At 40.7% G+C, this 121,949-nt stretch overlaps 1 protein-coding gene across 1 annotated transcript; it reads left to right on the top strand.

The window, feature by feature from the left end:
• The first annotated feature begins 32,579 nt into the window (after positions 1-32,579).
• On the top strand, positions 32,580-96,241 carry NDUFA4L2 (NDUFA4 mitochondrial complex associated like 2). The gene is made up of 4 exons (XM_070740964.1): positions 32,580-32,658; positions 55,020-55,105; positions 95,239-95,293; positions 96,122-96,241. The coding sequence occupies exons 1-4, from the start codon at positions 32,620-32,622 to the stop codon at positions 96,176-96,178; spliced, it is 237 nt and encodes a 78-aa protein (XP_070597065.1). The 5' UTR covers positions 32,580-32,619; the 3' UTR covers positions 96,179-96,241.
• Positions 96,242-121,949: the final 25,708 nt, after the last annotated feature.

A 121,949-nucleotide genomic window follows, 5' to 3' on the forward strand; every position in this document is an offset into this window, starting at 1 on the left:
AGTTTGGAGTGGTTAATATTAAGTTTGAATCTGTTGCGTGCTCTTGTGTTGTTGCGATTGAAGCTGAAGTAGTCATTGACAGGTAGAACGTTGCAGCATATGATCTTGTGGGCAATACTTAGATCGTGTTTTTGCTACATCTCCGGACTTTAATCTCCCTCCCCACACATTTAAACCGCCTATTTCCCCCAACAATCTGGGTCCTCATTCTATCCACTTCAGAAGGATGGAAGGCTGAATCAACCATGTCCAGTCAACAAAGCAGTGGAAGTGATGTGCCGGTGCCTGGAAGCTGTTAGGGTCTGGATGGGTGTCAACAGACTCAAACTCAACCCAGACAAGACGGAGTGGCTGTGGGTTTTGCCTCCCAAGGACAATTCCATCTGTCCATCCATTACCTGGGGGGGGGGAATTATTGCCCCCCTTGGAGAGGGTCCGCAACTTGGGCGTCCTCCTCGATCCACAGCTGCCATTGGAACATCATCTTTCGGCTGTAGCGGGGAGGGCGTTCACACAGGTTCACCTGGTGCACCAGTTGTGGCCCTATTTGGACAGGGAGTCCCTGCTCACAGTCGCTCACGCCCTCATCACACCGAGGTTCGACTACTGCAACGCTCTCTACATGGGGCTACCTCTGAAAAGTGTTTGGAAACTTCAGATTGTGCAGAATGTGGCTGCGAGAGCTATTGTGGGCTTACCTAGGTTCGCCCACACTTCTCCAACACTCCGTGGCTTGCACTGGTTGCCGATTAGTTTCCGGTCACAATTCAAAGTGTTGGTAATGACCTATAAAGCCCTACATGGCATCGGACCAGAATACCTCCAAGACAGTCTTCTGACGCATGAATCCCAGCGGCTGATAATGTCCCACAGAGTTGGCCTTCTCCCGGTCCCGTCAACTAAACAATGTCGTCTGGCGGGCCCCAGGGGAAGAGCCTTCTCTGTGGCGGCCCCGGCCCTCTGGAATCAACTCCCCCCACAGATTAGAACTGCCCCCACCCTCCTTGTCTTTTATAAATTGCTTAAGACCCACCTATACCACCAGTCATGGGGGAATTGAAATATTTTCTCCAGGCTTATATAGTTTTATGTATGGTATGGTTGTGTTGTCTGGTTTTATATAATAGGCTTTTAGATATTTCTTCTTCTTTTAAATATTAGATTTGTTTACTGTATACTGTTTTTTATTATTGTGAGCCGCCCCAAGTCTTCGGAGAGGGGCGGCATACAAATCTAATAAATTATTTTAATTTTAATTTTAATTTTAATTTTAATTTTAATTTTTTTTTAATTTTAATTTTAATTTTAATTTTAATTTTAATTTTAATTTTAATTTTAATTTTAATTTTAATTTTAATTTTAATTTTAATTTTAATTTTAATTTTAATTTTAATTTTAATTTTAATTTTAATTTTAATTTTAATTTTAATTTTAATTTTAATTTTAATTTTAATTTTAATTTTAATTTTAATTTTAATTTTAATCTTAATCTTAATCTTAATCTTAATCTTAATCTTAATCTTAATCTTAATTTTAATTTTAATTTTAATTTTAATTTTAATTTTAATTTTAATTTTAATTTTAATTTTTATAATGACTGGGGAAGATAGGCATGCCTGAGTCAGTGCTATCAAGGAAGGCTGGAGAGTCAGATTTCTGTTGACAAACAACGTTTTAAATTTTGGGCCTGATTCTTTGAATATATGTTGCTTTTGATTCTCTTTGGATCTGTACACCTGTCTTCAGCTTTGATTTGAGATATTGGCTTTATCTGCACAAAGTCTCAGCTTCTGAAATAAGCTTGTTTGGGGGGTTTTCCCCCCTCTACCTTCCTCGTTGTCTCTTATGCTTTGAGGAGATTTATAACTCTCATTAAGACCTGTGATCTCTATCTGACCTTCTGCACTTGCAACCGCCAGCACAGAACCCTTACCAGCAGTGGTATGGTTTTCCCCACATGCTCTGTTGAAACAAAAGAAAGTCGCAAAAGAGTTTGATAGCAGCAGGCAAGCAAAGTTCCTTCCAATAAAGAAAGCAGATGTATTTAATTCTTAGAAGCTACTAAGCGCTTTAACAAGTGGAGTGCCTCCTAAAATGGCCCCTAGAGGGTGCTGCTGAGAAATCTTCCTTAAGGATGTCATCCCAAACTTACAGTTCACGCATTACGGTTAATGGCATCCCGATGCAGAATTTTACATTTTTTACTCACATCTCAAGTGTGTCTGGACAAAGGAGCCCCACGAGCAAATCAGAAAAATCAGCATCTTCTAAATAAGGAGGCTTAAGGAACTTGATCTGTGAGAATTCCAATATTTTATTTATTGATTTGATTTGATTTCTATGCCGCCCTATTCCACAATATATATTGCCTTAATCCTGGTTTAAGGGGTAAATCAGAATTCAGTCCCTCTCTGGCTTTGGGAAATTTTCCAAGACACCGAAGATATATCAAAACAGATTTACAAGAATATATTTCTCACGTAATTTATTAAACTGAAAATTAATTCTGACGGCGACCCAGACTAGAGGGCAAAGTCCCAATATTATATACCCAGGATGAGAAATTAAACTGGGAGGGGGCAGTGGCTTGGGAAGAAAGCACTGCATCATGTTTGGCACCAGTTTTGCTCCTTCCGCACAGATACAAAAAGCGAGAAGCAAATGAGGGGAGATGCTATTCCCCAAAGATGTATATATTTTCGCCCAATCAATTAGGACAAGCTTTGTAGCACCTTGGGAAGTTATACGAGTGCCTGTGATAGCCAGGAGTGCATCTGCCAGACTTAAGATATATGCACTCCGCCCCTCCTTCCCTCTTTCCCTGATATTGCTCGTCATGTTTTTTCAAGATTGCTCCGCACTCCAATGATTGCTAAACCCAGTTTCTGCAGCGGACGTGCTGCATCGGGGAAGAAAGGATGCAATTTGTCTTGGGGAGTGGCACTTGATCAATTCTATTTCAAAACTCTAATTATATCAACAAAGAGCTCTCCGTGGTGCTGCTGGCTGAGATTCGAGGTGGCTTTTATTTTTTATGGTTTTTGTTTTGTTTATTTATTTCCAGGCACATCCAAGAAGTTCTCCCCTTTGTCCTTTTTAGACTTGCTGGAAGAAATGAGGTCAGGTTGGAGGCGCATCAGCATAATGGCTCGTGCGTGGGGGGGGGGGGTCTGGGAGCTGTAAATATAGTTGGGGTGAGAGCTGGAATAATAACAGGCAAGACTGAAATTTGGGACAGACGGGGCAGGAAGGAAGAGGCTGGACTAAAGTGGAATAAGGGTTGCACGAGCCTGCTTGTAGCCTGGCTACTTTCATGTGTGAGCAGGCCATCGCAGCAGAACAACAAAGATGATTAGCAGTGTTTCCCAACCTTGGCAATTTGAAGCTATTTGGACTTCAACTCCCAGAATTCCCCAGCCAGCGAATGCTGGCTGGGGAATTCTGGTAGTTGAAGTCCAAATAGCTTCAAGTTGCCAAGGCTGGGAAACACTGGATTAGGGGACTGGAGGCTAAAATATATGAAGAACAGTTGCAGGAAGTGGGTATGGCTAGTTTAATGAAAAGAAGGACCAGGGGAAACATGATAGCAGTGTTCCAATATCTCAGGGGTTGCCACAAAGAAGAAGGAGTCAACCTATTCTCCAGAGCACCTCCAGGTAGGACAAGAACCAATGAGTGGAAACTAATCAAGAAGAGAAGCAACCTAGAACTAAAGAAAAATTTCCTGACAGTTAGAAGAATTAATCAGTGGAATGACTTGCCTCCAGAAGTTGTGAATATTCCAACACTGCAGCTTTTTAAAAGAAGATTGGACAATCATTTTTCTGAAATGTTTCCTACTTGAACAAGTGATTGGACTAGAACAGTGGTTCTCAACCTTGGGGTCTGGACCTCTTTGGGGGGTCAAATGACCGTTTCACAGGGGTCGCCTAAGACCATGCCATAGGTTCGCCATCACTGGTATAGGGTCTTCTGTTTGAGCAGGAAGTTGGACTAAATGACCTCCAAGGTCTCTTCCAACTCTATTTTATAACTACTGGGTACACAAACACACACACACACATACATACAGAGAGAGAGGGGGGGAGGGAGAGCCCCATACCATAACATCTCCCCCAAACACAACTACTTCAAAGGCATTGGAACTCACAAGTCAAGGATGCCCTGCTTAGAAAATGTGATTTCTGAAAGTCCAACTGAACTCTGAACTTTAGGAGAGAAGGACAATTGGGAATGTAGTGGGAAAACAGAGAAAGGATCAAAAATATTGGGCTGATTTTTGGAGGAGACAGGAATTGTAACTGGGGGGGGGACCAGGGGAAAGAGTAAGACAAGGAAAGGTGGGAGGAAGGATATTAAAATACATATTATTTCTGGGAAAGGTTGAAAGCTACATTGGCCAATCAGCCATATTCTCCCCACCTCCACCCCAACAAATGGACCAAGTAGATTCCCAAAGCCACAAAGCTTAGGGTGTTAACCTGTGGCAAGGTCATCTCTGCAGGTTCCGAATTGGACAGAAAGCAGAGAATTGAATTTTACAGAACTTTGTTTTTCATCTGGAGAGGGGGAAAAAGCGAGTTATTATCTTTTAGAGACACGAGGCTGAGCTTGTGAGTAATGCTTTCTGAAATTTATGAAATTCCCCAGGGGCCTGTCTAGACCTATTTATTTTCAAAACCATTTATGTAGCATTTATCAATAGGTTTTCCACTGTAATTTTTTTTGTTTTGTTTTGTTCTTCCATACAAAGCATCTTAACATAACAATCACCAAGAGAAAGTGGGGGTCACTCGGCTCACATTTTTCGAGAGCCTGGACATTAGTGCATTTGGGCAACACAGTCTCATCAGCTTTAACCTAACTGGGCAGTCTTCTCCCTCCCTTTCCTTGTTCAAGAAATTTAAAAATGTATGCAAGCCCCAGGCCAAGCATAGACGTTTGGGGATCCAGAGAACAGGGGAACATTGGATTCCGCAGATCCAACCTTTTTTGCTGCCATACCTCTCTTGACCTCCTTCAATTCTGGGTTAGAGGTGAAGGTGGGATGGAGTTCCAGGGGCCATTTTAAAAACAATGAGAAAAATAAAGCAAAATATTAGGGGAAGAGCAAGCTATATAAATGGGTCAGTCAAAACACATGGAAAAATTACATAACGCTGCAGCAGATTCATGCAGTTTATATAATAATACCATGATTATTATGAACAGTGCCGTTGCATGAAACTAACACTTCCCGTAGGGATGGGAACTGTTTAGTTCCCATTAAATTGTTTTTAACTATTACATTTGTATATTGTGTATTGTCTTTTTGTAAGCCGCCCCGAGTCCTCGGAGAGGGGCGGAATACAAATCTAATAAATAATAATAATAATAATAATAATAATAATAATAATAATAATAATAATTATTATTATTATTATTATTATTATTATTATTATTATTATTATTATTATTATTACCTTTGAAAAGTGTTCGGAAACTTCAGATCGTGCAGAACGCAGGCGCGAGAGCCATCGTGGGGCTTCCCAGATTCGCCCACGTTTCTACAACACTCTGTGGCCTGCATTGGTTGCCGATCAGTTTCCGGTCACAATTCAAAGTGTTGGTTATGACCTTTAAAGCCCTACATGGCATTGGACCAGAGTACCTCCAGAACCGCCTGCTACCGCACGAATCCCAGCATCCAATAAGGTCCCACAGAGTTGGCCTTCTCCAGGTCCCGTCGACTAAACAATGGTGTTTGGCGGGTCCCAGGGGAAGAGCCTTCTCTGTGGCAGCCCCGGCCCTCTGGAATCAACTCCCCCCGGAAATTAGAACTGCCCCCACCCTCCTTGTCTTTCGTAAACTACTCAAGACCCATCTATACTGCCAGGCATGGGGGAGTTGAGACACCTTTTCCCCAGGGTCTTTATATTTTATGTTTGGTATGTATGTGTTGTTTGGTTTTTAAATATGATAGGGTTTTATATGCTTCTTTTTTAATATTAGATTTGTTTCGCTATAATATTGTTTTTATTATTGTTGTGAGCCGCCCCGAGTCTTCGGAGAGGGGTGGCATACAAATCTAATAAATGATTATGATTATGATTATTATGATTATTATGATTATTATGATTATTATGATTATTATGATTATTATGATTATTATGATTATTATGATTATTATGATTATTATGATTATCATGATTATCATGATTATCATGATTATCATGATTATCATGATTATCATGATTATCATGATTATTATGATTATTATGATTATTATGATTATTATGATTATTATGATTATTATGATTATTATGATTATTATGATTATTATGATTATGATTATTATTATTCCCTCTGCCCATCCCACATACATATTTTTATGACACTCAAAATCTCTTTTTCTGCTCCCATAAAGTTGCCTTGTTCAACGAGATAAGAAAAGGGATCAGGGTAAGTAACTGGAAAACATCCTTTTCTCCCTTCTTTTTCTGATCAAATTTGTACTCTCCCACCATTGTTCCTCACCACCACCTTTTAAAGCATGACTATGTTCCGTACTCTAAAGAGACGGTAGATTTCTCTTTTCTCTATCCTCTGAAGGCTGTCCAGGTCAAATCAAGTACTGCTATGTCGAAACTATTTTGCAATTTTTTCAGGTTTTCTTCCCTTAGTGGAAAACAACAACACACAATTATACTCAAGTCATGCTTGCTTCCACAGCAGATCTATTAAAATTGGAAGCTACAAAATCACCTCAGGTTGTCTGAAAAATTCTTTGAAATATATCTTGTTGATATTTCCCTGCTTTTTTGGGAGGAGATGGGATTATTGTGTTTCGTTGCGTGTTGTTCCTTTCCTTTGAATTCTTTCTGACTACAGTAGTCCCTCGCTATACCGCGCTTCACCTACTGCGGCTTCACTTCATCACGGGTTTTCAAGAAATATTAATGAGAAAAATCATTCGCGGATCTTCGCTGGTTCGCGGGTTTCTGAGGAAGTCGATCGGCAGATTTAAACAGCCCAATTGTAAATACTGTATCTAAAATAAATACTGTGTGGGAAGGGTTTATAAACACTTAAAACAATGAAAACCTACCAAACAATTACAATATAAATACTTAAATAAGTACTATCAGTCAATAAATTCCCCATCGTGGATTTCACCTATCGCGGCCGGGTCTGGAACGTAACACCAGTGATAGGTGAGGTCTTACTGTACCTAATTTTTTAAAAAACAAAACAATGGAGAAGCTTCATGGTGTCTTCATATAGGATTTAATCAGGGGTGAAATGCTCCCGGTTTGCTTGTGCCTGTCGATCGTCGTAGAGATGGTTGTGAAGGTGGCTTGAGGCTCCGCCCACCCGCCTGGACCACTGACATAGGGTTCTTTTACCCTCTGTGCATGCCCAAATGGTGGCATCCGGGAGGATGGGCGGAGCCTCACGCTGCCTTCACGACTGGCTCTCTGATAACCGACAGGCATGAGCGAACCAGGAGCATTTCACCTCTGGATTTAATTGAGCAAGGTTTGGGGCCTTCTGAAAACTGCCAGAGAGATAATCACACAATGGGATTATGGGATATTCCTAAACTTACAGAAACCTACGTCAACTCATAATATCAAGTCCAATCTTACCCACCTTAGAGTACACTGTATTTCAGCTTATATTATAATACCGTAAGTCTTTCAACACGTCCTTCTATATTGATATTTGTGCATGTGCTGTTTCGTGTGTACAAATATTTTTCAATTTACCTCCATAAAAAAGGCCAGAATTATGGTTGTAAGTTGTGCTGGTTGTTAAATGGATCACCATGTGACTGTGACTGGTTTTACAACCTTTTTGGTTATGGTTGTTAAATGAACCACTACTCTTGTTAAGCAAATCCATTGTAAGCCCTGAGATTATTATTTTTTTTGTCAGAAAACTGAAGTAAACAGCACATTTTGGCAAAAAACATAAATGCAAGCTGGTTGCCGAGCATCAAAACTACAAACACATGATTGCAGTGTGGTTGGGATACTGGATGGAACTTTAAATTCGTATCTTAAGTAGCTGGGGAGGTTGTTGTAAGTCAAAACATATCTGTAGTATCTTTTAAGGAACGGCACTATTCTATCTGCTTCCTCTAAGACACAGGTGTCAAACTCAAGGCCCAGTGGCCAGATATGTTGCAGAGGACTATCCTGGACCACCCTGGAAAAAGTGAAGGACCAGTCCAAGGTGCCTCTGTTAATGGAAATGGAGCTCAGGAAGGCCATGTGCAACCCTCCCAAGCTCCATTTTTACTGGTGGGGGGTTGCAGGAGGATTCTGTTGTCACTGGCAGAGCACTGAGCCACCTCGGGCACTCTAAACACAAGTGACATTGGATTGGCCCTGCCCACCCTGGCCACACACACCCTGGCCCAAGGTTAACCACAATCCTGATGTGGCCCTCTGTCATTGTACTCTGGTAACACTCATTTCTTTTATCTTTTATCCCTTGGAGTCACATCTAGAAAGGTGGGAAACCTTACTGCAAAGTGACATAAGAAGGACTCAGAGTGCAAAAGGGATGAAGATGGTGATGCAGAAATATGGGGGGGGGGTATGCTGATCCCAAACCAGATTCCTGGTGAAGTCCCCTTCTTCACCTCCCCTCCAGGGAGGCTCCGACCTGGTTCCTCACGATGGGGATTTGGAGATCCCCCATGGAGTGCAGGGGAGCTCCGTGTCACAGTAGCACTTGACCATGCCCCTCTCTGGAGTAGGCATCTTAATGATACTTTTACGACCTGTGGACGTCAACTCCCAGAATTTATGAGCCAGCTGACTCAGGAATTCTGGAAGTTGAAGTCCACAGGTCATAAAGGGCCATAGTTGCTCATAATTGATCAAGTATCCATTGATTTGGAAAGACAGGGGGGAAAGGCAATGGTCAAACATGTCTGTGGAATACTTTATTGTTTGTCCACATTAAAAAAAACTTACCTGGCAGACTCTGTCTGTAAGTCTACAATATAGTAAGCCAAGTTCTAAATAAGAGTTTTTAAGTGTCTGGAGAACCACAATTTAAAGCCATGCCAAGGTATACAGTGTTCCCTCGATTTTCGCGGGTTCGAACTTCACGGATAGCCTATACCACGGTTTTTCAAAAAATATTAATTAAAAAATACATCGCGGGTTTTTTTCTATACCACAGTTTTTCCCGCCTGATGATGCCATACGTCATCGCCAAACTAATAATTTTTGCAAATAAATTACAAAAAAATTAATTATTGTTAATAAATAATTATGTTTATAAATATCAGGATCACTAAGTGTCTTATTCAATGGTGAGTACCAGTAATAATGGTGAGTAAATGGTTGTTAAGGGAATGGGAAATGGTAATTTAGGGGTTTAAAGTGTTAAGGGAAGGCTTGTGATACTGTCCATAGCCAAAAACGGTGTATTTACTTCCGCATCTCTACTTCGCAGAAATTCGACTTTCGCGGGCAGTCTCGGAACGCATCCCCAGCGAAAATCGAGGGAACACTGTATAGCCTAACAAAGAAGTCTCTGGAGATGACACCAAATTTAGGCATCAGCTAAATAAAATGACTTTGCCTAGCTCGCCAATTCCTTGCTTCAGTTGGTACATCCATCTATAATATGGATATAACAGAAGATCCCCAATACATCCCAGCGATGGTACCTGGCACAGTATATGTTGTCTGTGTTCCCTTCCTGCCCCCCCCATCCTTTTGTAGTAAATACCCATTAGGAGATATTATCTGCCGCTATGTAGAAAAAAACTAATTAGAAGTACGTTTAAAGCCAAACTGGGCCTCTGTTCTTTGCTGGTATAATAGTTTAACAGGCCTCCTTTCAAACACCCGTTCTGTCAATCTACAAATCTTTTGTTAAGAGTAAATGGATACAAATAGCTGTTTTCCATATGCACAGCAACATCTGTTACTGCCGGGGAAAATTTGCATGGCTAAATGTAATTTGTATATTATGTCATTTATCAAAAAAGTGTGTGGGGTGGTGGTGGGGAGAGGTGTGTGGAGAAAGGGAAGCTATCAAAAGCTAAAGAGACAAAGAGAAAAGTAAGCTAGTGTCCCTGAAAGGAAGGAAGAAATAATCCAACAATCCCAATGTTTTTTCTGATGGGTTTCAATAAGGAATGAATATCAGCTGAGGAGCACTTACCTGAGAACTGGTAAAACACTATGGGAAAGGTTTTGGTGAATTCCCACATGCATATTCACCTTTTTGCTCATGTGTGAATCACACTGTTAAAAGAAGTCTCACCTCAAGATTGTGACATCAACAAGTTCTAGTGAGAAATATCCATAGTTCTCACTAGCACTTGTTCCTTCATGTTACTTAGATCACGAGATAACCACAGATCAGTTCCGGTTAATAAACTCACCCACAGATATTTGATAAATTAAAGAATGAAAGCAGGCGCGAGTGCCCACACCCATAACTCAATGCTTGGGGAGGGCGAAACCAGCTTCCCCCACCCCCCAGAGGCCCTCTGGAAGCCGGAAATAGCCTGTTTCCCAACTTCTAGTGGGCCCATTAGGCTCATGTTTCGCCTTCCCCAGGCTCCAAAGATTTCGCTGGAGCCAGCGAGGGTAAAAACGCCCTCCCCCATCCCACCGCAGACTCTCTGGAAGCCAAAAACACTCTCCCAGAGCATCTGTGTAAGCCAAAAATCATCTGGCCGGCACATACATGCATGTCAGAGCTGAGTTAGAGTAACAGCTCACGTGCCAGCAAATATGGCTTCACGTGCCACCTGTGGCACCCGTGCCATAGGTTCACCATCACTGGCTTAGACTGTCTACTGCTGACCTCACCCTATTCCTAAGAGGCATGCATAAGATCATAAGCATGCCTACCATCCCTGTCTTAATGTCCCCATGTATTCAAAACCATCTCATGTATACATGTTTAGACTTTTACTGTACTATATGCTTAACAAAAGTAAATAAATAAGTAAGTAAGTAAGTAAGTAAGTAAGTAAGTAAGTAAGTAAATAAATAAATAAATAATACAGGTGAGATATAAATAACTACATGCATACATACAAACATACATATATACCGTACATACACACATACGTGCATGACTATGGACACCATCTTGATTTCCCCCCCCCCCCCCAAACCCTTCTTGCCAGCAATCCTATGATCCTGAGTAGGTTTCTGTACAGAGGAAAGGAAATTTGTGCATACTTCTATGTTTTTTGTTTATAAAAATAGTTGGGGTATGAGAGAAGGAATTATTGGAGTACACAAAAGGGAATCAATTCATGTACCATACCTTCTTTTACAACCCAAATATGTGTTCAGTACACTACATATATTTTGGAACTGGTGGGGGAAAGGCAATAGTGTATTGGATTGTGGTACATCGAATTGCAAGGTAATTTCAACATTAGAGATCATAGCTGGTGTAAATAATGTGAAGCGAGTATGGGATAAAACTGGATTGGACTGTGTTTATGGCATTTGGACTGGTTCTGTCCCTAAGCAGTGAATGTTACTTAATGGCACGGCTATGATGAAGGCTGGTAACCTAATCTACAACTTCTCTATTTTATTGATTTGTTCTATAGTGATCAAAGCTATTGATGAGCAGACTGGTCACTCTTTATGCATTCCTATGGGCCAAACTCTGTTTAATGGAAGATTGTGGTTTCCACTGCAACACATTGGCAAGTTGATGATTTGACCTTGTGCAAGTGAGTAGAATAATACATGCAGAGAAATTAAGGTGATGCTATAATTATGAATGAAAGGGCTAAAATATGTGTCAAGAAGTATAAATACTATCTCGGTTGTTGTGAGTGCATATGAAAATGGGAATCAGTAATTAGGGTCAGTAATTAGGGCGAAGGGTGGTAATGGAAGAATCAGATATGAGTTCTTTGGGGAAATGTGCATGATTCTGAATGAATGCAATCAAAGAAAAATGTCATTCTGATAGGAAACTTGAACAGATGTGTGGGAACAAGATGAGACTATAGAAAAGGCAATCAGGCCATTTAGAGACCCAAGAGTGGATGAATGGGATGAATTAAAATAGTGATCGGTAAGTACCTACTTAGGGAAAAAATTGTGGCTTAAGCTTCAGTTTACTAATATGGTGGTGGTGAGAAGGAAGGGGCACTAGGTATGTAATGGGAGATACAGTGGTACCTCATCTTACGAACGCCTCTTCTAAGGAACTTTTCAAGATACCAACCCGGTGTTTAAGATTTTTTTGCCTCTTCTTCCGAACTATTTTCACCTTATGAACCCAAGCAGCTGCTGCTGGGATGAAGGGGTTTCTTTTTTCCCCCTTTTTTGAAGAAAGAAAAGGGAGGGGCAGCTTGGAGGAGTAAAGATTTTGCATGCTTGCAAAGGCACTGAAACGGTGTCTTTTTAAGAAAGAAAAGGGAGGGGCAGCTTGGAGGAGTAAAGATTTTGCATGCTTGCAAAGGCACTGAAACGGTGTCTTTTTAAGAAAGAAAAGGGAGGGGCAGCTTGGAGGAGTAAAGATTTTGCATGCTTGCAAAGGCACTGAAACGGTGTCTTTTTAAGAAAGAAAAGGGAGGGGCAGCTTGGAGGAGTAAAGATTTTGCATGCTTGCAAAGGCACTGAAACGGTGTCTTTTTAAGAAAGAAAAGGGAGGGGCAGCTTGGAGGAGTAAAGATTTTGCATGCTTGCAAAGGCACTGAAACGGTGTCTTTTGAAAAAAGAAAAGGGAGGGGCGCCCCCCTTGCCTTTCTTCCTTCCCACTCACCCTTTAGCCTAGCCTTGCTTCTTTCACCCGCCCCCTTTAGCTGCTCCTCCCTGCCCTCTGTTCGCCTCCCTTCTAAAGTTTGGGATTTTCCTGAAGGATTTGCACGCATTATTTGCTTTTACACCTTACGAACCTCCTCCTGGAACCAATTAAGTTCGTATGATGAGGTACCACTGTATAGGAAACAACCTCAGGGTCAGCCATAAAGACAGAACTTATGAAGGCAGGACAAGAAGCTCATCAGAGGGAAGTTCAACCTGGAAATAGAGAGGTTTCCTGACAGTGAGAATGATTAATCAGTAGAAAAAGCTTGCCTCCTGAAGATGTGGGTGTTCCAACACTGGGCATTTTCAAGAAAAGATTGGATAACCATTTGTCTTGGATGGTATAAGGACTTCTGCCTTGGGCAGGGGATAGAACTAGAAGACCTCCCAGATTCCTTCTAGCCCTAAGAATCTATGATTCTACGCATTTGCAGAGATTGCAAAAGAATTATTGGTTTATTTATTTTTTCACAAGAAAGATTGAGAGAATTAGTGAAGGGTAGGATTGAAGGTTCTGGACATGAGACAGAAGACTATTTGTGTAAATAGTCTTCTCAGACCCTTGAAAATGTCCAAAGATACTTCACCAGAAGAGCCCTTCACTCCTCCACTCAAAACAGAATACCCTACGAAAGCAGACTATCAATCCTAGGTCTAGAAAGCTTAGAACTACGTCATCTAAAACACGACCTAAGTATTGCCCACAAGATCATATGCTGCAACGTTCTACCTGTCAATGACTACTTCAGCTTCAATCGCAACAACACAAGAGCACACAACAGATCCAAACTTAATATTAACCGCTCCAAACTTGACTGTAAAAAATACGACTTCAGCAACCGAGTTGTCGAAGCGTAGAACTCATTACCTGGCTCAGTAGTGTCAACCCCTAACCCCCAACATTTTTCCCTTGGACTGTCCACGATTGACCTTTCCAGGTTCCTTAGAGGTCAGTAAGGGGCGTGCATAAGTGCACCAGTGTGCCTTCCGTCCCCTGTCCCATTGTCTCTCCTTATCTCATTTATCTTTTCTTCCTTTCAAATATGTTCACCTACACTTTTATATCTTTTCTTCTATTCTCTTCTCTACTTATATTATTACATATCTATTCTCTTCAATGTGTATTATGTATTGGACAAAATAAATAAATAAATAAAAATAAATAAATAAATTTTATTCAGATTGAATAAATCATTCTTACATTCAGTAAAATCTGAGAAGACCAGAAGAAACTAGATTGGCAGTAAAATAACCACATGAATAAAAAGTATAAGCCTGGAAGAGGGGGGGTGGAGAAAAAGGTACATTCATTGCCAAACAGCATTGTCAGGATTGCAAGTAATAAGTCAACCCTGAAGCTGACATGGCTGAAGCCATCTTGGACCTTCAATGTTGCCAAGCATGATGTAAGATCAGAGGATATGGAAGCTGTTTAGAATAAAATGAGAAGGATTCTGTTACAGGATATTGCAAAAGTATGCAGATGAGAAATAAAAAGAAAGATGGTTAATGAAATCCTGAAGTGACAGGAGCTATGGATGAGGGGGGAAAATGAATGTAAGAATGATTGCGACAGACAGTAAGGATGAGAATGATATTGTATAGTAGGTATCTATTATACAATATGATGAGCTGTGGTGATGCAGTGGTTAGAGTGCAGAACTGCAGGCTACTTCTTCTGCTGCCTGCCAGCTGCCTGCAGTTTGACAGATCGAATCTCAAGGTTGACTCAGCCTTCCATCCTTCCAAGACGGGTAAAATGAGGACCCAAATTGTTGGGGCCAATATGGACAATTCTATCTGTCTGTCCATCACCCTGGGGGGGAGTCATTGACCCCCTCAGAGAGGGTTCGCAACTTGGGCATCCTCCTTGATCCACAGCTAACATTAGAGAACCATCTTCCAGCTGTGGCGAGGGGGGCGTTTGCCCAGGTCCGCCTGGTGCACCAGTTGCGGCCCTATTTGGACCGGGAGTCATTGCTCACAGTCACTCATGCCCTCATCACCTCGAGGTTTGACTACTGTAATGCTCTCTACATGGGGCTACCTTTGAAGAGTGTTCGGAAACTTCAGATCATACAAAATGCAGCTGCGAGAGCAATCATGGGCTTCCCTAGGTATGCCCATGTCACACCAACAATCCACAGTCTGCATTGGTTGCCGATCAGTTTCCGGTCACAATTCAAAGTGTTGGTTATGACCTATAAAGCCCTTCAGGGCATTGGGCCAGAATATCTCCAGGATCGCCTTCTGTTGCACGAATCCCAGCGACCAGTTAGGTCCCACAGAGTGGGCCTTCTCCAGGTCCCATCAACTAAACAATGTCATTTGGTGGGACCCAGGGGAAGAGCCTTCTCTGTGGCGGCCCTGGCCCTCTGGAACCAACTCCCCCCCAGAGATTAGAATTGCCCCCACCCTCCTCGCCTTTTGTAAGCTTCTTAAAATCCACCTCTGCCATCAGGCATGGGGGAATTGAGATTCTACCCTCCTTAGGCCTTTACAATTTATGCATGGTATGTTTTGTATGTATGTTTGGTTTTATAATAAGGGTTTTTAATTGTTTTACTATTGGATTGTCACATGTTGTTTTATCACTGTTGTTAGCCGCCCCGAGTCCACGGAGAGGGACGGCATACAAATCCAATAAATACATAAATACATAAATGAATGAATGAATGAATGAATGAATGAATGAATGAATGAATGAATGAATGCTGACTCTGTAAACCATGTAGAGAGGGCTGTGAAGTGATATGTTATAAGTGCTACTGCTATCCAGAGACAAAGAGAGCTACAAACTATTTAAGCAAAGGAAGGAATGGTTAATATTAAAAGAAGCAGGAGAAATGGTGAACAAATTCTACTGGAAATAAGAATTTGTTTTGGAAATGGAGGATTAAATAAGGAACTGCCAAGAAAGAAGAACAATTGAGGATGAAACTGAAGTAAGGGAATGGTGGAAGGATTCCCTTGTAAGAGAATGATGGGGTGCCAGAAAAAAGTAGAACAGAAATCTTTGTTTTGGACTGAAGTCAGCCTGAAAGTTGAAATAATAATACTTTACTATTCCATTACACAACCACAAAGGTAACAGGAGTAAATGCAAAAATTACAGAGGTGTTAGTCTGTTAAATGTACCTAGAGAGTTATTTCACAGGCTTATGTTTTAAAGAGTTTGCAAAAGAAATCGGTGTGTAAAATTTAGAAGCACAGTACAAACTAGTTGTTTATTCTTCAACAGGCTCTCAGGAATGGTATGAATGTAAGAAAGTTTATTGTACATTTGTTCTTTTAGAAAAAAGCATGTGACAAAGTGAACAGGCTTGAAATAACAGAATTTTTAGGTGAATATGGAGTTAGAGCTTGATTGCCAATATCACAATAATAATATAAGATAGAAATAAAGCATGAATGTGAATAAAAGGAATGCTTAATGAATAGTTCCACAGTCAGCAGGAAGTGAAACAAAGATGTATCAGGTCCACTTGGTTGTTTAATATACTATAGATAAAGAAATGCTTGCAGTGATAGCAGAAGTGAAGCTGGGAACATGAATGGATGTGTACTTTTATATGCAGATAATGTAATATTGTTGTCTGAGAACATGAATGATTTGAAATGAATATTAGATAGATTCAGCATCAGAGAGTACAGATCTGAAAATTAATCTTTCAGAGGCCAAAGTAGTTTTGTTTGACAAATAAAATTGAATGAACAATTGCAAGTTGTACATAAATGATAAAAATCTAGTGTGGGCTGCTGAATTTGTATGACTCGGTAGAACATTTACTGTTTCTTCCATGGCTAGATCATGTTGTAAACTGCCAGAATGAAGCCACCTTCTTGGGCTTTGTCATTGGCCAAAAATAAGTCATTATTGGCACATGTTTCTCATAGTAGCCAATAGCAGATGACCTATGGCTCTGTACCTCTCCCCATTCAAAAGACAAAGTGCCTCCAACTAAGCACATTGGTTTTATATTTAGGTACTCCAACTCTCAACTTATTCCAGGGTCCTGAAAGAAGTGTATGGGAGATCAGATCTTTTAATGTTATTCCACCCAACAGGACCGACACAGACTTCAGAGGATAATCAGAACTGCAGAAAAAACAATTGCTGCCAACCTGCCTTCCATTGAGGACCTGTATACTGCACGAGTCAAAAAGAGGGTGTGGAAAATATTTACTGACCCCTCACATCCTGAACACAAACTGTTTCAACTCCTACCCTCAAAAGGTCACTACAGAGCACTGCCCACCAAGACAACTAGACACAAGAACAGTTTTTCCCCCCGAACACAATCACTCTACTAAACAAATAATTCCCTCAAGACTTTTTACTAAATCTGCACTTCTATTTCTACTAGTTTTTCTCCTCATTCCTATCATCCTTTCCCTCCCACTTAGGACTGTATGACTGTAACTTGTTGCTTGTATCCTAAGATTTTTATTAATATTGATTGTTTCTTCATTGCTTATTTGACCCCTATGGCAATCATTAAGTGTTGTACCACATGATTCTTGACAAATGTATATTCTTCTTTTATGTTTCCCCACTGCTGCTGCATGTATGTGTGTAGTGTGTTTGTGTGTGCATGTATATGTGTGTGTGTGTATGTGTGTATATATGTGTATACATATATGTGTATGTGTGTGTGTATGTGTATATGCATGTGTGTATGTATGTATGTATGTATGGATGGATGCATAGGCACCAAGACAAATTCCTTGTGTGTCCAATCACACTTGGCCAATAAAATTCTATTCTATTGCTTGATGGCCTCTTTCCTCTAAAGTTAGGGAAGTGGATGGAAGAATGTTAAGCCAAGCAAATCCTGCTAAGGTCTTGTATAATATGTGATCTGTTGTGAATAATAATGCTTGTCACAGGGAGCAAAAATAGCTGGGCATAAGAATATGTCCACCTAGTTACGGAAGTGAGAGTTGCGTATGTCAGAGGAGACATAAAAATAACTTGAATGCAATGAGGACGGGGTAGTTAAGTGCATCTAATAAAACCAAAAGATGTAGAAGGAACGAATTTTGAATGAACATAGGTGGAACGCAAGGCTGACAGTCACAAAAGGCATATGAGGAGGCGGATTGCACAAGAGGATCAAATCACAAAGCAAATATACAAAGCAAGAATGAATGGATCAAGAGGAAGGGGAAGATTAAGAACATTCTGTTCGGATTAGTCTGTGATCTTCAGGAAGATGGAAAAGAAATTTAAAGTATAAAAGGCAGTGTATAAATCAAGGATGTTGGCGGTGGGGGGCAGCATGATTGCCTTTGAATTTGAATAACAGTGTAGACCAATGATGGCTAAACTTTTCCAGACGGAGTGCCCAAAGCGCGCATGCGAACCCCCAAAATGCAATGCGTGTGCAGGCCCTGTGCATTGGCCCCGTTCCCCATGCATACTGTTCTGTCAGGCTCTCTGATAGGAGCCTCCCGAAAATTTAAGGATACAAATTTCAGTCACACACACACATTTTAAAATTCAAACCAATGTTCTTTATAGTCAAAATAAAGTAAGCACACTTTTTGTATTGCAAAGAGCACTCTTCCCAACACAATCAGGTAGTCTGTACAATTTCCCTTAAGCAGTCATTAAGTACTTAGCCAGCAGCTGTGGAGAAACTTCACACCCCTTCTTCTTCCAATGAAGGGAGACACACACACACGCTGCTCTGCTTTGGTTTCAAAGGGGTGAAAAAGCAACAAAGTCCAGCACACAAGATTCCTGATGAAACTGCAACAGATATTCTTCCACAATCGCCAAACCCACATGCTGCTATTTATAGCAGCAGCCCTAATTACTGGAGCCCTTCCCAAACACAGGTGGCCTCCCTTATTTCCTGTAATATGTTCCTACTTGGTCTCTTCTACGCATAATTCTGCACTTGCGTGGATCCAAAATGTCATCATCTGAAGCTATAGAAGATAAGGAAGATTGACTGCCTTGGCTGTGTGCCAAGCCCTCCTCTGCCGAGTACCTCCCACCTTCTTCTTCGTCTGAGGAAACTAAACTCTGCACTGATTCTGTCGGCAATAACACAGGCCTGTGACATGCTGAATTTTCCCCTGCATCCACCTCCCCATTCCCTGGGGCAGGAGCTGGGCCAGAGCCAACCACAACACATACATGCATGAGCCATGCATGGGCCCTACCCCGTGCATGCATGTCCCCACATGCACACACATACACCTGTGCATGCACATCACCCCTGAACATGCAAGCGCAGCTCCATACGTGCACTCCTTCTCACACCTGCACAGCAGGGACCTGAAGACCAGCTAGCTGGCAGGAGGCATATTCATGCGCATGTGTGGGGGAGATGAACTGAGGCAAGGGCTCATGTGGCCCACAGGTTCGCCATCACTGGTGTAGACTTTAGTCCAACCCAACCAAGGATTTTTGGTGTAAATGTACTTATTTCAAATTCAAATTTATTATTACAGGCATAGACCAAAACAAATAAAAACACTTAGTGAATACACAATCAAAGATTGTGGGATAAAATAATAAATAACAGATAAAATCCATGATAAAATCCAGTCTATCAATTATGCATTGTCAATACTACTAAAATTACAATCCATAAGCTGTGAGGTCTATATTCAGTTTGATACTATTAGGGAAAGGAATAAAGAAGGTTGCCACATTTCTTGTACAAATTAGCTAAGGTATATTAAGCCCTTAAAAGCTGGCCACAAATGGTATACATACATGCATACATACATACATACATACATACATACATACATACATACATACACACACACACATGCATATACACACACACACATGCATATACACATACATACAAACATACACACATATATGTATACACACACACACATATATACATGCACACACAAACACACACACACATACACACATACATGCAGCATGTATGGGGATTCGTCGCAAATAAGTGCCTTCATCGTAGCGAGATATGTATATGTATGTGTGTATGTACTTATTTAGATAACCTAACCTTTATTGTCACTTTCCTGTGTGCAAAATGGCACACATTAAAATGAAATTCGGAGGCCCGCTCTATATCCACACCGTTTCTAAAGCCTTACCTGGTCATGATTTATAAACTGGAAAAATATATATACCAAGATGCTTTTGGAAACATCAGCAGAATAGCTCACTTTGATCTGTACCACGCATAGTTTGTCTCTATGGCTTTTTAGTTTTTCACTCACTGACTTTGTCATTGACCATAGCATTATATACCCTGGGTCCTATGTCACATCATTAAGCCTTCTCATTTGCTGATCATTCACAATGCTCCCTAAAACCAACTCATTATTTCTCCACATTTTCCTCAATCTTCACAGGTTTCAAATATGAAGGCTGAATGAAAGGTAGTGCCTCCAATATATAAATTGGCCAAAAACACCAACTACTGGCTTGTTAGAGCCAACGTCTCAAACCCAATGAATGTGGGGGCCACGTTCCATATAATTTGCTAAATAGTGGACCACTTTCATACAAATGCAAACATGCAGCAAATATTTTTTTTTTTAAATTGAAAGAGAAATTTGCTATTTGGAACCTACGGGATAAGATTAATTAGCATTGCGTCTCTGTTGAGGCAACCAACCTCCATTTCTCTTTGGCCAATGCCTATGTAATTTATTGTCCAAATCAGGATACTTTATAAAGTGATAGGAGGTGCTTAAAAAAACCCTAAATAATAAAAATATCAAAATTAATTATTTTTCCTGTGTTTCCCACTGGCCTCATTTTCTTTCTTTTTTTCCCCATAGTTTTTATTAATTTTCTTGAATTTACATCTTGATATTTTCAGGTAAATTGACATCCATATATTTACATACATAATAATACCTTCTGTGGTGTACATATTGTATAGACAATTATTTCTTTCTCTTTCGCACTGGCCTTGTTTTCTATCCAACAGCACCTCTGGCAGTTCCAGATGTGGTTCTTTGTATCACTGGAGGGTGGACAAATACGCTGACTCGGGAATGAGAAGCAAAAGGCACTGGAGCTGGTATTGGTGAGAGGGTCGAGGTGGTGTCAAGCAACTTTCCCCCACTATTACCTTGCTTACAGTATCCCAGGGCAGCTGTTGCGATTTTATTTTCCGTGGCATGGTTTGTACAGCACAGACTTTGCTTCTCTCCCCAGGCACCACCTTGTATTGCATTAGCAAGTTGATGCTGTGAGACAGAATTGGAGCCAGTGCTGTGCAAGCCAGCACCATGGGAGAGAAGCCAGTACTGCAGGAAAGGGTGCCTAGGATCCAAAAATCTGGGATAAATGTAACACAACAAGGACATCTTTAGCATCTGTTCTTTCGCCTTAGTTGGCAGAAAGTTGTTATGAGAAAAGCCTATGGTGGTGCAGTGGTTAGAATGCAGTATTGCAGGCTAATTCTGCTGACTGCCAATTGCTAGCAGTTCGATCTTGATCAGCTCAACCTTCCACCCTCCCAAGGTCGGTAAAATGAGGACCCAGATTGTTGGAGGCAATATGTTGATTTTGTGACGCTCCAAGAGAAGCACCGTGAAGCAGTATATAAGTCTTAGTGCTATTGCTATTGTTTGTGAAATGGAAGCTTGCAATGAGTACTCCAGTTTGCTTTAAGCAATTCATTATGGTTGAATTATTTACTGCTGAACAGTCTCTCCAATTCAAATTAACCATTAAATGTGAGTCGGTTATGTGATGGTTGTGCTGACATGAGTATGGTGTGTTACTGAGCCAAAAACTTTAAAGATGAAAAATCGGTTAAGAACTGAATTTGAGTTACCAATAATGATAATGATAACGATAACGATAACGATAACGATAACGATAACGATAACGATAATGATAATGATAATGATAATGATAATGATAATGATAAATTATAATTATTAATATTATTAATTATTATAATTATTATTATTATAAATTATTATTATTATAAATTATTATTATTATTATTATTATTATTATTATTATTGGTCACTCAAATTCAGTTCTTAACCGATTTATCATTATATATATAATATATATAATATATTATATAATATTATATAATATATTATATAATTATTTATAATTATAATATAAATAATATAATTATTTATATCATAATTATTATAATATAAATTATAATAAATAAATAAATAATATAAATAAAAATGATGATGATGATGATGATAATAATAATATCATCATCATCATCATCATTATCATCATCATTATCATTATTATTATTATTATTTATTAGATTTGTATGTCGCTCCTCTCCGAAGACTCCGAAGAATGAAGTAGATGACTTGGAACAGCAATCACATGAGAAAGGTTGATGAACTGATTAAGGACAACTGGTGGATCACTCAAAAAGAAATAGTTGTCAAGCTTGGCATTTCTCTTGTGGGATCACATTATTGATGTTCTTCAATATTGGAAGCTTTATACTGCTGACAGCAGAGATGAAAGCTTTAAGAGTTGAAATTTGCCCACAATTGTTTTCACACTGCAAGAACGTAGGGGAGGAATTTCTTCAAAGCATTGTGACACCATGATGAAACACAGACTCATCATAGTGACTCAGAAATGAAGTGTCAGTCCATGGAACATTATCATAAAGCTATACCTGCAGGGGACAAAATAATCAAAACCCAGGCTTTACAGAAGTGTTCATGGTTACCGATTTTTGAGGCATAGATGGGTTATTCTATTTATCTCCTTGAGCCTGGCACCTCTATCAACTCAGAGCACTATATTGCAACACTCAAAACTTTGAAACAACAATTAAGCAGTGTCTGGAAGCAAAAGAAAATTTTGATGCAATGTGACAGTGCTAGGCCTCACTGCACTGCCATTGAAGAAGCCATTGCAAAATTGAATGTCACCATCTTACTCCATCCAATTCAGTGTCCAAGTTTTGTTCCACTTGATTTTTAGATTTTTTTTTCATGAGTACTTTTGTGGAATCTGTTTCACTACAACTGAGTTAATGTTGTAAGCTAGAGTCACCTTGTGGTGAGATGGGCAGTGAACAAGTTTAATAAATAAAAATTAATAAATAATATAATTTAATACCAAAAGAACTGACATTACCTAGGTGAAAGGATAGAGTATGAAGTTCTTTCCCAATAGCTTGAAAATATTTTCTCAGCATTGATGGAAGGCGGTGCAAAAAGTGATGGACAATATGTAGAGAAGTGCATGCAGGTTACACACAGATGGAGGAATTATTTTTCATTCAATGCTTATATATTTATTCGTCTATATGGTTGCAAGTCAGGACTCTAAAAAACAATTTCAGTCAGTCATGGCTCAATCTGAGATAGCCAATAAGAGTGAACGCTAGCAAATTGGACATAAATAGGATAAAATAAAAAATAAGAGGAAGGACAGAGTATTAGGTATACGTATTTGCCTTCTTCAATTCTTTACAAAACATTTAATAAAGAAAAATGCAGAATATAAGTAAAAAAAATAATCAGTGCTTTCTTTATCGGTTTTAATTGCTAAGCGTGCTGCCCTCAGAAATTCTGGTGACTAATTAACAATCTATTTCCCCTCAACCCGTTTGATCTGAGGTGTTAGTGTCTACATACTGTGTTTCCCCGAAAGTAAGACAGTGTCTTACTTTCTTTTTATCCCCAAAAGCCCCACTATGTCTTACTTTCGGGGTATGTCTTATATTGTTAAAGGGGGCACTGACAGCTAAAAAAACTGTGTAAAATGTGTTTTTTTAGTGTATATGCATTTTACCTTCTGTGACGGGGGGGGGGGGAGGTTTCTTTGGAGTAGGGACGTGCCCGAGTAAATTTGCAGAGGCGGCAGTGACAAGTGCAGGGGACGGCGCGGTGACGTATGGAGAGGGGGACGGCGCAGGCATGGGCAGGAGGCGGCGCTCATTTGGATCAGACGGAGGCGGCAGATGCGGTGACGTATGGAGGGGGGGACGTGGGCAGGAGACGGCGCGCAGCTAGATGAGAGGGAGGCGGCAATACCCCCGTGTTTCCCCGAAAGTAAGACATATGTTTTACCTTCTGTGACGGGCGGGGGGGGGAGGTTTCTTTGGAGTAGGGATGTGCCCGAGTAAATTTGCAGAGGCGGCAGTGACAATTGCAGGAGACGGCGCGGCGATGTATGGAGAGGGGGACGGTGCGGACGTGGGCAGGAGGCGGCGCGCAGCTAGATGAGAGGGAGGCGGCAATGCCCCCCGTGTTTCCCCGAAAGTAAGACATATGTCTTACTTTCGGGGTACGGCTTATATTAGCCGACCCCCCTGAAACCCCCGATACGTCTTACAATCGGGGGTGTCTTACTATCGGGGAAACAGGGTAGTGATTTACAAGATTTTCTTGCTGATATCTGGGATTTTGGAAGAGAATTTTGATTTTTAAGCTGTTAACAAAAGCACTAAGAACCCTTAACAATTTTCTGTTCAACACAGTGCTACATCAGTGTTATAGAAAGAAGGTGTGTAGGTGACATACTAATGTTCTGTGAAATGCGTTAGCCCAGAAAATCTTGAGAGTGTTTTACAGCACCAAATCCTATGAGAATGGCAAAATTACATTTTTCTCCTAGCTAGACTGAATAAAACACCAGCTAGGTGGGGGGCTTGGCTAATGGGAAAACAAGGAGCCCCAAATACAAGGTGAACTTGTTGGAATATGAATTTCATTGGTCTCCTGAGTGAGGAAGAGAAAAAAGGATAGTGAAATCCTGAAACATGGAGGTTTGCAATGCATCATAGTGATTTGCAGACATCATGCAAGTTATGTCTATCTGTACAGCCAAAGCAACATAGGAAAAAACAGTCCTTAGCAATGCTCCATCACAGTTGTTCTCGGCCTTTTTTTTTTCATCACAGACCCGCTTTAAATATATTTTGTGGCCATGAACCCCCAAGACAACTCAATGTTTCTTCAGGACTTCATGGACACACTGTCAACATATCATAGAACTCCGGAGTTTGTGGACCACAGGTTGAGAACCACTGTTCTATCTCAGGGACTGCCTTCTGCTGCACGAATCCCAGCGACCAGTTAGGTCCCACAGAGTGGATCTTCTCCAGGTCCCGTCAGCTAAACAATGCAGCTTGGCGGGACCCAGGGGAAGAGCCTTCTCTGTGGCGGCCCCGACCCTCTGGAACCAACTCCCCCCAGAGATTAGAATTGCCCCCACCCTCCTTGCCTTTCGTAAGCTACTTAAACCCCACCTCTGCCGCCAGGCATGGGGGAATTGAGATTCCCTTTCCCCCTAGGACTTTACAATTTTATGCATGGTATGTCTGTATGTATGTTTGGTTTTTTATATTAATGGGTTTTTTATCGTTTTTAGTATTGGATTATTATTGTATGCTGTTTTATGATTGCTGTTAGCCACCACGAGTCTTCGGAGAGGGGCGGCATATAAATCCAATAAATAAATAAATAATGGTATAATGAAGCTATGGCCCTTCAGAAATTGCGAATTACAATTCTCAATAGTGAATCAATGGTGAGGGATCCTGGAAGTGGCTTTCAGCAAGAGGTCCCTGCAACCCCTATGGACCCACAGGTTCCCTGCAACCCCTATAGCAGTGATGGTGAACCTATGGCATGGATGCCACAGGTGGCACATGGAGCCATAAATGTTGGCATGTGAGCCGTTGCCCTAGCTGAGTCCCAATGTGCATGTGGGTGCCAGCCAGCTGATTTTTGGCTCACAGAGGCTCTGGGAGGGCATTTTTGGCTTCCAGAGTGCCTTCAGGACCAGAATATCTCCGGGACCACCTTCTGCCGCACGAATCCCAGCGACCAGGTAGGTCCCACAGAGTTGGCCTTCTCCGGGTCCTGTCGACTAAACAATGTCACTGGGCAGGACCCAGGGGAAGAGCCTTCTCTGTGGCGGCCCCGACCCTCTGGAACCAACTCCCCCCAGAGATCAGAATTGCCCCCACCCTCCTCGCCTTTTGTAAGCTCCTTAAAACCCACCTCTGTCATCAGGCATGGGGGAACTGAGATATGCCCTTCCCCCTAGGCCTATACAATTTATGCATGGTATGTTTGTGTGTATGTTTGGTTTTTTAAATTAGGGTTTTTAAAATTATTTTAAATATTAGATTTGTTATACTGTATATTGTTTCACTATTGTTGTTAGCCACCCCGAGTCTGCAGAGAGGGGCGGCATACAAATCTAATTAATAATAATAATAATAATAATAATAATAATAATAATAATAATAATAATAATAATTTTTACTCTTCTCCTGCTCCAGGGAACCCTTTGGAGCCAGGGGAGGGTGAAACACAAGCCTACTGGGTCCACCAGAAGTTGGGAGACAGGCCATTTCTGGCCTCCAGAGGGCCTACGTGGGGTGGGGGGAACTGTTTTCCCCCTACCCAAGAATTGAATTATGGGTGTGGGCACTCGTGCATGCACGATAGCACATGCGCACGCTCTTTCAGCACCCAAGGGAAAAAAGGTTCGCCATCACTGTCCTATAGCATGCGGCCCCTCCTCTTCTTAAGTACTGAAGCATTTCCCATTGATCATTTCATTTTCTCACCTCTTTGAGAAATTGTCTTTCCTTTAGTTTCTCTGTCTTTTCATGCCTCCATATCAAGGTAAGGAAATCTAATGTTCCCTGACTATAATTTCTAGCACAATTCAACCAACATGGCCAATGGTGAAGGGTGTTTAGAACTTTGGTTCAGCAGTATCTGGAAGGACAAAGATTACTAGCTGTGCTCTGTATCTGGTATCTCTTCCCTAATATTAACTGCATTGTTTTGTGTTACATTTCCCCCCCCCCTTAAATCCTGGCCAAATTGCCAGATTTTCTTTGCATAGAGAAGCTACCTGCAAATTCTTTTGTTCTGTGCATTTGATGAAACATCACACTAGCTCAGGCAGCATTTGGCAGTTTCGCCATGAAAACATAATACAGAGAAATCATAGCCTTTTCCAGCATGCATTACAAATGGCTTCATGATCTCGCTTCCCAATCCATTCGCAAGCTAAGTTAGGTGAAGAGGAAGTAATGACTTGCTCAAGGACACCTGTGAGCTTTATTGAATGGAAAATGGAAATATGATATGAGCCATTTTGATATCTAAATCGAAATGGCCATTTCACTGGTTTGGCTGCATTTCTTTCTAATTCTGTTCCCTTCTATTCACTAATTCCATCACTGAACTGACAGCATAATTCAAGAGTTCAGGGAGAGCCTGGGATAATTAGTTGCTCTCCTGAAGTAAAATAGCTAATGGTACTTCTCTCATAGTTTCGAAATAAACAAAAGGTTGACAAATTGATGGATCACGGGCTGCATCACTCTACTTATCTACCCTAGAGTCATTCTAGTCAATCTAATTTTCTCTTTCTGCTCCAGTCATAGAATCAGAGAACATAAGGTTTGAAAAGAATGTTGTTTCCAAAACAGAGTTAATCTAATGCTGTCCTAGTCACATCACACCTGGAATACAGTGTTTAGTTCTGGCCTTTCCAGTGCAAGACATTTTGCAGAGGCGTGCAATAAAAAGAGAAGGGCAGTGAAGGTGATGAAGGCTTGGAGTTTATTTATTTATTTATTGTTAGAATTGAAAGGGACCATGAAGGCCATCGAGTTCAACCCCCTGCCCAAGCAGGAACCCTATAGTACACCAGTCAAGTGGCAGTTCAATCTTCTCTTAAAAATGTCCAGAGTGTTGGAGTTCACAACGTCTGCTGGTAGGTTGTTCCATTGGTTGATCGCTCTGACCATCAGGAAGTTCCTTCTTATCTCCATGTTGAATCTCTCCTTGGTCAGCTTCCAGCCGTTGTTCCTCATCTGGCCCTCTGGTGCCCTGAAGAATAAAGTGATCCCCTCCTCTCTGTGACATCCCCTCGTATACATGTAGACTGCTATCATGTCCGCTCAGGCCCTCCTTTTCTCTAGGCTATCCATGCCCAGTTCCCTCAGTCTCTCTTCATAAGTCTTGGTTTCCAATCCCTTAATCATCTTGGTTGCTCTTTTTTGCACCTTCTCCAGAGTTTCAATGTCTCTTTTGAAGTGTGGTGACCAGAACTGAATACAGTACTCCAGGTATGGTCGGACCAGGGCATAGTAGAGTGATATTAGGAGTTCCCTGGTCTTGGAGTGTATTCCCCTGTTGATGCAGCTTAGGATTGTGTTGGCTTTTTTAGCTGCTACTGCACATTGTTGGCTCATGTTTAGTTGATTGTCCACCAAGACTCCGAGGTCTCTTTCACAGTCACTACTGCTAAGAGGGGTTTCTCCCAGGTTGTATGTGTGTCCAGGGATTTTTCTGCCTAGGTGAAGGACTTTGCTCTTGCCGATGTTAAACATCATTTTGTTGGTGTGGGCCCACTGTGTTAGTCTGTCTAGGTCTTTCAGTAATTGGAGCCTGTCTTCTAGGTTTATGAAGGAATTGTGAATGTTTAGCCTAAAGAAGGTTGAGGGGAGACAGGATAGCAGTTTTCAAATTCTTGGAGATCGGTCAGAGGAATAACAAGATAACAGGATAACAGGGTTGGAAGGTGTTCCATTCTCAGACCGAAGCACATAGGCTTCTGTCAGGTCCTCCATTCTGGAGGGAAAATGCTGACTGCTGATTGGCTAGACCAGGGATAGGCAAAGTTGGCTCTTGTAGGACTGGTGGACTTCAACTCCCAGAATTTCTGGGCTAGCATGATTGGTATCACAAGCCAATAAACATCATAGTCCACTATCAGATGATAAAGCCAATGGAAATTCATCTTAGCAAGTGGACATATTGGACACAATACCTCCATACTTCATCGAAGCTTGCACCTTCCATCTAATTAAACTACATTTATTAACAGTACTGAGCAGAATAGATGTTATCATCTCAAAATCCTTTATTCAAGTAAGAAGAAAATTCAAATATACCTTGGCCCATCTTTTCTAATGACCCAGCAGATCCAGAAGTAAAGCCAAATATGTCTTGAATGAAGCTTAGCTTCTGTTGATTTCAAGTGACGTATGTATTGTTTTCTTGGGAGCAACAGAGAAATAATTGGCTTTCTTTCTTTCTTTCTTTCTTTCTTTCTTTCTTTCTTTCTTTCTTTCCTTCCTTCCTTTCTTTCTGAGTACTTTTTCAATTTTCCAGTCTCACCCATAGTCCTGAAATTTCCTTCTGGTTTTTCATTTGAGTACAATCAGATCCTGAGATTTAATTGGGGAAGATTAACAATCAAGTGCTACAACCAGTGAAAGGGCTACCAAACTTTTTACTACCACACTGTGGGTGTGGCTTATGCAGGACGCCCTGCATTTTCTTTCAACATCTTTCAGTGCAAATTGGGTGCTCTGGGGTGGAGCTCCATTTTTGCTACCCCACTGCATTCTCTCCCCCCTCCCCATCCATGCAGCAGCCCACCCCTGGCTACAACTACAATGTAACATACTCATTGCCTTAATCTCTGTGAGAACTAGAAATACTGTAAAACTACACATTGTTTTAGTTCACATTCATATTCCCCTGCATCACAGCTCTGTTCCTTTTCAGAGTCAAAACAAACCCTCAGGCTTCTAGCTGTGTGGGATCACAACTCCCATCATTCCCAGTTAGCCAGACTAGCTCCTCAGCTGACCAAGGAGAAAGCCGCTTAGAAATTCAGCACATTTGTAGGTTACGAGTTGAGAAAAGTGGTGTTAGACTCTGCAGTCTCTATTAGCAACTGCTAGCCTGCCATTAACTAAGGAAAGGTTTGTTTCTATCCAAGCAATCAAGCAGAAAGGGGAAAACACACACATATGCACGCACCTATCATATATATAAATTGTACAGGTTGATGGGCCCATCAGTTATAAATGTCACCTCCACCTGGCGTGAAATGTAGGGGCCCAGAAGCAAAAGTACCTGTGTTTTGTTTGTATGAAAAATAAAATTGATTGCCGACTGGCATATGGTGAAGAGACGTGTATTTTGTCAGTCTTGGCAAATAGCTTCAGTTCAGCCCTGCGAGGGGTATGAAGAAGCGCCGTGGTGAATATTGTACATATTGGAAGGCTAGCATCGGAATCTGATCTTATAATGGGACTCTCCAGAGCAAGGAAGACGGGACAAAGCTTCCACCCTTCACATTTGATTCCTCAGAAGGCAAGCCTGGGATTTTATAATAATAGGAAGCTTAGCTACTTAGATCGAAAGATGTATATCAGTCTCCCAGGAAAACTACTAATCTTCCTATCTTTTTCTCTTCCCCCACCCACCTTTAGGAAAAACAAATAAGAAAATTAATTGCAAGGCAATGATTTTAAACAAAAACAAAAACCCTACCAGCCACTCAGATAAGTTTTGATAGGCTGGGCCGCCAGTGCACAAAGGGGTCTTTTAAAGGTGTGGGAAAAACACAGTTCTTACTTAGGAATAATTCTGTGAAAACATTAGAATTACGCCTAAGTAATTCTGGTGCAAGTGATTACAATGCAGCATTGCAGGTTAGTTCAGCCAGGGGTTTGAGTCTCACCAGCTCACACAGCCTTCTAATCTTCCAAGGTCGGTAAAATGAGGACTCAGATGTGAGGAATAGGCCAGGGGTGAAATCCATTTCTTTTTAAACTAACAATTCTGTGAGTGTGGTTTGGTGGGCATGGCAGGGGAAGGATGCTGAAAAATTTCAATTCCTATCCCATCCCATCCCAGGGGAAGAATACTGCAAAATCTCCATCCCGACCCCACTTAGGGGCCAGTCAGAGGTGAATAGAATAGAGTAGAGTGGAGTGGGGTGGGCTGGGCTGGAATGGAATGGAAAAGAAAAGAATAGAATAGAATGGAATAGAATAGAATTTTATTGGCCAGGTTTGATTGGAAACACAAGGAATTTGTCTTGGTGCATATGCTCTCCATATACATAAAAGTAAAGTTTGTCAAGAATCATTAAGGTACAACACTTAATGATAGTCCAGATACAAAGATTGTAATTTGAGGACTGCCAGGGTGCTACAGTGGTGAGAGTGCAGCACTGCAGGCCACATCAGCTAACTGCTGGCTGTAGTTCAGCAGTTCGAATCAACTGGCTCAAGGTTGACTCAGCCTTCCATTCTTCTGAGGTGGGTAAAATGAGGTCCCAGATTGTTGGGGGCAGTAGGTTGATTCTGGAAACTATTTAGAGAGGGCTGTAAAAGCACTATGAAATGGTATATGATTCTAAATGCTATTGCTATCACCTGTATTGGAAAGGCTGGAATAAGGTGCTAGAGATATCCCCAGAGCCATTTTGGCAGCCTTCTCATTTCCCCCAGAGTCATGGTGCCAAAAAAAAAAACAAAAAAAAACCCCACTGACTCCTAAAGAAGCATCTGAGGCACCTGAGTCTCACAAAGCATGATCCCAATTCCTTCTCAACTGGCCTTCCTTCTTGAGAGACAATGCACCCTTCTTTCCCTTGAGCACAAAGAGTTTCTGAGCCCTGTCCTGGCTTTCCTTCAGCAAACCTCTGAAGATTCTGAACCATCCACAGCCAAGCAAGCCACTGTCCCAGTTTTGGCTGCACCAGATCATGGAGCAAGAAGTGGGGGGGAGCAGGGTACGGTCAATAAAGTCCAAGGGGTGAGGTCTATAACTCATCCGCCAACAGTCGACTGAAGGAGTCAAATCCCCAGCACTTTTGATTTGTTTTGTTTTGTTTATTTATTTATTTATTTATTTGTTGTTGTTGTTGTTTTTCAAGCACATATTTTCCCCCTTTTATAATGTATATAATATACTCATATAATATACTCATTTTGCAAAATTAAATAAAAAATGCAATATTTTCATTAGACATCTAAAATACATTTAGTACCCATGCCCCCAAAACAGCACACTATAAATGTACATTCCAGGGGTCATAAAACAAATATACACTGCTCAAAAAAATAAAGGGAACACTTAAACAACACAATATAACTCCAAGTAAATCAAACTCCTGTGAAATCAAACTGTCCACTTAGGAAGCAACACTGAATGACAATCAATTTCACATGCAGTTGTCAGCACATTCAACTTTGTACAGAACAAAGTATTCAGTGAGAATATTTCATTCATTCAGATCTAGGATGTGTCCTTTGAGTGTCCCCTTTATTTTTTTGAGCAGTATAATAATATTTATATACATAATACTAGTAAAAGCGAAACATTAGGGCAGGGGACAGAAGGCCCTCTGGTGCACTTATGCACTACCCTTAATTTGATTTATTAAATTTGTATGCCGCCCACTCCCAAAGGACTCAGGATAATAAAATAGCAAAAACAGTGTCAAAAATAATTAATTTACAACAATAGTTTAAAAAAGACCCTTAAATATTATCAATACATTTATACCCTATCAAGCATCCCAATCTAGGCCGGAGTTAAGGATGTCAATTCTCACGACCCCTCACTCGCCTCCCCTCTCCTGCAATCCTACAAAGACCCCCTCAGCCCCAAAACAGACCCGGCATCCCTCTTCCCCCGCAGGCCACCGGGCATAAACTCAAACTCGCGACTAGTTTTCTTTCTCTGGCTACTTCATGTGGACTTTTAACTCCTCTTCGTGTTGACTCGGAGCCCGAGCGCCGATCCTATGACTCCCCCCCCCCCATGTCTCTTTCTCTCGTTCGCATCCCACCAATTTCCCCCACACACACCGTTAAAAAAAAATAGGCGGAGGAGTTAAGGGAGGGGGAGACCACCCCTCCTTCCCGTCCTGGAGGCGGGGGCAGGCGCCTCTGGGGATGCGCTGGGCCGGCGGGACAGACTATGGCAGCCTCAAAAGCCCGTCGAACCGAGAGGACTCCCCACCAAAGCCTCGCAGCGCGACCCTAGAAAGACGGACGCCCCGTGGAGGAACATGTCCCTTCGACTGAGGCAACTCACGCGGTTTCCCACAGTGAGTCCTTTTCTCTCTCCCGTCATCCTTTCGGGGCCTGGAGTCTTCATGTTTGTAATTAGCAGGGTCTCTGAATCCTATTCTTCGTTCCTAATCCGCAGGGATCCCCAACTTTGGCAACTTGAAGACTTGTGGACTTCAACTCCCAGAATTCTCCAGCCAGCAGAGTTAGCTGAAGAATTCTGGGAAGTGAGGTCCATAAGTATTAAAGTTGCCAAGTTTGAAAAATTTTGCCGCCTAGATTCTTAGTTCTGTTCCAAAACTCTCTTTTTCCTCTTAAATGAAGTTTAACAGGCGGTTTTTTTCTTCTTCTGGGAGGATGGGAGAGGAGAGGGAAAGGACCCAGTTCAGGAGAAGGATGTACAGTATAGGTGCCCAAGCAGAAGACAAGCGCTGAAATCTCACCCATCTTAACAAACAGGGGTCCCTTCCCACCCACATTTCCATCCTCCCCAATTCTCCACAGGAATTCAGGTGAGCTGTCAAACCTTTGGGTTAAATATCTCGATCCTGGCTATGCTTTATGGGCTTCAAGGCTTCTCTTGCCAAAGGAAGCAGCCCCATAGGAAAGTCAAAGAAACATAGAAACATAGAAGATTGACAGCAGGAAAACATCTCATGGTCCATCTAGTCTGCCCTTATACTATTTCCTGTATTTTATCTTAAGGTGGATATAGGTTTATCCCAGGCATGTTTAAATTCAGTTACTGTGGGTTTACCTGATGGAAGTTTGTTCCAAGCATCTACTACTCTTTTCAGTAAAATAATATTTTCTCACATTGCTTCTGATCTTTCCCCCAACTAACCTCAGATTGTGCCCCCTTGTTCTTGTGTTCACTTTCCTATTAAAAACACTTCCCTCCTGAACCTGATTTAACCCTTTAACATATTTAAATGTTTCGATCATGTCCCCGCTTTCCCTTCTGTCCTCCAGACTATACAGATGGAGTTTATTCTTTCCTGATAAGTTTTAGTCTTAAGAACTTACATAATTTTTGTAGCCCATCTTTGGACCCGTTCAATTTTATCAATATCTTTTTGTAAGTGAGATCTCCAGAACTGAACACAGTATTCCAAATGTGGTCTCACCAGCGCTCTATACACCAGGATCACAATCTCCCTCTTCCTGCTTGTTAAACTTCTAGCTATGCAGCCAAGCATTCTACTTGCTTTCCCTACTGCCTGACCACACTGTTCACCCCTAAAGAGTCTTAAAAACCCTAATACTTCGCCCCACCATCATGTTATAGGAGCAAAAATGGAATATAAAGCTAACTAATACATCAGAAGCATAATATTCCTTCCCTAGTTATTATTTTTAAATAACAGTATATAAAAAGGTCTCTTGTATTATTTTTTTCTGTTATTTTTGACAATTTTGTCTTTGCTTGCTCTTTTTAAAAAAGAAAAAAGTTTAAAAGGAAACAAAGGTGGAATTGCTCCACCATGTCTTATAATTAGGAGCACAATTAGCCACTTTTCCTGGGAGCACTGAATACATGGTAGGAAACTACATGGCATTTTACTATTGATTTGTAATATTGTAATTTATATTTTCATCCTTAAAAAGAATCCCAAAGCAGGATAGTTCCACTTCTTGCCTATATTTTTTTTTACCCCATTTTTTTTCTTGGTGGGAACGTTACAGAAATATTCTCACACAGGGTTTTTACAATTTGACTATACATACAAATGATATTAGGGTAGACAACATGTAAAAATAACAGCCAGTCTTTCTTTCTCTCTTTCTCTCTCTCTCTCTTTCTTTCTTTCTTTCTTTCTTTCTTTCTTTTTTTCTTTCTTTCTTTCTTTCTTTTTTCTTTCTTTCTTCCTTCCTTTCTTATTTATTTATTTGCCAGATCACAAACTTTATGAAAACATAATATTTTTGTCATGTCGTGTGTATGAATGCAGTTCTGCCCATTTTATTATATGGAAGTGAAAGCTTGGTGTGTCAGGAAAAACACAGAAGTGGAATGAGATATTTAAGACTTGCAAGTGCTATGCAACAAGGGAAATGGGGCTAAAAATGAATGGGTGATGAATGGTAGCTGATTGAATGTGAGAGTGAGTGACTGGTATGAAAGGAACAGCATGAAAGAACTCTTAAGGCTAAAATCTAAACTTCTTGACTTTCCCTAAATTCAAGATAACGCAACAAGCAATTATTCTGAGAAAGTAAATAGTCACATTTTCCCTTTAAAGTATATTTAATAATACAGAGAAGAGTAGAATAGAGTAAAATTGAATTGAGTTGAGTTTAATTCCCTTTATTGGCCAACTGTAATTAGACACACAAGGAATTTGGAATCAACGTTCTCAAAAAGATGGTAAACAGAAAGGGTGTGTGCACCTATCACATATGGATAAACCAAAGATGTGGGTAATTGTGTGGAACAAAGTGTGTAGAATCAGAGAGGTAAGCATGAAATAAAGTACATGAGTTCCAGTGCCATAATTATACAAAGGCAAGCTGGCCATATAGAAACACCTAAACCAAATCTAGACCTCTCGCATATTTTTCTAATACACTGTACATTTTCTAACTCCTTTGCAGAAGGTCAGGGGTAACGAACCTGAAGCTCTCCAGAGGTTGTTGGACTACAACTCCAATAATCTCAGATGATTGAAAGTGTAATTAGGGCAATGGGAACTTGCAGCTTGTATGTGGTGGTCTAGGAATTCTTTCTCATAATGTCCTTTATGCTGTTAAGAGTCAGCGTGTTTCCTTTTTTCATGGCAATAATTAATATATGAAACCAGCTATTGTGGTTAATTCAATGATTTTTGGTGGGGGGAGGAGTGCTCTTAAAGTTAACCAGCTTAGGCCAAAAACTAACTTAAATCAAGATAATTATTTAGTATCCTCTTCTGACACATTTAAAGCTACAAAGCTATTTTAAGGGGCTTTGTGACCTGCCAACCAAAGCTTAGGACTCCACAGTCCTCTGGCTTCAAACACCGTGCACTTTGCCCTAAATTCTAATTTTTCCCGGCTCAAACTTCCAACTTGATTCTTAGCCTTGGTCCATGTAAATTTTTAAAAAAAAACCAAGAAGGAAGTGGCCTGCCTTTGTCATCGTCTGAGATTTACTAACCAACCTCTCTGGGAGAATAGTCCATGTATTGCTCCAAGAGGTGCTACCAGGAAGGAAAAGAAGCTGCAAGTAACATTTGACTCTTTTTTCCTTTCCTGGATTTTCAAGTGACAGATCTGTAAAAGGACAGAGAGGGGTTAAAAACACTGCCAACCTTAGCTTCTGTATCCAAAACCTTCCACTAGACACCGTTCTTGGATTTTGTGAGAAAGAACCTCCTTTTGCTACTGGATTTCATGCTGATCGAAAGACAGTACTGATCATCCCATCCCTTAAGCATAACTTGGAAGGAGTCAGAACAGCTGCTAATTCTCTCTGTGTTTCCAAAGACTATTTATTTATTTACTTATTTGATGGCCCAAATCTTAGAACTCTTTGCCGCCTGCCTCCACCTGGATGGAAGTTTGTGTATATTTAATGCTGCGTACTTTGTTCCCTAACCCTAGACATCTGCAGCTGGCATGCACGCACAATTGGCAAGAGGGGAGATTTGATGTGTTATTTACCTTATTATATCTGATGCCTCTAAGGGGTTTTACTACACTCCAGAAATAAATCAACAGACAGCAGGTTTTTAGCCTCCCGCTCACACACATCAGCCTTCCCACTTTAAAAGCCAGCTTAAGGTTTTAGGATTTTTTTTTTGTTTTTAATATGTTCCCAATGTTTTGCCATCTAACTGATCCACAACCCTACCTCATTTTCAGGATTTCAGTGACAGAACGGAAAACCTACAGCACACTCCCCCCCTCCCCATTTTCCCATCCCTCAAAACGATTGTCTCTTTTTCCATCAAAAATTCATGACAGGGATTTTTGTTTATAAAAATGAATAAACCTTAATACATTATATATGCCTCTGAGGCCTTGATATAAATACAATTTCTCTTCCCATGGGCTAAAGAAAAAAAAGAAAGAAGATGGCCTTATTTAATACATGCAAATATGCACAAACACATAACACAAACTGCTTTTTTTTTCATTCCCTGCAAAGGGGATATTGAATACATGAATAGCAGATTTTCTTCAAGGGTCCTTTCCCACCCATCCCTATCAGAGATTTTTTACTTCATCTTATCTGAGGAGAAATATTTGTTCAAACATTGGTCCTAGACTTTGAACCCCCTGCCTCCAAAACAGACTATCCTTTTCCACAAATTAAATTGCAATTAAATTTCAATCTCCAGAACTCAGCACTCGTAAAACCATTCTATCGTTGCTGCATAGAACAGCCTATTTTATCTTCAAGACCCTGAACATATAGCGAATGAACATGTTGAGAGAAGAATTCAAGTTCTCCCTAATACATTAATTTTCTCTGTTGAAGAAGGGTTTCTTCCCCTTTATGAGAAGCAGCCATGCATGTAACTAAGAAAGCATGTCTGTGTGTTTGTGCAAAACACCCTGAGCACAGTTTCACAGAGGCAGGGTTTTGTCGTGTGCTAACACCAACAGAAGAAGAAAAGCAAGAGGTTCTGACATCCTACCATTAGGCATCCTGTTCAAGACTTAGCCCAGCTCTCATGGCTTAAAACAGCAGGAATGGAAGTAATTGGATGTATGGGATGTAGGAAGCTGATGAAAGCAATATTTGGTTGCATTTCCCAACAGCAATAAGACCCTGTGTCTTTCCCTCTTTAATGTAGCCCGAGGCATAACAGAGGGAAAATATATATTTTTTTATATCCGGAGAGGAGCGGCATACAAATCTAAATAATAATAATAATAATAATAATAATAATAATAATAATAATAATAATGCAGCACCGAATGGTTTGCAAAGGAAGATGATGTAGGAGTTTCTTGGAATGGCTGTGAGAAAGAAAGAAAGAAAGAAAGAGAAAGAAAGAAAGAAAGAAAGAAAGAAAGAAAGAAAGAAAGAAAGAAAGAAACATAGAAACAGACAGCAGAAGAAGACCTCATGGTCCATCTAGTCTGTCCTTATACTATTTCTTGTATTTTATCTTAGGAAGGAAGGAAAGAAAGAAAGAAAGAAAGAAGGAAGGAAGGAAGGAAGGAAGGAAGGAAGGAGGACGAGGAGGAAGAGGGAGGGAGGCAAGGAAAGGAGGAAGGGAGGGAGGGAGAGATGGAGGAAGGAAGGAAGGAAGGAAGGAAGGAAGGAAGGAAGGAAGGAAGGAAGGAAGGAAGGAAAGAAAGCCAATTACAATAAATTGGGGCTTTCAGTGGAAGTAGACGTATCAAAAACATTTGCTTTGGTTGCAACTTCGTATTATTTTCAGGACCTTGGATAGAGTTTGCCCCTTTTCAGTGCCCTACCCTTCCTCTCTCTTTTCCCAGTGAGACTCCTCTCACACTTAATCCTTTGCACCTCTTGCTCTAGCACCCATAGCCTTACTGTTTTCTTTTCTGGGGGCCATAAGAGTGTAGTGTAGCCTAGAAAACTGTCCACTCTCTTCTAGCGATGTTTCTGTTTAAATAATGGGGCATCCCAACTGGCAGATATAATCCAAGGAATCGGCTTAAGTAATGGCAAATCTTGATACTGCTCCTTCTGAATACCAGCTGGGTCCTTTTGCTTACTTGTTTAAGCTAATGTATTATCTTCTGATTCAAAGCTTAATGCATCATGGAGACTAGGCAGGATAGGACAAGGAACCTTGTGTGGTCCTATCTAATGTTAGCCAAATAGGTGTTAGTAATGCAGACCTAATAATGATATAGAAGGGGTAGCCATCCTTGTTTCCAAGGGTTTCATGTTTATTTTCAGCATCCTCTTCAGGATTCTGCCCTTAGAGGCATATGGGTTTTTGTGAAAGACTTAGGACAGGGGTAGGCAAAGGTGGCTCTTCTGTGACATGTGGACTTCAACTCCCAGGATTCCTGAGGTAGCATGAACGGCTCAGAAATTCTGGGAGTTGAAGTCCACAAATCAAAGAAGAGCCAACTTTGCCTACCCTGGGTTAGGATAAGGCAGAGTTTGTATACCAGCTGCTCTATTGCCTAGGGACATCTTGGCTAAACTGATTCACAGCCTTTCAGGTGCTACCAGAGCTTTGATATTCAAAATGTTCAAAACACATACATATTTCCAGAGCATGGAAGAAGGGTTGGGAAGCAGTGTACTTTAGAACAACGGTCTCCAATCTTTTTGGCACCCAGGACTGATTCTGGAAGAAAAATTGTTTTCCAAGGATTGAGAGTGGATGGTTTTATGTACAGCCTACATCCTGTGCATAGCCAGGTAAAGCTTTGCTGGGCCTTACAAGCGAGTCACCTGCTACCTTGTGTGGCCCAATTCCTAACAGGCCATGGACTGGTACTGGTCCATGATCCAGGAGTAGGGGACCCTCTACTCTAGAAGATTCATAGGAAGACAACCTGAGTTTGGATTCCAGGTAACAGATATTTGAGAAATTTGCTGATCCGTGTGTTGATAGCTTAAAAATTGAGTTATTGCAATGCACTAGTCATTGAAAATCCAGACTGAGGACATTCCAAAAGAAGAAATGATTATTTTTTAAAAAAATTGGAATGTGCTAAAATGGATATGCTAACCAAAAAACTAGATGGGAAAGAAGAAATGGATTATTATAGAATTTGGGATAAATTTTACAATTGGTTTAAACAAAGAAACAATCATATAAGTGAAATAGAATGCAAGTTTTAAAAAATTAATAATTACAGTAATATGTTCATCTCTTTTTCCAAAATTGGAAACTAGATTTTCTCACTTTTTTGAAGTCTTTTTTTTCCCTATTCTCTTTCACGTTCTTCTCTAAAATATTTCTTTTCTTCTTTATTTTCTCTTACATAAAAATGTACAGTATTTACAGCGATCATAGACTAAAATGTTTTCAATTTGACATAAAAACATATACAACTCCGTTTGTGTTTCTAACGAAATTCGGGATGTAAATCATCCCGGATATGTATATTTTTCTTTTATGTTTGTGTGTTTTTATATGTCTGTTTCTTTTTAAATAAAATAATTATTTAAAAAAGGAAAAAAGAAAAGAAAATCCAGACACAGCAACTAGTAACCAATTTTGCATTGATTCCTGAGCCTAAACAACAATCAAACATAAACTCCCATTTCTTCAACCAATTCGTCCAAGGTTGAATGAAACTCAGAATGCTTTTATTTGTCGTTCGAAGCATTGTTTGCAACATTCTGGATTCAGTAAGCAAAAGGGCTTCAGAAGATTCAAGGGATGGTGCTTTATATTCTTTCTTTTCTTTTCTTTTTAATTAGATTTGTATGCCGCCCCTCTCCACAGACTCAAGGCGGCTCACAACACAATAAAAACAGTTTATAACAAATCTAATAATTTACAGTTTAAAATATTTTAAAAAACCATTATTAAACAGACATACACACAAGCATACCATACATAAATTGTATAGGCCCGGGGGAGATATCTCAGTTCCCCCATGCCTGACGATAAAGGTGGGTTTTAAGGAGTTTGCGAAAGGCAAGGAGGGTAGGGGCAGTTCTAATCTCTGGGGGGAGCTGGTTCCAGAGAGTTATGGCCGCCACAGAGAAGGCTCTTCCCCTGGGGCCCGCCAACCGACATTGTTTAGTTGACGGGACCCGGAGAAGGCCCACTCTGTGGGACCTGATCGGTCGCTGGGATTCGTGCGGCAGAAGGCGGTCTCGGAGATATTCTGGTCCGATGCCATATATTTCTAAGTGACGCCCATCATTTTGTCCCTAGAACACCCTGAAGCAAAATTTTGCATGCAGCATTTTGGAAGGAGCCATAGGTACTGGTATCCAAAAACAGGTCAAGAACAAAAAGTAGGAAATAGGCTAATTTGGGGGGAGGGGAGTGAGAAATGACTACTATTTATTTCATAGCCAATAATGATCCATACATATTTCACTCTTCATCCTACAGGCTCATTCCTATCTCCAAGGCACCCCAAATTTCCACATAATTGTATGCCAAAAGTTCTCACTTGAGATCTTTTAAATTCCATGGTTTAATTACAGAACATCTGTTTAACATGCAGTTGGTTTTGGCAATACTGTGGAAGAGAAACTAGTGAGTTCTGCCATTCTGCACAGCACTAGCAAAGTTTTAAAAAGACATTCTTGAATTTTTACTTGCAAGAACTAAAAAACAAAAAAACCAGGATGGGGTCATGTTTACCTGAAACAGGTGCCAGAAAATAAGGGGACTCATCCTGAAAAAAGAGGGGTGCTTGGAAATCACACAAATGGTTAATTGCAAGCATCTCTGTTTCTTTTTTTTTTAATTGAGGCAAATGGAACAATGTAGGCTGCTGAAGAGCTTCCTGACACACCATCTATTATCCATCATCTGCTGTTGTTTTCACCATCCGCTCAGATCAGCATTTTCACCGTGCAACAGCTTCTCTTGCTGTTGTGTGGTCACACTTCCTAGGGTGCCCAACTGTCTCAGTCTGTGATTAATGCTAACTCCACATCAAATCCCCAACAGGTCAAGCCCACCTCCCTGCCCCAAATCCCACCAATTTTCAACCTCAAAATTCTGCTGGTGGAACAGAAATGGGGTAGAAAATGGCCATTTCATAAAACGAAAGCTAGAAAAGAGTGGCTGCTATATGAACTGCTCAACAAAAATAAGGGGAATACTCAAATAACACATCCTAGGTCTGAATGAATGAAATATTCTCACTGAATACTTTGTTTACAAAGTTGAATGTGCACAACAGTATGTGAAATTGATTGTCAATCAGTGTTGCTTCTTAAGTGGACACTTTGATTTCACAGAAGTTTGATTTACTTGGAGTTATATTGTGTTGTTTAACCATTCCCTTTATTATTATTTTTTTGAGCAATGTAATTTGGTGGCTGTGAATTTTGAAGGCTTCTGACATTGTAGATAGCAGGACAGAAAAGTCTCACTACCTAGACTAGCCTAGATGGAAATCAGAGTTGTGGCTAAACTTCCTTTATATCCATCATTGCTTGGATCATTTCACAAAAAAGTTGTCCCCATTCTCTTAATAGGATAAGAGTGACTGTCAGCTACACCACTGTCCACATACTCCAGGGTTGTTGGGGGTTTTTTTGTGCTGATAAGCAATGACTATGACTAGTTATAGGCATAGTTTCTTTTTTCATCAATGATTTGCTTTAATGGCTGTCTTTGTTTGTTTGTCAAACGTTAATAGGATAGTAGTAGTTTGTATAAACATAAATAAAAAGTAACGATAAAAATAAAACAATAGGACAGTAGGACAGGGATGGTAGGCACATTGGTGTGCTTATGCACTCCCCTTACAGTCCTCTTAGAAACAGGGAGAGATCGACAAAGAGGGGGGGGGAACAATTTATTTTCCAAGGCACCAGAAGGCAGTACAAGAAACAATGGTTGGAAACTAATCAAGGAGCGAAATAACCTGGAATGAAGGAGAAACTTCTTAACAGTGAGAGCAATTAAACAGAGGAACAGCTTGCCTTCAGACATTGTGGGTGCTTCATCACTGAAGGCTTTTGTCTGAAATGATATAGGGTTTCCTACCTGAGCAGAGGGGTGGACTAGAAGACCTCCAGGGTCCCTTCCAGCTCTATTCTGATTCTGATTCAATACAATGGCATAGTTTCTCCATTATCAGTAATGCTAATACCCTGAGCTAATGCTCCCACCACTATCACCCAACTTGATGACAATACCCCAATGAAGAAACTACTACTAATGGTATCTTTTTTTCTGTACATGTGATTGGAGAAGAAAAATTAAAAAAAAATTACCACCACCCCCAAAACGAAACTACTACTAATACAGACAAACAAGCTAGCAGTAAACAGCAGCCTTATCAAGGAACCATCAAGAACACTCCCATCAATGCTGAGAGGGCAAGCCATTTATATCTAAACAGAGAGTAAAGCCCACTTCCTTCTAGCACTGATGATGTAAGTTAGTTGGGTTATGAAACATCTGCAAAAAAAAAATCAAACTGAGCTTAGAGAGGACCAAGGACCCCATTGATGACATTGTCTAAGATATCCTCCCACACCATGCCCTGAATAATAATTTTTGCTATAAATGGCCAGTCAAACAATCGGTGGCTGTTTTCCTTTAGTGTCCCAGAAGTAAACAGGAACCTGTCTTTAAGGTTTCTTTAGAGCAGCAAATCAGTCTATTAATTTAAACATAGTATTACCATATTTTTAGAGTATAAGACACACCTTTTCCCTTCTTAAAAGAGGGTGAAAATTTGGGTCTTATACTTTGATTGTAGCTTTTTTGAAGCTTTTTTCCCAGCCCGAACGCGTTGCTAATGATCTTCCCGACTTGTAGGATTTATTCTTCTTACTCCCTCCTGTTCTGTCGGGCTCTCTGGTAGAATCCTCTCACAAATTCACAGGTACAAATTTCAGACACACACACGTTTGAAAATTCAAAACAATATTCTTTATACTGAAAATTCACTTAAACCAAGCCCTCTTTTGGTATAGCAAAGAGCACTTGTCTCCAAACAAACTGGTACTTTGTACAAGTCCCTTATCAGTTCTGTGATACTTAGCTTGCAGCTGTGAGGCAATTCACAGTCCTTCCTCTTTCACAAAGTGAAACACACTTTGCTCTGGTTTAGTTTCAGCCCCACCCAACCACAGGTGGCCTCATTTTCTTTGATAATAATATCTCAGTTGTTGTTGCCTATGCATCGCTCTCCGCATGCGTGGCTGTATCATTAACTCTTGTTCTGAATCCAAGGAGGAGCTAGATAATTATTCTCCTTCTGAGCTGTCTGCCACACTCTCCTCCTCCCTGTCACTCATGTCTTCTTGGTCAGAGGAGCCTTCATCATCAGATTCCACCGGGGGGGGGGCAAAACATGCCTGCAGCATGTGGATGTCTCCCCCACATCCACAGTCCTTGGGGCAGGAGCTGGGGCAGAGCTAACCACAACACCTCCAAAGTAGGCTTTTTTCCAGCCCTAAGTCTTTGCAGGCTTGTTTTTATTCCTGCTCCCTCTGAAAAAGGCTTTTTTCAGCCCTAACCAGGGGATAAAATAATTTGCTGAAGCTGAACAGACTAAGGACACTAGCCAGATGAATACCTAGTAGGTAGATTCCCCCCCCCCTATTTTCCTCCCTCAAAACTAAGGTATATACAGCAATTAAGCAGCCTTCATGTTTCACTAGCTTATGCTTTTTGGTTTCAAGATACTTTCCAGAACTGCAGTTCAAGGGGATTGTGATGAAGGGGGAGGGGATATCAATCCTAGAGAACAAAAAAAAATGTGGGAGAGATGCCAAAAATTAAAGCAAAACAAAAGCTCATTCTTAGCTCTGTATGGTTTCCACCGCTGCTGCCATAAAACCATGAGAATCTCCTTCCAGGTAACAGCTTTAGTTAGTTAATTCATATGTTTATTCCCAGCAACTCACCCATCCTCAGATGTTTCCCCAGTATTAATAACCCAGAAGATGCCAGCAGCAGATGGTGAAAGACGTCTGTAAACCCTCATGCTCCACAGAGGTGCCAGCAGTTCCTGGGACTGTGGCGTCATTCTTGATTATCCAGTGTATTGCGGCTAGCGGCCACTGCCAGGTCTACCTGGCACAGGGCCGATGCACAGTGCAAAGAAGGAAAATGAGCATCTCCCCGTAACTTTAACCTTCCAAATACACTCAACATCTGCCCAAACTAGGGTATGCCAAGCTGTGTTAATTCAGGAAGAGGGTGCCTGAAAGTGAGCCTGTAACTATTTAAAAAGAACCAGAAATGGATGGGATGGTGTACACTAAAAAACTCACTGGTGGACTGCGTATTCTGGATTTTCTAATTCACTCTTCCAAAATGAGATCCACATTTTCTTATTGTGTTTTTAACTAAATCACTTTGTTCTTAGATGATAGATAGACAGATAGATGGATGGATGGAGGGATGGAGGGATGGAGAGATGGATGGAGGGAGGAATGGATGGATGGACAAACAGACAGATGATAAATAGATACAGATAATCTTTATTGTCATTTTTTTAGCACACATTAAAATGAAATTCTGTTGCCTGCTCTCAAAACTGTACACAGACCTCTTTGAAACGTCACCAAAATTCTATCAACTTTACACAGGAAAAGACCTGAATATGCCAAAATATCTATATCTCCCTCTCCCTCTCCCTCTCCCTCTCCATCTATCTATCTATCTATCTATCTATCTATCTATCTATCTATCTATCTATCTATCTATCTATCTATCTTATCTATCTACCTACCTACCTATCTAATCTATCTGTCTGTCTATCTATCATCTACCTACCTACCTAATCTACCTACCTATCTAATCTATCTACCTACCTACCTACCTACCTACCTATCTACCTATCTACCTACCTACCTACCTATCTACCTATCTATCTATCTATCTATCTATCTATCTATCTATCCAGTTCTTCAGAAGCTTCTTAGATCATAAGCAAAATGTTTTCAAAGGGGGGAAAAACCAAGAAAATCCAGTTGCCTTTTCGAAGAGCATCTTTGGGTATCTCCTTAAAGTTCTTGCTGATTCACAGTTTCTGCTATACTGTTCTTTGGAATATCCATAATCTTCTCAAATCCCTTGGGACAATATCTACATTTTTGGAAACCTGACAATATTTGCAACATCTTACAAACTATGGGAATTCTATGTCAATGAAGATCCTCTGAGAGGGAAACAGAGGAGAAAATAATCTTTGCATTTTTGTAAAATTACAATTCCCCTTCATTTTTCTGAGCAAAATATTCAGTCTTGCCCCCATCTCCATTCTATATTTTTTCCACATCTGCTTGTAATTCCTGTTGGAAGGAGAGGGGTGTATGTATGTGCAGGTGCGTATAGGCTTATGTGTTTGGTATAAGGGAAGAAAAATGGTTACTATATTCACTCAATTATAAAAACTGGGTAACAACATGCAGGCAACTAATTTTAATCAGTAATGAATGTAACCAGGCAGTGAGGGGGATGTTTTGTCATTTTCTGTAATGTGGCTTTTAGAGACTGCATACCTTTGCAATTTTTTTTTTGCAAAGGGAAAAATTTCTAAGACGGGTTTTCATCTAAGTCCACAAGTTAGGAAGCTGGACATTGCAAACTTTTTTTCCCTGTGTTTTTCACTTTTTTCTGTTTATACTGTTTTTGAAGGGGATTAAATACAAGCTCAATTTCTTGTATCGGTAGGTAAATAGCTACCAATCAATCAATGATTAATCTGTGAGTTTTGCCACTTTCTTACCACATGTTTTCACTGACTACTGGTTATTTATTTTTTGATTTATTTGTTTGTTTGTTTGTTTGTTTGTTTGTTTGTTTGTTCGTTCGTTCGTTCATTCATTCATTCATTCATTTATTAGATTTGTATGCCGCCCCTCTCCGAAGACTCGGGGCGGCTCACAGCAACAGAACAATACAAATCCAATAGTTAAAAACAATTTAAAACCCTTAATATAAAAAACAATCATACATCTCACACAAACCATACCTAAAGCGGGAACGGCCCAGGGGAATCAATTTCCCCTTGCCTGATGACAGAGGTGGGTTTTGAGGAGTTTGTGAAAGGCAAGGAGGGTGGGGCAATTCTAATCTCCGGGGGGAGTTGGTTCCAGAGAGTCAGGGCCGCCACAGAGAAGGCTCTTCCCCTGGGTCCCGCCAGATGACATTGTTTCGTCAACGGGACCCGTAGAAGGCCAACCTAACCAGTTGCTGGGATTCATGTGGCAGAAGACGGTCCCGGAGATATTCTGGTCCAATGCCATGAAGGATGCCGTTAAGTGTTTCGGTTCATGTAATGAATTGCATGGCATATTTTTAGGAACGTATTTGGGGGTTGGGGATGGAGAGAGAGGGAGATGGAGGGAAGGTGAGAAAAAGATAGAGAGAAAAGGAAGGAGGAGGAGAAAGAGAAAGAGGGAGGGGGGAAAGAGAAAGAGGGAGGGAGAGTGGGAGGGAAGATGAGAGGGGAGAGAGAAAGAGAAAGGGTGGGAGGAGGAGAAAGGGAGGGATAGAGAGAGGCAGGGAGGGGAGAGAGAGGGAGGGGAGAGTTCAAGAAAGAGGGGGAGGGGAGGAGATAAAAGAAGGGAGGAAGTGGGGGCAAAGCCATTTTGTAACAAAAGTTCACTCTGTATTATATTCTGCACCTATCTCTGCAACCAAAGATTTTTTTAAAAACAAAACAAAACCCATCTCCGCCAAGGGAGGATTACGAGGTGGCGAGCAAATTACATACGTTTTTATTTATTTTTATTTATTTATTTGTCCAACACACAAAACATATCGAAGAGAATAGACATGTAGTAATATATATAAAGAAAAGGATAGAAGAAAAGATATAAAAATAGAGAAGAAGATATATGAAAGGAAGAAAAGATGTATGAGATAAAGGAGAGACAATTGGACAGGGGACGAAAGGGACACGGGTGCACTTACGTACGCAAATGAGAAATAATTCTGGGTATCATTGCACAGACATCTTGGCAATCAATGTGATGCTCTGCCGCTGTTTACAGTATTTGCAGAGTGAGCTTTGGTAACGGTGTCGATGAGTTGAGTTCTAAATAAGCAGCTGTGCCTCGGAGGTGTTTGTTTTGTTTCCCTCCTTTTCTTTATGGGGCGACTCTTAATTGTTTCCAGGAACTATTCCACACCGTTCAATTCCTTTCCCCCACTAAGGACCCCCCAAGGGAGTTTTCAGTCTCCCTCCTGCTTGCAAGCAGTCTGTAATCATCTTCCCCAATAAGTAAGCCCATTAATTTCTCCTCTGATTGCATGTTGCCTTATTCGGGGGGTCCATTTTGATTTTCTGGGCTAGGCAATGATTGCTTTGTTCTTATGGCAACTGTTCGGACTGTATACATCTGGCCAGAGGGCAGGGGTGGTGCCAGAAAGTTCATTATACTCCAAATACCTACTTGGGCACGAAGGGCCAGTGCAATTTAGTAAAGGTCAAGTAGCTGCTGTATCTGTTTGGATTGAGGCTTTCCACCTCCCGCCTCTGGAGGATTCATAGAGTAGGCTGGGAAGGAAATTACCTTGGAATTGGATACAAAAAGCTGCTGGCGTTCAGGGTTCCTACGTTAAAACAGGGACGGAGCTGTCGACCAAGAGTCAAGCAAACATTAGCATGCCGGTAGGTCTTTGTGAGAGGGGGTGCTTTTGAGCTGCCTGCATTGATTGCAGAAAGTGGGAGAAAAAAGATGCAGGAAACAACTACACAACACCCTGCACAACTAGACTAACAATCCTAGGTTTGGAAAGCTTAAAACTACGTCGACCTAAGCATAGCCCATAAAGTCATCTGCTTACAATGTCCTTCCTGTCAGCAACTACTTCAGCTTCAACCACAACAACACACGAGCACACAACAGATACAAACTTAAAGTTAACTGCTCTAAACTCGACTGCAGGAAATACTTTAGTAACCGAGTAGTTGATGCATGGAACTCACTACTAGGCGCTGTAGTATCATTTCCTAGCCCCCAAACTTTTACCCTTAGGCTATCCTCTGTTGACCTCTCCAGATTCCTAAGAGGTCAGTAAGGGGTGTGCATAAGTGCACCAGAGTGCCTTCGGTCCCCTGTTCTAATGTTTCTCTTTTATTAGTATCATGTATATAAATATTATATATTTGTATACCACCAATACATATTTTACAAAACAAATAAATAAAAATAACAAATAATAAATAAACTCTATTGTTGGCAGTCGGGAAGTTGAGGCAGTACAGTACAGCCAAGAGGGTTGTTGTATGGTCGGAAAATAAATCACATTTTTTTTCAAGAAAGCATTCTCCACTTGCTACCCTCCAGGTATGTAGGATTAAGAGCCATGGCAGCACAGTGGTTAGAATGCAGTACTGCAGGCTACTTCTGCTTACTGCCGACTGCCTGTGGTTAGATTCTTACCGGCTCAAGGTTGACTCAGCCTTCCAAGGTGGGTAAAATGAGGACCCAGATTGTTGTGTGTGATAGGCTGATTCTGTAAAACCGCTTAGAGAGGGGTTGTGAAGCACGGGGAAGTGGTATAAAGGTATTCTTTGACTTACAACAGTTCATTTAGTGACCGTTCAAAGTTACAACGGCACTGAAAAAAGTGACTTATGATAGTTTTTCACACTTACGACTATGGCAGCTCCCCCTGCTCATGTGATCAAAATTTAGATGCTTGGCAAACGGTTCATATTTATGGCATATCCTGGTAGGAGGGTGTCACTGATCAGCTTTTGCGACCTTCTGATGGGCAGTCAATAGGGAATCCGGATTCACTTAACAACCGTGTTACTAACTTAACAAATGTGATGATTCGCTTAACAACTATGGCAAGAAAAGTTCTGAGATGGGGCAAGCTCACTTAACAAATGTTTCAACTTAGCAACATAGCTTTGGGGCTCAATTGTACTTGCAACTTGAGAACTACCTGTATATGTCTAAGTGCTATTGCTAGGTTGGCATCTCAATACTAGGAAGTCTGAAGAGAAGATCCCAAACAGATTGATTCTCTGGGAAAAAATTGGCAGACCCTTTTTTCCTTCATTTTCACCAGTACAGTGGTACCTCTACTTACGAACTTAATTCGTTCCGTGACCAGGTTCTTAAGTAGAAAGGTTTGTAAGAAGAAGCAATTTTCCCCATAGGAATCAATGTAAAAGCAAAGAATGTGTGCGATTGGAGAAACCACAGGGAGAGTGGAAGCCCTGTTTCCTCCCAGGAGATTCCTAGAGAGGCCCCAAGGAGGCTACTCCCTGCCTTTTCCGGCCCTGTTTCCTCCCAGGAGATTCCTAGAGAGACCTCACAGAGGCTTCTCCCCACCTTTTCCGGCCCTATTTCCTCCCAGGAGATTCCTAGAGAGGCCCCACAGAGGCTTCTCCTCGCCTTTTCTATCCCTGTTTCCTCCCAGGAGATTCCTAGAGAGGCCCCACAGTGGCTTCTCCCCACCTTTTCCAGCCCTGTTTCCTCCCATGAGATTCCTAGAAAGGCCCCACGGAGGCTTCTCCCTGCCTTTTCCGGTTAAAGTTTCAGAGGGTCAGGTTCTTAAGTAGAAAATGGTTCTTGAGAAGCAAAAAAAATTTGAGTACCCGGTTCTTATCTAGAAAAGTTCATAAGTAGAGGCCTTCTTAGGTAGAGGTGCCACTGTATTTCTACTCAGATCATATTGTCCAAGTTTTGGAAATGCTATCCGGACTAGCAAAACTGAGACCCGTGATGGCAAACCTATGGCATTTGTGCAACAGGTGGCATGTAGAGCCATAATGGAGGGCATGCACGACTTTGCCCTGTGTCAGCTCCAGCACACATTGGTCAGCTGATTTTTGGCCTTGGGAAGCTTCCCTGAAGCTCTGGAGGCAAAAAAAAAATATCGCCCAACGGACAAACCAGAAGTTCAGAAAAACACACTTCCAGTTTGCTGTCATGCTGTTTTTTGGCTATCTGTTCCCTGAACCCTCCAGAGTGCAAAAAACAACATAACAGCAAACCGGAAGTGCATTTTCCCGAATTTCCGGTTTGCCTGTTTGGGCATTTTTTTCACATACTAGGCTTCAGTAAGGTCTGTGCGCATGCGTGGGGGGCAGCGTGGGGGGCGTGCACATGTGTTAGGAGGGAAGGGGTGCGGGCATGTGCATGCATGCTAACACACACAAACACACACACACCTATATTTTGGCACACGAACCAAAAAAGGCTCACCATCACTGACCTAGGCATTAAAAATAGCAGAGGAATGAGCTATATATCCAGAGTTGATCCTTTCTTTAATGCATCCTAGTAGGAGTTAGAATACTACTTTGCATTCAAAGCCCTTGCAAGAATAGAATAGAATAGAATAGATCTTAGGATGGATCTATGTTTATCCCAGGCATGTTTAAATTCCATTACTGTGGATTTACCAACCACGTCTGCTGGAAGTTTGTTACAAGGATCTACTACTCTTTCAGTAAAATAATACTGAAAGAGTAGTACATCCTTGGAATAAACTTCCAGCAGACGTGGTTGGTAAATCCACAGTAACTGAATTTAAACATGCCTGGGATAAACATAGATCCATCCTAAGATAAAATACAGGAAATAGTATAAGGGCAGACTAGATGGACCATGAGGTCTTTTTCTGCCGTCAGTCTTCTATGTTTCTATAGAATAGAATAGAATGGAATGGAATGGAATAGAATAGAATAGAATAGAATTCTTTATTGGCCATGTGTGATTGGACACACAAGGAATTTGTGTTTGGTGCCTAGGCTCTCAGTGTACATAAAAGAAAATATAGATTTGTCAAGAATCATGAGGTACAACACTTAATGATTGTCATAGGGGTGAAATAAGCAATGAAGGAACAATCAATAGTTGTACAGCATTCTGTATTGCAGATTAAAAGTTCTACCTTCGGGCAGACCTGAATGGCATGGAGGAGGCTAGAATGCTTGTTTGGACCACTGAATAGTGCCACAGGGAACGTCCCCTGCCTTTCTGGAAAGAAATGGATCTTGCCACTTTAAAGGGCTGGCAAGATCAAGAAAAGAAAAAGAAAATAGACTGGGGCCTAGAATAAGTTATTGTTCCTGAGGCTGGAATGGAGTAGACGATCTGTGATCAAGAATTGATATAAATCTTAATAAATAGTAGATGGTCTGCCACAGGCCATTCTGATGACTAAGGACAGATTCAGACTTTAAAACATTTCTCTGAAAATTGTGCCTGTATTTCTATTCCGAAGCAAAACAACAGCACTGACCACAGGGCTGGGAATACACAGCTGGATATGCAACTCACAACTCCATATCAGTCCCAAGCCCCATTTTTGCAACCTCTGGCACCCTTCTAATATTACAACATTGTATCTTAGCAAGTAAACACCCATTTCACCAAACATTTTTTGACTTATAGTGAGAAGAAGAATGAGAATAGATGCATTAAACTGTAATCCGTCTAAAGGGGTAGATACCCCAAATTTCACCTAATTGTCAAACAGTTAATCCTGGGAACCCCTTTTCAAAAAACTTTTTAAAGCATTTTTTTACTACCAGTTCCGACGAATAGGTAGTAAAATATTCTTTTTTAAAAGTTTTTTTTAAAAAAGGTTAATCACCTGTGACATTCAGCTGTGCCACCTGATCATTGGAACCTTTTGTTTAAAATCTTTAAAATCATTTTTTTAAAGCATTTTTTACTACTGGTTCAGGCAAACTGGGCCCAACCGATAGTATTTCACTCTAGGGCTCGTGGACAAGTGCCCATTGGTCCCATGTGTTAAGTCAGCCCTGCCAACCTTGTGTCCTCCAGAATAAAAATCCATACTCTACATATGGTTACAATCCTGATGTGCAAAGTGCATATAGATTGCCTGTTTCTCTCATAATATTGGAAAGCGAGCTTAACTTATGAATAGATTGATAGCGAATTCAGGACCAAGTAGAAATACTTTGTCTCACACGGTAACAGCATGTGAAACACAAGGAACTCTGTATCTCCGTCTACTGATCCCATCTATTCTTCTTAACTATCTCAACTGCCGTCTCCATGTCAGCAGCTAAGATTTTACTATGCCTTGCCAATTTTCCTTCTAGCCAGCCTTTGCAAGCATAAACTTTTGACATTTGAAATAATCAGAAAAATGAATTGTCTTTCTATACAATTCTGTACTGCGAAATACTCTCAGAGCATATAACACCTTAATGAAGGCTACCAAGAGGCATTTCTTATGCACAACATTTCAGCTTTGTTACTATTTAACCATTATATTTGGTTCCTTGTTTATAATGCAAGTAATTCTTGACTTATAACCACAAAGGAGCCCAAAATTTCTGTGGTTCAGTAAGGCATTTGTTACGTGAGTTTTGTCCCATTATATGACCTTTCTTGCCACCGCTGTTAAGTGAATCACTGCAGTTGATTAGTGATCACAACTGTGAAACTATTCACTAAGGCTGCATTAATATTACTATTAGTCTTCTTATCATTCCTATCACCCATCTCCTCCCACCTATGACTGTATGAGTGTAACCTGTTGCTTATATCCTTATGATTTATATTAATATTGTTTCCTGATTGTTTATTCGTACCTAATGACAATCATTAAATGATCTTTTATATACACTGAGAGCATATGCACCAATGATAAGTTTCTTGTGTGTCCTATCACACTTGGCCAATAAAGAATTCTATTATATATTCTATTCTATTCTATTCTATTCTATTCTATTTAGAATATATATATACACCAGGATGATTCAACACAAAAATATGTAACCCCTGGTGCAGAGCTGAAGGGATTGGATACTGTATCCTAGAGGATAATTCTCTGCCTTACAAGGCAAAGGTTGCAGGTTCAAGTCCCAGTGGGTATGGCTAGCTGATAAGGCCAAAATAAGCCCGAAATAGATCTATCCTAGTCTCCCTTAATTTTCAAATTCAGCAAAAAAAGAAACAAACATGTGACACATATAGATAGAATTGTCGGCTATCAATAAAATTAACTGCCTTGGAAATGGCCCTGGGTTGGGCCGAGAGGCAAATAAGGAACTTGTGATGTTCCTTCAATACATCAGGGTGATTCGACACAAAAATATGTAACCCTTCCCTGGTGCAGAGCTGAAGGGGTTGGATACTGTAGCCTAGAGGATAATTCTCTGCCTTACAAGGCAAAGGTTGCAGGTTCAAGTCCCAGTGGGTATGGCTAGCTGATGAGGCCAAAATAAGCCCGAAATAGATCTATCCTAGTCTCCCTTAATTTTCAAATTCAGCAAAATAACATGTGACATATATATATAGGTGATTACCTGCTCTTGGAACACTTGGTCATAAATATGAATCATAAGTCGTTTTCCCCCTAGTAACTTTGAATGGCTACTAAACAAACCATTATAAGTTGAGACCTACCTGTATCCAGTAAAAGTTTTAGAATATTTTATTATTATAAGTGGTGGAATTTTCGCTTATTTTTCATTGCAGTGGATATTCTGTGAATTGACTTAATTTTTTTTAACGGAATCCCTAAATAAAACAATTTAAATACTAAGAAGAAGCAACAAACTGATTAATAGTTTCAAGAACAAGCAGAGTTTCAACTTAAATCATCTCCTCAACCTTGGTGTTTTGGAAACATTGACACTAGAACTTTCAAAATTTCCGATCAATGTAGATAGATCCAACACATAGATCGCTAGGAGAATAGACAGAATTCTCAAGGAATTTCATATGTTGGGAGCTGTACAAAAGGACTTTTTTTTTACACTTCTGAAAATTATACTTAAATAGGGTAGACAGTAAAGATGGCCTTGATGAACGTATAGAGAAGTCATATTCTAGGTGCTGAAGCATTTTTCTAAAGGCTAGAACAAGATAGCATTTGGAAATGTGTTAGTCAAAGGGCTCCCCAATTCACTAGCTATAAAAAGAGGAAGTTATACAGCAGAATCAGACCTGGCAGATACTATTATTACAGCCAGGCTTGATGAAAGTTATATTGGTTTTCCTGTCTAGTTGATTTCCAGCTGTGGTCTACCTTGTGGGGTTGACAGATGGGTGAGATTTGTGTAACTCGACAGATGGGTGTAACTCAACAGATGGGTGAGATTTTATGGCAAGAGATATCCCTATGGAAATTCCTGTTTTAGTCATATAAGGCAGTGTTTCTCAACCTTGACAACTTGAAGATATTTGGACTTCAACTCCCAGAATTCCCCAGCCAGCAAATGCTGGCTGGGGAATTCTGGGAGTTGAAGTCCAGATATTTTCAAGTTGCCATGGTTGAGAAACACTGATATAAGGTACACAGCCTTTGAATCGGCACTGTATTCCACTGATTCGGGAACAACAAGTTGGGTGAAAGCCAGTTAAGAAAGAAATGATACTGGGAGGATGATAAGCGACAGGATTGGGAAGGTTAAAGAGGTAGAAGAGATTGGAAATTGAACAAGTGGAGTCAAGGGCAGGTTAGCAGATAGGACATAGTCAGTGATGAAGTAAAATATCCCAGTAACAATTTTCAGCAGACAGAGAAAGTGTTGGACCACCCATAGAGTTTTCCCTTTAGTCCTCTTGACTGAAACTCCCGCTCTCTTCTCTTCTTCAAGATACCAGCAGCAGCAGAGAGCAATTTCTCTTCCCAAGACACAGCTCCTCACCAACACATGGCTATTTCCCCTCCCCCTTTTAATCCAGTCACTCAAACTGACAGCTACACTTTGTACAAGAACTGGACTACACGATTGCTTTGCCATATTTTCGCTGTAAATCTCCTGATGTGTCAAGAGCTCCCTTTCACTCCCCAATCCCCCTGATAAATATTCATTTTATATAAGCATTTTTTCCTCTTTCTCTCTCCTTCTTTTTTAGCTCTCCTTAATTCTCATCACTGGATTTGGAGTTGCAGGTGGTCTTTATATCCTTGCAAGAAAGACCTTTTTTGTTCCTGAAGTGAGGTATGTTTCTGGACAGCAATTATGTTTCGATTGGGATAAGAGTCTCTGCCATATTTATAAGGGATCCATTATTTGATCTAAGCTAGCATTGTAGGATCCTCCTGATCTGCTTTGCCATTCTCCTTCACACAGTTGAAGCAAACTGAATCCTGCCAGCATTAGTACAAGAGTAGCAGCAGAATTGGCAAAGCTGGTCAATTTGAATGTTGAAGACCGTGTAAATGCTTGGCTGATGGGGTTGGTCTAGATCAGGGGTAAGCAAAGTTGGCTCTTCTATGATATGTGGACTTCAACTCCCAGAATTCCTGAGCTAGCATGATTGGCTCATGAATTCTGGGAGTTGAAGTCCACAAGTCATTGAAGAGTCAACTTTGCCCACCACTGGTCTAGATGACCTACAAGGTCCCTTCCAATTCTGTTAGCCTGGTAAATCTATTAAATAAACCTGGGAAGAGCAATATTGCTTGAGGGCAATAGATCAGTTGTCAGGCCAACCTGTCAGATCAGATTTGACTGATGGGACAATCACTTCCTGACTCTGGCCTGGATTATCCTAGGATTTATGCTAGCCTGGAGAAGGGAAAGAAAAGTGAAGAAGGAAAAACTTATTGCTTCTGTTTAATAGGGATAGAACATAGAAACATAGAAGAAGACTGACGGCAGAAAAAGACCTCATGGTTCATCTAGTCTACCCTTATACTATTTCCTGCATTTTATCTTACAATGGATATATGTTTATCCCAGGCATGTTTAAATTCAGTTACTGTGGATTTACCAACCACGTCTGCTGGAAGTTTGTTCCAAGGATCTACTACTCTTTCAGTGAAATAATATTTTCTCACGTTGCTTTTGATCTTTCCCCCAACTAACTTCAGATTGTGTCCCCTTGTTCTTGTGTTCATTTTCCTATTAAAAACACTTCCCTCCTGAACCTTATTTAACCCTTTAACATATTTAAATGTTTCGATCATGTCCCCCCTTTCCCTTCTGTCCTCCAGACTATACAGATTGAGTTCATGAAGTCTTTCCTGATATGTTTTATGCTTAAGACCTGAACTTGAACATCTACTTGAACATCTACTTTATTTATCAAATTTAGAGACCACTTATCATATTCATAGAGTGACTTATTCTTGCTCATGTTTCTAAGAATCAGAGTTCAATGTAAAACCTTAGTGCATATGGGCATTTTCAAAGGGTTAGAACACCTTACTTCAAAATGTTAATGACAATTCTTCTGCTCATACTAGTGAATAAACTCCTTGTCTGAAAAAGCCATAGTTTTAGTACCGTTTCAGTATAGCATATTTTTGAGATTTAAATTTTATTCTTTATATGTATTATGCAAGGAAGGAAAATCTTAATTTAGATGACACTGGTCCCAACTCCCAGACATGCAGTGTTCATATGAACACACAAACCCCCCCCCCACAAAACCCCACAACCATGTAGTATGTAACTTCTTTACACTAGTAATCTAGAACTGCCAGTTAAAGTTGAAACTATTTGTGGTGATATTTTCCTTCCCAATAATAGTACTCATGTGCCACAGTTGTTCGCCAAATAATACTATGATGGTTAAGCATTAAGGTTAATGAAGAAAACAGATAACATTTTTCAGGGGGGGAAATACGAATTTTGATGAAATATCTTACTGTCATTCCTAGTAATCATAAGATAATTGGTACTTTGGTTGCCGATCAGTTTCCGGTCACAATTCAAAGTGTTGGTTATGACCTATAAAGCCCTTCATGGCACCGGACCAGATTATCTCCGGGACCGCCTTCTGCCGCACGAATCCCAGCGACCGATTAGGTCCAACAGAGTTGGTCTTCTCCGGGTCCCATCAACTAAACAATGTCATTTGGCGGGACCCAGGGGAAGAGCCTTCTCTGTGGCGGCCCCGGCTCTCTGGAACCAACTCCCCCCAGAGATCAGAATTGCCCCCACCCTCCTCGCCTTTCGTAAGCTCCTTAAAACCCACCTCTGCCGTCAGGCATGGGGGAACTGAGATATTCTTTCCCCCGGGGCCTCTACAGTTTATGCATGGTATGTCTGTATGTATGTCTGGTTTTTATAATAAGGGTTTTTAAATTGTTTTATTATTGGATTGCTACATACTGTTTTTATCACTGTTTTTATCACTGTTGTTAGCCGCCCCGAGTCCACGGAGAGGGACGGCATACAAATCCAATAAATAAATAAATAAGTACAGTACTTTCAAATATTGGAAGCCAATAATTGTTTTAAAAATTGCTGCTGAATCAGGAGAAAACACACAAAAGTGCAACATAAAAATTGTTGATGGTATCTATTGCGTAGGTGGAAGCATTAAACATAAAATATAATGATGGAATTGGAATAAATCTGTAAGTTTTAAAGTTTACCATTAACTCAATTGCTTTGTCAAGGAGGGTTTTAACAGTCCTTAAACTTTGCCAGGATTACTTTGATATGTACATTTCTCCATACTGCCTCCTTGGCAAAAGAAGATTTGCTCCTTGATTTTAAAAGCCACTCCATACACACTCAAGGGTATTTTTGCCTCATTTTTAATTGGAATAGAATCTCAATTTTCACTGTGAACAATCTTGGTCCAGTGGAGATGATGCCAAAATGATGGTGTTTTCATTCTTGGCTATCTGTTCCCATGTGTAAAATGTCTGAACAATATTTTTCCAGGAACAAGGAAAAACCTTTAGTGACATCTACAAACTCAGGTATATTTATTTATTTTTATTTATTTATTCATTTGTCCAATACACAATACATATGGAAGAGAATAGACATGAAGTAATATATATAAAGATAATATGTAAAAATAGAGAAGATATATGAAAGGAAGAAAATATATATGATATATGAGATAAAGGAAAGACAATTGGACAGGGGACGAAAGGCACACCAGTGCACTTATGTACCCCCCTTACTGGCCTCTTAGAAACCTGGAGAGGTCAATCATGGATAGTCTAAGGGAGAAATGTTGGGGGTTAGGGGTTGACACTATTGAGTCCGGTAATGAGGTCCACGCTTCGACGACTCGATTGTTAAAGTCATATTTTTTACAGTCAAGTTTGGAGCGGTTAATATCAACACCTCCTCCAAAATGTAGAAGTTCCATGAAAACATGGAAAAAGAAAGAAAAGGGGGGGGGGGGGAGAGATGAATGACTACTGAACTCTTGGTCATTGATTGCTGCCTGATAAGCATCATGCTACGGGCCTCTGGCAAGTGCACTATGAGTCACCCTTTGAAGATGTCTAATGCTTTTATAATAATATCTGTTTACTTGCTAAAGTGATCATTGATTCAATTTGGCACCAGCTGCCCGAGGCGCTTAGCACAAAAATTATCAGTTGTAGATTTCCTTTGTCTTTGATTGAATTGCGGATAAAAGTGGAATAGACATATCTTCATCAACCTCTCAAGAGATACAGACACAATTAGCTCCAGGCTTTGGGGGAAGAGACTCTTCTCCTAGAACTCTTCCATCCGAGCGAAGATCCTTGAGAATATTGAAGTTCTTTCGCTTCTCCCTGGAGCATTCACAGTCAGCCCCAGAATATCGGAAATTAAGGGAAAGGTTATTTATTCCCCTGAGTCGGTTACTTCAGTCTCGTAGACTGAAGCATAACGTTGCTTTAGTCAAGGAAGCATTTGAGCAGGTCCAGAGCTGCAAATTAAATGGGTTAAATATTGCTGTTGCTGTTTAAAGTTAATTCTAAAACCGTTCAGCTTTAGGACCTGCAGAAAGTTATGACATGGCATCTGTCGAATTCGATGAAGTGTGGGACCAAAAACGTCGCCTCCCAAACAAACAAACAAGCATCTTATTCGCTTTGTTTCCCATGTACACGAATCTCATCTACAAAAGAAGGGATGGGACAAAGGAAAGAAGAGCGGTGATGTGGAGAGCAACAGACTGGAGAACGTGACTTGCTAAAGAGCCAGATGTGGCCTTGGACTGAGGGCTACGCGCCTGTTTTTGAAATCTGTTTCAAAGTGACCAACTAAGCCCAGCAGTACTAGCAAACACAGGGGACCCAAAGCCCCCCAGATGCAATCCATTTATGACTCTCAGCAGATTCACAATTTGGCACCGGCTGTCGCTGGTCAGAGTAGTGGAGTAAAATCCGGAGGTAGAGTGGAATAAATACATCCCACATCTCTTTTTCTGCCTAGGCAACAAGAAATCTCTTCTTTTATCAGAAGCTGATTCCCCAATGGAAAGTTTGCTTCCTGTCAGGGGCCAAAGTGTTAGAGGAGCAGGAAAGAGTGCATGTGTGTGCGAGAAGGAGTTTCTCGTGGGAACTTTCCCAAGCCTTGAACTCCAGGGTTGATTTTCTGGCTCAACTTCGCCCTATCCTGTTCGCAGATTGTTTCCCCACAGACACCTCGAAGGGGAAGAAAAGATTTTTTTTAAAAAAAAACCCAAAACCAAACAAAAAGCAAGAGTTTAGAAGTACTTGATGTTCCAACAACAAAAGGAAGAGATTTGGTAGATATTTTCTCCAGCCATCCTGCTCCACTCAGCTTCAAAATGAGAAAACCCCAGGTGTTGGCTACCAAACTTTTCCCATTACGGACCAATTGCCTTCTGAATTTCAATCTGCACCACCATGGCTCTCTTTCCCATTAACGTAACCTGAAATACGGCTTTACAATATTTTATTAGCAATACTAATAAAATACTAACTAATGCCATAATAAAATACAATTTTATTATAGCTTTACATCAGGATGACACCAACTAGAATTGCTTCCCCCTATAGAGCTTGTGGACTTAATTCCACTCCCCACTGGTTTTACTAAAGGATGGAATCAAAGGAGAAAAATTTGCCACGGGCTGCCAAATAAATAAACACGCAGGGAGCTGACTTTCAACACTAATACAACTGCACACCTAAGATTAACCGGAACGTTTTAAAGTTGTGCTAAGCACCCTAACTTTTTGTTTGTTTTATTTAGAGGGAATCTGAACTGGCTGATGACCTTCCCCTTCCTTTACAGGGGCAACCACACACTGGTGTCATGCAGACTTGCAATAATAATAATAATAATCATCATCATCATCATCATCATCACAATCACTATGTTGGATTTCGTATTTCATCACCAGTCGGGCACTTCCCAAGCACCTAGGACTGCGTGATGTAATAATAATAATAATAATAATAATAATAATAATAATAATAATAACAACAACAACAACAACAACAACAACAACAACAATAAGTGGGACTTCCGACTTTGGTCAGTCTGAAGTTGGAAGTCCCACTTATTATTATTATTATTATTATTATTATTATTATTATTATTATTATTTAGATTAGATTAGATTTATTGGATTTATATGCCGCCCCTCTCCGCAAACTCGGGGGGGCTCACAACAATAATAAAAACAGTACATAGTAACAAATCCAATTCCCACCAATCTAATTACAATTTTAAATTTAAAAATTCATAAAACAATCCCAATATATATATAAACAAAAAACAAAAACAAAACAAAACAGGCACACAGTCAATCAAACGGCAAAACAACATGGGCAAGGGGGAGATGTTTTAATTCCCCCATGCTTGATGACAGAGGTGGGTTTTAAGGAGTTTACAAAAGGCAGAGAGGGTGGGGGCAATCCTAATCTCAGGGGGGAGCTGGTTCCAGAGGGTCGGAGCCCCCACAGAGAAGGCTCTTTCCCTGGGTCCCGCCAGACAACATTGTTTAGTCGACGGGACCCGAAGAAGGCCGACTCTGTGGGACCTAACCGATCGCTGAGATTCGTGCGGCAGGAGGCAGTCCCGAAGATATTCTGGTCCGGTGCCATGAAGGGCTTTATAGGTCATAACCAACACTTTGAATTGTGACCGGAAACTGATCGGCAACCAATGCAGACTGCCGAGTGTTGGAGTAATATGGGCATACTTAGAGAAGCCCATAATTGCTCTCGCAGCTGCATTCTGCACGATCTGAAGTTTCCGAACACTTTTCATAGGTAGCCCCATGTAGACAGCGTTACAGTAGTTTAGATTTGTATGCTGCCCCTCTCTGAGGACTTGGGGTGGCTCACAACAATAATAGCAATACAGCACAATACAAATCCAATCTTAAGAAAAACTAAAAAAACTAATTAATTAAACAATCAGTACTACATAATCACACCATTCTCAAAAGTCAGAGGGGGGGATTAATCCCCCCATGCCTGGCGACATAAATGGGTCTTCAACATTGGAAGGCGAGGAGCAATTTGAATCTCCGGGGGGAGTTGATTCCAGAGGGCCGGGGCCACCACAGAGAAGGCTCTTCCTCTGAGTCCCGCCAGACAACATTGTTTAGTCAACAGGACCCGGAGAAGGCCAAGTCTGTGGGACCTAATCGGCCATTGGGATTCATGCGGTAGAAGGCGGTCCCATAGGTATATATAAGCACAAAACTACGCAAGTCTTTTCAAAATTATTTTCCTTGCAGTTACAACGTTGTTTGTGGGTGCAATTAGTAGTGGGTTGCTACTGGTATGGTAGGGGACAGCGCACCTATAGTGGCCAGCAGATTTCGCAATTTGCATGTGGCCAGAACAGTGCCAGTTCTATGGGGGCAGCCATCTTTCCCCCCCAATTTTTTCTTGTTTTTCGCCTTGCGCATGCACAGAGCTGGAGCTAGAGTGCGCTAGCACACGCAGAAGCAAAGTCTCACGAGAGGACAAGAGTTGGGTGGGGTTTTCTGCTTCTTGCGCATATGCAGAAGCAAAAAAAATCACTGAAATCTCGCATATATGCATGTCCCCTCCTGAGATTTCAGCACATTTTTGCTTCCTGCACATGCTCAGAAGCAAAAATATGCTGGGACGCAAATGTGCTATGCACATGCATGCAAGAGCATAAAGCTGGCCGTGCAGCGCACAGTTGCAATCTGCCCCTGGGTGCAATGACACAGGATCACCTTATAAACCCAGCACATATAATATTCATTCATACTGTATGACATATAATAGCACATATAAGAGTATTCATTAATAATGAATAGTGTGGAATGGTGGAAGGTCTTAAGCATAAAACGTATCAGGAAAGACTTAATGAACTCAATCTGTATAGTCTGGAGGACAGAAGGAAAAGGGGGGACATGATCGAAACATTTAAATATATTAAAGGGTTAAATAAGGTCCAGGAGGGAAGTGTTTTTAATAGGAAAGTGAACACAAGAACAAGGGGACACAATCTGAAGTTAGTTGGGGGAAAGACCAAAAGCAACATGAGAAAATATTATTTTACTGAAAGAGTAGTAGATCCTTGGAACAAACTTCCAGCAGACGTGGTAGATAAATCCACAGTAACTGAATTTAAACATGCCTGGGATAAACATATATCCATCCTAAGATAAAATACAGAAAATAGTATAAGGGCAGACTAGATGGACCATGAGGTCTTTTTCTGCCGTCAGACTTCTATGTTTCTATGTTTCTATGTTTCTATGTGTTCATTATCGTATGACCTAGCGTGTGTGTGGGAAAAAATCCAAACTCTTTCAAACAATATTTAATATTTAAAGATTTAATAATATTTAACAGAATAATAACAGAATGTCAAAATAACAAAGTTATTCAACCAGGAAACCCCTATAAGATTCCAGACAAATGGCTGCCCAATCTCTTCTTAAAAACCTTTTTTAAAATTTATTTATTTGTTTGTTTGTTTGTTTGTTTGTCTGTCTATCTATCTATCTATCTATCTTTCTTTCATTTATTTATTTATTTATTTATTTATTTATTTATTCCAATACACAATGAGAGTTTTAGTGGGTATATATATATATATATATACAGTGATACTTTGTCTTACAAACTTAATTGGTTCCGGGACAAGGTTCTTAAGGTGAAAAGTCAAAAACGATCGCTTTGCTGGCAACGGAAGTCCGGAGGTGGGGTTTCCCAGCGAAGGGAACATCAGTAAAATCACAGCATCGCAAAAACACCAAAGTCCTCGAAACCCCACCTCTGGACCTCTCTGTTTTTGTGATGCTGCGATTTCACTGAGGCTCCCCTCGCTGGGAAACCCCACCTCCGGATTTCCGTTGCCAGCATCACAAAAACATAGAAGTCCGGAAGTGGGGTTTACCATGGAGGGGAGCATCAGGGGAATCCCAGCAGTGCAAAAATAGGTGCTTCGCTGGCAACCGAAGGGCATCCCAGCGGCGGCGGTGGGTTTGTAAGGTGAAAATAGTTTGTAAGAAGAGGCAAAAAAATCTTAAACCCCGGGTTTGTATCTCGAAAAGTTTGTATGACGAGGCGTTTGTAAGATGAGGTATCACTGTATATACACATAGTAAAATACATGATGAAGGTTATAGAGGAGATACTCATAGTAAAATATAGCTATGAAAGAATAGAAAAGAAGATATAGTAATAGAACGTATCAATGAAAGAATAGAAGAAGAGATATAGGAATAGAAGAAAGGTATAGGAGATATAGGAGAGCAATAGGACAGGGGACAGAAGGCACTCTAGTGCACTTGTACTCGCCCCTTACTGACCTCTTAGGAATCTGGATAGGTCAACCGTACATAATCTAAAGGTAAAGTGTTGGGGGTTTGGGGATGACACTATGGAGTCTGGTAATGAGTTCCACGCTTCGACAACTCAGTTACTGAAGTCATATTTTTTACAGTCAAGTTTGGAGCGGTTAATATTAAATTTAAATTTGTTGTGTGCTCTTGTGTTGTTGTGGTTGAAGCTGAAGTAGTCGCCGACAGGCAGGATGTTGCAGCATATGATCTTGTGGGCAATACTTAGATCTTGTTTAAGGTATCTTAATTATAGGCTTTCTAGGCCCAGGATTGAAAGTCTAGTCTCGTAGGGTATTCTGTTTCGAGTGGAGGAGTAAAGGGCTCTATAGGGCAGCTTTGTGCCAAAGAAGTCTAAAATTTCTGGAGGCAAGCCATTCCACTGATTAATTGTTCTCAGTAACAGGAAATCTCTCTTAGTTCTAGGTTGGATTTCTCTTTGATAAGTTTCCAACCATTACCGGTATTTCTTGTCCTGTCCTCAGGTACTTTGGAGAATAGATAGACCTTCTCCTCTCTGTGGAAGCCTTTCAAATATTGGAAGATTACCATCAGGTTACCCTTAGTCCTTCTCTTCACCTTAGCCTAGCCATACTCAATTTTTGCAACTTTTGTATCTCTTCCAATCCCTAATCATTTTTGTTGCTCTTCTTTGCACTCTTTCTAGAATTTCAACATCTTTTTTGTATCATGGAGACCAAAACTGGATGTAGTATTCCAAGTGTATTCTTTATCACACTTCATGTGATTTTGATATTGTTCCTCTGCCAATGTAGTGTAAAATTGCATTTTTGGGTAACTAACACACTGCTCGCTTGTACTTAAGTGGTTGTCCACTAGGACTCCTATATCCCTCTCATAGTTATTACTGTCAAGCCAAGTGCCATCTAATTTATACTGGTGTATTTGGTTTTTCTTGCCTAAGTGTAAAACCTTACTTTTCTACAATTGAATTGCATTTTATTGGATAGGGCTCAGTATTGAAGTCTGTTGAAAGCCTTCTCAATCTTGAGCCTATCTTCTTTCTTATTTGTTTGTTTGTTTGTTTGTTTGTTTGTTTGTTTGTTTGTTTGTTTGTTTGTTCGTTCGTTCGATTGATTGATTTCTATGGCACCCCTCTCCAAAGACTCGGGGCGGCTTACAATATATAATTGTTGGCTATTTCCCCCAGCTTGGTGTTGTCTGCAAATTTGATAAGTTTGATAAATTTGATTACTGAGAACAATTAAGCAGTGGAGTGGCTTGCCTTCAGAAATTGACTTCTATCCCTCATCTAAATCATTTATGAAGTTGTTGAAGAATTTAATATCTCATCTCTAATTTATAATAAAATCTAAAATAAGCAACTTTTTTATTCTTGTGTCAGCAAAAAGAATTGTCAGAACTTTGCAAAATGGAAAAAATTATTATTTTAACTTTGATCAAATAAACCAACTTTATATTCCTCCCTTCTAACAGTCTTAATCTTTAATTCATTTAAAAATTAAATGAAAATTAAATGATTTTTAAATGAATCTTTAATTAATCTTTAATTCATTTAAAAATTGAAGTGGAGTTTGATTTTTATTCAATTCCTCTTATCTTCCCACAGAGATTTCTTCAAGGTTTTAGCAAGCCTTTTAGATATATCCAATGAGAAAATATTTTCCAGATCATTTTTTGATTCATCAGGTATAATTCCCCTTTAATTTTTAAAACTCCACCCAATTTCTTTTGTATAATCAGTGAAGTGCCCTTTTTCAAATCATTCTCTTGGGTGTTCATTTGTTGTTCCACTTTCAGTACTTTTGCTGTCTTGACAGACAAAATTTGCTCTACATCAGTCATTTCCTCATTAACATTTTTTTAAAATAATTTATATAGAGAATTAGCATCATATACTGGTATTGTAACTAGAAATTCCTGACTCTTCTTTAAAGATCTCTTTTACTATCTCCAGTGTATGACCTTCTGTAAGTCTCAGTAAACAGACACAAAAAACTAGACTTGTCTTTTTTTCCTACTTAGAGTCATTAGTCCCCTCTAGTGTCTGTTTCTAATGTCATAATGACTTATTTTTGTAATAGATAGCCAAAATAATTCTGGTTCCCATGAGAAGCTATTTATTTTTTATACTTAATTTTAAAATCTTAGAGTAAAAATCAACATTCCAATTTAATTTGACCCTTAATCTATTTGTAACTCTATTAGATTTTTAAAAATCTTATTTAGCTTTTTGTGGTGTTCATTTATTCAGTTTGTACATAATTTTTCATTAGTATATTAGTATATATTAGTATATTCATTAGTATAGCTTGAATACTGTAGGTATGATGACAGAGTACAACCCCTTTTAATCTCTTTTTCCTTGGTAAACCATTCAGAGTTCTGACTGTGGCTTTTTGGTTGTTGTAGATATTTCATAGCATCTGAATTAGATGCCAGGCTATACCTATTGCATTCCAGTCTCGAATGATCAGTTCGCTCAAAAGCTTTGGAGTAGCTACAAAACAGATGTAGAGCTCCTTTTTTCAAAAAAATACTCTCCTGTTGTTTCCTTCATCCACTTACTCTTAGCTGCTTGGTCTCACATTCCTCTGTTCTTTCCAAAGCCTGCTTGTTTCAATTGCCACTTTTATCTGCATGTAGGACTCTGACTTCGTCTGCAGAATTTTATCTTAATGGCATATGATAGTGGGGGGACTAGTGGCCTGCAATTAGGACATTTTAAACCTTTCTTTCCAAAGAATTGGTGATATATAGATATAACTTTACTAGCCATATTTTCTACATTTGTTGAGAGAGGACTAACATGACCTCGGCTGTTTCCACATCAGCCTCTTTTAAAAGCTCCGCAGGGATTTTATTCCCCTACTCTGGGCTTTCTCTTTTGCTAATTGTTAAGCCTATCTGACTCTCTCCTCAAACATTCCTGGTTCCTTCTCATACTTTGAATATGATGTCATCTGAACTGATCTTCTTGAACAGGTTTTCCATATGGTCCTTCCCTTTTATTTTCTTCATATTATGCTCCATTATTAACTCCTTTCATGATTGTTCCTTATGACAATGTTTCTCAAACCTTAGCAACTTTAAGATATGTGTGCTTCAACACCCACCCCACCCCAGGCACACAGCCAGCAAGCTGGGAGTCCAAATCCACATATCCAGTAATGGGCAGCCAAAATTTTTACTGTCATACTGTGGGTGTGGTTTATTTTATGGGTGTGGCTTGATGGTCATGTGACTGGACAGGAGTGGCTTGCTGGCCATGTGACCAGGTGGGAGTGGTTTGAATGATCATCATCGTTCAAGTGAACTGTTAAGTCCTCAACTTACAACCTCACCAGTGTCGCTCTCTGGTATGACAATTTGCTTCGCATTTCCCACGCTCTCCTTCCTGGGTCCCTCCCTGCCTCAGGCTGGTAGCTAGGCGAACAGGTGCCAATCAGCTGTTGAGAATAGATGGGGGAGGAAATGGGCCCCCTGCAACTCCTGCCAGTGCTGGTCTCCCTGCCACTTTCCGAGGAGGAGGAGGAGGATGGGAGGGGGTATGGTCAGTTGGAGCTGGACACACAGCACCATTTATGTTGTGAGCCGCCCAGAGTACTCAGAGTGGGGCGGCATACAAATCCAATAAATAAAAAAATAAATTTCCACTGATGTAATTGCGTTCCACCCCGTCCTGCCTTCTGCCCAGCCCTGCACATATCTTAAAGCTGCCAAGATCGAGAAATACAGTTATGACATTGATACAAGGTTGGATGTTGGTGTGGTTTCTCTGGATTTCTTAAACTTATTTTTAGATTACATTTCATAGGGATTGGGTCTTTCCTGATCCTTGTGAGTCTGATGTGTATTTCTCTAACCAGTAGTTGGTTAATCAGTAGCCACAGACAGTAACCAACAGCATTTTGAAATTCAACATAGAGCTTCTCCATCCATTGTTATACAAGATGCAATCTATTTAACTATAATGTTGCATGTTTGGAACCACTTCCTGGAGACATCAGGATATTTGTTGAAAAAATAACAGGTGAAAACAAACACCATTTACTATGCAGAGGCTTATAAGCCACTTGTATCACTGTGGGTTCCTAGTCCAAATATTCGAACTGTTTTTAATAAAGGTTCCTCTCCAAGGTTTGCATTAAAGCTGCCAATAATTATTAGCACATCCTTCTTTGGTCTATGATCTATTACTTGCAATTCTCATAGAATTCATCAACTACATCTTCAGCATCCATCATTGGATCAACTCCTTCTTGCATCAACTATTTGTTCAGCATCCATTGTTGCCCTGAATCTTGATGAAAAATATTCTATCACTGATGGAATTGTAACCCATTACAGAAATTATTCTGTCACTGATGGAGTTGTATCCCATTATAGGTGCAGTGATTTGTTTTGGAATGATAATCGTTACACTGTTTTTCCTTTGAGCTTCATTTCTAGGGCAGAAAATTATGAATGTGTCTGATTGGAAATGATACGTTTTGATTCACTGACTCCTGAAATTTCTGTCCTAGTCTATGGTTACTTCTGCTGTAACAATGATCCTGCTTCACATGATCTGTAGATATTCCATGCAACTTTCTTGGCAACCTTTTGGGAAGTAAATTATCATTGCCTTCTTCCCTAGGCTGAGAGAGAATTATTGGCTCAAAGCCATCCAATTAGCCTCCATGCTAATCATAGAGGGGCGGCATACAAATCTAATAAATTATATTATTATTATTATTATTATTATTATTATTATTATTATATTATTATTATTATTATTATTATTATTATTATTATTATTATTATTATTATGTCAATACAACACAGCAAACGAGATCACTATGCTGGATTTCATATTTCATCACCAGTCGGGCACTTCCCAAGCACCTAGGACTGTGTGATGTAGCGGCGAATTATGTTTGCCGATCCCAGTAAAGCGGCCTTTTGCAATTGACAGATGGAGATTTTGTCAATTCTGATGGTTTTCAAATGTCCGCTGAGATCCTTTGGTACTGCGCCCAGCATGCCAAGTACCACTGGGAGCACTTTCACTGGCTTAGACCAGAGTCGTTGCAACTCGATTTTTAGATCTTCGTATTTCACTAATTTCTCTAGCTGCTTCTCCTCAATTCTGCTGTCCCCTGGGATTGCGATGTCGATGATCCATACTTTCTTTTTCTCCACAATCAGGATGTCTGGTGTGTTGTGTATTATTATTATTGTTGTTGTTATTATTATTATTATTATTATTATTATTATTATTATTATTATTATTAATACAAGAACTCATTATTGTCCCAGGCTCTAGTCAAGTGTCACTAGCCCAGAGTGGCTTTCTCAATATACTATAGTGAGCTAAAGAAGTTGTTGAGCTTGCTTGTACCAACATCTTGGAAGCAATTGTAGTGCAAGACAGCAAGGTGTGTGACACTAGTAGTTATGCAGAATGCTCTTTAGTGCATCTAGAACAGAAATGGCGAACCTATGGCACAGGTGCCACAGGTGGTATATGGAGCCATATCTGAGGGCAGGTGATGTGCTGCCCTATGTCAGTTCCAGCATGCTAGTCAACTGATTTTCAGCCTTCTTTTCAGCCATTTTTGCTCTCCCTGGGCCAGTGACGACGAACCTGTGGCACGGGTGCCACAGGTGGCACGTGGAGCCAAACTGCTGACACACAAGCTGTTGCCCTAGCTTAGCTTCAACATGCATGTATGTGCTGGTTGTCTGATGTTTGGGTCGCACAGAGGCTCTGGGAGGACATTTCTGGCTTCCAAAGAGCCTCTGGGGGGGATGGGCGAGCGCATTTTTACCCTCCCCTGGCTCCAGGGAAGCCTTTGGAGCCTGGGGAGGGTGAACCACGCACCTACTGGGCCCACCAGAAGTTGGGAAACAGGCTGTTTCTAGCCTCCAGAGGGTCTCCAGGGGGTGGGGAGCTTTTTTTGCCCTCCCCACACATTGAATTATGGGTGTGGGCACTCATGCATGCACAATAGTGTGTGCCCACATTCTTTTGGCAGCAAAGGAACAAAAGGTTCGCCATCACTGCCCTGGGCTTTAGGAAAGCCTCACGAACCCTGGAGGTGACAAAAATGGCCCAATGGACCTACCAGAAGTCCAGAGGCTTCGGCAAGGCCTTTGCACATGGGGTGGGGGGTTGTGCGCATACACAGGGGTAGGGCATTGCATTACAGGTCTGGGATATCGTGTGTGCACACGCCCTTTTGGCAGCCAAAAAAGGTTCACCATCACTAACCTAGAATACACTGCCGTACAATCCAGTGTCTTTATCATGAAATGAAGATGGATTGTTTACTAAACAAATGTGATCTCTTCACCAAGAATCTATCAAGCTTGATAAAAAACAAAATGATTCATGCTTCTCCATGGGTGCTGTCATCATATACTACTACGGGATTCATATTCAGATAGTTCACCATGCCAGTTTAGGGCATCTATACCCAGAGTGAAATGTGGTTTGAAGGCAGCACATGCACATTTAACCCAAAGACCAGTTTCAATCTTTTATATTATCCAAAACTGCAAAGTTAGCTCTCTGTTGTAAAGCTCAACACTTCCTAGGCATTTTACAAGCCTTCTAGGATACCCAGGCTACAGTTACATCATATCTAGCAAAATATCTAATTAGCCATGAGCTTGTTGGCACATGCCTCCCTGAATTTAATTACCATCCCAAGAACAATAGAGCCTGGAGGTTCACATTTAAAAAGGTAGTGAAACACTTACCGGTAAGTACTGGTGCAAATGAGGAATTGGACCAGTTGACGAAAGATAGTATTGTATTCAATATTAGATTATTGAATATAAATAACCCTAAGCAAATAAAAATAGCTTGAAAAAAATTGGAGAAATGCTAATAGCAGTTCAGAAAATATAGAACATACACAGAAAATAGTTTTTCTAAGAACCTTATCCTGACCGGCTTAAGGTTGACTTCCATCCTTCCGAGGTCAGTAAAATGAGGTCCCAGATTGTTGGGGGCAATAGGTTGACTCTGTAAAACCGCTTAGAGAGGGCTGTAAAGCACTATGAAGTGGTACATACTGTAAGTCTAAGTGCTATTGCCATTATGAGGTAAGAGAACTTGATGATGTACAAGATTGACCTATGTTTTTATATCTCTGTTACCTGGAAACAGTTTTTGGAGTAAACTCTGTATTTTTTAAAAAAAAACATTTCATGGACTTCATGAAAAAAGGTTACACAAGGTTCAAAGTACAAAAACAAAGAGCAAGTTGTCTCCTTATTCATTTTAAAGTTTATCCATGACCTAGTCAAGACAAGAAAAAAAAAATCTAAGCTGCATATTTGAGATGATAACTACAAAAGATATGATAATATAAGGGGCGGCATACAAATATAATAATAATAATAATAATAATAATAATAATAATAATAATAATAATAGCTCACAAATTTCTGCATAACTGTATCTTTATAGTTTTTTTATAATTCAATTTATATATTTTATTAACTATATCTATATATTTTGTCAACCCTAAATCAAACCGAAAGAGAATCATTATAGACAGATTAGATTCTTTGATAGTCATCCTTATTTTCCAGCAGGATGGAACTTATGGAAAAACCTACAGAAGAATGCAGACAGTGACATAAGAAAATGCAACTATTTTCCTTCCATCTTTACAGATCTCTTAAATGATTACAAAACAATTATGAAATATGCTAATTGTGATAGTAAGAAATCAAATACTACTTCCAGATTATTCTGTGCCTTAAAACAAATTGTGGTGAAAGCTGAAAAAGGAATTCTGATTTCAAAATCTACTAGTAAGAGTGTAATTTATTTTTATTTATTTTTATTTTAGTTTGTCAAACATGTATGAGTAAACAATTATAAGTATGAACATGACATATAAGTATAAACAGGTAAAGTATACTGTATGCATAAGAAATGAGTATGAATAACAGGAACAGTAGGACAGGAATGGTAGACACCCCCTCATAGGAATAGAATAAGGTCCATGGTAGTCTGATATGTTAAAAAAAATAAGGATGTCCAGATGAATATAATTATTTGCCTTATTTGATATCTATGAGGAGGATGTTCTAAATACATTGAACACCTCTGTGGAAGTGACAGACACAACCAAAGACATTAGCAATTGAAAGTATCTACTCTAACAGAATGCATAAGATTGCAACCAGTTGGGGTGAGATTCATCACTAAATGCTGAAAATGAAGTCCACAGTTAGTCACCTTTGGATTATGATGTCTATATCTTGAAGCCTGAACCTTACTGTTTCTGTAGGAAGTAAAAGGAGCACAAAGTTCATTAATAATGAAAACTTCATCTACGGTGCTCCTTAAGTTCAAAGGTTTGATCTTGGATGGGTGATAGCGGGAGATATTTATGCCTGAGTTAATAAATACAACATGACTGTGTGAAAAAAATTGGCAACAAACTACTTCAGGCTATGCACCCTTTGCTATATTGGCAGAAAGAAATTTGGTTACAAGGAATAAAATAATTGCATTGCTTAGCAGTACAGCCCCACTCCCTCTTAGGAAAATATGCCTGGGGTATATTTGGAATATCTAGTGTTCCAGACCACAAAAGGTGATAACAAACTAGTTCTTCAATAAGGATTCCTCAAAATGTTTTCTTTCATCTCTAGATCAAACTTTAAAGTGCCTGAATGAAGCTACGTTTTGGCTTTGCTTTTGGCCCCAAATAAATCATTATCAGTACATGTTACTGGTGGTAACTGACATACCAGCAGAGGAGCTGGATCCTGTGTCTCTCCACATTCACATAGCATGTTGTTATCCACTTGAACAAATTGGTTTTACATTTAGGCAACTCTCAATCTCAAGACAATAATAGGTAATGCTCTAAGCATGGTTGTAGCTGACTTCGCTTCCATTTTGGACATTTAATCCTCAGCTTCAAGTCAATACAACTCTTCTTACAATTTGCATTGCTGCATTGCTGCATAAACATGAGACAGCATTGGGGCATCCTTATGGAAACCATGCCTTAGAATGGATATTCAGAACTAGTTCCACCATACACTAAGTAACCTCCAACAGTGGCAAAAACAGGTACAAAGACTTGGGAATAACTTCTAGAATAGTTGGAGAGCTCAATATTCCCATCTCAACATAAGTAGCATAAGTAGCAGTCCAGACAACCAATATTGAAGTTGATAATGTTGTCCCTTTTTCTCCTAGGATTTTTATTTTCTTTAATATACAGAAAGAGATATAAAGAAAAATAATAAAAAGAGAAAACTTATAACCAAAAATTTTATCAGACAATAGGAAAAAAGTAATTTTTTACAGCATTAAATCTTGGCACACAGTAATATTTCATTAGATCAGTAGAAAACAAATTCATAAGCAGAGAGCAAACACATATAAAAAAATCCAAGAGTATAAGCCCAATATGACACTACCTTTTCTTCATATGTAACCATTCTATCTGCTATACTCCATTCTCATTAAACCCATATATATATATCCCTCATATATTGACAAATTCCATAACTGCTAAATAATTCAAAATCATAATTCACATACAGTGGTATCTCTACTTACGAACTTAATTTGTTCCATGACCAGGTACTTAAGTAGAAAAGTTTGCAAAGAAGAAGCAATTTTTCTCATAGGAATCAATGAAAAAGCAAATAATGTGTGCGATTGGGGAAACCACAGGGAGGGTGAAGGCCCTGTTTCCTCCCAGGAGATTCCTAGAGAGGCCCCACTGAGGCTTCTCCCTGCCTTTTCTGACCCTGCTTCCTCCCAGGAGATTTCTAGAGAGGCCCCGTGGAGGCTTCTCCCTGCCTTTTCCTGTTACCGTTTTGAAGGTTCAGGTTTGTAAGTGGAAAATGGTTCTTGAGAAGAGGCAAAAAAATCTTGAACACCCAGTTCTTATCTAGAAAAGTTTGTAAGTAGAGCCGCCCCGAGTTTTCGGAGAGGGGCGGCATACAAATCCAAATAATAAATAAATAGGTAGAGGTACCACTGTATATTTTAATCCATCTTCCCAAAAATATGTAAACAAACACGGATATTAAACCAAACATAACAATTATGAGGCAAGCCTATAATTTATATATTCAGTATGAAGCTGAAGGCAAACTCTTTAAGACTCCTAACCATTGATTTATTAATAAGGAATATCCCAACTCTTGCATGTAAATAACTGATATCCACTTTGGTGGTTGATGGATGGAAAGAGGGATAGGTGGGTGGTTGAGTGGATGGATGGATGAAGTACCATCCAGTCATTTTCAGCTTCTAGTGACCATATAGATATTCTCCATGACCACCTATCCTAATCTGTTCTTTCAAGTCTCCCAACAGTGCATTGATTGCTGCAATAATTGACTCTACCCATCTTGCTGCTAATTGTTGTCGTCTTCTCTTTCCTTCCATTTCCCCCCAGCATTAGACCCATTTCCAGAGAGCTGGGTTTGTGCATAAGGTGTCTGAAGTGGATAATTTCAACCTAGACACTTGAGTGAGAATTCTAAATTGATTTGTTTGAAGATCCATCCACTTGTTTCTTAGCTGTCCACATTATTATCAGGAGACTTCTACAACACCAAAGTTCAAAGGCATCAATAGTCTTCCCATCCTGCTACTTTTTAAAACTATAAATTCTATTGATTTTTATAATAAAATAATAGTAAAACAAATACAGTACACACAACATGAAAATAGTGCACAGTGAAATTGTGCTCCCGCCACCCAAGAACAACATCCTGCTACTTTAAAGTCCAACTTTCACTTCCATAGAGTGTCACAGGAATACAAATTTGTGCAATTCTGATTCTTATAACTATAGACACATCATATTTGAATATTTTTTCCAAGGTCCTCAGAGATGTCCAGCCAGATATTAATCTGTCTTAGTAATACTCTTTAATAATCATAAAAATATAAAGATTTTGAATCCTCAAAAAGACATTTAATTGAACACCTAGCAATTCCACAGTTTTGGACAATCCTTATCCCCCTAATAATACCTTGAATGGTTTTTTTAAAAGTATAGGTAATAATACCCACATTAATGGTCCACATTAATACCCCTGCTGGACCTAGAACTCCCAAAAAGAAAAAAAATGTACATGATATTTTCAAACTGGGATTATTCCCCCAGTGTAAATTTATGATGATAATAAGAGTCAGCTGCAGTCCAACATTATTCAAATATATTTTAGTCTTTAAAGCTGGAAATGCATCTGAGTTCTGACTAAATAATCCCCTGCCAAGATATCAGAAAAAAACATGTAATCACTTAATTGTGCATATAATGTTTTCTCAATTTGATCACTTGAATTCCTTTGAGAAATAGATTTTGAAATATATGTCCAGTAATAAAAATAAAGTTAAAAGCTCTTGAATTGTAATTTAGTTTGTGTTGATCCATCCCATAAGAATGTTAATTATTTATCATCCTGCTTAAAATATGTTAAAGCTATTAACATAAGAATCTAAATACATATATCAGTTTTTTTCAGTTTCACCAAAATTATCTTTCCCATAAACTCTGGTTTTTAACCTTCAATTTATATCAACATTAATGTGAAACGATATCAATTTGGAATCTTTACATCTTTAAAGATTTTTTTCCTTTGAAGTAATTATTCTGAAATAGTTAAAGGAAGTCCAACCTAGGTTAACTGTATACAATTCCATATATTGCTATAAACTTTATTATATGGAAATAATTGTCCTTATAAGGAAGTGGAAAGATTCTGACACAGATCCAAACAACAGTGAATTGTGAAAACCTTTGTGGAATAGAATAGAATCATTATTTTAGCTAATGAAGAGTCCAGAGATGGGATTCATAGATTCAGCAGGTTCTGACCAGTTCTAGAGAACTGGTAGCGGAAATTTTGAGTAGTTCAGAGAACCAGTAAATGTGACCTCTGACTTACTATTACCCACTATTCTTTGCTTCCTGGGTCCCAGCTGATTGGGAGGAAATGGGATTTTGCATTATCCCTCCCCTGGAGTGGGAAGGGAATGGAGATTTTACAGTATCCTTCACCTGTTACACCCATCAAGCCACGCCCACCCAAACACCGCATTCCCGCCAAGCCACACCCAACTGGCAGTAAAAAAAATTTGAATCCCACCATTGGACCAGTCCATAAATCACCTGGATACCTAAAATTAATATTGATAGTTAGTATCTTAATTAACTAATTCAAATTGATTAATTAGTTTCTCATAGTATAATAGGATCGCCATTTCCAATCTTCTCACTGGCTTCCTACAAGCAAAATCACCGTTGCAAATTGGCATGATCACATGACATTGTGCTTTATAACCATTTTAGCAATGGAAATTCTTGTCCCAATTGAAGTGGTTAACTAAAGATTACCTGTATAAGAGACCTTGGCACCTGATAAATTAAATGCTAATGGGATACATTAGTTAATTATCGTAATGACACACATCATGAGAATTTGAAGCACATGGATGAGATTATTGACAATTGAAGAGAAATTAAAGAGACACTTGTTCATCTGAGACATATACAGAATGGACCAAAAATCAAACCCTAATAATCACAATACGTTTTATTAGGGTGTTGTTGTTTTTATTACTGATAAAAAGTTACTACACTTAGAAATGTTTGAAAGTCATGTGTCAAATAAATGAGGAAGCGTTAAGAAGAAAAAGTGGTTAAGACCCCAAAATATAAGCCAGGAGTCTGTGAGTTCAAGTCCCACTTTATGCATGAAAGCTGGCTGGGTAACTTTGGGCCAATTACTGTCTCTCAAACCAATTCACTTTATGTTGTGGTTAGCTCTGGCCCAGCCCCTGCCCCAAGGACTGTGGATGTGGGGGAGACATCCACATGCCACAGTCCTGTTTTGCTCCCGGTGGAATCTGATGATGAAGGCTCCTCTGACCAAGAAGACATGAGTGACCGGGAGGAGGAGAGTGTGGCAGACAGTTCAGACGGAGATCAATTATCTAACTCCTCCTTGGATTCGGAACAAGAGTTAATGATACAGCCACGCATGCGGAGAGCGATGCATAGGCAGCAACAACTGAGAGATTATTATCAAAGAAAATGAGGCCACCTGTGGTTGGGTGGGGCTGTGGTAATTAGTGAGGCTGCTATAAAGAGCAGTGTGTAGGTTTGGCCATTGTGGAGGATTATCTGATCGTTGTGTTTCGTGCCTGCTTTGCTGACTTCGACCTTGGTGTGTTGCTTTTTCCCCGCTTTAAAATTAAAGCAGAGCAAAGGGAGTTTCACTTTGTGAAAGAAGAAGGACTGTGAATTGCCTCACAGCTGCAAGCTAAGTATCTCAGAACTGATAAGGGACTTGTACCAATTACCAGTTTGTTTGGAGACGAGTGCTCTTTGCTATACAAAAAGAGGGCTTAGTTTAAGTGAATTTTCATTATAAAAAACATTGTTTTGAATTTTCAAATGTGTGTGTCTGAAAATTGTACCTGTGAATTTTCGGGATGATTCTACCAGAGAGCCCGACAGAACACTTTACAGGGACGTTGTTGTGGGGGAAATGGGAAGAAGAGGAATATTTAGTGTGTTCACCATCTTGAGTTACTTATAAAAATAATACGCAAAATATAAAAATAAATAACGATCAGTTTCAACATTTGATGTAATTTATATGAAAAATTACCTATGTGGCTTGACTGTAGGTGCACCCTGTATATGTGGACAAATAGTTACCTGATGTAAGCAGCTTTTTTTAAAAAAAAAACCCAACTCTTTGAACGATAATCCCAGAGGAATTCATAGCTCTGAGAGCAACTTTTAGCCGGCTAATTTTATATTTGCTTTGAAGCTAGGACAATGCTGGCCTATAAGATTAGTAGCCTAGCACACTGCAGCGACTAAAGATATTTTTTTAAAGAGCCTGGTACACTGATATGGAAGAATAAAATATATCTGACAGGCAGATACATATATCTGCATGGGATCAAATAATCTTGAATAGAGGGCATATGCATACATAGCTGAGGGCAGATGTGGCTGCTTCTCCAAGGGATTGTATAAACTTACTTATTTTCTCCCTTTGAAGCTACTTTGCAAACAATTGAAGCTCTCTGTGGCACGGTCCCTCATGGTCCCCCCAACGGATCATTGTCACAGCTACTGGATTCACAAGTCTTTCTTGTTAGTTTTTTAGTGTTGCTTTTGAAATCTTAATTCCATCTTTTCGGCTTTACCCATAAAAATATTTTTGTTCTCCAGCAGTCTTTGTGACCATAGTGTGGATAATTTCTTTGGGCAGAATAGAATAGAGCAGAACAAGAATAGAATAGAATTCTTTATTGGCCAAGTGTGATTGGACACACAAGGAATTTGTCTTTGGTGAATATGCTCTCAGTGTACATGAAAGAAAAGATACATTTGTCAAGAATCATGAGGGACAACACTTAATGACTGTCATACGGTACAAATAAGCAATCAGGAAACAATATTAATAAAACTCTTAAGGATACAAGCAACAAGTTACAGTCACACAGTCATAAGTGGGAGGAGATGGGTGAAAGGAACAATGTGAAGATTAATTGAGGTGCAGACTTAGGAAATAGTTAGACGGTGTTGAGGGAATTATTTGTTTAGCAGAGTGAAGGCGTTTGGGGGAAAAACTGTTCTTGTGTCTAGTTGTCTTGGTTTGCAGTGCTCTATAGCGACATTTTGAGGGTAGGAGTTGAAACAGTTTATGTCCAAGATGCGAGGAGTCAGTAAATATTTTCACAGCCCTCTTTTTGGCTTGTGCAGTATACAGGTCCTCGATTGAAGGCAGGTTGGCATCAATTGTTTTTTCTGCAGTTCTGATTAACTCCTGTCCCTCATAGAAGGAGGAAGCTAGGGCTGGTATAATAGAATCTCTTAACTAATTGATCGGGAGTCACTCTGCTAACATCTATGTCTAAAATAGGACCAGAATTGTGTTACAAACCAAGTTTGGCCCGCAAAGTTCACAGCTGAATAGAAGACTCTTAAATAATGTATCTCAACCTCAGCAAATTTAAGATGATGGACTTCAACTTCCAAAACTCCCTAGCCAGCCATGTTGGCTGGGGAATTCTGAAAGTTGAAGTCCATTCATCATAAAGCTGATAAGGTTCAGAAACAATCCTCTAAAATCTGGGGTTAATGCCAATTTCCCAACAAACCTAGAAAACAGCAGGGGGAAATGGGGGACTTAGTTCACACACTCCCAGATTGATTGGTTAGTTTTATATCCCATCTTTCTTTCTGGAGCTAAGGGCAGTGATAAAGCACTTCCTCCTATTTTTCCACTAGATGTGTATGTTTTTGTAAGTTCTTCTTCTAGTAATCCTGTAAGGAAAAGAGAGGATCCTCTCAGCCACCATGAACTTATTATGGGAAGGCCAGGATAAAAAAAAAACACCACACAGTACAATGCGATTTATAAGTGATTATCATTGACATCTTCTAGGTATTTTGTCAGTGTTTGACAGAAGATATGCCAGAGTTTTACAGTTTGACAGTTGAGTTTGATGAGGTTTCATTTCAGTCACCTGCCAAAAGTAAAGCGGGCAAGAAAAACTAGATGCCCCAAATTCTCAAGTAAAAATTCATATACAGACTTGCCTGAACCATTTTGAATCATATGCCCATATCATCATTCATCCTTAGGCAAGAGAACCAGAGGGTTTTGGACTCAAAATGAAGACGGGGGATGCCATAGTCAGGCTGTATTAACTTCATACACAGCTTCCTTAAGTAGCCATTCTTGAACCCAACAGTTCTGGATAACTTACTTACTTACTTACTTACTAACTTACTAACTTACTAACTTACCTACTTACCTACCTACCTACTTACTTACCTACCTACCTACCTACTTAATTACTTACTTACTTACGTACCTACCAACCTACCTACCTACTTAATTACTTACTTACTTACTAACTTACCTACCTACCTACCTACTTACTTACCTACCTACCTACCTACCTACTTACCTACCTACTTAATTACTTACTTACTTACTTACTTACCTACCTACCTACTTACCTACCTACTTAATTACTTACTTACTTACTTACCTACCTACCAACCTACCTACCCACTTAATTACTTACTTACTTACTAACTTACCTACTTACCTACCTACCTACCTACCTACTTAATTACTTACTTACTTACCTACCTACCAACCTACCTACCTACTTAATTACTTACTTACTTACTTACTAACTTACCTACCTACCTACCTACTTACTTACTTACTTACTTACTTACTTACTTACTTACTTACTTACTTACTTACTTATATGCTGCCCTTCTCCAATGACTTGGAGCAGCTTACAACATATAAAAGAAATAATATACAGTATAAATCTCCAAAATCCAATTAATTTAACTAATAACTCTGAAACTCTAGAGACATTAAAAGTCACTCATTCCCATTCAAACAAGAAACATACATTACATTAGTCAGCCAGGGAGCTAGAGTCTAGTGGCCCCAAGCCTGGCGAAATAGATGAGTCTTCAGACTCTTACGGAAGGCAAGGAGGCTGGGGACAGTACAAATCTCTGGGGGGGAGCTGATTCCAGAGGGCCGGAGCCCCCACAGAGAAGACTCTTCCCCTAGGCCCTGCCAAGCAACATTGTCTATTTGACAGGACCTGGAAAGGCCGACTCTGTGGGACCTAACTGGTCGCTGGGATTCATGTGGCAGGAGGCAGTCCCGCAAGTCCCACAAGATTTTATCCAATCTTCAACCATCTCTTTCTAGGAAAGGTTGCTGAAGAAGTAGCTCCAGAGGGGCCCCGGAGAAAGCATATTATCTTGATGTTAGGTAATTCTTGTGTTCACTTTCTTGTTCTTGTGTTCACTTTCCTATTAAAAACACTTCCCTCCTGAATAAGGAGGGAAGTGTTTTTAATAGGAAAGTGAACATAAGATCAAGGGGACACAATCTGAAGTTAGTTGGGGGAAAGATCAAAAGCAACATGAGAAAATATTATTTTACTGAAAGAGGAGTAGATGCTTGGAACAAACGTCCAGCAGATGTGGTTGGTAAATCCACAGTAACTGAGTTTAAACATGCCTGGGATAAACATATATCCATCCTAAGATAAAATACAAAAAATAGTATAAGGGCAGACTAGATGGACCATGAGGTCTTTTTCTGCCACCAGTCTTCTATGTTTCTATGTTTCTATCTTTTTCAGTTGAGCTTCAAAATAAGACATGGTATTGAGGTGGTATTGGTCATCCTTGTTGAGGATCTCCAATAGAGATGGGATGGGGCAAGTGCAACTGTCCTGGCTTACTTCCAAGTCCATCAGGTGTGGTGTCCTTCTGGGCTGTCCTCAGAGATTAGGAGTAACCAGCACTGTGTTGCAATAGGTTTCCTTCTTTATCTGTGGCCAGTTTCAATTGGTGGTGGTGAGAATCAAGCCTCTTTCCCACTATTACTTAACATGAAGCTACTGGAGGAGTTCATATGTAGTTTGAGGTAAAGCATCACCATTATGGAGAACATATTCAATTGTTTATTTGCCCCGAGGCCAACAAAATAATGTGAAATATTTCTGGACTCTCTCAATTGTGTTGATGTCAGATATGCAATGTGGGTTCCATACAGGTGAGCTGTATTCTAGGATTGGTCTGACAAATGTTTTGTAAGCTCTTGTTAGCAGTTCAAAATTACCAGAGAAGAAGCTGCGAAGGATTAGGTTAATAACTCTTAAAGCCTTTTTGGCAATATTGTTGCAGTGGACTCTAGGACTTAGGTCACTGGATATGTATGAGTATGAGGCTGTAGTCCTGGATGGGAAAGAACAGACTCGGACTCAATTTTAGTAAGATGCAGTTCCTACCAGCACTGGAGATCATATGCCTTCAGAAGAAAAGTCCCAATAAGTCATCTGAAGTTGTGAGGTTTTCTACATTTAGTTTTTGCATTGATCCACCACTGGATATCATTCCTACCTGATCTTCCTTGGGCAGACTAACTTAATTTAGCTGTGGTTTGACTTGCCACAATTCCACAATTTTATTATTTATTATTTACTATCCAAAAGAGTTGGAAAGATTCTTAAGAATGTTCACCTCATTCGACCTTTTCTACAATGCTCACAGGTAACTTTTACAGTATATAAACATTGTTATATCTTTGTATACTACCAATACATACTTGACTAAACAAACAAACAAACAAACAAACAACTGCCATCTTTATCATCAGAGCTCAGAGTTTCCGAGTCTAAATTCTGGAGAAAATTCATCTGCTTCTTTGCACTCAGTAGCTTTAATTTCCCCCCGTGTTCTTCTTTACAATAGTATTATATTTGGAAAGGTGGAAAAGTTTCAGCCCCGATCTGAGAAGAGTTAATTCAGCCCCATTCGAAGAAAAGAGAGCTGCATCTCACAATGAGATTTCCATCCCTTGTCAGGCCTTGGTATCATGTCTGCCAATGTCCTGGATATTAATTTAAATGGAAAGATGCAGGTTATTTCCCCCTGGGCACCTTACCACAATCTCTGATTATTGCCTGGCGGATAAATATGCATTAAAATGCATTTGTCAAGCCTATATGTTACATGGCTAAAACAGCCAGTAAACAAAAGAACTGAGCTCCCTTTAAAATATGTTTTTTATTTCTAAGCATATGTACATACTGTATATAGTCAATTCTTTATCTCCATGCACTGCCTTTGTTCACAGAATACATGTGATCATAGCAGTGATTGTGTTTACCATTGTATTTGAGAACATACGGAAAAAGGAAGGAGGTCAGATTTATAGTGTTTGAAAAGTTAATGCTTCATGGAGTTGTGAAATTCTCACAAATGTAGCACAGGTATGGAAGAAGGAGCAGGATCATATTCTTTCATCCCATCTTTTCATCACCTGAGAAGAACCTGGGGGGCAGATGATGTTGTTTGATTGCAGTGTGTAAGTTGTCCCAAGTAAAGCTGTCTTTTGCAATCAACTGATGTGTCAATGCCATTTTGGAGCATCTTCAGGACTGCCACAGTAGGGCTACCTAGAGCTGTGGGAATGGGGAGATCAAGATAGCTGGGAACATAGAAACATAGAAGTCTGACGGCAGAAAAAGACCTCATGGTCCATCTAGTCTGCCCTTATACCATTTCCTGTATTTTATCTTAGGATGGATATATGTTTATCCCAGGCATGTTTAAATTCAGTTACTGTGGATTTATCTAACACGTCTGCTGGAAGTTTGTTCCAAGGATCTACTACTCTTTCAGTAAAATAATATTTTCTCATGTTGCTTTTGATCTTTCCCCCAACTAACTTCAGATTGTGTCCTCTTGTTCTTGTGTTCACTTTCCTATTAAAAACACTTCCCTCCTGGACCTTATTTAACCCTTTAACATATTTAAATGTTTCGATCATGTCCCCCCTTTTCCTTCTGTCCTCCAGATTATACAGATTGAGTTCATTAAGTCTTTCCTGATACATTTTATGCTTAAGACCTTCCACCATTCTTGTAGCCCGTCTTTGGACCCGTTCAATTTTGTCAATATCTTTTTGTAAGTGAGGTCTACGGAACTGAACACAGTATTCCAAATGTGGTCTCACCAGCACTCTATATAGCAGGATCATAATCTCCCTCTTCCTGCTTGTTATACCTCTAGCTATGCAGCCAAGCATCCTACTTGCTTTCCCTACCGCCTGACTGCACTGTTCACCCATTTTGAGACTGTCAGAAATCACTACCCCTAAATCCTCCTCTTCTGAAGTTTTTGCTAACACAGATCTGCCAGGAACTTGCAGCCAAAATGAAATTCTTTCTCATTATCCGGACTTTTTTTGTCTTTCTTAATGTTAATTGTTAAGTCTGAAGTATTATTGTTGTTGTCGTTATTGTCAATTTTTGACACCTTGCAATGGACTAGTCCCTGCAGTTTCCTTGATAGGATTGTGGAAGTGGGTCTCCTGGGAACCAAGGACGTTCTCACCAGGTGCTGGGGAGGTGTAGACTGAAACCAACTGGACTTTGGACAGTGACCAGACTGGGCCATGTGACAGACATGTGGACTGGGGGAAAGAACTTTGACTTTTAATTTGGGTGGGAAAACCTCAGGACCTTCAGAGTCAGGTTTTCACCAGATGTACCACTACGACATGCTCAATAAATTTGGACTTTGAGGAGCACCTAAGCCAGTGTTTTTCAACCAGTGTGCCGTGGCACACTAGTGTGCCATGAGACATGGTCAGGTGTGCCGCGAAGCTCAGAGAGAAAGAAAGAAAGAGAAAGAGAAAGCAAGAGAGAAAGAAATCAAGAGAGAGAGAAAGCAAGAGAGAGATAAAGAAAGCAAGAGAGAGAAAGAGCGAGAGAGAGAGAGAACAAGAGAGAAAGAAAGCAAGAGAGAGAGAGAAAGAGAGGGAGGGAAGGAAGGAGAGAGAGAGAAAGACATAGAGGGATGTAGGGAGGGAGAGAGAAAGAGAACAAAAAAGAGAGGAAGGAAGGAAGAGAAAGAAAGAGGGATGGAGAGAGAGAGAGAGAAAGAGGAAGGAAGGGAGAGAAAGAAAGGGGGAGAAAGAAATAGAGCAAAGGGGAGGAAGAGAGAGAGAATTTTTTTGTCCAAACTTTTTTAGCCCCCCCCCCCCCCCCGCTCCATGTGCCCCAGGGTTTCGTAAATGTAAAAAATGTGCCGCGGCTCAAAAACGGTTGAAAATCACTGACCTAAGCCTCAGAATTTTGATTGTGTTGGTTCTATTGGAACCCTGACATGATGTTCATTGTCAATGCCACTGGTATTCAAGTGATGCTCCAGATGTTTTGCCATTGGTACTATTTCTATTGGTGTTTGCCTTCTTTCTTTTAGAGCAGAACAGAACAGATAGAACAGAACAAAAGAGAATAGAATTCTTTATTGTCAAAGTGTGGACACACAAGGAATTTGTCTTGGTGCATATGCTCTCAGTGTACGTAAAAGAAAAGATACATTTGTCAAGAATCATGAGGTACAACACTTAATGATTGTTATAAGATACAAAATAAGCAATCAGGAAACCATCAATATTAAAAGGATACAAGCAACAAGTTACAGTCATACATTTATAAGTGGGAAGACTTAACAGGGCAGAATAACTTTTGCCACAGTTGTTCAGATCTTTGTTTACATTTTGCAATTTCGTCTAGTTGTTTCTCTTCTCTTTCAGATGTCTTTAGTTATCACAAAGTGCATTATCCAGACTTTTTTGTCTTTCTTAATGTTAAATGTTAAGTTTGAAATATTATTGTTATTGTCGTTATTGTCAATTTTTGACACCTTGCAATGGACTAGTCCCTGCAGTTTCCTTGATAGGATTGTGGAAGTGGGTTGCCCTTGCCTTCCTGCCAGGGCTGAGAGAGAATGACTGGCCCAAGGTCACCCAGCTAAAGCAGGCTTGAACTTACAGTTTCCTCTTTTCTAGCCCGATGCCTTAATCACTACACCAAACTGACTCTGCTACTATGAGTTCTGCTTAATCATGATTCCCACTAACCACTGTATTAATTTCATGGATGTGCACAGACACTATCTTTATTGTAATTCAAACTAATTACAGACCAGATGTTTTCTCAGGTTTCCCTCATGCCTCCTTGCCCATACACAACCTGAGATGGTTTCATGTTTTAAAAGAAGTCAGAAAAATCAAGGCAATATACAAAAAAATCTGGAATTCAAGGAAACAGAGTTGGCCTTCTCCGGGTCCCGTCAACTAAACAATGTTGTTTGGCGGGTCCCAGGGGAAGAGCCTTCTCTGTGGCGGCCCCGACCCTCTGGAACCAGCTCCCCCCAGAGATTATAACTGCCCCCACCCTCCTTGCCTTCCGTAAACTCCTTAAAACCCACCTTTGCCGCCAGGCATGGGGGAATTGAGATATCTCCCCCAGGCCTATACAATTTATGTATGGTATGTTTGTATGTATGTCTGATTAATAATGGGGGTTTTAAAAATGTTTTTAAACTATGAGATTTGTTATGAATTGTTCTATTGCTGTTGTGAGCCGCCCCGAGTCTACAAAGAGGGACGGCATACAAATCTAATAAATGAATGAATGAATGAATGAATGAACGAACGAACGAACAAACAAACAAACAAACAAACACACTTAACTGCCATCAAGGATGGCAGTATGGGCCACAGACAAATCTGATTTGGGAGAAGCCAGCCAGCAGAAATCACGAACCAAAAAATCCTAGTAAATTATGTCTCAGAGTTTAATAATGTTCCAGTTTATATTTTCTGTCTCTGAAATCAAAAAAGCTAGAAGAAAGCAAAAATAAAGACATAGTAGTATGTTGGTTGCTTGTAAAGTTCATCAACTTTTGTGAAAAGGAAGGAGGCAGAAGAACAATATAGAGCTGATTTCATAACATGAATCAGAGGTGTAGGGCAATTAAAAAGATATTCAGACAAAATTGATGAACATGAATAGAGAATTTGCAAGTATAAATAGCAATATATGATCTGGCATTTACAAGAATGGAAATATATTGAGGGGTAGTATGATGTAGTAGTTAAGGGGTTACATTGTCACTAGTGTCTGCCTCTTGACTGCAAAATTTTTTGCAAGAGGTTTCTGATCGGATTTGCTGAAATCTCACCCCCTAGAGAATTTTAACTTTCAAAAACCATTTTTTCCCTTATGCTGCTAAGGTGGGAGTTTTTTCAGCTTCTTAACCACAAACCTACTTAGGAATTGGCAGAAAGACCATTCTTCTGACTAATAAAATAGGAATGTCCAGATGTCCAGAATGGGAATCCTTCTCAGGCTCTGATCATACCATTACACTGAACAACTTTGAACCAGACATTGCCTGCCAGCCTGACTTAGCTCACAATATTGTTGTTGTGGGGAGAAATGGAAGAGCCTTGACCTTATATAATAAAAATGGGGTATAAATCTTACAAAGAAAAAAAATCATAAATGAGAAATTGCTTCTTATCAATTATGGATATTTAGTGATTTCCATAGGATGAAAAGAGAATCTTGGAGCGTTGAATTTTATGATGTTTCAAGTACAGCAAAGTTAGTAAGAGCAAAAACATTAAAATTTTAAAGGATCAAAGAAGGCATTTGTTCTCTAAGCACTTTTGCCGAACCTCCGGGTTTGGGGTTCAGGAGGCCGCTGGGAAGCCCCGCCGCCCGGCTGTCACCTTTTAAAACAGACGGGGGGCTTCCCAGCGTCCTCCTGAACCTGAACGCCAAACCCAAACTTCCAGGTTCAGCATTTGGGAGGCCTCCGAGAACCCCCCGGCTGTTTTAAAAGATGATAGCCGGACGGTGGGGCTTCCCAGTGGCCTCCCGAACCCAAACTTTTGCCAAACTTCCGGGTTCGGGAGGCCGCTGAGAAGCCCCGCCGCCCGGCTGTCATCTTTTAAAACAGCCGGGGGGCTTCTCGGCGGCCTCCCGAACACCGAACCCGGAAGTTCAGGTTTGGCGTTCGGGTTCAGGAGGATGCTGGGAAGCCCCCCGGCTGTTTTAAAAGGTGACAGCCAGGCGGCGGGGCTTCCCAGCGGCCTCCCGAACGCCGAACCTGGAAGTTCGGCAAAAGTTCGGGTTCGGGAGGCCGCTGGGAAGCCCCGCCGCCTGGCTGTCACCTTTTAAAACAGCCGGGGGGCTTCTCGGCGGCCTCCCGAATGCCGAACCCGGAAGTTCGGGTTTGGCGTTCGGGTTCAGGAGGATGCTGAGAAACCCCCCCGGCTGTTTCAAAAAGCGACAGCCAGGCGGCGGGGCTTCTCGGCGGCAGCGGCGGCAGGTTCGTAAGAAGAAAAAAGTTCGTAAGAAGAGGCAAAAATTTTCTGAACCCCGAGTTCGTATCTCTGGTTGTTCATAAGGCAAGGGGTTCGTATCATGAGGTACCACTGTACTTATTTTTTTAATGGTAAAAACTCAGGTGAAATTCTTCTGTGACTTTAAATATTTTTCCTAATACATGCATTTAGGACCAATTTCATAAATTGCATACCAAGATCCAATTTGATCTCTGTAAATATTATTACTGCATCTAGGAAGATATTCACTTAGGTAGATTATTCACAGATCCCCCACAAGTTGATGAGATCACAAAAGAGAGGAGTAGAAATTTATTAGAAAAAAGAGTGACCTTATACTACCAACAGAAACCAAGCTACATCTTTCTGTATCAAGCAAGAAATAAATCTGTTTCTTGCTTTTCATTAGTTTCCTCAACGCGGTAGGTAATTTCACACAAGTGTAGTAGAAATCTTCTTAACTCTCCCTGTCTCAGTTATTCATTCTTCCACAGAGTATTCTCAATGGGCTCAACCAATCTAGTTTCCCCGGAATTTCTGCTATCGTTTTACCAAATACCAAATCATTTCTCTACAATCTCTCCGACTCTTGCTATCTCGCAATTGGCTGTTTCTTTTGGGGGCTCTAAAACTTTTCCTTTTCAGAATCTTATCACAAAGCTCAGTAGCATACGATTACATCCTCGGACAGAGTCAATCCATAAAGGTGTCAGTGGTTTAGTAGTTAAGATGCTGAGCTTCCCCTGGGGAGATCTATCCTGGAAAGCTGCCTTCAAGATGAGATAATCCATTGCCTTGCCTGAGTACAATACAGTACTGACAGTTCTTGTTTAGCAACCCTAATTGGGAAAGCAACTAAGTCATTAAGTGAAGCAGCTGCTAAATAAAACAGCAACTGGGCTTTTGATTTTCCTTCGGCTTTCCTTTGTTTTGCAGGCCTGCAAGGTGGTGAATGAAAGCATTGATTGGAAAGTTACTTTTTCATTATTGTTGTACGTGCAAAAGGTCCAAGGCAGTAGCTAAACAAGGACTACCTGAACTGTCAAATAATACAGTTTACAGAGGGTCTGTAAGGACTTAGGGAGAAAGGTTTCTTTCAAAATGCAATTTTCAGGACTACTATATGGAAAGCACACACGCAAATATTTTCTTGCCTTTATAACCTATGACAATCCAAACATAAAATTAAATTCAATATCCCAATTTCTTTCTCTCACAAAATAGTTTCTTGCAGAAATGAAAAGACTATTAATAACATTTAAATCTGCAATTTTAACCATTGTAAATTTGAATCAAATATTCCATCAATCAAGCAGAACACTTTCATTACCTCTGCTTTAAGAGAATTTTAGAAATAACAGGAATGGTACTCTATAGCATTGTAGGGTAAGTGTTAAGAATGTAAATAGACATCAAATATAAATACAGTGTTCCCTTGATTTTCGCGGGTTTGAACTTCGCGGAACGTCTATACCGCTGTTTTTCAAAAATATTAATTAAAAAATACTTTGCGGTTTTTTCCCCTAAACCACGTTTTTCCCCACCCGATGACATCATATATCATTGCCAAACTTTCGTCTGCCTTTAAAAAACTTTTTTTAAATAAATTTTAATAAATAAACATGGTGACTAATAATCTAAATGGTTGCTAAGGGAATGGGAAATTGTAATTTAGGGGTTTAAAGTGTTAAGGGAAGGCTTGGGATACTGTTCATAGCCAAAAATAGTGTATTTACTTCCGCATCTCTACTTTGCGGAAATTCGACTTTTGCGGGCGGTCTCGGAACACATCCCCCGCGAAAATCGAGGGAACACTGTATTCTTTAACTAAATTTTCCTTTTTAAAGTATCTATTTCATAATCTTTGTTTGCAATATTTAAATATGGGCTATTACTCAAAAAATAAAATTTGGAGTTAAAAATGCTGTTAGACTTTTTTAAAAAATATTTTAAAAAATGAAGCAGCATGGTATTTCTTACTAGTTCAGAATTTACTAGATGATTTTGTATTTTTTAAAAAGGATGTTTTGGCACCACATTGTCCTTCCTTACTATGCAATAAACTCAATCTAAGTGACATTAAACATCTGGTAGGACCGAGGTGCGTTAATTGCTTGGGTCTTTTGAACCATTTTACAAATGCTTCTGTGCAAAACAACCTGTTTTTTCCCATGACTCAAGACAATGATTTTCCAATTGTTTTCTTGTTCACATCTAATACTTTCACACTTCAAAAGGCAATTTGGAGCCAAAAAATAAAATAAAATAAAATCTCTCTCTCTACCTTGCTTATATGGTTAGTACAGTTGACGGAAAAGGATTGTAATGAGACTTGGCAGATTGTTGCTTACAACCATAATCTTGTTAGCTCATTGCATTACCTACTACGGAACCAGTGTCAACAGCAAAGCAGCAACATACACTGACGTCTCTGAGATTGCTAGTGGGAAGGGGAGGCAGGACAGCTTCACCAACACCCGTTGCCTAAAATAAACAGCAAGAGAGGTCCAGAGGAGCAGAGAAACTTGCATGCCTTTCAGTTACTGTATGCATTTTGTTTGAAACAGTGCATCTTGGTTAAAAGAAAAACAAATTGTGGGCGAAGAGGTTACCATTAAAGCATATACACTAGGGTAAACCTGGTTCTGGCCTAGCTTTGCTCTAGTTTTCTTCTTCTATTACTGTATTTTTATTACACAGGTAGTCCTGGGCTTATGGTCACAATTGAGCTCAAAATTTCTATCATTGAGTCATTTATTAAGTTTTGCCCCTTTTTACAGCCCTTCCTTGCCTCAGTTGCTGAATCACCACAGTTGATGCCGCCCCTCTCCGTAGACTCGGGGCTCACAACAAAATAATAACAATGTAACAAATATAATATTAAAAACATCTAAAACCCAACATTAAAACCATACAACACAATCATACCATGCATAAACTATATAAGCCTGGGGGATCTCAATTCCCCCATACCTGGCGATAAGTTAATAACACAGTTGTTAAGTGAATCACTGAAGTTGATAAATTAGTAACAAGTTAGTAACACATTTATTAAGTGAATCACTGCAGTTGATAAGTTAGTAACATGGTTGTTAAATAAACCTGGTTTCCTCCATCGACTTCGCTTCTCATAAGTGCATAAGTGCCTTCTGTCCCCTGTCCTAATGTTTTTCTCTTACTAGCATCATGTATATAAACATTGTTATATCTTTGTATACTACCAATACATACTTGACATAAATAGATAGATAGATAGGTAGATAGGTAGATAGGTAGATAGGTAGATAGGTAGATAGGTAGATAGGTAAAATGAAAATTAAATAAGTAAGTAAGTAAGTAAGCAAGCAAGCAAGCAAACAAACAAACAAACAAACAAACAAACAAACAAATAAATAAATAAATATGTTCGCAAAAGGGAACCCTGTGACCTCGGGACAATGCAACCGTCATAAATGTGAGTCAGTTGCAAAACTGTCTGAATTTGGATCATAGGACCATGGGAATGCTGCAACAGTCACAAGTGTGGGAAATAGTCATAAGTCATTTTTTCCCCAGTGCTAAATGAACTGTTGTAAGTCGAGGATTCCCTGTATAACATTAGGAAGTTTTATTTGAGCATGTATACTTTTGCCAAGGCTCAGAAACTACTAATCTGTGCCGGATGGAGACGGTCTTTGCAGCCGCCCATCTAACAGCTTGCTGTTGTCGCTCTTGGGTGAAAAATAAAGAACTTAATTCATGCAAGTGCCTGTTTCCTTGATCGCAGCTCAGGAACAAACTTGGCGAGGAATAAAATATTCCCCCAATGTCATGTGCAACCCACTCTAATCTACGGCCACCTTATTGCACGGCTATAACCTACGCAGGAGTGGGGTAGGACCTTTTCAGACAGACTAACTTTATTAAAATGTATAAGCTTCATGCATTTTAATCACATTGGTTAGTCTGAAAAAGGTGCTTCCACGCTGCTCCTGATTTTTGGCTCTCGCAGACCAGCACTGCAATACAGTGACTTATTATGCATCGTGCTTTCAAACTGGGATGAAGAATGCGACTATAAGCCTCCCTACCAAAGTCCCCAGTGTATCTTTTGTCATCCACTGAAAGGCATGGAGGAAGCTGGTGCAAATGCTTCGTGTTTCCATGCTTGTCAAGAAAAGGGGTGCAAAGGAAGGAAGGAAGGTTACCTAGCAGAGGGTAACAGGGCTTGGGCCCAACCCAGGGATGATCTTAATTATTTATTATTTATTTATTTATTTATTTTGTCCAATACACAATGAGGGTTTTAGTGGGTATATATCTATATACACATAGTAAAATACATGATGAAGGTTATAGAGGAGATACTCATAGTAAAAAATATCTAAGAAATAATAGAAAAGAAGGTACTGTATAGTAATAGAACATATCAATGAAAGAATAGAAGAAGAGATATAGGAATAGAAGAAAGGTATAGGAGATATAGGAGAGCAATAGGACAGGGGATGGAAGGCACTCTAGTACTCGCCCCTTACTGACCTCTTAGGATTCTGGATAGGTCAACCGTAGATAATCTAAGGGTAAAGTGTTGGGGGTTTGGGGATGACACTCTGGAGTCCGGTAATGAGTTCCATGCTTCGACAACTCGGTTACTGAAGTCATATTTTTTACAGTCAAGTTTAAATCTGTTGTGTGCTCTTGTGTTGTTGTGGTTGAAGCTTAAGTAGTCGCCGACAGGCAGGACATTGCAGCATATGATCTTGTGGGCAATACTTAGATCTTGTTTAAGGCGTCTTAGTTCTAAACTTTCTAGGCCCAGGATTGAAAGTCTAGTCTCATAGGGTACTCTATTTCAAGTGGAGAAGGGCTCTTCTGGTGAAGTATCTTTGGACATTTTCAAGGGTGTTAATGTCTGAGATGCGATATGGGTTCCAAGCAGATGAGCTGTATTCGAGGATGGGTCTGGCAAAAGTTTTGTAAGCTCTGGTAAGTAGTGTGAGATTGCCAGAACAGAATCTACATAGGATTAGGTTTACAACTCTTGAAGCCTTCTTGGCTATATTGTTGCAGTGGGCTTTGGCACTTAAATCTTTTGTTATTAGTATGCCAAGGTCTTTAACCGAGTGGGGATTATCTGTGATAATTTGATTATTCAGTTCGTATTTGGAGTTCAGATTCTTCTTCCCAATGTGTAGGACAGAGCATTTGCTAGTATGCCATCTACAATGACACTTGGGAGATAGTCTGACCTGCAGCCAATTTTTTTTTTAATGTAAGATATGTGAACACAATCATGAGGTTTGTCAGTCCACTTTACCCTCACAGGAAAAATCACACTTCTGAATGGGTATAAAGTGCCTTTGCCTTTGACTATCTGGAAACTGACTGGCCTGGAAGGAAGATCTTCCAGGAAACAGAATTGTTTCTGCCCTTTTGGTCTTAGAAATGAAGGAACGGACTCAAAATTCACTCAGGACTAGAGGTGGGATGCAGTGGGGGTAGAAAAAATGGAGCTTTAAAAAAAAAAAGAATCAATTTTTAAAAAGTTTTGTAAAGAGCTTGACATGGTTTGATTCCTTAGATAAAAGTTTTGAATACATTGATTTTAGCTTGCATAAAGAAGCCCAAGAAACATGGAAAACATAAACTATTCATTTGAAAGATTAGATCAAAGTGTGGGGCATATTTGAGAGCTTGTTCCACTGACGTGGCTGTGGCAGGACTGAAATAAACTTAATTCGGGATGAATTGGCTAATGTGAAAAAAGAGAGTCCTTGATTAGAAAGCTTTACAAATCCTTATAAACAGAGAAAAATGTGGACTAAGCCACTCCCACCCAGTCACATGACATTTAATCCACCACCACCACCCATCACATGAACATCAAGCCACTCCCACCTGGTCACATGGCCAGCAAGCCACACCCACAAAATAAGCCACGCCCACAGCGTGACAGTAAAAGTTTTGGCAGCCCACCACTGCTCAGGACCTTAAATTAAATGTGGTCTTGTACCAAGTAGAGTAGCAGGCAAGCCAAAAGAAAACTCAGGGTCCAACAAGCAGCATTTATATATGGTAACTCACCTTGTCAGAACTTTTTTGCAAGACTCCTCGGGCCAAATGCGGATGCGAATAAATTCATGTCCTTTCAAAAACCCCAAATAGCTCATTGGCTAACTGATCTCAAGGTGCTAAGCAGGCTTGGACCTGGTGAGTCCTTGATGGAAGGTGACCAGATAATCCCAGGGCTGTAACCTAGACTGGAAAGTCCTAAAAATACCCTATCATAAGACAACAGCAAACCAATTTCATATATTCTTGCCCAGAAAACTACACAGATGTGGTTTTATGGTTGTGTGCTCGATGTGGCAGGCCGGTTAGTCGTATTCTGCGAATTGCAGCAAAAACAAGGTCATATTTTTTACCACAAACCAATTCAGAGAGACTCTAACTTCCCCTGTCTGTTTTCAATTAACCGCCGTTTATCATCTTGCCTAGAGGCACTAGTTAATCTTAATTGCATTTTATTCAAGCCAGCCAGCTAGATTCAGAATCCATGATTTGAAATCGGATGGCTAGAATAAGACATAGTTAAGTGAACTTCGTATAGGTACAGAGATAAAATGAATGTTTATCAGTTTAAGTTATTATATCCCATTTCTCAGGGCTATACTGGAGGGGAAAATAATTAAGGTGTACAAAACTGTGTGGGCCTAAGATTTATTCCTGGAGCCTATCAAACTTTAACTCAACATCCCGATTCATTGGATTCAACTCTTATAACACTCAGCCACCATGGGTAAAAGAAAAAAGACTATTAACTTTCCATTGATGACTGTCATTTTACCTCTTATATTTGCCCACTACTAGTTTTAGAAACAAAGGGAGTAATCTTTGAAGAGCAACCAGACAACCTAGTTTTGCATAAAAATGAACAGTGCCCGCAGCGGATGTAACTTTCATAATTGTTTTGGCGTAATTATTGTACAAGGTTTTTAAAATGTCCTTATTTCATTATTCCCCATTTTCTATCATTCTGGGATGGCTTGTATAAACTGTCTTTTTTTATAAAACAATTAGTTCAAAACCTGGTGAAAAAACCCCAACCCAACAGAATTAAAATAGCAGAAAGCTTTTAAAACCTTACAATAAAAACAGCATTATTTCCCCCTAAAATCCAATTTATATCCCAGTCTATGTAAGAATGGGCAGTATAGTATATCTCTTGTCTCAGGATAATAATCCATGAAACTAATAAAGCAGACCATTGTCTGTAAAAATTAGACTATTTCACATTTGCTCATTTTAAAGTGGCAGAAGAATATTTCTGGGTTTTACCTAAACTATTATTTCCCTTTAAGAGGTGATGATTTGAACTGCAGGGACTCATGGTGACGAACCTTTTTTTATAATGTATTCATACATTTAAACTTCCTTCCTCCTTGGACAGCTCACAAAACAAAGAGTGGTGCTTTATCCTCACAAGCCTATGATGTAGATTGCAGTAAGAAATGGTGATTGAGTGAGGACTATAATTGTCTCCTTGGTCCCAGTCCACCACTGGTGGCTATATGACACCCATTTTGTCCACACTAGTGTTCCTTTTATAGTGCTTAAAGTACCAACATGAATTCAAACTATAACACGTGGGTGGGGTTGGTGAGTCCAGGGTCCCCTAATGGTCTTTCTGATCAAGATTATCTCCATTGCAAGAGAATTCCCCAAAACAGACTGGAAACAAAAGCTGTCCTAGTGCACATTACAAGCAGCAGAGCAAGGAGAAGCTCAATTGCAAATTCCAGATGACATACTCATTATGTATCATTTCATTCTCTTTGTTTTACAGCTGGGAGAAAAACCAAGAATCGTGGAATAATCTGGGTCCCAGTGACCAGCACAAGGTAGGTGCAGGATTACCATCACCAGCGTAGAACTAATGAAAAAAAGAGTCCAATAATTAATCCTGGAAAAACCTTGGCAGGTGTAAAGTCTGCCCAATAAAGACACCAGTAGACCTGGGAACTTGCAAAGGTTTATTGTATGTGAAGTAACAATAACATGCATCCTTATCTCATTTATCTTTTCTTCCATTCCTATATCTTTCCCACTATTCCTCACTAACTTATTTTATTTTATTCTTATATCTTCTCCTCTATTCTTTCTTTGATATATTTTACTACATGTATATTCTCTATAATCTACAATGTTCATTGGACTAACTAACTAAGTAAGTAAGTAAGTAAGTAAGTAAGTAACTAACTAACTAACTAACTAACTAACTAACTAACTAACTAACTTAAATAAATAAATAAACAAATAAATAAATAAACAAACAAACAAACAAACTGGAACTGCTAACAATAATAACAACAAGATGGCCACGCCTGCAGCTATTTATACCTCCTGGTGCCAGGCTGATCCAGCCAATCCAAACTCTGTATTTTCCCGCCCAAGGATAAGGGGCAGGCCACATTTCTCAACTATCTTCTGGACACAACACCAGGTATAGAAAGGAAGATCTGAGAGTGTGAGGATTTAAGGGTCTGTTTTTCAAGCCTGCATTTTGAACATGTGTGAACTTTAAGTTGTCGAGATAGGTAAACACTGATTTAGGGAATATAAATACTGATTTAAGGAGTGCATTTTAAGGGGGGAGAACTCATACCACATTAATGTGATCAAGGTCCAGGAAAGGAAGTGTTGTTCATCAATAATGCCTTCTTCCCTAGTTATTTGCCATGTCTGTGGACTCCAAAGACCTGAAGAAGGATCGTCCAGACTGCTGAAAGTGTCACCTTGAGTCAATTCCTTACTCCTGCCATGTCGAAGGAAAGTTGCTGGACTTGTCATTGGCACAGCTGCATCTTCTGCCGTCTCGCCAAGCAGAACATGTCGGCCTTTTGAGAGTTCTCCACGAAGCTTCTGCCTCAGCCAAGATAACTTTGCAGCTGTTCTTCCCTGCCTCTGCAGTTTTCTGGTGTCAACCGCAAAGATCACCAATCAACATCTACAGCCCATCCAACAGGCTCAAAAGTGCACGCTGACCCATTCTACCTCTGGGAAATGGCCCTAAATATTGAGATGACATGCAACTTGTTTATTTAAAAAAAAATCAGGAGACTGTGGGGAAGAGAGAAAGAGAGAGAGGGACAAAGTGACACAAAGCACATTCTTTTTGTTCCCATTTGTGCAAACGTCTTGGTTCAGTATTTTCCTTCCCTTCCTACAAAAATCCTTGACCTTGGTGTGTGGCATTTCCTGCCTCCCACGCTCAGTTTTACCATTCCCACAGAGACAGGACAGTCCCAAGCACCTAGATCAGTGATGGAGAATCTTTTGGGCTTGAGGTGTCCAAAATTTGAAAAATGCCTAATTTGACTCGCTACCCTCCCCCCTCAAACCAAAGAGAAACCATTCTTTACATATTCATTTGTTTAAAATATATATGCAGTCCAACCGTGTGAGATTCCCAGAATCTGCTGCACGCCTCCCTCAGGTGGGTGTTCTCTTTCTGTTGACAGGGCCCTGCGGCAGCTCTGGGTCACCCGAGGCCTTCATTCTTGAAGTGGCTTGGGAGAAGGCACTTCCATAGCCTCTGCAAGCCTCCGAAAACCACAAAGGCACACGCCATTCTTGTATAGCTTTCAGGGGCTCTGCAGGCTGCAGAAGACCATAGCTCTCTCGTGTAACTTCTGGAGGGTCCAGAGGCCACATGAGAACACACCCTATCCTCGTGTGGCATCCAAAATTTGGATACTTTCAAGAATATTGCTGGGTGTCAGTGAATGTTGGCTTGTCACACAAAACGGGGTGCATCATTCTCACTCTTGACTTGGTGTCATAGGTTCGCCATCGTTGACCTAGATATTGGAATGAATAATGCCAGTTGAATTCTTTTAGAGGACCCTGCCCACCACCAATTTTGAAAGGAGTCCCAAGTGATCCAGATTAGTCTGCAAATGTCTCCACGTTTTCCACAGAATCTATCTGAGCTTCGTTAGGAGAACAGGTAGTCAAACTGCTAAGCTGTTTCAAAAAAGAGTTGAAAGTGGTTTGAGAGAGTCATTGCAGCTGATAACAGACATATATGCCAGCTAGCTGACTTTGGTCTCACACTCTTGTCTCACAAGCTCTCTGGAAAGAATTTAATAATAGAAAAATCATGTAAGACCATTTTCTCGGAAGCAACATGAGGTGCTGACAAGCAGACCATAACCACCCACTGTTGGGACTGGGAGTCATAAAAATAATTGCACGGTTCTTTTTCAGATGATCTTTATCTTTGGGGAAATTGTGTCTTCCCTTCTTTGGCTCCAACCACAAAACATAAATACAAGCCAGAGATAGGCCAACCAACAGGCCACGAGTAGGTCTTACAGCCATTCAGTGTTATAATGCCACTGGGAAAAGTGAGTTACAACCCGACCCTTGCTCTTTACAACCACCGCATCATCCCCACAGTCATGTGATTGAAATCCAGGTCCTTGGAAACTTGGTAATGGTTGCAGAATCCCAGAGTTGTGTGATCACTATTTGTGACCTTCCCAGGCAGCTTCCCGACAAGCAAAATCAATGGAAGAACCTGGATTCACTTAACAATCATACAATTTAGTTAATAGTGATTTGCAGCATTGGACAAAAGGATGTAAAATTAGGCATGATTCATCTTATTTAATAGGATAGGGTAGGGTAGGGTAGGGTAGGGTAGGGTAGAGTAGGGTAGAGTAGAACAGAACAGAACAGAATAGAATAGAATTCTTTATTGGCCAAGTGTGATTGGGCACACAAGGAATTTGTCTTTGATGCATATGCTCTCAGTGTACATTCATCATGAATCATAAGATACAACACTTAGTGATAATCAAGGTTACTAATAAGCAATCGAATTGTACTAGGAAACAAATAAAACAATATACAGTGTTCCCTCAATTTTCGCAGGGGATGCGTTCCGAGACCGCCCGCGAAAGTCGAATTTCCGCGAAGTAGAGATGCAGAAGTAAATACACTATTTTTGGCTATGAACAGTATCCCAAGCCTTCCCTTAACACTTTAAAACCCTAAATTACAATTTCCCATTCCCTTAGCAACCATTTAGATTATTACTCACCATGTTTATTTATTAAAGTTTATTTAAAAAAATGTTTTTTAAAGGCAGACGAAAGTTTGGCAATGACATATTGACGTCATCGGGCGGGAAAAACCATGGTATAGGGGGGGAAAGCTGCGAAGTATTTTTTAATGAATATTTTTGAAAAACCGTGGTATAGACGCTCCGCGAAGTTCGAACCTGTGAAAATCGAGGGAACACTGTAAATTGTAAAAATACAAGCAACATAGTTATAATCATAAGTGAGAAGAGATAGCTATTAGGAAGGAGGAGGAGAATAATAGTAATACAGACTTAGTAAATAATTTGTCAGTGTTGTGGGAATTAGTGATGGCAACTGACATTTTGGTCTCAATTGTGGTCATAAAATAGGATAAGATAAAAGCACCTGCTAGTAGATTGCTCTTTGCTTCTTTCTCTTTTAAAATAGCAGGGGGGGGGGAGGAAGATTACCCATTTTCATTCTCACTTTGGGAGGAACACTGTACACTTTCTTCACCCCAGTTTTCTAATGGAAATTATCAGCTGGGGGTGCACACGGCAAGGTGTTGGCTTGGAACCATAAGGCAGGAGAGAGGCCGCATCCTTTTGCATCCTGTTAAGACCCACCTTAAGCGAGCAAGCGGCTGCCCTGCGCTTGCCTTTGCTGCGCTTTGGCCCTCGGTTGAGAAGGGTCCTCCCGTGTGCGCCACAGCCAGCTAGGGAGTCACGAGAGTGGGAGGAAGATCACCCAAAGGGAAGCCTCCACCAGGGGGTTGTTCAGCAGAGAGAGAGTAGGCGAGAGAGAGGGAGAAAGAAAGAGGGATTTAATTGAATTTAATTGATTTATAAACCACCCAATCCTGCGGCACTCAGGGCGACTTACAACAATAAAATTTATTTATTTATTCAACTTCTATGCCGCCCAATCCTGAAGGATTCAGGGCGGCTTACAACAGGGGTACAAATATAAGAATAAATACAAAACAGTAAAAGAAGTCGAATAGTTGCCTGAGATTAAAACATACAAACTAAAAAAACCATGAAAAAGTTATTATAAAAAATAGAAAAACACACAAAATGGTACAATACAATGGAAGTCAAATTTAAAACAGTAAAAAATGGTAAAATCCAAATTAGCTAATCAATCATTAAAACCCCTAAACTATAATAAACTAAACTACAATCATACGCACATACATACCAAGCAAATGAGTAGATGTTAACTCTCATGGCCCCCAGGCCTGCCAGCAAAGCCAGGTCTTCACGGCCTTTCAGAAGGGAGGGAGTGGGTGAAAGAGATGGGGAGAGGGAGGGAGTGAAAGAGCAATGAGAGAGGGAGGGAGAAAAGAGATGGGAGAAGGAGAGAGAAAGAGGGGGAGAGGGAGGGAGAGCAATGAGAGGGGGAGGGAGAAAGAGATGGGAGAAGGACAGAGAAAGATGGGTGGGGTGGAAGGGAGAGATGGGGAGAGGGAGAGAGTTATGGAGAGAGGGGGGAAGAGAAAGAGATATATACCTGTTTTCCATAAAAAAGAAAACAGAGCCACAAAACCTGGATAGGTGTAGCTGGGAGGGTCATGTGACTGTTTGGGGTTGAGTGACATCAAGTTGTCTATGCCCTCCGAGGTTTTGTGGCTCCGGGTGTTTTGTTTTCTCTGGAAAACAGGTCCAAATGGCTCTTTAAGTTTTTAAGGTTTCCGACCCCTGTTTTAGGCCATAGTCAAGATGCATTCATCTTCAAAGTATTGGTGATGACCGACAAAGCCCTACATGGCATCGGACCAGATTACTTATGGGACCACCTTCTGCCACATAAATCCGTACAGCTGGTTGGGTCCCACAGAGTTGGCCTTCTCCAGGTCCCATCAACTAGACAATGTTGCTTGGTGGGGCCTAGGGGAAGAGCCTTCTCTGTGGGGGCACTGGCCCTCTGGAATCAGCTCCCCCCAGAGATTCATACTGCCCCCACCCTCCTCGCCTTCCGCAAGAGCCTCAAGATTATGTTGCCAGGCTTGGGGCAATTAGACCTTGCCCCTCTGACCAATAAATGTAATGTATGGTGTGATTGGACTGTATGATTGCGTATTACACTTTTAGTTGTATTTTAAGTTATTAGATTTGTGCTACATGCTTATGTTTGTATCTATTCTGTGAGCCGCCCGAGTCTTCACAGAAGGGCGGCATAAAAGAAACATAGAAACATAGAAGATTGATGGCAGAAAAATACTTCATGGTCCATCTAGTCTGTCCTTATACTATTTCCTGTATTTTATCTTAGGATGGATATATGTTTATCCCAGGCATGTTTAAATTCAATTACTATGGATTTACCAACTCCATCTGCTGGAAGTTTGCTTGTACAAATCTAATAAATAATAAAAATAATAATCCTGCAGTTATTTGGTGGGAGTGGCTGGTTTCCCAAAGTTAAGCAGGGTCAGACCAATGGTGGGCTGCTCCCGGTTGGGTCCAGTTCTGTGAACTGGTAATGATGGCAGCGGCAGGTTGCTCCGCCCGCCCAGATGCTTCTGCATAAGTGCAGAACTGCATGCACGAACCAGTAGCAACGGCTTTTAGAACCCACTCCTGGGTCAGACTGGACTCGTACTTGGATAGGAGACCACCAGGAAATCTTTCTAAGAAGAGAAAACATATTGGAAGAATATCCTGTCCAAGAAAATCTGGGAAACTGCCATAAACTGAGCTCAACTGAAGGAGTCTTCACCTTTACCTTTCTCCAACCCTGTCAGCCCTCAGTTCAACTCAGGCTTTCTTTTACAGATTTCCTTTAATTTTATACTATTACAGGACACGAAGTGATTAGGAATTAAAATACAACAAGGTAAAACTGCAGTTGTTTTTATCCTCGGCTTCTTCCCCTAAGCCTTACACGCCTTCTGTCATACCTCACACCAAGATCATTTCCTTGCAGAGAAAAAGAAATGATACCTCTGCTTTCTACACAGAACAAATTATTTAAATCTACTGAGACTCGGAACTGACATCCCAAATCAATCCAAGTGGTGAGCTGAATCCAGACCTGAGGCTCAGCTGCATTTTGCCTAATCACAGTTAGTGGAACAAGCCATGGTTGATGTCTAAGCCATATACATAGGTTATTACAACTTCCCATAATCTCTTCATGGTTATTCTGCACATTTGTAATGCACCGAGTGCCTTGATGTGCTATTTTAATGCTGAAGGATGCCAGCTAATGTAAATATGCCCTTTCTTTTTAAGAGCCCTACAATTCTCCAGCCCATTGTTCATTCTTGTCCCTACTTTTTAGAATGAACTTTGACCCTTAGCCGAGAGAAAGGAGAGAGTCAGTTTGGCCTAGCAGTTGAGACTGGAGACAGTGAGTTCTAGTATTGTATAAAACCAGCTGGAGCAGGGGTAGGCAAACTTGGCTCTTCTATGATTTGTGGACTTCAACTCCCAGAATTCCTGAGCCAGTCATGCTAGCTCAGGAATTCTAGAAGTCCACATGTCATAGAAGAGCCAACTTTGCCTGTCCCTGAGCTGGAGGATCTTAGGCCAGTCACCTCTCACCATCCTGGGAAGTACGCAATGGCAAACCACTTCCAAAATCATAGAAACATAGAAACATAGAAGTCTAACGGCAGAAAAAGACCTCATGGTCCATCTAGTCTGCCCTTATACTATTTTCTGTATTTTATCTTAGGATGGATATATGTTTAACCCAGGCATGTTTAAATTCAGTTACTGTGGATATATCTACCACGTCTGCTGGAAGTTTGTTCCAAGGATCTACTACTCTTTCAGTAAAATAATATTTTCTCATGTTGCTTTTGATCTTTCCCCCAACTACCTTCAGATTGTGTCCCCTTGTTCTTGTGTTCACTTTCCTATTAAAAACACTTCCCTCCTGGACCTTATTTAACTCTTTAATATATTTAAATGTTTCGATCATGTCCCCCCTTTTCCTTCTGTCCTCCAGACTATACAGATTGAGTTCATTAAGTCTTTCCTGATACGTTTTATGCTTAAGACCTTCCCACCATTCTTGTAGCCCGTCTTTGGGCCCGTTCAATTTTGTCAATATCTTTTTGTAGGTGAGGTCTCCAGAACTGAACACAGTATTCCAAATGGGGTCTCACCAGCGCTATACAGCGGGATCACAATCTCCCTCTTCCTGCTTGTTATACCTGTAGCTATGCAGCCAAGCATCCTACTTGCTTTCCCTACCGCCTGACTGCACTGTTCACCCATTTTGAGACTGTCAGAAATCACTACCCCTAAATCCTTTTCTTCTGAAGTATTTGCTAACACAGAACTGCCAATACAATACTCAGATTGAGGATTCCTTTTCCCCAAGTGCATTATTTTACATTTGGAAACATTAAACTGCAGTTTCCATTGCTTTGACCATTTATCTAGTAAAGCTAAATCATTTACCATATTACAGACGCCTCCAGGAATATCAACCCTATTGCACACTTTAGAGTCATCGGCAAATAGGCAAACCTTCCCTACCAAACCTTCCCCTATGTCACTCACAAACATATTAAAAAGAATAGGACCCAGAACAGACCCTTGTGGCACACCGCTTGAAACCTGACTCTGCTCAGAATACTCGCCGTTAACAATAACTGTCTGATGTCTACGCTTCAGCCAGCTGCAAATCCATTGAACTATCCAGGGATTAAGTCCAATCTTCACTAATTTATCTATCAGCTCTTTATGTGGAACCGTATCAAAGGCTTTGCTGAAGTCCAGGTAGGCAATATCCACAGCACCTTGCCAATAAAGTTGCAGGGACTAATTTCTCTGTTGCCAGGAGTTAACAGTGTACACAAAGGGCCTAAATGCATGTGCACCAGTGATGGGCTTCTACCGGTACGATCAGGTATGCAGAACTGGTAGAAAAAAATTGAACTTTTTTCTTTTTTTCCCTTCTGGGCTCTGGGTATGTTTTTCCTATTGCAGTAAATGAGGTTGAATGTGTATACAGTGATCCCTCGATTTTCGCGATCTCGTTCTTTGCGAAACGCTATATCGTGATTTTTCCACCCGATGACGTCACTCTCTTCCTTCCTTTCTCATCTTTCTTTCTCTCTCTCTTTCTCTATCTTGCTTCTTCCTCTCTCACACTCTCTTCCTCCCTCTCTCATCTCTTTCTTTCCTTCTCTCTCTTTCTCTATCTCTCCCCCTCTTGCTGGCGGGCGGCGGGCGGGCAAGCGGGGGCATCAGCGAGGAGCCGGGGTTTCCCCTTTGCGTGGGCGGCGGGGAAACCCCGATCTTCATCTGCTCGCTGCTGCTGCGGCCACCCAGCAGCTGATCTGCTCGGCGGCAGCAGCGAGGAGCCGAATCGGGCTTTCCCCTTTGCGTGGGCGGCGGGGAAACCCCGATCTTCGTCTGCTCGCTGCTGCTGCAGCAGCAGTGAGCAGACGAAAATCCGGGTTTCCCCGCCGCCCACGCAAACTCCACCATCTGCGCATGCGCAGCCATGGAAAAAGGCCGCGCATGCGCAGATGGTGTTTTTACTTCCGCAACCCTACATCGCGAAAAATCGATTTATCGCGAGGGGTCTTGGAACGGAACCCTCGCGATAATCGAGGGATCACTGTAATTTTAGAAGAGTGTATATGTGTCCATACACTTTATATAGTAGATAATGTATATTTTTGTGTGCCTGTGTGTAATATGTATGTACACATATGGCATATATACATAGAATGAAATAGTATATTTTGGATGTTCAGTAATAGATATGGAAATTGTATCTCTTTGAGGTGAGGACAGGCCAGGCATCCTAACCCTAACCCAAACCCTTGACGTGAGTGACGTCAAGTTGGCAACCTTTAAGCCAGTCACATGATCTTTAAGCCACCCCACCGATCACATGATCGTCAAACCACTCCCATCTGGTCACACGGCTGGCAAGCCACACCTACAAAATAACCCACGCCCACATTGTATAGTAGTAAAAAAAATTGCAGCCCTTCACTGGTATGCTCGCATACACGCACACACAAAAGAAGGACCACCGAATAAAAAAATTGCCATGGCTGTACTTATAAGCCATTGTTTTAAAACTGCCATAAAAAAAAAAACCATGACTCCCACCTGGCAATTTTGCAGGACTGGGATTCAACTGTATATATAAATATAGTGCAACAATCAGTACACAACTGTAACATTAGAATAGAATTCTTTTATTGGCCAAGTGTGATTGGACACACAAGAAAATTGTCTTTGGTGCATATGCACCAAAGAAAAAATACATTTGTCAAGAATCATGAGGTACAACATTTAATGATAGTCATACGGGTCAAATAAAATAATAATAACAACAACAAATAATATAAATCTGATTAATAAATAAAATAAATAAATAAGCAATCAGGAAACAATATTAATATATATCGTAAGGATGCAAGAAACAAGTTACAGTCAAAGGTGGGAGGAGACTTAGTAAATAGTTTGACAGTGTGGAGGGAAATATTTGTTGTACTGTACCATTAGAGCGTAAGCTTGTTTTGTACTCCCGTTTTACAGTTATGACAACCGGTGGCCTTCCCTCCCAAGATAGGTCACATTTCCTATAGCTGTTGTCTTTAAAAGCAAGGAGGTGAATGGATGACCCACCATGTAACAAGTCTGCAGTGAAAAAGTAGCAGGTGTTGTCTCCTGCTGCTCCCTTAAATCTTTAGTTTCCTGCCACCCTGTAGGAACAGATGACAATTCTGCTTGGACGCGAAAGAGCAAAATGCAACATTCACTATTATTCGTGGTTGCCCTCCCACTCCCTTCCTCTCCCTCCGCCCCCCCTCCCACCACCTAAGCCACACACGCCGAAAGCAAAATCCAATCGCGTTGAACAAATCCAATTTGCAGTAGCAGCTAATAGAGTTTGTTGCTGGTTTAAGCGATGGCAGCGTCAGAAAGGCTCCGAAAAGCATCTAGGCCTCAGGCCAAGTAGGGAAAAGAATGAAGTTGGCTACCCAACCATTCACCCATATGGGGCTGGGGAAGCTTTTTAAAATTATTATTTTTTCCCCCTCAACTTGTGACTGGGCTCCAGGAAAAAAAAAAAAAGAAATTTACCAGAAAAATGATATAGTTACATCTCTTTGTTTTCTCCTGTTTGGATTGAGATTAGGCAAAGGCAAAGAGGAAAAACTCAAGCGCGGCTGGGATCAAACTCCTCTTCTCTGTTTCTCTCGTTAGCTTCCCTCTTCCTTCCTAAAGGCAACAACTCAGTTGTGGGTCATAAATGCAGCCCAACATGTTTCATTGAGGCCTTCCTTGCAGGCCCAGAGATGATGTTGAGCAAGTTTCTGTATGTGTAGAATAGTAAGATCCTGATTTGTTTGTGAGTATATCAGTCTATAATGGCAAAAGAACTGGTCTTTAGATATATGTATATATATCCAGCAGACGTGGTTGGTAAATCCACAGTATTATTATTATTATTATTATTATTATTATTATTATTATTATTATTATTAATAATTAGATTTGTATGCCTGCCCCACTTGGGGCAGCTCACAACATAACAATAGTACAATACATTACAAATCTAATATCAAAATTTTAAAAGTCAATTAAAAAACATTAATATAAAATAATCAATGTCATAAAATCACAACTACACACTCGTACACACTCAACCCAATTAATCATACTACAGAGATCAGAGAAACAACGAAGGGGGGAGGTAATCATCCCCATGCCTGGCGACAAAGGTGAATTTAAACATGCCTGGGATAAACATATATCCATCCTAAGATAAAATACAGGAAATAGTATAAGGGCAGACTAGATGGACCATGAGGTCTTTTTCTGCCGTCAGTCTTCTATGTTTCTATGCATATATGATACTCTTTAATTCCAGCCACTGTAGGACTGCAAGACATGAGATAACTCTATTAATAGTATTTTAAACTGTTTTTATATTTGTTTTTATTGTTGTAAGTCACCCAGAGTGCCTTAGGAGTGGGCGGCATACAAATTTCATTAATAAATAATAATAAATAATTGTGTCTGTAGGTACGTGTTTTCATCTAGAAAGGAAACGTAATAGTCTATAAAGGACTATTTTCTGCACATGAGTATAAATAAAGATGTAGAATAGAACTATTTCTTCTTCATCTGCTCAACAAACAGCTATCTTTGTACCAAATGTGAATTCATGGTTAACAGAAACATGTTACTGAGTTAACCCGATTGCTTAGATGTGCACAATATACCCAATTGTTAAGTCACCACACTGAGCTACAGGCAAAGCAATTACACTTAAGCCCCTGTAACAATGGCCAGAAAATGTGTCATTCTTGAAGGACATTTCTACACTTCTACTCGTCTTTAATTCATAGTCAAGGTCAGTTATCTGATACCACATTAAGCTGGTGCTTTACTTTTCCCAACGCAGATGTGATAAGATTCATTTCAGTACAGTTAGTCCTCACTTACTGAGTGCCTCATGCAGCAACTGTTCAAAGTTATGATGCTTCGGAAAAAATAACTTTGCGACCCATCCTCACATTTACAATACTCACAGCATCCTGCAGTCACATGATTGACATTTGCTTACTTTTGCAACTGGCAGGCATTTTTGCTTGAGTCAAGCAGAATTAATAGTGTATGAAATGAAAGGAGGAAGTAAACTTATAAGTCATGCCCACATAATGTTTTGCTTAGTTACCCTATGTCTTCACTTAATAATGAAAGGGGAAGTAAGATTATACAGTGCATTCAGAAAGTATTCAGACCACCCTTCACTTTTGTCAATTTTGTTGTGCTGCAGCCTGATTCCCTCATATCCTGGACATAAATTGTTTCAACTCCTAACCTCCAAATGACTCTATAGAGCACTGCACAACAAGAAAACTAGAAACAAGAACAGTTTTTCCCCCCCCGAACAGCATCACTCTGCTAAACAAATAATTCCTTCACCGCTGACAAACTATTCACTAAGGCTGCATTACCATTACTATTAGTCTTCTCATCATTCTTATCATCCATCTCCTCCCACTTGTGACTGTAACTTTTATTTATTTATTTATTTATTTATTTATTATTTATACATTAAAAACAGTCTTTAAAATTCTAATTAAAAAGAAAAAAAGCATTAATATCATTCATTCAACAATCAAACTAAAGCATTCGTTCAACTTGTTGCTTGTATCCTTACGATTTATATTAATATTGTTTCCTGCTTGCTTATTTGTACCCTATGACAATCATTAAGTGATGTACCTCATGATTCTTGACAAATATCTTTTCTTTTATATACTCTGAGAGCATATACAGTGATCCCTCGAGTTTCGCGATCTCGATCTTCGCGAAACGCTATATCGCGATTTTTAAAAAAATATTAATTTTTTTAAAAACCACTTCCGGGTTTGGCTTCGGGAGTCAGCTGGGAAGCGGCGCGGCTGTTTTAAAAGGTCGCAGCCGGCCTGGGGGGCTTCCCAGCACCCCCCCAAACCCCCAACCCGGGTTCGGGGGGTGCTGGGAAGCCCCCCAGGCCGGCTGCGACCTTTTAAAACAGCCGCGCCGCTTCCCAGCTGAGTCCTGAAGCCAAACGCCAAAGGCGAACTTCCGTGTTTGGCTTCAGGACTCAGCTGGGAAGCGGCGCGGCTGTTTTAAAAGGTCGCAGCAGGCCTGGAGGGCTTCCCAGCACCCCCCCCGAACCCCCAACCTGGGTCTTCCCGGCCGCCCACGCAAAGGGGAAACCCCGGCTCCTCGCTGATGCCTGCCGCTCGCCCGCCCGCCAGCAAGAGGGGGAAGACCCAGGGAAGGTTCCTTCGGCCGCCCAGCAGCTGATCTGCTCAGTAGCGCAGCAGCAGCGAGGAGCCGAATCGGGTTTCCCCTTTGCGTGGGCGGCGGGGAACGCAAACTCCACCATCTACGCATGCGCGTCCATAGAAAAAAGGGAGCGCATGCGCAGATGGTGTTTTTACTTCCGCAACCCTACATCGCGAAAAATTGATTATCGCGAGGGGTCTTGGAACGGAACCCTCGCGATAATAGAGGGGTCACTGTACACCCATGATAATTTTTTTGTGTGTCCAAACACACTTGGCCAATAAAGAATTCTATTCTATTCTATTCCATTCCATTCCATTCCATTCTATTCCATTCCATTCCATTCTACTGTTGTTGAATTCAACCTAAATTTCTAAAATTCTATTTTCACTTTCATTATGGGCTACTAAGTGTAGATTAATGAGAAAAGAAAATTAATTTCAAATAGAATCTGGCTGAAGCATAACAAAATTGACAGACAGGTCTGAATATTTTCTGAATGCACTGTAAGTCCAGTCATGGTCACATGATTTTTCGCCTAGTTGCTTAGCAATTGAGTTATCGGTCCCAATTGTGGTTGCTATGTGAGGACTACCTGCACATAGTAATGTATAACATCTTTTAGAATCAGCCAAGTATTGTTGCTTCAACTTAATGAGAGCAGGTATTATATCATTTAAATAGCTGGGTGATGTTATGAAGGCACTAGAAGCCACTGAGGAAACAACCTAAGTGACTTGTGATGCTTTAGTAGAGAGTGTGGTATTAACACAATAGGGTTTAGTAGGTGAAATGGGATAACTCACTGCGGCCACCTGCCAAGGACAACTCACCACAGGACAACTTGCTGCAGCCAATTCGCTAAGAGTTCAATGCGCAATAACTCAAGAGAGGAGCAAGTAGAATTGCAGTTCATTCCAGCCTTGAGGACTTCTAGCTTGAGGAGGTTCCAAATTAAAGGAAGACAACTATGCACTGTAATTAACTTATCCCTCTCTTCAGTTATCCCACTTGATTTGTCCCATAGTGAGCTGTCCTATGGTGAATTGGACACACCAAGTTGTCCTGGGCAAATTGGTCCAGGCAAGTTGGTCCTGGCAAGTTGGCCAAAGGAAGTTGGTTCAGGCAAGTTGGCCAAAGCAAGTTGGTCCGGGCAAGTTGGCCAAAGGAAGTTGGTCTGGGCAAGTTGGCCAAAGCAAGTTGGTCTGGGCAAGTTGGCCAAAGGAAGTTGGTCCGAGCAAGTTGGCCAAAGCAAGTTGGTCTGGGCAAGTTGGCCAAAGCAAGTTGGTGCAGGCAAGTTGGCCAAAGGAAGTTGGTCCGGGCAAGTTGGCCAAAGCAAGTTGGTCCGGGCAAATTGGCCAAAGCAAATTGGTCCGGGCAAGTTGGCCAAAGGAAGTTGGTCCAGGCAAGTTGGCCAAAGCAAGTTGGTCTGGGCAAGTTGGCCAAAGCAAGTTGGTCCGGGCAAGTTGGCCAAAGCAAGTTGGTCTGGGCAAGTTGGCCAGGGCAAGTTGGTCTGGGCAAGTTGGCCAGGGCAAGTTGGTCTGGGCAAGTTGGCCAAAGGAAGTTGGTCTGGGCAAGTTGGCCAAAGGAAGTTGGTCCGGGCAAGTTGGCCAAAGCAAGTTGGTCTGGGCAAGTTGGCAGAAGCAAGTTGGTCCGGGCAAGTTGGCCAAAGCAAGTTGGTCTGGGCAAGTTGGCCAAAGGAAGTTGATCTGGGCAAGTTGGCCAAAGGAAGTTGGTCTGGGCCAGTTGGCCAAAGCAAGTTGGTCTGGGCCAGTTGGCCAAAAGCAAGTTGGTCTGGGCAAGATGGCCAAAGCAAGTTGGCCCGGGCAAGTTGGCCAAAGCAAGTTGGTCTGGGCAAGTTGGCAGAAGCAAGTTGGTCCAGGCAAGTTGGCCAAAGCAAGTTGGCCAAAGCAAGTTGGCCAAAGCAAGTTGGCCAAAGCAAGTTGGTCTGGGCCAGTTGGCCAAAAGCAAGTTGGTCCGGGCAAGTTGGCCAAAGGAAGTTGGTCCAGGCAAGTTGGCCAAAGCAAGTTGGTCCGGGCAAGTTGGCCAAAGGAAGTTGGTCCAGGCAAGTTGGCCAAAGCAAGTTGGTCCGGGCAAGTTGGCCAAAGGAAGTTGGTCTGGGCAAGTTGGCCAAAGCAAGTTGGTCCTGGCAAGTTGGCCAAAGGAAGTTGGTCCGGGCAAGTTGGCCAAAGCAAGTTGGTCCGGGCAAATTGGCCAAAGCAAATTGGTCCGGGCAAGTTGGCCAAAGGAAGTTGGTCCAGGCAAGTTGGCCAAAGCAAGTTGGTCTGGGCAAGTTGGCCAAAGCAAGTTGGTCTGGGCAAGTTGGCCAAAGCTAGTTGGTCCGGGCAAGTTGGCCAAAGCAAATTGGCCAGGGCAAGTTGGCAGAAGCAAGTTGGTCCGGGCAAGTTGGCCAAAGCAAGTTGGTCTGGGCAAGTTGGCCAAAGGAAGTTGGTCTGGGCAAGTTGGCCAAAGGAAGTTGGTCTGGGCCAGTTGGCCAAAGCAAGTTGGTCTGGGCCAGTTGGCCAAAAGCAAGTTGGTCCGGGCAAGTTGGCCAAAGCAAATTGGCCCGGGCAAGTTGGCCAAAGCAAGTTGGTCTGGGCAAGTTGGCAGAAGCAAGTTGGTCCAGGCAAGTTGGCCAAAGCAAATTGGCCAAAGCAAGTTGGTCTGGGCAAGTTGGCCAAAGCAAGTTGGTCTGGGCCAGTTGGCCAAAAGCAAGTTGGTCCGGGCAAGTTGGCCAAAGGAAGTTGGTCCAGGCAAGTTGGCCAAAGCAAGTTGGTCCGGGCAAGTTGGCCAAAGCAAGTTGGTCTGGGCAAGTTGGCCAAAGCAAGTTGGTCTGGGCAAGTTGGCCAAAGCAAGTTGGTCTGGGCAAGTTGGCCAAAGCTAGTTGGTCCGGGCAAGTTGGCCAAAGCAAATTGGCCAGGGCAAGTTGGTCTGGGCAAGTTGGCCAAAGGAAGTTGGTCTGGGCAAGTTGGCCAAAGGAAGTTGGTCCGGGCAAGTTGGCCAAAGCAAGTTGGTCTGGGCAAGTTGGCAGAAGCAAGTTGGTCCGGGCAAGTTGGCCAAAGCAAGTTGGCCAAAGCAAGTTGGTCTGGGCAAGTTGGCCAAAGGAAGTTGGTCTGGGCAAGTTGGCCAAAGCAAGTTGGTCTGGGCCAGTTGGCCAAAAGCAAGTTGGTCTGGGCAAGTTGGCCAAAGCAAGTTGGCCCGGGCAAGTTGGCCAAAGCAAGTTGGTCTGGGCAAGTTGGCAGAAGCAAGTTGGTCCGGGCAAGTTGGCCAAAGCAAGTTGGCCAAAGCAAGTTGGTCTGGGCAAGTTGGCCAAAGGAAGTTGGTCTGGGCCAGTTGGCCAAAAGCAAGTTGGTCCGGGCAAGTTGGCCAAAGGAAGTTGGTCCGGGCAAGTTGGCCAAAGCAAGTTGGTCTGGGCAAGTTGGCAGAAGCAAGTTGGTCTGGGCAAGTTGGCCAAAGGAAGTTGGTCTGGGCAAGTTGGCCAAAGGAAGTTGGTCTGGGCAAGTTGGCCAAAGCAAGTTGGCCCGGGCAAGTTGGCCAAAGCAAGTTGGTCTGGGCAAGTTGGCCAAAGCAAGTTGGTCTGGGCAAGTTGGCCAAAGCAAGTTGGCCAGGGCAAGTTGGACGGGGTGAGTCAGCCATGGCAAGTTGTCCTAGACCCTCTGGGAGGTGACCAACTCACATTGGCTACTTTTAACTACTGCAAGCTCATATTTCTCCTTGTGTTGTTGTTAACTTCCCTCCATGACCATTTTGGTTCAGGCAGCAGGAATGATTGGGCATCCAAAGCAGGATGAGGATTTCCCTAAGCAAATAACAGTGTGAGAGGCAGAGTAAGGTCAAGGGAATGATGAGGAAGGGAGAACCTGAGAGAGGAGCAAGGGAGGCAGAAACACACACAAACACACACAAACACACACCTCAACTACCAGTAATTTTTTTCCACCCAGCCTAGCAGGCAAGACTGGGAACAGGGGTAGGAGGGAAAATGTTTGCAGCCACCAATCACTGCTTCTTCTTTTTTAAAGAAAATCTTGTTCTGCATTAAATTACCAGGAAAAGTACCACTTGTTCCTTCCTTAATGAGGCAGAGTAAAGGTCAGTTATAGGAACAGAGCAAATTTACCCAGTCATCTTTTGTGCTACTTACAGAACAGAGGAAATTAGAATGGACTTGGATTCCAACAGCATAAACACTGGTCCTCGTCAAGGGAAATAGCAGGCCCAGAAGTGAATTGGCTTATTTCCAGAGCAAAGGGAAATACACCTTAAGAAAATAAGCCACAGTTCCCATCATACCCAACCACAATGACCAGACATGTAAAAAAAAGATATAGTACAACAACTTTGAAGACCCCCTTATCTTCTTTAAGGCTATTCAATACTAATAGCAGTACTGTATACATGTTCTCCAGATGCTAATCTTTAGACACTGCTGCTCATCCTATCCAGGTACAGCAGAAATATTTCGGCCAGTTTGGAGAAATCTGCAAAAGAATCTTATTTTAAGGAAGTCTCTGAAAGTTGTTCAGTGGGAATGAAACATATACAATAGTTACATCATATTGTTGGGAGATTGTTGCGGTTGGCTCTGGCCCAGCTCCTGCCCCAAGTAATGTGGAGGTGTATGTAGGGGAAACAGCAACATGTCATAGACCTGTTTTATTGTCGACAGAGGCAGGTAATGCAGTTTCCTCAGACGAAGAAGAAGGTGGGGGTGACTTGGAAAAGGGGGGCTTGGGCACACAGCCCAGGAAGCCAATCTCCATTATCTTTGGTCGATTCGGATGCGGAAATCTTGGACCCACGCAGGCGCAGAGTTATGCATAGAAGAGACCAATTGAGGACATATTACAGGAGATAAGAGAGGCCACCTGTGTTTGGGTGGGGCTCTAGTAATTAGAGCTGCTGATACAAATAGCAGCGTGTTGGTTTGGCCGTTGTGGAAGATTATCTGATCGCAGTTCTTCAGGACTGTGTTTTGCTGTTTTCCGGACTTTGTTGATTTTTCACGCCTTTGAAACCAAAGCAGAGCAAAGTGTGTGTGTCTCACTTTGTTGGAAGAAGGAGGGCTGTGACGTTTCTTCACAGCTGCTAGCTAAGTACTTAAGGACTGATTAAGGGAATTGTACAGCCTACAAGGTTGTTTTGGGATGAGTGCTCTTTGCAATACAAAGAGGGTGCTTTGTTTCTTTTGAATTTTGTGATAAAGAACATTGTTTTGAATTTTCAAACGTGTGTATGTCTGAAATTTGTACCCTTGAATTTTCGGGACTCTCATACCAGAGAGTCCGGCAGAACAGAGGTAATATGAAAAATTGTACAGGAGGAGGTGGAATGAGGTGCAGGGTTTAGAGTTTAGGTCTGGCTAGATTGCCAGAGCTCTGAACAACACACAACTCTGTCTTGCAACTTTTAGTTAAAATCCGTTTAGTTTTAGTTGCTGTTTTGCTTTCCGTTAAGAAAGGATATATTTGATAGTAGAGGCAGGGGTAGATCCAGCTTACCTCGCTGGCGGTTCACTTCCTCCCGTGCTGCAAAAACCCTGAAAAAAAATGTTTAAAGCCAAAAACAAAATGGTGACACAAGCACAATGCCAGAAACTCACTGTCGGGCCAAACCAAAGCCATCATTGGGAGTTATAGACTTTGGCCTGCCACAATAGAATAGTATCATGGGTATTGGGAGGGGCAGTTGCATGAGAGGGGAAGTTACTAGCTACAACAAATTCCTTTCTTGCAGTCCAAGGTCATCCTTTGTTCTGAACCAGCGGATGTAAGGAGGAGGTCCATGGAATCCTTGGTCCTTGTGATGAACTTGTGGTCCTTGTGATGAACTTGTGGGTGTAGGGACGAGGGATGGACCCTAACCTGGGTGGGGTACTGGAAGGAAGTCAGTATCGGGATGGCAACAGCGTGACCAACATGGCTCTGATAATAAATTACAACTTGAATGAGAGATTTGGATTGGAATCTGATTTATTTCTCAGATGCTTATTAAGAGCGCTAACACTCGGCTTCTGTGCATGTGCTTAACAATTTTTTTTAAAAAAAATCTAATTTAATTTTTTTTTTTTTAAGATGGTGGTGCCTACAGACCGGCACCGTCCAATCTTGTTCAGTGATGTCATCATGACATCACCAGTGGGCCACTACCCATTTGGGTGAACCGGTCCGAACAAGGAGGAACCCTCCTCACAGAGGCCTCTGAACTTCCAATAGGCCCATTGGGCTGTTTTTTGCCCTCCCCAGGCCTCAGGATGGATGGTGAAAAACGGGTCCAACACAGGCTCCGGAGGCATTCCTGAAGCCTGGGGAAAGCATAAATGGTCTCATCTCTGCCCTTCGGAAGGCCAAAAATCAGCTGACTAGCATCAACATGTGTGCTGAAGATGACATAGGGCACTGGTTCATATACCCTCAGATATGTCTCTGTGTGCCACCTGTGTCATATGTTCGTTTCTGAACTGCTTCTGAACTGCTTTGTAAAACAAAAGCTACTGAGTCAAGAGGAAAGACAAAAGAATACCTGAATTTCCTTTTACACTTATCAAACCATTAATGCAATATGAAGGCAAAGCTTAGAAAATGCAGTTCAGCATCACCATGTGGAGAAGTGGACAGTGATCTTTTAAATTGGAAACTCTGCTTCCCCATTTGTTTCATGCAGTTAGTTTTGCCCAATAACCAGGATACAGTGATACCTTGTCTTACAAACCCCTCGTCATACAAACTTTTCGAGATACAAACCCGAGGTTTAAGATTTTTTTGCCTCTTCTTCCAAACTATTTTCACTCTACAAACCCAAGCCGCCGCCACTGGGATGCCCCGCCTCCGGACTTCTGTTGCCAGTGAAGCGCCCATTTTTGCGCTGCTGGGATTCCCCTGTGGCTCCCCTCCATGGGAATCACCACCTCCAGACTTCCATGTTTTTGCGATGCTGCAGTGGGAATCCCAGCAGCGCAAAAACAGGCGCTTTGCTGGCAATGGAAGTCCAGAGGTGGGGTTTCCCAGCGAGGGGAACCTTAGCGAAATCGCAGCATCACAAAAACACGGAAGTCCAGAGGTGGGGTTTTGAGGACTTCCATGTTTTTGCGATGCTGCAATTTCGCTGAGGCTCCCCTCGCTGGGAAACCCCACCTCTGGACCTCCATTGCCAGCGAAGCACCCGTTTTTGCACTGCTGGGATTCCCCTGCAGCATCACAAAAACACGGAAGTCCAGAGGTGGGGTTTTCCCATGGAGGGGAGCCTCAGGAGAATCCCAGCAGTGCAAAAACGGGCACTTCAGATGGCAAAAGGGATGAGTTTTGGGCTTGCATGCATTAATCGCTTTTTCATTGATTCCTATGGGAAACATTGTTTCGTCTTACAAACTTTTCATCTTACAAATCTTGTTCCGGAACCAATTAATTTCGTAAGATGAGGTATCACTGTATTTGCTAAATTTCCTAACCCATTCTATATTGCTAGTTAAGATAAGCATAGTTAAGAGCTATTTTTTCTGGATCAATACTGTAAAAAAGAAATTGTCACCATCATCAGTGGCTTTAAAAGCAAGTTTTGCAACCCCTATTAGCTGTTAGGATAGAGCAGAGAACTTGCAGTACTTTAGTCAAGTCTACTATTGGTATTAGTTCCGTGGCTGTTGCTACATTTTATGTAATACATCCATCCCCATGATATCCTGACCATCAATCCTGGCTTGCCAATACTGTATTTTTAGAAAGTGTTGTGGTTGCCTCTGGGCCAACTTGAGAACTTAATTGGGGGCTCGTGTCAAGAAGCCTGGCAGAACAGAAAGTACCCAAATTACACAACCCATTTAGATCTTTGCAGTGCGTTGTGTGCACTTAGCTACGCAACTTGCCCCTCCACAAAAAAATTAAATTAAAATAAAATAGTTTAACTTTTACTGACTTGGCAAAAAAGAAGAAGGATCTTCTCCCTTGAGATATATACAATATTAAATGTATTTTTGTTTATTTTATTCCTTTAATGGAAATGGATTGTTAGTAAGCAGAGACAGAGCAGAATGGGAATTTTATGTTCTGCAGCTCTGGGCAGGGGTGGATTCTAACTTAACTCACTACTAATTCACTTCCTACCATGCTGTGTGAGCATGCACAGTGACAAAAAATACCCCCCCTCCAAAAGAGCCAAAAACAAGATGGCGACTGCATGCACTCAGATGGCGACTGCACAAGATGGCGACTGCATGGGAACTCAGCTTCTGAGCATGCTCAGAAGAAAAAACTAAATATATATATATTTTTAAAAGATGGTAGTGTCTACAGACTGGTACCAACTGAATTGCTTCTGTGACATCATCATGACATCACCGGCCAGTCGCTATCAATTCGAGCGAACCGGTCCGAACCCACCTCTAGCTCTGGAGTATTTTTTCAGAGAAGGAATGATTATGTCACCTGTCAACGTGCCAAGCTCCCTGATAGCCTTGTTCTGACAGGTGAAAGAGATGATAACAAGGCTTTCAAATTTTACTTCCGTGCCTGACAGGTTAACACAGGAGAAGTCAAAGGATGAGAAAAATAATAAATCCGAAACTGATTTTTCTTTAAACAGGAGGGTGTCTTACACCGCGCTAGCCGTTTAAATGTTAACACTTCTTCGCGAGATTGTTTGCATTTCTAATTAAAAACTAAAGGTTGCCTTTCAGCTGGCTGAAGCTCTTTTGTTAAAGCTCAGTGGGATTTGCAGGTTAAACCTAGGAAATCAAAAGTAAGCGCCGTGCGGAGTTCAAAGAGATGGAATCAGCGGTTGTTTGTTTTGGGTAGCTGTGTGTTGAGTAAGGGATCGATATTCTTTCTTTGTTTTTGTGCTTCAGAGTATACATGCGTTTTCAATTTCCTGGGGGCTTGAATATGGATGGAGGCTGTCATGATGAGCTCTTACAGTGCCAAATTGACCATTACACAGATAATGAATTTCTGATGTGTGGGGGGGGGTATGGAAACTATGCCCTAATGTCATGGAGGATTGGGGCAAGGATGGTATGATGGAGGTCAGGTTGGTGTTACATATATATCAGCCTACACTCCTCCATTTCTTTAGCAATTTTGATCCTGAATAGCTGAGAAAGCAAGATCTTCATATGTACCTTCAGCCTAACGACTTGGAGCTCAATCTTTACTTGTACCCCAAGTTGCTATGGCAAATTTGGAAAGGTTGTTGTAATTTAATCCGAGTTAGAATACAGGGAAATAAAACACTTCCATTTCTTCATCCTCAACCACTATCTTTAATTTGCATTCAATTGGTGACAGCGATCACACTGCATGGATCTGAAGAAGATTCTGACACAAGGTAGCCCTTGATTTACAATGGTTCATTTAGTAACCCTTCGAAGTTACAACATCACTGAAAAATGTAGCTTATGACCAGTGGAGGGCTACCAAAATTTCTACTACCACACTCTGGGCGTGGCTTATGCAGGACACCCAGCATTTTCTTTCAACATCTTTCAGTTCAATTTGGGTGCTCTGGAGTGGAGCTCCATTTTCGCTACCCCACTGCGTCCCCCCGCATCCGGGCAGTAGCCCACCCCTGCTTATGACCACTTTTCACACTTGCGACTGTGGCAGTATCCCCGTGGCCATGTGATCCTAATTCCAATGATTGGCAGCTGGTTTATATTTATGGCATTTGCACTGCGTTGGGGTCATGCGACTACCCTTTGCAAACTTTTGACAAGCCATGTGAACAGGGAAACCAACTTCGTTTAGCCACCATGTTACTAACTTAACTGCCGTGCTTCACTTTTCAACTGTTTCACTTAACAACAGAAATTTTGGGCTCAATTGTGGTCATAAATAGAGGGTCTCCTCTATTGTGAATTTAAAGTGACCTGCATTTGCATTGCAAAATGGGTTGCCTACTTTTCTGCAAGCGAAGGGAGATAGCCGCAATACATTCAAGATACAGTGTTCCCTCGATTTTCACGGGGGATGCGTTCCGAGAATTTCCGCAAAGTAGAGATATGGAAGTAAGTACACTATTTTTGGCTATGAACAGTATCACAAGCCTTCCCTTAACACTTTAAACCCCTAAATTACAATTTCCCATTCCCTTAGCAATCATTTAGATTATTACTCACCATGTTTACTTATTAAAATTTATTTTAAAAATATTTATTAAAGCCAGACGAAAGTTTGGCAATGACATATGACATCATCGGGCAGGAAAAACCATGGTATAAGGAAAAAAACCGCAAAGTCTTTTTTAATTAATATTTTTGTAAAACCGTGGTATAGACTTTTCGCGAAGTTCGAACCCGCGAAAATCGAGGGAACACTGTACAGTATGTGTGACCACAGACCAAGCCAGCCACAGAATGCAGCTGCAAATATCAAGATGTACTGTAACATATATCAGATGCAATGCTTGCCTCCTATGAGAGCGGTCCAGTGCGCCGCTCCAGTAGGGCCCTCCAATTGCACAATTCTGGCAATGACGGTTCCAGTCTGTCTTTGCCGCCATCTTTATTTTAATATAATTTTCTGGGATTTTCGGCTCTTTGAGCATGCACAAAAGGAAAAGCGTCCCTCTGCGCATACGTAGAAGCAAAATTGTGCCGGAATGTGTAAAATGTCACAATGCTGCACACCAGAAGGAAAAGGTAAGCAACCCGCCCCTGATCAGATGGTAATGATAAAAACAGATTATAAATCCACTGGCTTTTATTTGCATATAAGGACAAATACATTTCACCTATGGAAGCAGAAGCTCCACTTAAGGCTACAGATGAGGAATGATCATTATAAAATGATGGGTCATGATGGCTCCGTGATTAGAATGCAGTATTGCAAGCTAATTCTGCTTACTGCCAGCAGTTCGATCCTGATCGGCTCAAGGTTGACTCATCCGTCCATCCTTCAAAGATCAGTAAAATGAGGACCCAGATTGTTGGGGGCAATAGGCTGACTCTGTAAACTGCTTAGGCAGGGCTGTAAAGCACTATAAAGTGGTATTATTATTATTATTATTATTATTATTATTATTATTATTATTATTATTATTATTATTATTATTTGATTTGTATGCCGCCCCTCTCCGTAGAGGGGAGTATATCAGTCTCACTGCTGTTGCTATACTATTGTTATTATTTGGCCTCTTTTTCCCCCCTAGGGGAAAGGAATCTAAAGTAACCAATGATTTATAGGACACTGAACTGCAAACTAGCTAACCATTTTTCAAATCCTGTGTTATTAGACGCCCTGAGTCTACGGAGAGGGGCGGCATACAAATCTAATAAATAAATAAATTATGCAAAAACATGCCTGGTTTGTTAGTTTGATAGTTCAAAAGTGTCCTGCAAATCCACACAACTGGACTGATTAAGTCATGGTTCAATTAATCTTGTTCAAATGTATTGTTTGAAAATATTCCATGTGATGACCTAATGTCTACGTATCTATCCTTCTATCTCCCATAGCATCCAATACAACTGATGAAGCATCCAGAATAGGAAGCAAAATGTCTTCTTTTGCCTCAAAAATCAGTCCAGTTGCTTTTTTTCAAAAAAATTTAAAAATCCACCTTTGATGCATGTGATGACCTTATAGCAGGGTTCCTTCCGGTTTGGACTAGATTGCCCGAACTGGTAGCGACCCGCTGGTGATGTCATGATGGCGTCACAGATCTGGTTGTCCGTGGGTGCCACCATCTTTTTTGTTGTTAATTTTTTCTGAATTTTCCCCCCGTTTTGAAGCTTTTTCTGCTGCTGCTGAAAAGGGACCCTCCCGCCCACCTCTGGGTTTATACTTACCTTTATTCCTTTGCCCGAAGCACAGCTGATCAGGTCCTCAGCTGTGTTTCGATTATAGCTCCTGAGCATGCACAGAAGCAGAATTGCATGAGGGGACGCACACATTTATTTATTTATTTATTTTATTTATTATTTATTTATTATTTAGATTTGTATGCCGCCCCTCTCCGTAGACTCGGGGCGGCTCACAACAAGATACGGCAAATCATAACAAATCCAAATAGATTTAAAATATTTAAGAAGATTTAAAAAGAACCCCATTTACTAACAAACACACACACACAAACATACCATGTATAAATTGAACATGCCCAGGGGAGGTGTTTCAGTTCCCCTATGCCTGACGGTACACATGCGCACGAAAGGAGTGTGCACATACAAAACATTGTGATTGCAAACCAGTGGTGAAGGTAAGTGGTGGAACCCACCCCTGAATGAGCAAATAAGAACTCTTTGGGAGGAAATGATCACATTCATTGGATTAGCATTACAGGGATATTCTGCTAGCTTGTAGAATCTCACAGAGGCCATTTTGGCTTATAACAGTTTTTCCCAATCTGGTGGCCTTTAGCAGTGTTGGATTGTAATTGCCAGCCTGGCACTTTCTGTCAAGCCAAATCTTCAGATTCAAGCAGCACCATGTGATTACAAGCATTGCACACACATACGTACACACACAGAGAGAGCTTAGTATCAAAACACATAATCAAAGCCAGCTGTGGTAGAAGAAACAGAACATCTGGAAGTTGAAACAAGAGCAATTTAACTAAGGCATCAGTTGTCATCAGCAATAGTAATTAATCTTCAGGATAAGCTCCCAGGATACGCAGTGAGGAGGAGGAAGGAATATAATTTACTGTAACCTGCAGCTTTCCAGAGATTTAGGGACTTTCCTCATAAAGCTAGATTTGAATGAAGTTGTCTGGTTTATTAATAAGAGGGAAACAGTATGCTCCCAAAACAAGGGGAAATGGATAATATTAAAGAGATTATTTTACCCTTCAAAACTGTTAATCGAGAAGTTGAAGGATCATACAGCACATTCTCCCAGCCGTTTGGTGCAAAAAAAGCATCCATTTTATGTGTTATTCCAAATATTATGTATAGAATATAGAACAGAGAACAAATGTTTTTTGTCCTTGGTGGTGGAGGGGGGGGGGGGTAGGGAGGAAGACACAGAAATATTCCCCTGGAAGCTGTGCCTTGAAGCACATACGATCTGAAATAGTCCCCTTGGGGTAGTAGCGGTAGCATCAGCCCGACCCTTTCATTCTGTGATGGATCCTCAAGGACAAAATAAGACTTTCTCATGGAGTTCTGCTGTCTTCTCCCCAAGTTGATTACATCAACCTCAACCTCAACTTAGATGGATTCTTCCGTCCATATATCTTCTTTTTGTGGTGAAGAGGAGGTCACGCCGACCAACTGAAATATTCAGGATTAGAGTCACTTATGTCTCATTTAAAAACTAATGCAGTAGCATTTTGAGGAATGCCTACAGTTCTCCTTTTTGAGTGTTATTATTTAGCAGTGTTCTGCCTACACGATATCTACACCAATGGACCACTTTTACTGTACCACAGCCTTGCCAGGCTAATGCTATCCAGCTCCCTGTTTATCAATTCTGAGAAATGCAATAAACACTTGGGGGGGAAATACCAGATTTATGACGGCTGATTGATTAGGTAGCCACTTGACAGTCTCCACACAGCCACTTGCAAGGTGATGCTCAGCACTTACCCCGCAACTGCACATTTGTGACGGTTTAGGTTAATGGGTCTCTTTGTTTTTAATCATCTTTTTTGCCCGGTTGTCAAGATGCTGGGCAAATTAGTCCACTTCCAAAGTTCCACAAGACTTCTTCCTGGTAGCTAGTTGTCTTTTTTGGGAGGAACTCCTCCGCTGGGTTACAATG

Source organism: Erythrolamprus reginae, chromosome 2 (genome assembly GCF_031021105.1).
Source record: "Erythrolamprus reginae isolate rEryReg1 chromosome 2, rEryReg1.hap1, whole genome shotgun sequence".
In the NCBI taxonomy this organism is placed as follows: domain Eukaryota; kingdom Metazoa; phylum Chordata; class Lepidosauria; order Squamata; family Dipsadidae; genus Erythrolamprus; species Erythrolamprus reginae.

Excerpts from the sequence above, each read along its gene's own strand:
- NDUFA4L2 (XM_070740964.1), top strand. The coding sequence starts at position 32,620 with ATGTCCCTTCGACTGAGGCAACTCACGCGGTTTCCCACA. Across the intron at positions 32,659-55,019 it reads AACTCACGCGGTTTCCCACA|CTCTCCTTAATTCTCATCAC; the intron begins GTGAGTCCTTTT and ends CTTCTTTTTTAG. Across the intron at positions 55,106-95,238 it reads TTTTTTGTTCCTGAAGTGAG|CTGGGAGAAAAACCAAGAAT; the intron begins GTATGTTTCTGG and ends TTTGTTTTACAG.